The 104129-nt window shown below is 37.6% G+C and overlaps 8 protein-coding genes and 1 pseudogene across 17 annotated transcripts; 5 read left to right on the top strand and 4 right to left on the bottom strand.

Moving 5' to 3' along the window:
- Window positions 1-392: 392 nt before the first annotated feature.
- On the bottom strand, window positions 393-36274 carry LOC127657510 (protein tweety homolog 1-like). The gene is given in 16 exon segments (XM_052146323.1): window positions 393-1362; window positions 2922-3000; window positions 5621-5648; window positions 5651-5787; window positions 7675-7814; window positions 8451-8543; window positions 8660-8752; window positions 10501-10556; window positions 10648-10723; window positions 17289-17361; window positions 17936-18031; window positions 18324-18643; window positions 20332-20443; window positions 23636-23865; window positions 31428-31619; window positions 35509-36274. Coding segments are annotated over 15 exon segments (1746 nt in total). The 5' UTR covers window positions 31563-31619; window positions 35509-36274; the 3' UTR covers window positions 393-1284.
- A 604-nt stretch (window positions 36275-36878) lies between these two features.
- On the bottom strand, window positions 36879-44473 carry leng9 (leukocyte receptor cluster (LRC) member 9). 3 transcript variants are annotated; one of them, XM_052147761.1, is made up of 7 exons: window positions 44413-44450; window positions 43831-43912; window positions 41098-41191; window positions 40724-40863; window positions 40475-40632; window positions 39526-39694; window positions 36879-39209 (listed from the first exon to the last, which is right to left on the bottom strand). In XM_052147761.1, exons 2-7 carry the CDS (start codon window positions 43895-43897, stop codon window positions 38206-38208), a joined length of 1632 nt encoding a protein of 543 aa, XP_052003721.1. In that variant the 5' UTR covers window positions 43898-43912; window positions 44413-44450; the 3' UTR covers window positions 36879-38205. The 3 variants fall into 3 exon arrangements, with proteins under 3 accessions (XP_052003721.1, XP_052003722.1, XP_052003719.1); XM_052147762.1 differs by lacking the exon at window positions 44413-44450 and adding an exon at window positions 44147-44245 and having other exon boundaries at window positions 43831-43917; XM_052147759.1 differs by having other exon boundaries at window positions 36880-39209; window positions 43831-43917; window positions 44413-44473.
- Window positions 44474-44700: 227 nt separating this feature from the next.
- On the top strand, window positions 44701-46622 carry LOC127658211 (folliculin-like; annotated as a pseudogene).
- A 3008-nt stretch (window positions 46623-49630) lies between these two features.
- LOC127658209 (uncharacterized) lies at window positions 49631-68234 on the top strand. Of its 3 annotated transcripts, none has more exons than XM_052147373.1 (6): window positions 49800-51284; window positions 58906-63299; window positions 63500-63612; window positions 64982-65050; window positions 65231-65362; window positions 66114-68234. In XM_052147373.1, exons 2-6 carry the CDS (start codon window positions 63287-63289, stop codon window positions 66471-66473), a joined length of 687 nt encoding a protein of 228 aa, XP_052003333.1. In that variant the 5' UTR covers window positions 49800-51284; window positions 58906-63286; the 3' UTR covers window positions 66474-68234. The 3 variants fall into 3 exon arrangements, with proteins under 3 accessions (XP_052003335.1, XP_052003333.1, XP_052003334.1); XM_052147374.1 differs by lacking the exon at window positions 49800-51284 and adding an exon at window positions 53992-54398; XM_052147375.1 differs by lacking the exons at window positions 49800-51284; window positions 58906-63299 and adding an exon at window positions 49631-49784.
- A 1135-nt stretch (window positions 68235-69369) lies between these two features.
- On the top strand, window positions 69370-73435 carry grwd1 (glutamate-rich WD repeat containing 1). Its single transcript, XM_052147362.1, is given in 8 exon segments — window positions 69370-69616; window positions 70575-70692; window positions 70828-70868; window positions 70871-70989; window positions 71685-71895; window positions 72104-72249; window positions 72358-72549; window positions 72873-73435. Coding segments are annotated over 8 exon segments (1350 nt in total). The 5' UTR covers window positions 69370-69402; the 3' UTR covers window positions 73182-73435.
- A 649-nt stretch (window positions 73436-74084) lies between these two features.
- On the bottom strand, window positions 74085-77534 carry LOC127658206 (uncharacterized). 2 transcript variants are annotated; one of them, XM_052147371.1, is made up of 3 exons: window positions 77308-77354; window positions 77039-77113; window positions 74085-76102 (listed from the first exon to the last, which is right to left on the bottom strand). In XM_052147371.1, exon 3 carries the CDS (start codon window positions 76092-76094, stop codon window positions 75180-75182), a length of 915 nt encoding a protein of 304 aa, XP_052003331.1. In that variant the 5' UTR covers window positions 76095-76102; window positions 77039-77113; window positions 77308-77354; the 3' UTR covers window positions 74085-75179. The 2 variants fall into 2 exon arrangements, with proteins under 2 accessions (XP_052003331.1, XP_052003330.1); XM_052147370.1 differs by having other exon boundaries at window positions 74086-76102; window positions 77039-77534.
- A 1847-nt stretch (window positions 77535-79381) lies between these two features.
- Window positions 79382-81866, top strand: LOC127658212 (ubiquitin-like protein ATG12). The gene is made up of 4 exons (XM_052147378.1): window positions 79382-79508; window positions 80383-80519; window positions 80717-80779; window positions 81659-81866. The coding sequence occupies exons 1-4, from the start codon at window positions 79406-79408 to the stop codon at window positions 81716-81718; spliced, it is 363 nt and encodes a 120-aa protein (XP_052003338.1). The 5' UTR covers window positions 79382-79405; the 3' UTR covers window positions 81719-81866.
- Window positions 81867-82299: 433 nt separating this feature from the next.
- On the top strand, window positions 82300-90771 carry si:ch211-149k23.9 (germ cell-specific gene 1-like protein). 5 transcript variants are annotated; one of them, XM_052147368.1, is made up of 7 exons: window positions 82300-82432; window positions 84065-84261; window positions 86087-86278; window positions 86718-86765; window positions 87199-87351; window positions 87512-87623; window positions 88355-90725. In XM_052147368.1, exons 2-7 carry the CDS (start codon window positions 84066-84068, stop codon window positions 88725-88727), a joined length of 1074 nt encoding a protein of 357 aa, XP_052003328.1. In that variant the 5' UTR covers window positions 82300-82432; window position 84065; the 3' UTR covers window positions 88728-90725. The 5 variants fall into 5 exon arrangements, with proteins under 5 accessions (XP_052003328.1, XP_052003327.1, XP_052003326.1 ...); XM_052147367.1 differs by having other exon boundaries at window positions 82380-82481; XM_052147366.1 differs by lacking the exon at window positions 82300-82432 and adding an exon at window positions 82436-82514.
- A 377-nt stretch (window positions 90772-91148) lies between these two features.
- Window positions 91149-98059, bottom strand: LOC127658210 (visinin-like). The gene is made up of 3 exons (XM_052147376.1): window positions 97391-98059; window positions 92639-92750; window positions 91149-91903 (listed from the first exon to the last, which is right to left on the bottom strand). The coding sequence occupies exons 1-3, from the start codon at window positions 97769-97771 to the stop codon at window positions 91818-91820; spliced, it is 579 nt and encodes a 192-aa protein (XP_052003336.1). The 5' UTR covers window positions 97772-98059; the 3' UTR covers window positions 91149-91817.
- Between the last annotated feature and the right edge of the window lie 6070 nt (window positions 98060-104129).

The following is a 104129-nucleotide window of genomic DNA, read 5'->3' as shown; positions in this document are numbered from 1 at the left end:
ATTAAGTGAAAGCCGAAATATCAGCCAGGCGTGTTTTTTTTTTTTTTTTTTACTGTTTAACTGCCTGATTTGTAGAAGTTGGCATTACACCTAATGCCGTTTAAAAAATCTGCAGAGATTTTTCTGTTTTCAAATATATTTTGGTGAATTTCAACAAAATATTGTGTAAAGTAAGTGTTCATTTAAATTCTATTTTTATTTTCGTGTGTACATATTTGTATAATAAATATTATTAAATTATTTATATCAGAATTATATCTGCAATCGTATTTAGAACCCATATTGGTCAACTTCTAATTATAAATGTACATAAAGGATCACATTTAATGCATATAGGTCGTAAGTCCATATTGGCAGTGTACAACAAATGTTTTGAGACATTCCAGTTTTGTTACTGTATTTTTATTTAATTTATATTAGACTCTGTAGTGAAAAAGGATGCCATTCAAAAGGAGCATTAAACCATAGAAACTCGTTTTTTAAGAATGAACAAGAGGTTGGTAGCCAAGAGAAGAGACCAATGCAATATTCAATTATACGGTATATACTGCACATCTCATGATGACCTCTGACACACAGACACAGATGGTTTTTGCAAGATGTCCTGATGATTATTGCTGCTTACATTGTGGCCACTGCATTACAATAGGCAAAATGCAATTGTATTGGAATTGGACACTAGCCCTCAACAATGTTTAACAGGTTTTTCATCAAAATGCATTAACAATCAAACATTTATACAGTGAATATATATTCATATATTTATATCATATAAATAAAATATCATATAATATCAGAGGGTATACAAGGTAATAAAGAATTGCCACTTATAAAAAAGGATCCTGTCAAATATAAAAAAGAAAGGTGAAGAGAAAACTGCATAATCATACAAAGAAATTGTGCCATTGCCACTCTATTATCTGTGACTACACATAACAATATAAAACCTCTAAAATAAAGTGGTTATACATTTAAAAATAGACCACTACTGTAATGTCAATACCATTTTGTTTCCACTGAGTAGTGTAAACAATGACACTATAGGGGAGGATGTGATAGGCTCAAACAACTAAATGAAGTGGATGGCTTTTTCTGTCAATCATTTTGTGTTACACCCAGATGTTTCTAAGATTCAGTGGTACTGACGTTACACACAGATTTGAACATCTATAGTTTTTTTAATTAGTCTCATCCCATAAAGTATCCATCCATATGAAAACTAAACCTTGCAGTATATATATATATATATATTTTCTTTATACTATACATAAAAAATAATTAGTGCTAGTACAGGTTTCTTGAATGGGCAGGGTTGGAGTGTGATTGACTGCCCCCGTAGCCAGTCAGCATGCTGGGAGTGTACTGTACTTTCAGAAAACCACATATAATTGGAGAGAAGTTGAGCCATGGAGACAATGATGGACAGATCCACCAGTGGAAGAGCATAAAGGGAGGAAAGAAAAAAGTCAATATTTAGAAATAAAATATTAATCAATGCATAATCTACATCACATAAATTGTGCAGTACTCTTTCTATACGGCAGTTGTTGTCTCACAATTACATATAAAGTCAATTGACCCTGTGCTAAGCTCCACCCCTTTGGTTACTGTAGCTCACTCAGACAAGCTTCAGGAGATTTCCACGAACAGCATGATTTGCAGCAAAATGTGCTTATAAGGAGTAAAATTGAATCGATTCTTACGTGGTCTGGAATGAAATATGTCAATCTGCCGTTTTTCTATAAAGAAATTATTAAATTGTGCAGTAACACAAAAATGAAAAAACAGGATTTCCATAGATAATATGCCCATGACAAGAGTTGCTAAGGGAGGATTGGCCAGTAAAATATTTAAGGCAGGGCTTAGCAAAGGGACAATTGGTCTGGGCCTCGTTTTCCAGAAGCATCGCAAGCCTAAGTAGATCGTAGAATCCATTTTATGATTCATCTTAGTTTTGCGGCCCATTTCTCAAAAGCATCGTAACTTAAGTAGTACTTGAAAATGCTCGTAGATTAACGAGTGCTCTGGAGTAATCGTACAGCGCTAAGAGCATCGCTAGGACACAGGACTTTTGCAGACACCTGCAGGAAAATCGTGAAATTACACTTCATACAATATAAATACCTATAGCTACACTTTATGCTAATTTAATATCAGTATAAATACGTTTTATTTTATTATTATTTTTTATTACAAGGCTAATAATAATAATAATAATAATAAAATACAGAAAATGGTTTGTCAATATTGGATGAACAGATAATTTAATAAGTAAACTAATAAAGTTATTTGTCGACTAGTTGGTAACAACATATTGGTGGCATGATTGTTGCAAAGAACTGTAAAAAGTACAATCAGAGAGGGAAGGAAAAAGTCAATAACTTGCTGCTGTGTATGAAAATCGTCAGTAAAGTATATTGGCTACTCATCCTCGTGTCTTCTTCCACTCTGACACCTAAGGGCGCTTTTGCCCGAGCCACGTGTTGTGTAGTACCACACGTTGTGTAGCATTGCTGGTGAATATCCCTAAAGCGCAGCTTCCACACGTCTCCTTATTTTGCGCTCCGCTATAACATGGTGAACCTTGTTACATTCAATTATGATTGGAGGCAGGTGTGGGTGATCAGTATGCAGGGGAGTGAGAGGGTTGAGTGAAAGTGGCAGGCGGGTCAGGTGGATCCGTGACAATGGACAGCGTCTCCCTTAAGTAGCATTTAAAGTGCATCCTCAAACGTTTATGCTAAGTGCAGTTTTGGGAAAATTTACGAACGTTCGTAAAATCACTGGTAGAAAACGATATTAACCGCTAAGATCAATCGTTATTGGGAAACGAGGCCTTGATCATTTAGTCTGTTAGAATCTCAACAATATGAATCATGAATATGCCACAGCAATAATGTCACAAAGACAAGGGAACTCACTGAGGGGGGTGGGGACTGCCTGTCACTCAAAGGCAGGTTCTCATAACCAGGGTTGCCATTGGAGGAAACGTTTGGAGTCCTGCATAGAGAAAGAGAGAGGTGTAGAGAGGAACAGGGTGAATTGGACAAGGGAGGGAAAAGGAAGCAGACAGAACAGTGACATGCAAACAACAAGGGAAGCACAGAGAGAGCAGGGAAGGACCCAAGGTAGGATCCCGGGTGGAAACGGAAAGAGAAAAGGTGGAAGAGTATTAGAGAGATGTGACATTTTCACTTTAAGAATCTTTTGATATTTGTAATAAAGAATTTGCACTAATGTAAGAGGACAGAGTCTGATTTCTAAATAAAGAAGGAATACCAGGAAACATGGTGCATTTATGTCAAGCCAGAATATCCATAACTTAGAGTTTCCGATTCATAAAACTGCTCACATCTTAGTCAAACTTGTTATGACAGCCAACTTGACTGTAATTACAAAATGTTAAAAGAACAAATGGTTAAAAGTGGTTTACACAAATTTCTGTTTGATATGATATTTTATTAGAGCCACTGTAACATGGTGCCCTGTCTTTGTTTTTAAAGGGGTCATGACATGCCTTTTTTATTATTTTAATACGTTCCAAAAAACATATTCGTAAAACATGACCATTTTCCACCCTCATTTTGAGCCTTTGTCAGTAACAGCTCGGTTTTGGTGCTGCTTCTCCTTTAAGACTTGAAAGCTAATGTCTGCAACGGTTTATCGTGGGACAATATATCACGGTTCCAAAATGTGGCAATGTGTATCGTGGAGATTTTTTTAAATTATATTTTTTACTTATTTTCATGACTTTTCTATCTATACAAGCTTAATTGGTTTTGCCTTTATTTGAACATGCCAGCACGCTTATGTCACAAGAAAGGCTGCATGAACTGGATCACCTCATGGACGTGCATTAGAGAGCGACTGGAAGCAAACAATTATAGTGAAAAGGATTTAAATATTGATCTGTTTCTCACCAAAGCGATCATATCACTTTAGGAGACTAATTTAAACACTGGAGTGGAATGGATTAATTTTACTCCGATGGTCTGATAGCTTTAAAATGTTGATCACCATCCACTTGCATTGTATCGACCTTTTAAATGGATAGTGCACCCAAGCCCTGTAAGTACATACAATGCAAGTGAATAGTGATCAGACCTTTGTAGCTCCAAAAGTAATCCATAAAACTGAGTTTTAATCCATATCTTCAGAAGCAATATAACAGGTGTGGGTGAGAAACAGAACAATATTTCATTTTTTTTATTCTAAATCTCCAGATGTGAAAGTGAAACTAAACAGGCACCACATGTGACTTTCAGATGTAAAATTGAAAGTGGAGATTTAGGGTAAAAAAAAGTACTTACATTTTGTTTCTCACCCATTTAACCACTGGAGTCTTGTAAATTACTTCTATGTTTCCTTAATGTGATTTTTGGAGCTACAAAGTTCTGATCACCATTCACTTGCATTGTGTTGAACTACAGAGCTGAGATATTCTTCTATAAGTCTTTGTTTGTGTTCTGCAGAAGAAAGAAATTCATACACATCTGGGATGACACGAGGGTGAGTAGATGATTAGAGAATTTTCATTTTTGGGTGAATTATCCCTTTAAGAATGAAGAAAGCAATCCCAAGAACAATGGCATAATAAAATTGACAATCTAATAGAAATATGTATTCACTGCCTTTAACCGCTACCTTTAGCTTCTGTTATATTTGTCCTTTTTACATGATTGTCAAGTTTACAATTTATAATAACGTGTTCAACAAAGACTTGAATGCTTTTTACAAGTCGGAATCTCATAATTTCGATCATTCCAACAAGACTTGAACTTACCAAATGACCCATTATTCCTATTAACATCTGTTTTAATGCATATGGAAATGTTATGAATAAAGTAGAAATGTGTTCTACTATTATGGAAATAGCACATATACATTCAGAACAATTAATAACAGAATATTGTTTTACAAAAAAAAGGGTAAGGGAGAAAGAAATAGCAAGAGAGATTGCAATAGATTTGAAAACAGTGATGCAGTCTGGACAGCATGATTTTGATGGTGGACAGAAATTTTGGAGGGGACAGGACTTTACCTATATTGTGCATCATCTCTGATGGGTGGATCTGTCTGTCTTGGAATGACGGACAGACCAATAGACAGACACACAGACAGACAGAACTCAGGACTCATGTCTGTTTTGTTTTGCTTTTTTGCCTAGATTGTGTTTGACATATACACCTGTCTGTGTGTCTGTCTGTGCATGTATGTGTTTGTGTTTGTCTGTCTGTCTGTGTGCTCCATCTAACACCTACCTGTCTACCTCTGTGTTTGCCTGCCTATGCATGACACAACTGTGTTGCCGTGTATATAAGCCTACTTGTGAATATTTTATGTGTTTGTGCAATGACCATTCATAACATAATCTCCATGCTTAGCTGCACAAGCAAGGAACTTGTTGCTGTGAGTTTCTGCTAATGTCTAAAACATTCAGGAATATCTAAGGAGTAATTATGATCTAGAGTGTAAATTTAGATTTTCCATAAAGTCTGTGAAAAAGTGCTGTCATGCATTTGACGTTCTGCTGTTGAACTATGTGTGGGTGATCTACACAACCTCATTATATTAGACGGTAGGGTCATTCTGTCTGTCTGTCTGTGTGTCTGTTACTCACGGTAACGGAGGCGCGCTAGAAAAGGGGAAGTCCAGCCGGCCCCCTGGTAACTATAGAAGGGGGGCAAGGCCCCTTGCTGGGAGCCCGAGGCCATCTGTCTACGTGCCTGATGAGAAGTGAAGGGGTCCTCGCTCTCGCTGTCTGAGTCTTCGTACTCCTCTGAATCTCTGTGGCATTCACGAAGAATTATGGAACAAAAAAACAAATAAGTGTCATGAAAAAGTTAGTAATGTTAGCGCATTTGCAAAACAAAGGCATTAAAGACATTTACTGAAAAATCACAAATGAATATGGGTCTTAAAGGGATAGTTCACTAAAAATGAAAATTCTTTTTTCAATTTACTCACCTTTATGTTGTTCCAAACCTGTATGACCTTCTTCTGTGGGGCACAAAAGCAGATGTTAGGCAGATGTTAGCCTCAGTCACCATTCACTTTCATTGCATCCTTTTTTCCATACAACGAAAGTAAAAGTCTAATGAAAGTGAATAATGATTGATGCTGTTATGCAGCCTTACATCTCCTATTGTTTTCCATGCACGAAAGAAAGTCAAACAGGTTTGGAACAACATGAGGGTTAGTAAATGATGATAGAATGTTCATTCTTGGTTAAATTATTCCTTTAACTATACATCTAGATATTGTCAAATAAAAGAAAATAATCCGAGTCAAGTAGGTAATCCTTTAATCTGTCTCGACTCTCTCTTCCTCTTTATCATTTCAGTAATATATGCATTTGTCATCTACTGTTTGTGCAAATGGAGTCTTAACACGGTTTTACTGCAACATACACTACGGCTAACTCCGTTACTTAAAAAATTAGATTTGCAAACATCATGCTCTTCAAGTGAGTGTACCAAGTCAGGCTGAATCAATAGTAAGTGACTGAGCTTATAAAAGGTTCTGAAATAATGGAAATGGCAGCATTAATACCATATCCAGATAAAAGGAGTTAAGTGCATTTAAGCACTAATGCCTTAATGGAGATCATATTTCTCATTTGTGCATTGCTGATGAGAGCAGTTGCCAGCATTTACTGTTACCATTGGTCCATTTGTGCCAAACCGTACTCAAGTTGAGTCAACCTAGACCGAGCAGCCCGCCTCCATTAAATTTTTGGCCGCATTTGTGTTTGCATTTGGTGAGGATGCTGGAATTATGTAACTTGATTCACATTCAAATACCGCAAACACCAAGGTTCCTGGCTAATATGACTTTCTATTTATGAAGTTACAGACACATCATAGATTAAATTGCAATTGACATATATGTTCAGCTGGCATAGGTACCGTGTGCACTCATCAGTCTTGGGTCATTCTGAAAGAATGACAATTTCTGTTGACGTTTCCCTGCTTATGAAAAATGAGCATATAAAGCAACATGCATTCTCTTTATTCTCAAAAATATACAGAGGCCTAGAAAATATTTGGACACTTGTTTGAACTAGATATTCCCAGAACTTCACTCTTGGAGCCATTTTTGCATTATATTTAGCAAAACCAATGATATTAAAATGAACTGGAGTAAAGGTGGTTTGTAGTGGATATATAAATTAAGTTAGCTTCCAGTTCACACAGGTGTCCTAACAGAGTAACCATTCATCACATTAACTATTGACAAACAGAAAGTGTTCAAATGTATCAATTGAAACCTAACAAACATATTTTTGTCAAATGTTATGATTGTAAAGTGTGCTTGTGCTGTATTTCCTTAAAATAAATTCTACTTGCTTTAATATTTTGTTATCTATTGCAATGACAATTATAAATCTTTTAAATGTGAGAAGATGTCCAAGTACTTTTTGGGGCCACAATGTGTGTAATTTTTCTTTTAACAACAAATAAATGTAGATTTAATACTTACAGTATAACATGACATGTAGAATATCTATATTTACCTCAAGTACAGCACTACTTTCTTATGAAGCTCACCTGTTAAAAATCTTGACACTGTCCTCAAAGCAATTACGGGTATAATAATAACCAGAAATGCCATCTGTGAAAACAACAGCAGATGGGATGATTGTAAGGTGTGGAGGCATGAAGTGCACCTAACCTGTGGAAGCTCCTCCAGGCTCCAGGGAGGGAGCAAAGAATGGCTGTGAATGCCAAAGCGGACAGAAAGGAATACAGGGAAAGATAGAGCAACCCCTCCATCCCATCAAAGCACAGACCTTTCAGAGAGTCAACATAATCCTAAGAGCGAAAGACATGAAGGGGGAAGGCAGAGCAGATAGAGACAGTTTGCTTTAAAGAGGTCATGACATGCCTTTTTTAAATTATTGTAATATGTTCCTTGATGTTCATTATAATATTAGTAATGTTTTTTGCAAAAAATAGTTGTAAAACAAAATTTCTTTCCACCCTCATTCTTTCCCTCTGTCAGAAATGGTTTTGGTGCTGCTTCTCCTTTAAGACTTGACAGTTAACACTGTTCTGACTGTCTCTCTGCTCTTGACTGACCTGCTCTCTACTTGCCATCTCACTGCTCACCGCTAGTGGGCGGGGCTACAGAGATGATAAGGTAAAATAGCTGTTGATGTGTTGTTGTGAAGGCGGACAGATGCAAATGTAGGAAGTAGAGAATGAGTCATTTTGATAGCTTAGTTTTAACAAATGCTCATTTTGCAGGGAGAAGGAAGTTTTGAGTTCTGAAAATTACATTATGTTTTTATAGTACAATTAACACTTGAAGGTCAAAAGATCAAGGAACATTTGATTCCTCATGTCATGACCACTTTAAAATACGATATATAGCTCACCAATCTTAAGCAAGGAGTAATAATCTCACTCACAGTGAGGCAGAGGTGGAAAATATGTTGCTATGGTTACCTTGTTCAGCCCTCGGCAGTTGAGAAGTGCAACCAGCTGGTGGAAGTTACCCTCAGTGGCATTGAGTGTCTGCTGTACCTCCCTGAGTGACTTCTAAAAGGGAAAATATTTATGCTGCAATCCACTCAACTGTTTGGCTATTATTTATCTTACCATGCAGTGGCAGCAATATTGTGGCACTGATGGCAATGAAAGCAATGTTTACATACCTCTGCCTTTGGAAACCGTGGCAGGGCGTCTCTCTCCAGAGTGGAAAGGTGGGAGTGAATGCTGGACAGCGCTCTCTGTGACTGGGTCAGTAGCTTTTGCCAGTTTAACAAACAGAATTATTTGCTGATTTCACTGAACTACTAATTTTACCAACTAAAACCTGTAATTGTGACTGTTTTTAATACACTCTCTTGCCTCAAGTGTAATATTTGTTATTTCTTTTCAATTAACGGTGCCGTAAGCAATGTTAGCCATTGTGGAATTTCCAACAAAGCCTTCTGATTGGCTAAACAAAGAATAGTCTAAAAGAAAATAGAGACAGGTGTGACATTTTAGGAAACCTGATACAAGGATATTTTGGCATGAGTGCCATTCTATAAAAAATTGCTTGCAGCACCTTTAAAGGAAGAAACTGGGTTCAATAGAAGTTAAAGGAATAGTTCACCAAAAATTCTCTCATTATTCACTTACCCTGATACCATCCCAGTTCTGTATGACTGTCTTTCTTCAACAGAACACAAATTATGATTTTGTTTTTAAAATGTTGAATCTCTTTAGGTCTTAATAATGCATGTAAATGGGTGCCATCAGCCTGCTGTCTGTTTGACTGTCCAAAAGGCATATTTAGGCAGCATGCATGTAATCCACACGACTCAATTCGATCAGTTAATGTCTTCTGTAACAAATCGATAGGTTGGTGTAAGAAACAAATAGATAATTAAAACATTTTAACTTTAAATCGTTATGACCTAACTCTCGTGTGACGTTTGTTCTTCTGTTGTGTAGAAAGTGCACACTTCCGACTTCTCGCATGAATGTCCCATTGCGCTTATGTCACTGATGTGTCAACTGCTGGCAGGAAGCAATTCTTTCAAGTTAATAAAATTGTAATTATCTGATTTGTTTATGATTTGTTACAGAAGACATTAATTGATCAACTCTTGTTACTTGTATGCTGCCTAACTATGCCAACAGACAGCAGCCTGATGGCACCCATTTACTTACATTTACTTCAACAGTTTCCTAAAAATCTCAATTTGTTTTCTGCTGAAGACATTCAAACACATCTGGGATGGCATCAGGGTAAAATAATAATCAGAGAATTTTCATGATTACCACAAAAATTCATTCCGAATTGTCACTCTTTTCTTAAAAAAAAACAAACAAAAAAGAGCAAAAATCGAGGTTATAGTGAGGCACTTACAATGGAAGTCAATGTGTCCAATTGTTAGAGGGTTTAAAAGGCAGAAATGTGAAGCATACAATTTTATAAAAGCAATTACATAAATTTGACTGTTAAATCTCATGGATTATTTGAGCTGTAAAGTTTTTAAATTGTAATTTTTACAATCATTTTAGGGTTTTAGAGTTTGTTGACAATACAGTACATCATCCTGGAAACAAGGTGCCTCACTGTCACCTCGATTTTTGATACTTTTTTAAAGAAAAGGAGGGTCAAGTCAAAATAAATTTCTGTGGTTATCAATATTATACCGCAAATGCTGTTGATTAAGTTTAACTTGTATTGAACCCAGAATATTCCTTTAATAAGAATATTCCTTAAATAAGGAATATTCACAGTATTTAAGACATCATGTTCCTTTCTTCAATCACCAATGTTCCCCAAAAACTGTGCCATTCTAGATCTTAATAAAATATTGATTACAAAGTTATAATCCTATTTATTCTATACATCCCCACTGTGACATAAAAGGCATTGCTTATTAATCTTAATCTGTGCTTTGTGGCCATATATTTAGGGAATTTTGCCTTGTTATTGGCAATCATAATAATCTTGATGACATCACTGTCTGCAGTATCACGTAAAAAGATTATGCACCTGTTGAAAGGGGCTGTTCATTCTTCTGTTGCAGGTCAGATAGTAGTCCAGGATTTCTAGTAAGAGAGAAGAGAGATAGAGTGGGAAGACTGTGTGTGCATCAGAGACAAAGACCGATAGATTGTGTGATAAAAAGCTACACGGCACCTGTGCTTGTCTTAGAGTTGAAGTGAGTGGAGTTAAGGACAAATGACTTTGGGTCGAAGCAAAAATCACTCAGGGCCTGAGAGAAGGAAAGAGAGAGAAAGACTGAAGCACAGAGAGCAAGAATAAGTCAATATAGCAGAGCGATATTAACACTGTGGTACAGTGACCAGGCCCGGTTCTACGGGGTGCGAATTGAACCTTAGAGCACCCTCAATTGCAGACCAGAAATATTAATCTTCTCTCTTTTATGCTTAATGGCTGATGTGGCCCCTGAACCAAAACAATTGCACACCTCTGCTCAATTGAATATGTAAGTCTAATACTGTAAATTGGCAAGCAGATTTCCCAGCAGTTTGTGAACACACAATTGCTGCATCAAAATGTATAAACGTGTATGATTGTGCAAATCAGTATTTCCTAATCTGCAGGCACAGCATTTTGTTGTCATTTTCAAGGACAGATCATGTGAAAAAACCAAAGCAATAAATATTTTGTACATAAAAACTGTTATTTACGTTGTTTTAGTAGCATTTAAACATGATTTAATATATTTAAAAATGCGTAATTACGATATATCTCCATTTTATACAGAGCACCCCCACAATTTTCAGAAGCACCCTCAGTGATTTTGATCTGGAGCCGGGCCTGACATTGACCAAGTGACCTACTTCCATCAGTCTCTCTGTCCCACCGCTCTCACTTCTATTGATCTACAGTATTCACTGACACATATAAAAATCACCAGCATTTGTTTCTAATCCCTCACTGACACCTGTAACCAGTTCTTTCCTATTGTTCCAGTTTTTCCATCCCTGTTCATTGTCTGTCTCTCTTACACACTCCCTCTTTCTCATGCAATGTGGGTAATTAATCAAAGTGAACAGTATTATCAAGTGTTTCAAGAGGGTAATTTAGGGAGAAAGAGAGATGAGAGAAAGAGTGAGTGAGTATGTATGTACGCATGCATGTGTGTGCGAACATGTTAAAAAGGAAAGCAATTGTTCTTGTTAGTTGCTTTTGGACAATGAAACTCTTGTTTTAAGAGCCAGAAACTGCCATCTCTTCCTGTCACTACATTCCTCTTTCTTTCTTTCTTTCTTTCTTCCTGTTGTTTTATCCAATTAAAATGTCTAAGCATCCTTAAAAATATACTTTTACCTGATAAACAAAACTACATAAAATATTAAGGCTTCTTTTCAGACAATATAATAAGTTAAATTATAAAGCAAATGTTTCTTATTCTATTAATAAATTATTGTTCTTAGTTTTAAAATGTTGTGAAGTTTATGCAAAATAAGAAAAATAAACTCAATCAAGATTTATTCTTTCAAGTCTTTGTTAACTTACACAATGTAAATTAAAGGGATAGTTCACCCCAAAATTAAAATTCTCTCATTATTTACTCACCCTCATGATATCCCAGGTGCTTATGTTCTTCAGCAGAACACATTTTAAGAAAAACATAAAAATATCTTAGCTCAGTAGGCTGCAAGTGCAAGAGAATGGAGATTTCTCTTTTGAAGATCCAGAAATCACAGACAGCATAAACGTCGTCCATACCACACCATCAGTTAAATGAATGTCTTCTAAAGCGACACGTTCGCTTCTGGTGTGAAAAATATATTTTTTACTTAACTCTAAATCATGCTTCAGGTCAGCAGCGGTATGTGTGTGACATAATCGCATTAGCATTTTTAAACGCACGAGAACAGATGCACCTGCGTAACAGACAGAAGAGCAGCTATGTTTACAAGTTGGAGGAGAAACGCTGTACAGTAGCTTGGTTGGTTTTGGTTTAGATCTGTATTTATCTGTTTCTTTATTCACAATGGTGTGTTTGTGTGCTTATCCTGGATATCTCAACCGAGTGGAGAATGTGAGATTACATCTGTATCCATGGCAACGCGAATATGTCACTTGAGAGACCACTTGAACTCCACCCACTTGTGAAGCATTGGAATATAGTTAAAAAGTACTTAAATATTGATACTTTTCAAACCAAAAGCAATCATGCCACTTTAGAAGACATTCATTTAACCTCATTAATTAATAACGATGACATTTATGCTGACTGTCTGTGATTTGTGGAGCTACAAAAGAGAAAGTTTTTTCTATTTTTCTTCAAATGTGTTCTAGTGAAGAAAGAAAGTCATACACACCAGGGATATCATGAGAGAATTTTCATTTTTGGGTGAACTATCCCTTTAATGTGTCTTGTTTTAAGGTTGTTTAGATATTTTTACTGGAATTAAAGATAAAATACTGATTACATCTGAACAAGTACACTTGATCAGTCTTTCTTTCTTTCATTCGTTCATGGCTGATATTGCTCTCTGAAACACTTTCAGCATCACTCTCTCTCTTCTGTTTCTATTCCTATTGCTCTTAAGAACTCTTATGCTCATCTTCAACTGAGCATTAATTAAAAAAGTTTTTTTTTTTTTTTTTACGTCGTAAGCGGTGTGCGAGGAAGCAAAAGCGCAGCAAGAGGGCGGGGGTCCATGCTAGGATAAAAACAAACCCTAGCCGGCCGGCTCTCCCATCTGTCCTGCTCTCAAATGTTTGCTCCCTGGACAATAAACTGGACTACATCCGACTCCAGCAGCCTACGCAGCGTGAGCTTAGAGACTGCCGCGTCTTTGTTTTCACAGAGACGTGGCTCAGCGACAGAGTTCCGGATGCCGCCATTCATCTAGACGGTCTCACCTCATTTCGTGCCGACAGAAATGCAGCTTTGTGCGGTAAGACTCGCGGTGGTGGCTTGTGTGTTTACATCAACACGGAATGGTGCAATAACTCTATGCTAGTCTCTAGTTACTGCTCATCGCTGGTGGAGCTTGTGACTGTTAGATGTAGACCTTTTTACTTACCACGGGAATTCACCACTGTTATTATAACCAGAGTTTACATTCCCCCCAGCGCTAACGCTAAGGAAGCACTCTGTGAACTGTAAGGGGCTATGAGCGAACTGCAGAACGCTCACCCTGACGGACTGTTTATTGTCGCCGGAGATTTCAACCATGCAAATCTCAAGACAGTGCTCCCTAAATTCCATCAGTATGTGGACTTTGCAACGAGAGGGGCAAACACACTTGATCTTGTTTAAACAAACATCCCAGGCGCGTACCGGGCGGAGCCCCGCCCCCACCTCGGCTACTCAGACCACATCTCTGTTATGTTAATTCCAGCATACAGACCGCTCATCAGATGCACAAAACCGATCCAGAAGCAGGTGAAAACCTGGCAAGCAGGAGCCATCCCTGCTCTTCAGGACTGTTTTGAGTGTACTGACTGGCACATGTTCAGGGAGGCTGCAACATATTGCGACTGTACCTACTTGGGAGGAATACACTGCATCAGTGACCAGCTACATCAGCAAGCGCATTGATGATGTCACCTTCTGCAAGACCATCACCACACACTCCAACCAGAAGCCGTGGATGACTGCGGATGTGCGTGCGCTTCTGAGGACCTGAGGCTGTCTTAAGAATAGCGAGGGCCAAACTGCCATCAGAGAGGCAAAGCGCGCACACGCCCAGAGAATCCACAGTCACTTCCAGGACAGCGGCGACACGTGGCGCATGTGGCAGGGCATCCAGGCCATCATCAACTATAGGACAACATCAGTTGCCTGTGACAAAGATGCCTCCATCCCAGATGCGCTGAACGACTTCTACTCTCGGTTTGAGGAGTGGTAGCCACCCCTCCTCCCAACGACCAGGTGCTCTGTCTTACCACGGCTGATGTGAGGAAAACTCTATGTAGAGTCAACCCACGGAAGGCTGCTGGACCAGATAACATTCCTGGCACAGTGCCCAGAGGATGTGCAGACCAGCTGGCAGATGTTCTTACCGACATCTTCAACATCTCTCTGAGCAGCGCCGTCGTTCCAACGTGCTTCAAGGCACCCCACCACCGTCCCCATGCCAAGGAAGTCTTCAGTGTCCTGCCTCAACGACTACCGTCCCGTTGCACTCACACCCATCATCATGAAGTGCTTCGAGAGGCTTGTCATGAGGCACATTAAGACCCAGCTGCCCCCCTCACTAGACCCACTGCAGTTCGCGTATCGTCCAAACCGTTCAACGCCATCGCCACCACCCTCCATCTGGCCCTCACCCACCTAGATATAAAGGACTCATACGTTCGAATGCTGTTCATAGACTTCAGCTCAGCATTCAACAAAATCATTCCTCAGCCCCTGATTGGAAAGCTGAACCTGCTGGGCCTGGACACCTCCCTCTGCAACTGGATCCTGGACTTCCTGACTGGAAGAGGTACCGAAGCATTCGGGCCCTTACGGCCAGACTGTGTAACAGCTTCTTCCCCCAAGCCATCAGACTCCCAATACTCAGAGACTGGACTGACACACACACACACACGTGTCCTGAGTTGCACTTTAATTATTGTTACTTTATACCTGGCTGCTACCTCAATAACTGCTACAGTATCTCACAAAAGTGAGTACACCCCTCACATTTTTGTAAATATTTGGTTATATCTTTTCATGTGACAACACTGAAGACATAACACTTTGCTACAATGTAAAGTAGTGAGTGTACAGCTTGTATAACAGTATAAATTTGCTGTCCCCTCAAAATAACTCAACACACAGCCATTAATGTCTAAACCGCTGGCAACAAAAGTGAGTACACCCCTAAGTGAAAATGTCCAAATTGGGCCCAAAGTGTCAATATTTTGTGCGGCGACCATTATTTTCCAGCACTGCTTTAACCCTCTTTGGCATGGAGTTCACCAGAGCTTCACAGGTTGCCACTGGAGTCCTCTTCCACTCCTCCATGATGACATCACGGAGCTGGTGGATGTTAGAGACCTTGTGCTCCTCCACCTTCCATTTAAGGATGCCCCACAGATGCTCAATAGGGTTTAGGTCTGGAGACATGCTTGGCCAGTCCATCACCTTCATCCTCAGCTTCTTTAGCAAGGCAGTGGTCGTCTTGGAGGTGTGTTTGGGGTCGTTATTATACTGGAATAATGCCCTGCGGCCCAGTCTCCGAAGGGAGGGGATCATGCTCTGCTTCAGTATGTCACAGTACATGTTGGCATTCATGGTTCCCTCAATGAACTGTAGCTCCCCAGTGCCAGCAGCACTCATGCAGCCCCAGACAACTCCCACCACCATGCTTGACTTGTCTTTGTACTCCTCACCTGGTTTCCGCCACACAAGCTTGACATCATCTGAACCAAATAAGTTTATCTTGGTCTCATCAGACCGCAGGACATGGTTCCAGTAATCCATGTCCTTAGTCTGCTTGTCTTCAGCAAACTGTTTGTGGGCTTTCTTGTGCATCATCTTTAGGAGAGGCTTCCTTCTGGGACGACAGCCATGCAGACCAATTTGATGCAGTGTGCGGCGTATGGTCTGAACACTGACAGGCTGGCCCCCCACCCCTTCAACCTCTGCAGCAATGCTGGCAGCACTCATACGTCTATTTCCCAAAGACAACCTCTGGATATGACACTGAGCACGTGCACTCAACTTCTTTGGTCGACCGTGGCGAGGCCTGTTCTGAGTGGAACCTGTCCTGTTAAACCGCTGTATGGTCTTGGCCACCGTGCTGCAGCTCAGTGTCAGGGTCTTGGCAATCTTCTTATAGCCTAGGCCATCTTTATGTAGAGCAACAATTCTTTTTTTCAGATCCTCAGAGAGTTCTTTGCCATGAGGTGCCATGTTGAACTTCCTGTGACCAGTATGAGGGAGTGTGAGAGCGATGACACCAAATTTAACACACTTGCTCCCCATTCACACCTGAGACCTTGTAACACTAATGAGTCACATGACACCGGGGAGGGAAAATGGCTAATTGGGCCCAATTTGGACATTTTCACTTAGGGGTGTATTCACTTTTGTTGCCAGCGGTTTAGACATTAATGGCTGTGTGTTGAGTTATTTTGAGGGGACAGCAAATTTACACTGATATACAAGCTGTACACTCACTACTTTACATTGTAGCAAACTGTCATTTATTCAGTGTTATATAATCAAATATTAACAAAAATGTGAGGGGTGTACTCACTTTTGTGAGATACTGTATGTGCATAGAACACTATCCCATAGTATGTTATGTTTATATTTAGCATTTTTAGAAACTGTCATCTTTTTGCACTACTGTGTACTGGACGGCGCTGCACTGTCTCTCACTGTGCCTATTGTCCTGTTAATTTTTAGTAATTTATTGTACTGTCCCGTACTTTTTGCACACGTTTGCATGTGCACTTTATATAGGTATGTTATTTAGTTTGTGTAGTCTCATGTGGTCCCTATGTTGTTTTATGTAGCACCATGGTCCTGGAGGAATGTTGTCTCGTTTCACTGTGTACTGTACTAACTGTATATGGTTGAATGGCAATAAAAAACACTTGACACACACACACGCGCGCACACACATGCACACATAAACACACGCACACACACACACACACACACACTGTTTTCGTGCCTTTTTGGGATTGTGCCATGAGGTCCCAGAAAGGACAACCCCTTTTAGTTAAAACAGATGCAAAAACACACTCTGTTTACCCCTCTCTCTTTCTTTCATAAGCACACAATAAGTGACTTCATCTTGGCTGATCTGACTTTTTAAAACTTCTGACGGGCTAAACATTGCCTGAAAACTTACCACTACAGTGGCTGTCTCCAGACCGAGAGAACCCCAACTCAGAAACAGAGCCAACCAGGCCAGCACTGTCATCCTGCAAACACACACACACACACACACACACACACACACACACACACACACACACACACACATTATCACCACCTGCCTCTGTGCATCTGCGGGTGTCAGCAAGCAAAAATAAAACTAATCATAGAAACCAAAACTTAAAATGAGATCTATAAAACATCTCCATTGCTTCTCCTAGGCAACAATGAGATTCAATGGTGAGCAAAGGGAGACTTTTCCTTAAGTTTCCTGCTTCTCAGATGTTTTTCATGAGAAAAAGACCACAGTACTCTCACATACAGTAATGTCTCCACTAGAGTTTCAGAAGAGCTCTCACTGTGTCGATTATTATTTCTCTGAAATCATTTTAGGAGAAAGATCTGAGACAAAGTTGATAGTGAAATGAGCTAAAGAGCAACGTCTGGGACATAACATTTTCTTTAGGTACCGTTTTTCTCTTAGGGATCATATCCTGAAATACATATAATAGATAATAAAAACATTGTTGTAAACATTTTTGTTCCTTGTAAACAATTATGTCTCTACATTAAGCAACGAATGCTGTGCCCATATCAGATGAAAAAGTGAGTGTTACTTACAGGATAAGTAGCCAGCGGGCCTGTTTGGCCAAACCGAGCAGAATAAAGAAACACACCACCAGATCCAACAAAAGTAGCAGCACATACGACAGCCACCTAAACAATAAATATAGCACACTCTCAAAATATCTGGTATAAATGGATTGTAAGGAACAAAGAGATAGTGGAAAATGGCCATGAAAAACTACACTATAATTTCTGGTAAAAGAAACCTTGATGAACACTTTAAGAGGACTTTAGGGAAAAATGTAAATGCCACAAAAGTATAGACAATAGCTCCTTTAAGCATACTGTAATCCGAAACAGTACCACAACATATACATATTTATCAATTGAATACCATATTGAACACATAGTAATGCTAGTAATATCTCCAGTAGACCCTCACCTATAGTCTTCATTCACCATGAGGGTGTTGGCTGCCCAGCCAGGGGAGAAGGGTACAGGAACGCTGTTAGAGGAGGGACTAAGGGTGGGGGCTACAGAAGGTGGAGCAGGGGTCAGGGCTCCCACTATGCTTTCACTTCCATTTGTCCTGTAAATTCCATCAGTGAGCGTCAGGTTGGAGAGGAGAGACACCACCCGCTCTGAGAGGCGCTTGCAGGATCGTGTGGGCACAAGTGCCGGCTTATGTCCTCCAAACACATTCTCCATGGAGGTCAAGGGCCCTGAGATAGACTGCTGTAGCCGGGCCACAGTGTCTGAAACCTGGGCATGTAAGAGAGGAAGAGAAGATTTTTTGATGGAGCGCTTAATTCTGAAGGGCATGAAGCCAATGCATTTATACCTTGGCCTAACATATAAACAAACTCCCCCACCAGCCAAAGCGTGGTTATTTTTACAGTGGCCATATTTACCAGCCAATGTGGTGGATGACCTCTCTAAGAATATAATAAAACTGGGCTGGTTTTCAAATCCCGTTCACTTTCACTCAATCAAATTTTCTGCAGTGACAATACGCGAACAAACCAAAGAAGTTTGTTTGGAATCTCTTCTTCTACACTGTCTTCTCTACATGGTGCCATGTGCACTCAGTGAATTGCACTTATGGAAACATAGCAGTTTTTGTAAGAGTGCCAGATTGGAATTATTAAAGGGAAACATTTTCTGTGAATTCAGACATTCAATATGTCTTCAAATTACTTGAAATATCGTACACAGGTAATATGGATGACTTTATGGTGAATTGTGTGCTTTTGGAGTTTGACAGTCACAATCCCCATTTTCTCATCCCCCATTCTGTTGATCTACAGATGAAAAAGTTGAATAAATGATTACAGACTTTTTATGGCATATTTTTTGTAACACCGAATGTATCCAGAAAATAACAGAACTGGCCTAATGACAAAAAGCTATTTCAGTTATTTATATTTTGTAAAGGTTAACATTAGTTAATGAATTATGAACTAACATGAACTAACAATGAACACAATTATTGTAACAAATAAACATTAACCAAGAATGTTAAATACTAAATATATTGATAAATATTTAGTTCATTCTTAGTTCATACATAATGCATTTAATATGTTAGAAAATACAACCTTATTGTAAAGTGTTACCAGTTTTTGTCCAAAAAAAAACAGAGACCCTCGATCAAAATGAGATCTGAGTCCACTTACTGTAAGGCCAGGAACAGTCTGAATGCAAAGACAACTTTTTGGTCAGAGTTGTGGACAAATCCCATAATAACATCTGTCAGGATTTATTGCCTTGTGCATTTGTTCAATTTCACATACTGTACAGTGAGTCATTTGATATACTCAATATGAAAACATTCAAATTGGTGACATTTATTTTGCATTCAAAAGCCTCTGTGACTGGTGGGCAAAGAAATATATATTTTCCACCATGAATGCAAGAGAATAGAAGAGTGTAAAAGAGAGGAAATGGATGGATAGAGGTATGAGAGATAAAAAGAGGACAATGGTGGGAAAAAGGGGGTTGAGTTGATAGGGTGTTGTAAGAGTACAGCAAATGTAAAGTAGGTCATTAATCACACTGGCACTCAATCATCGATCGACCATATGAGCAACTCGCCAAATCAGTACTCACTCTCAGATCGCACACTCTCATAATGCATTAAAAATCTCATACCCTCAACACAAATATGCATGCAAACAGTTTCTTTTCTTTCTTTCTTTCTTTCTTTCTTTCTTTCTTTCTTTCTTTATCTCTCTCTCTCTCTCTCACACACACACACACACACACACACACTCTCTCTAATACCAACACATTAGCGTAATCTGAATTACCCAGTTTTCTTATTGCACGTTTGCTGAACATGCTGCATGCATTTCTTAAGTTTTTGGTCCCATGGTGCTACAAATGGATTTTGATACAAAAGCTTTTGCGTATGTATGAGTGTGTGTTTATGTGGGTCTTTGTGTTCTCACCATTAGATCGATGGAAGCCAGCGAGTAATTGGCAGTGAGCAAGGATGAGGTCAACTGATACATCCCATCATTCGCCTCACTGTTGCCATAGAACCCAATGCCTATGGCAACACTACACAAAGCAGAAATATTAAGAAGGAAAAAAGCAAAGAAGAAGAAACAGAGGAAGAAAAGAGAGTATAAAAAGTGGGGCAAGAGTGAGAAAGTGAGAGAAAGAGGAAAAAAGGGACATATTTAATTAAGCTATACATACATATAAAATGGGTTTAATGCAAGAAGACTGCGTTGAAAAAGAAAACTAAGAAACAGTACTGGAATGATACTATGTCAAAGTCATCAACACTGATATTCCACACTCATTTACAAACTGTATCGCTATATTCAAATATTCAGATTAGGGCTTAGGGCAGATGTTTGTTCAATCCTTTCCAACCTGCCAAAAATAGTACAACCCAATCTCTTGCTAACTGTTTGACCCAGATTATGCCAAAAGAGGAAGTGTGTCTTTATACATGTCTGACACATTCAGGGCTCTAGTTGAGGGGGGATGCGAGGGGATGCCATTTCCCTTGTTGCAAGAAATACCAAAAAGCACCCCCCTTATAAAACCAACATTCCCTCTTACTATCCCTTTAGATCAATTGTGTCATGGGTTACTTAGAACTAATCTTCAAGTAAAATTTTAAATTTTCTACGTTTTATATATAAAAGATTTAAAATAAGAGCAATTAGCCGGTCAGAATCAGATTTTGACATGTGTAAGGTTGCCAGATTTACATAGGAGAAATCCCCCAATTAGATCTTGAAACTTGTAGGCTACAGTTTGGAAATATTCTGCCAGGGTTACACTTTAGTCACACAATCTGGCAACTTTGAGCATGAGAGCGCTCTCTCCACTGCGAAAAGACACCGGTTTTCAAATGTTTCGCCAAGAGAACAGTTCAAGAAAATATTTTGTCTTTCTTTAAAAAGAAGAGAACAGAAAGATATTGCTATGATGAGTGTACAACATGTACATGGTTTTAATTCAAACCATTTTCAGGGTTTTGCCCATAAAATGCTTTTGTGTGTAGAACAACTTTTTACACCACTGTTTAAGCATCCTTCATAGAAACAGCCCAAACTTCCTTAACTAGTTCAGTTATTGGAGAAGAAATAATGTCCTCCCTAGCAACTGGGCCAATTTGGTTGCTTAGGAGACCTGGCTGGATTCGAACTCACGACTCCAGGGGTGGTAGTCAGCTTCAATACTCGCTGAGCTACCCAGGCCCCTCATTTTGACATTTTTATGAAAAGGCACATTTTGTTAAAGTCATGTGGTGGAACTCTGAGAAAACTTCTTGATATTCCTGACTCATAATTTTTATACAAATTTAATTTTTACTTTGAAAACGTGTTTATTCTCTCATGTATTCAAGGTTCCATAAAAGTATTATAATAACTTTTACTTGATGGTTACACCACATCACACATTCATATTTTTTTTTATAATTTTGAGAACATGACACAAGTGATTTAAACTATATTTGTAAAAGTTGTCTCATTTTAACACCTTGGGGCATCCTTATTTGTCAATGACCAATAGGTATTAGACCTTTATCTAATAAGTATTAGATAGGCATTAGTATTTTTTATTTAAAAAAAATATGTATTTGACAACACCATCCCCCCTTGAAATTTCTTTTACAAATCAACCACTGGACACAGTTATTCACATTGCACCGCAAGCAGTAAAGGTGCTACTGCAGTCTGTGTGTATGTGTCTATATGAAGTCTTCTACACTGTAATTCAGTGTCTAACTATCAGATCTCTTTGAAAAGAGGTCAACATGAATGGATAAGGGGTGATGTCATGGGGCGGGCCTGTAGGCGGAACATGTGCCACATTAGAACATTTGCATCATGACACCAAACACAGAAATGCACAAACCAGATCTCCCAGCTCTCAAACAATGCCAATTATTCCAAACAAATATTACTTAGTCAATGTGCAACATCAATAACATTAACATATATAATCACACTGATATCTCAGATCAATGAGGCAGCAAGAAAGCACTGGGTTTCATATCTGTCACCTAAATATATTAAATGGGATGGTGTTTTGCCAATATATTCACTGGGAGCAAAGTACTCCTGGGAAGGACATAATTGCGAACAAGGAAACCATCCCTTGCAAACTTACAAAATAAAACTTAGCTTTATTAAGAACAAACCATGATATATGTTTAGAATATGTTTATAGAGTGCTAGTACACATATTGATAAGATCTGTATTATGCTAAAAAGACTAATTATGACAACTGAGTTATCTACTCTCAAAGCCATGTAGAACGGCTGATACTGTAATCTGATGTCTCTGCTGCTGCAATGTGGGCGCAATTAAATACAGTAGGGGATGTATCCCTCTCCTCCTGTGCGCTCACTTTCTCTCTCATTAGTACTTTCCCACAGGGAATGAAGGGATGAGGTCAGGTGCTAAATGTCATCTGCCCTCTAAATGATCTGTTTGCTTGATCAGTGTAGTGGTAATAAATGAGAGACTGATTTTGAACACCAAAAATGTAAAACAAATCAAAAGATAACAAAGTATTTTTATACTAATGTCAATGGCTTTTGGAACATTAACTTTTTGAATTGACTACACTGAAGACCCCATAAAATCGCTTGACGAGCAGTTTTCTTTCCTGTGCTTTTTACATTTCAATTGAAAATTAAAGTGGGTTGGAACATATTGAATGGCCCTTCCCTCTTTTAAAATAGCCAATACGCTCTAGTTATGTCACAACAATAAACCATGATTTGCTATTAGCTATAACAAGTCAGAGACAGATGGCATTAAGAGGAATATTCTGAGTGTAGAGAGCATTTCATTGGACAGAACTATCGTCAGTCTTTTTCACCGGAAGAGTAAGGCTATACCTTTTACATGCATATAGTATATGCTAAATGATCATTTTTGTAAACTTTTAGGAGTACACCAACATAGAAGACATCAAAGCTAATAGACATGGACAACAGGCAACAAAACTCCAATTTTTGATTTCATAGGGTCAAGGGGTTAATAACAATTTTATACACAGCTTTTACTAAAACAATAGAAATATGATTCATATTATTATAATATTACATTCTACAAGGGCAAATATATAAAATACCACAAATGTTGCAAATCTTGAACAAATTAAAAAAGTGTGTTTTGTGGAAGACCTACTGCTTGTATGTAAGCTTCTTTCCTTTTTTGAATTTAAACCCATGCCCAATATAATACTAATCGATGTCATATAAAAATGATTGTCATTACCAGCATAATGTCACAGCAGCAACCGATACCCATGTGACACAACAGATGCCGCGCCCCTTTCTGCTGCTGTATCCGTGGCCACCGCTGGCATCATCGTCTTCCTCTTCCTCCTCTGCGTCCCTGCCCCCATCGCCACGATGGCAGCAGCAGTAGTGGATGAGGAAGGACAGAACAACAAGTAACGAGAGGACGAGAGCAATTGCGGAGAAGCTGGAGAGGACCAGGAGAGTCTATGGAAACAGTGGATAGGCAATGAGAAAGAAAGAAAGAAAGAAAGAAAAGGGAGATATTGCAAATTGGGGAGAAAAGGGGATCAAAAAAATAAATAAATAAAATTAAATGCTGCTGTTCACCACTGTTTTTCATTCATTTATTTAAATGGATGTGTTTACCTTTATTTTCATACTGGTGTATCTGTTCAATTACTGTTAATACTGATAGTTTACATTTAAAAATAAAATTGAATAGAGATCATACTTCAGTTTAATTATTTTTTAAAGATACACTATGCAAGATTTTTTTGTTAGAAATGAATAAATACACAATTCAATAATGAGCAAGTGCACCAAAAATCTGTCTTCCAAACCATGTTTTTGCCTTGTCTTAATGTATGGAGGAATATGTGTGCCACAATTCTGCAAGCACAAAGATTTGCAAGACTTTATTTTGAGCACACAAAGATTTTCTGCAAGCGCAAGATGATATTTTGAGCGCACAAAAGGGTATTTTGCATGCACGTTTTGTAAAAAAAAATGCATCTTCTTGCAAAGATGAATTCACATTGAGCAAACAAAAATCTTGAATAAAGTTTATTTGAATGTGAATTTGCACAGAATTTTGGAATTTATGTAACTCATATGCAAGATCTCACTCGCTCTCTGCTCCTACCCACTCTGCATGCGCCAGCTGTTGCATTTCTGTATGTACTACATGTTTCTGATCAGAGGCCGAATTCTTTGTGTGTGTGAGCACATCTGGGCAATAACAATGTGATATCTGATGGTAATTCCATGTTACTTTCAGATGCAATTACCATATTTATGTACTATTCTATATTTACATGGTGCTTCAAAGTAATTCAAAGAATACCATGGTATTATTATGGTAATTTGATCTTATGATTACCATATTCATATACTGTACAATTTAATTTAAATGGTGCTTCAAGGTAATTCAAATAATGCCATGGTACTACTGTGGTATATTACTATATGATTAACTTATTCATAAATCCAAAAGTCAATATATACATATGCATGATTTAACTCAAATGCAAGTATTACATAGAATAATTAATGAGTGGTGTGAGAGGAATCTTGTGTCTCCTGTATTTGTGTAGCATTTCCAGAAATCTTAGGAAGAGATTCCAAAATGTATCAAATTCTTTGAGTTTATGCATGATACTATATGTAATTTTTTCTAATGCAAGGCAGTGTGCCAATTCTTTCATCCAGTGGCTACTTGAAGGGCGTGTACTATTCTTCCAGTAAAGTGCAATTAGGCATCTTGCATGAACTAAGATGTCAATAGTTTTAGTTTCACACTTAGACAAAGGTAAGCATTCAGATAGTAAGACACATAGTTCAGGAACAAGTGGAATAGAGTTCCCCTATGACTTTGATACTTCTAACACACATCTGGAATTTTAGGATTTAATTTATTTATCTTTACAGGAGTGATATAGGTTCTCATTATTTATTATTATTATTATTTAGTGGTGATTGATATACTCTGGGCCCTACCGCATATTTGATCCTATTCCAAATCTGAAATTTCATGCTTCAGGTCTACACTCCATGCTTCTCTTTTTGATTCAGATGACTCTTCAATGACTCTTCAATTCACATTCACAATGTGAATTTATTATATAACACAGACATCATGCTCTTATTTACTGACTTCTGAGACATAAATTGTTCCAGTTTTATTAATGATGGATGGTTTGTGAATAATTCTGCTTAGCACTAATGAAACTATGAACTTGTAAATATTTAAAGACTGAGGAATGCCACAATTTCCTCCATTAAAAGATAACATGGTGTCATCCTCAAACAAATCTGTGGCCACATGAATGCCTTTTTGGAACCACTTTTTAAACAACATATCACTTTTCACTGGTCTAAAGTGTGCATTTCCCAAAAAGGGAGAGAAGCAAGAGAGAGCCGGAACTCCTCCTAACGCCTGCTGCGCCTCATTCCATATTAAAAGTGTATTTTTAACAAAAGGATTCTTCGTGATCTTTCTCAAATTCCTGCAGGAATCAGAATGTGCGAAACCAGACAAAGCCCTTTACAGCTTCAGACTCCAATATAAACCAGGGTAACTGCAGCTGTGCAGAGAACCAGAAGAAGGCTGCTGCCAATTGGGCATAAGGGTGATACAGCAGGGTTAACCGAAGCCTTGAACGCCAATTTCTTCATATAAACTTAGAAAAAGAATTTACCATATTGAAAAAAAAAGCCAAAGCCAGGGAGAATATTCAACTTTATAATATTTATATGATCTATCAGGGAAATTGCAATAGGAAGCCATCTATTCAGAGATTCAGTTACTTGTGCTATGACTATTTGCAGAGGGAAGACTACTTATTATTGGAGTGATGACTATACCTAGATTCTTGAATCCATTAATTGCATTAATAAATGGATGTTGGATTATTGGACAAAGCCTTTCTTGAGTGTTAAGAAAAAGAATAGATGATTTGGATACATTTATTTTGTAACCTGAAAAATTCACAAATTTACCAATTAATTTAAATAGGGCTGGGTTAGTCCTACTAGAAGAGTGATCTGTATTTAATACTTTGCGGTGTTCCAGGTCTCTTGTTTGGATTCCCTTAATAAGTGGGTGACATCTGATCGCAACAGCCAAGGGTTCTAATGCTAAGATTAATAACGTCAGTGACAGAGGGCAGCACTACCATGTGCCCCAATGTAATTGGAAAGGTTTCAAAATTATGTTGTTTGTTCTAACTTCTGCAATAATCAGAAACATCTTTGAAAATTGTTACGACAGTACTGCAAACATATCAGAACATTCCACTCTGTCAAATGCTTTTTCACCATCGAGTGACAGAACACATTTGTCTTGAGCTCAGTTTGTTTCATGTATTATATTCAGTACGCATCTAATGTTGTGAAAAGCTTGACCATGTTTAATAAAAACATTTTGATCTGGCTCTGTCACCATTTAGTGGGGGGTTTGTCAGGTTTCAAAATCAATGTAATTAATGTGCACCTTAGAGAAGGTGGTAAACAACCTTTTTTGAAAAGATTCTTCATACATGTCTTTCAAGGCACCTACAAGTTTATCTTTAAATAACTTATAGATATAAATCAGAAGCCCATCTGGACCTGCTGCCTTGCCACCTTTCATATTAACTATTGCCCTCAGAATTTCACCCTCCTTAAGGGCACTATCTAGCAGGGATTGTTCACCTTCTGATAAAGAGGGGAGCTGAAGCTCACATAAAAAACGGGCCTGGTCATCGATGAACTTAGATGCTTCGGATGTGTACAAAGAGATGAAAAATGATACAAATGTATTATTAAGTTCAATAGGGTCAGCGACTATGTCACCATTTAGGGTTTGAATATTGTTAATAGCTCTATCAAGGTCTAATTGTTTATTTGCAATGTTAGGAATTTCCCTGCTTTTTCACCATGTTCATAAAATTATTGTTTCAGCCTTATTAAACAATTTTCAGCCTTGGCAGTAGAAAGTACGTTATTTAAATAAATATATCTATGAGTTCCAACATATTTTACGAATTTAGGATCATGTAACCACTTTGGATGTAGATGACACTTTCGACTTCCACACAAGAGAAACTGGACTGTGATCAGAAATAACGATAGAGTCATAAAAATATCTTGGTTACTGTTGTAAACTACATTCCCTGATGGAGGGAACGAGACATTGTGTTGATGTAGTGACACTAGGGGTCGCCCTTGAGAGCCCCAAACACCTCTGATATTTGAGAAAAGGCCAATGAGAAATGGCAAGTGGAATTTGCATGCCTTTTCCCCGGATATATGGGTATAAAAGGAGTCAGCTTGCAACCACACATTTAGGTTTGTGCTGAGGAGCCGAGACAGAGACCCGGCCATTTCAGCGGGTAGTTCAGTGTTGTGGCAAGAGGGACACTATATCTCGTTCCCTCCATCAGGGAATGGAGGTTACAACAGTAAGCAAGACGTTCCCTATCTGTCACTCACTCGATGTTATGCCAATGAAGCGACACTAGGGGTCCCTATACAAAACGCTACAACCTGTGTTACATGGACTGGCGGTACAGGTGCACCTAATAACAAGTGCACTCGGCCCCCATGTAACCTTCCCCTTCTGCTGTCCCCAAAACAGACAAAGAGCTGCTCGGAGCGTCTAAAGCACCATATGCCCCAGAAGCCTCTGAAATTGTTTCAGTGGAACCCATCGACTGAGCACGCTCGTTCGTGAGTGAGGTGTGATATCATAGCGACAGAGCCCAACACCAAAAGAGATGCTCTGCACCGGGAGAGCTTGCTTTTATCAAAGCCTACGCTGCTACCTAATAATAAATATAGCTTGGCTACTGAAAAGCTACTTGATTTAACCACCTTGCTTCTCAGAAATGTAGTTAAGCTAATAGCGTTGCTATTTGTAGCGAAGCTACTGCCCACCACTGCTGATTGCCAATCTTGACATAGGAGGCGGGACTTGTCAGAATAAGGTTGGAAAAGCCAGGGGTGGATTCAGGCATGGAGACATGGGCAGCCGCCCGGGGTGGCATCTTGATCACACCACCCCAGTCAACAGCTATTGTTAGCGAGGGGCGTGAGCTGAAAGGAGTTTTGCCCAGGGAGCCATACAAGCTAAAACCGCTACTGGGAAAAGCAAATGAGCAGTCTAAAGTTCCGAGCACACGCAGAGGGCATACGAGGATAGAGATTGAGTGAGATCTTGCACACGCACAAAAAAATGTTCAAGCAAGAAGATACATTGTTTTACAAAACAGTGTGCCCAAATATCATCTTGTGTGCATAAAAAAAATGTTTACACTCAAAATATCTTGTGCGTAAAACATGTTTGTGTGCCCAAAATATCAACTTGCACGCTCAAAATATCATCTTGCACGCACAGAATTTTGGCACACATATAACTCCATAATAATATATTATTGTAAATAATGATTTATATTTTAGAGTTGTTGGGACGGATTTGGTGGGAATTTGTATACTTTCCTCAGTCTTACGTGCGTGTTTACACCATGTCCATAAATAGAGAAAAGAAGGTCCAGAGCTCATTAGCAAAACGATGTTCCTCAGCAAGTAACTTGCAGTTTTATGCTTGACCGCTAGAGGGCCAAAAGTTACGCAGTGTAGCTTCAAATGTTAGCTTCAGCTTAAATTTGCTCAGGGATAGAATAAGTATATATGTTTAATTTATACATAATAATTAATAATAATTATTACTGATATTATTTTAATTAATTATGTGCTTTTCATGTTAATTTCCAAGAAATTCAGCTTATTTTTGTAATTAAATGGTCTGTTCTTATCCATCTGTGACTCAACTTTACTTATAGTTCTGTAAAATCACTTATTTTATTCAATATTACTTACATGAGACTCAATTAAATTGGCTTTAAATATTAAAACATTAATCACATTTTATAAGATGAACAGATTTTAATTTGCATTATTTACTTAAAATTTTTGATCCTTAAGTATTTTTTAAAACCAGGTACTTTTTACTTTTACTAAAGTAATAAATTGCTGTAGTATCTGTACTTTTTCCACCACTGGCTATTTCCAAGAAATATTGTTCAGTAATGTTATTTGGGACATTAATTTTTAATGTGTGGTAGGCTATAGGGGTAAGTTCATGTTCATTTTACAAACATTTGAATGAGGCTCATCTAAACAGATTTCAGAGTCTGAAATATCAGTTTTATAATGACATCACTGATATTCAATAAGAAAAACTTAGCAATGGATTTGTATTCAAATTTTGAATCTGATTACCTTTACAATAAGAAATGCCAAATATAATATATCTTTATGAAAAATACTTACATAAAAGATGGTGTATTTAAAAGATTTTACATAGCGGTTAACAGAACATAGAATACATATATAAATGCTACATAGCTACATACATTTTACATGCCTACATTATGACATAAAATGGAGGAAGTCTCTTTAATCTTATTGGCTACTACCGCATGGATGCTCCACTCAAAGAGAGGGAAAGGGGAGCTGTAATTAAAGCTTGCCGTCAGTCAAACACACACATTGTGCATTCAGAATTCACACACTATATATCTGCAATCTGTTCGCAATCCATCTTCCACAATTTCTCACTCTATCACTCTCTCCCCACTCCCTCCTCCTCCATTCCCCACAGTTTCTCTACATGTTCTCTCTTCCGTACACTCATCCCTCGCTCTTATCCCCCTTTCTTTCTTTTTATCCACGCCACTGGATCTCTATTAATAATCTGTGACCTACTTAAATACATTCACTGCTTTTGCTCTCTGTTTCTCTCTCGTTTTTTCATCTCTCCCTCTCCCCTCTATTCTTCCTGTTGTTCCTTTTTCCTCTCTTCTCAATTCCCACTTTTATCGACCAGCATTTCACTCTCTCATTTTTCTCTCGCATTCTCATATTCTGTTCTTTCCTTGCACATCTCTCCCCCTCTCTGTCTCTCTTCCTCTCCCATCATCTGCCTCTTATCCCATAAATCCATTCAAGCTTCCATTACATAATCTGGCTTTGTCTCTTCCTATTTTCTCTATTTGTGATCAAGCTGAGAATTTCTTCTCTTTAGAGTAACTACACTATACTCACAGTTTAAAGACTCAAACGGTATGCAATAGTTTTAGTTAAATTTCCAGTTTCTATTTTTTCTTTGAATGTTGGAAAATTTGTATTTACTACATATACTAGACATTAATTCATATTTTAATGTCAAAGTAGGTTTATTGTCATTTCTCTCCTATATGGTAGGAGAGGACGCAGTGACTCCTGGAGCCACTGTGTGTATCATGTAACAAAACATGTAACATACAAATACAAATTCAGATAGAGACAAGTACCAAGCACTATGTCTGAAGGAAACAGTAGCAATATATGCAAACATGTTAACTATAGAGGTCTACAAAAATGTGAATGAATATGTATTTGCTAAGTACAGACTAAGTTCAGTGAGGTTGAATTGTCTTGGGCATAGGATAGCAGCAAGCAATGCAGGAGCTCTTTTTTTTTAATCATATTTCATCATAATGTTAGTGATGTAGAAAAATGTGCAAGTAAATGGTCCTCCGTTATAACTGAGTTATCATTCTTGCATCAGTCCATCATGCTTTTAGTCTCTGGCACAGCAAAAGTCATTGCTCTTCTGTAATGTTTAGCCTCTAATGTGAGATACAAACTCAAATTCAATAAAACTTAGCACTGCAAACAGAGATGTGCTTTTCATGTTTTTGACTATAACACTTCAGTTTAAATTTTCTATGAGTGTGTGTATGAGTGGTGTAAGTGTGTAACTATGTAGTGCTTGCATCAATGTGTGAATATTTTTGACAGCAAGAAAAATCTTTATTTATAGCTGTTTGCACACCATGGTACATACAGTAAAAGTGATGTAACTTGGACACAATGAGAGATAACACACAAAGGAGAGAAACATGGGTTGTTCCAAATGATGAGCGTGCCTACAAACACCAGCTGTCAGGTGAAAATTGTTTCAGGAAGTGAGAAACAAGGAGGGGGCTGGAGAGAACGAGTGAGCGAGAGGGAAAGAGGCTTACCTGCTGGTACACCCAGCTGTCTGGAGTAAACACACTATCTCGGGTCTGCAGGGTCAAGTCCAGGCGAGGAATGGCGTGGCATAACCGTACCCATAGCGATGGCGTGTAGTTGGGGACAGTTGCTATGGCAGCCATGACTCCAGTCAACCACCTCTGTCTTTCTCAAAGACAGAGACAAAGCTCTAAGGGTGTCTGTAATAGTTGAGAAACAGGGTATTATAAAAAAGAAACATCAAGCTTGTACTGAGCCAGCCATATCATAGACTACACTGTAAAAATGCTGTAAAATACTGTTAAAAGAATGTTCCGGGTTCAATACAAGTTAAGCTCATTTGACAGCATTTGTGGTATAACGTTAATTAACACAAAAATTTGTTTTGACTCGTCTCTTCTTTTCTTTAAAAAAGCAAAACTCTTGGTTACAGTGAGGTACTTATAATGGAAATGAATAGGGGCCAAGTTTTGAATGTTAAAATACTCACTTTAAAAAGTATAGCCACAAGCAATAAAGGATATGCATGTAAACATGATTTTACAAACCTTTTCTGTGTAAAGATGTACCCAATTTTACAACTTCATAACCATTACGATGTAATGTCAACAAACCCTAAAACCCTAAAATGACTGTAAAAATGACAACTGAAACAACTTTACAGCTATCAAATAATACATGAGTATTAACAGAAGAATTAATGTAAGTGCTTTTATAAAATTATAAGCTGCACATTTCTGTTTAAACCCTCCAAATATTGGCTACATTCACTTTCATTGTAAGTGCCTCACAGTAACCTCGATTTAAAGAAAAGGAGGGACAATTCCAAATAAATTTTTGAGCTTAACTTGTATTGAACATGGAACATTGCTTTAATTGATTAACAGGTAGTTAATTCAACATATATAATAAAGGTAATACATATTCATTTTCAGTATACTGAAAATATAGTTTATTAGATTTAAAAAGTATGATTTTACCATAATATATACAGTACTTTGCAAAAGTTTTAGGCACTTGTGAAAAATGTTGCATAGTGAGGATGTCTTCAAAGATAATGCCATAAATAGTCTTAATTGGTCAGTTAACATCATACAAAGTCCAGTAAACATAAATAAAGCTAAATCAATATTAAGTGTGACCACCTTTGCCTTTAAAACAGCACCAAGTCTCCTAGGGACACCTGGACACAATTTTTCTTGGTTGTTGGCAGATGGGATGTTTCAAGCTTCTTGGAGAATTTGCCACAGTTCTTCTATCTATTTAGGCTGTCTCAACTGCTTCTGTCTCTTTATGTAATCCCAGACTGACTCGATGTTCAGTGGGGACAATGCCATCTGTTGCAGGGCTCCCTGTTCTTCTATTCTATTCAGTTAGCAAAAGGAATGTTTGGGAGTCAAAAATAAAATGTCCTATTGACACACTAAAATTGAAGAAATAAATAACCATCTTAAGACAAATGTTTTTGTAAAATGTGCCTAAGAATTTTGCACAGTACTGTATATCATTAAATAATATAAACAGTATTTAACCGTAAAATATACAGGCATCAAAATTACATCCCATAAAGCCTGAAACATGGTCATTGTATTTTTACGATATATTTCTGGCAACCACAGCTGCCAGTATTTTACCGTAAATTAATGGATTTATTTTTTTTTTTTAAATGTACATTACACATCAATATACAATTAAAGATTTTAATGTAGAGAAAAAAAGGAGCAATTAAAAAGGTCCACTCAAATAATTTCATCCCCAAAACAACAAACAAATGTAAACAGCAGGTGAATCAGTGAGGAAAATGGAATGACATGTTGAAATAAGCAGAGAAACAAGGGAATAGGATGAAAGTTGGTTAAGCGCACACACACACACAGTTTTCATTACAAGACTGAGGACCATTGGAACTACAACTTGGATTAAGCAATTAGATCATACATTTTAATAGAAGAAGTTGATTAGCTCCTATGAGAAGTCTATAAATAAATAAATAAATCACTATGGCCCATTTGTCTGTTACACATACCAAAATCATGACATCATGCATGATCTCATATACCTTTTAATATCATTATAACTTCTTAAATTAAGTATATTCCAAATCAGCAAGACAGCTATAGCAAAAGGACTGGTAGGCGCCCATGTTTCTATTAATTTAAATGTTCTCAGATCTTAACTATTAGATTTAAATTTCTGATCACTCAAGCGGGACAGTACACATGTAAAATCTCACGTCACTAAATGCTAACCCCATCATGAATAAACCTTACAACAATATCTGATGTGTTTTTTTCACAGTGCTGTCTGTGGGCTATTCATTTACTTTCAGAGTAGACTAACATTCTGCAGTGGGTCCAGACACTAAACTGATGACCTGTGGTAAGGTTAGTTAAACCGATAGAGCCCTGCAGCATTATCACAATAAAGTGTCTTCTTCTCAAATCTAAATGACAATAAAAGACAAATTACTGTGAAGTAGTGTTAAGGAATGAATCCACATTGAAACCATGACTCAGACTGGAACAGCACATCTGAAAATGATGCATTCTGTCAGTTTGTTATAAGGGTGCTTCGCATTGCATAATGCAAGCAAACAAATTTGAGTTTGGGGATGGGGAAAGGAGGAAAACATTGTGCACAATGACTGTGGGCCAAAACGTCTTCCACTTTTCACTTTTGGTCTCATAAAATAACATCATCTGTCCGTTCTTTATCATGTTAATTATGCACAACAGCATGCGTGAAAAATAACAAAATTGGTTTTCATATAACAATGTCATCAAGAGGCATGTCTTTCATAAATTAGTAATTTACTCTTGCACATTACATATTTTTGGAATTGCCACTTCATGATTATCAAGAATATTAATCTTTGACTGACTTTTCATGACATTTAAGCAATAAAAAGTACAGTCATTTAAATAAAAATACATTTTTACATTTCACAGTGACATTATCATAATGACGGACTGATTAATAAATGATGGAATATTCTTGTAATGTACTCCCTCTATCTTTGAAATAATCTGATATCCTTATCTGTAATTAGAGATACAGTTCAGAATATGCGGGCTTCCCTGTGAGGCTTACCCAGTGTTGTTCATTCAATGACCTGATTTAATAAGGTAGAATGAATTAATCATCACAGTACTGAACAATATACTGTAAATTAACATTAAAGTTGAATGCTAAATAATTGAATCATTTAAATGACTAATGACCTCCATGAATCTCCAAAGCCTGTGAAATGTCTCTTGAAGGGTAATACATATGAAAAGGTAATCTAACAAAAGACCTGTGATAAGGGCATGATACAGTTCATCATACACCATTAACATTTAAAAGGCTATTAAAATACTATTTTTACCAAATGAGTTGACCTCTCTCACACATTTGATTAAGGCTTGAGGTTGCCATGTAACTATATTATCAGAATACCATAGAAGTATTAGATTTAGGATAAACTATCCAAACATCAAAATATCTTCTATATTAAAAATTAGAGGACATTTGTAATGTGATTAATCTCTCCTGTTTTGTAGAGATGGTAATTTTCCATGTTGCTACTGGTTCAGAAAATCTTTTTTAATACCAATTAGCTGGCCCAATGCCAGTTTGAAAGGAGAGTCCAAGGGAAGTGCAGAGATCAATGGGGTGCAATGTTTGTATTTAGTTTGCATAACTAAAGAATCTCACACAAAGTATCAAGGTATTCATAAAGACACTATAGTCCACACAACAGAACTGATCATAAACCAAAAGATATAGATAAACCCAGAAAATGACCAGAAATAAATAGGTCAGGATTGATGGCCGATAGCACGTGTGTGGGTTGACCCGATTCGAGACTAATCAATATCAATCTCTGTCTGACTTATATATTTATGGAAATCATTTCCCAAAAATAATTTGTCTAGCCGTCTGAACATTTTGTGGTTCTTTAGTTGAAGTGGCTTTATTATTCTCAAATCGTAAATAAAGTCACACATATGGCAGACACACCAATTGACACTGCAAATGAACCGTTAACTAGGCTATAAATTGTGGTCAATTTTACATTTTTACATAAATTTGAAAACGGTTGCCCACCTTAATTTGCAGCCTAGTGTGGCGTGCTTCCACGTCTCTCGTGTGCTTTTGTTTTCGATTAGATGCAATTACCGAGTCCGCTGACCGTTAAAACGGCGTGCATCCTGAGTGAGGAGATTTGTTGTATTGGAATTCCTTTTGAAATGTTAAAATTTCAATCTACTGTCTTTTGCGTTCCAAAATGCGCCTATTCTCTGGGCGCGAGTGCACGTTGATAGACGAGAGACAGGTTTTGAGAGAGAGAGAGAAGAGAATCCCTGAGGAATACTTGAAGTGAGAGATGACTCCTTAAAATCCCAACGTCTATCCGTCACGTTCACTCTTAAATTTGCACGCTTAGATTTGAAATCCACTGAGAGCGTTAGTAATCGCACTCATCGTCCACAGTCGCGCGAAAGGGAGGTTTCCCAGATTCAATTAAATAAAAACTTCCTAAATTAATTGTTCTCAGCAAAAGTTCGCAATAAAAAAATCCACAACTATGTTGTTGTCAATGACGTTTCCACAAGCATTACATTTTTAGTACGCAGAAATATGAAATCCATAACATCCAGGGTAGCCTAAATGAAATCTATCCAGTGAAGTGTGTCCATTTAAAAGGGTGACAACTAAGGCTATTAAGAACATATATAAATATATATATATATATTTGAAACATCGGACGATTTACTTCGATGTTCCAATTTGATAGAAATTAAGCAGGCAATACAAATGCATAAATGACAGATTGAGACTGTGGTCTTGAGGGTCCTGTTGATCAGGACTGAAGTTCTCTCTCTCTCTCTCTCTCTCTCTTCAACCACCCACCCCACACTCTTGCAAAAGAGAAATAGTGAATAGTGGAAAGGATTTACATATGTACTGTATTTAGACAGAGTGCACAACACATCATGATAGAGATTGAAAGAATTTAGGTGATTGATTGAGAGAAAACATCAGATTTCTCTACATGAAGCTCTTTTCACAAAACAAGAAAATGTCACAACACAAGGTTTTGCCAATATAATCAGTGCAATTTAACATAAATTCTATGGGAATTCCCCAAAATTACTATGGTTATTTACTGCTTTCATTTTCCAAAAAAACAAAGGAGGGGATGAACGATGAAAGAAACGGTTCAAGAGATGCAATAGATTCTTTGTCCGGGATGTTTGACCGAGATAGAGGGATTTAAAATACAATGAAAACAACAGAATGAGCGAGGGATGGAGAATGGGTATTTGTGTGCCAATGGAGTTTGGGGGCGGGGGTGGGGGGGTTGCATGAGGGTGGTGTTGTTTTTCTATATCACTAAAAGAGTATGTGGGAGAGTATGGGGATAGAGAAGGGAAGATTGAGAGAGAGAGACTACATTACCACTCATATATGTATAGTGTGCAAGTATCCATGAGGAAATCATATTATGTACAGTATGTAAGACTTCACCAGTGACATCTCAGACAGTGCTGCTACTGTAAGACACTCATGCAACCCACTCTTAAAGATCAAGACATTTTCCTCAGAATGCTTCATTTTTATTAATTCATCTCTTTTTTTTTTTAATACTACACTAGGTTTAAGACATTCAAGGGGATAAATGCACAGCTGTTCAGAGCTGTTTGTTAGGTCTTGCATAATTTAAAGCATGTACTATAAAAACAGTTGAAATACATGGTGTATTACTTATTTATATGAAGTCCACTTTCAACAACAAAAAAATACTCCCTCATCCTAACATCCAATTCATAAGTGATCCAAAATAACTTCCTTAGACTGGAACCACTTAGATGCATCTAAGAAAAATTGACTGAACAGACGTAACACATTTGTTTGTACAAACTTATTAAGGATTACCACATATTCAAGTGTCTAAGCTGTTCAAAAAAGTTCTCCTGGAACAAACAACAATTAGGGTCAGAAATTAAGAGGGGCGCAGTCCAAAAATGCACTTGCAATTCAAAATGCAGGGGCTAAAAAGGCGTATGTTTCTGTTTTTTTGTTTGTAACATCAGACATAGTTCTGCTTATTCCATTATTGTCCTAGTTATAAATATTATGGCATCAAATTAGATAATGTTAATTGAAATTCAGTATAATAGGGAACAAATTGTCAGTTTTGAAAATGTATTAATGAGACAGAGAAGACAAATTCAGGGTCAAATATTGCTCATTAATAAAAAAAAAAAAGTAAATTTCTGACACAGACTACAATATAGAAATAATGCAATGAAAACTAAAAATTGATTTAGCTACGTTTACACCTCACATCTACAATGGAATGGTGCTTTACTCCACTGAAAATTGAGACGTTCTACCACATACTTAGGAAAACAATGATGTTAGGAAATGGGGGGGAAAAAGTTTTCAACCTTTAAGTTTAATAAAATACATTTTGTTGGCAAAGAAAGAATATAAACACAATTATTTGTTTCCCTTAATGCAACAACATTATATCAGGGCTAATTGTAGGATTTTTTAAATACTTTGATGTCTAATTTTCTTAAAACAATACAATTTGGCAGCCATTAATTGGGAAACCTATACAATATCTAAACATGTGTTGTAAATAAGTAATATTAGGAGGACAAGAATAAGATCATTGGTCTTAAGAACGATCATTATTATTAAAATAATTTCATCTTTGATTTTAAATATGTTCTGTATTTAATGTGATTATATTCATTATCCCTGAGTTCAGATGATATAAAACCCAGCACTTTAAACATTGGGTAATTGCACATTACATACAACCTTGTAGAAACCACTTTCGGTTTTGGGTTGACCGTTCACACAAAGATATAGTTTATTTACTTCTAGCTTGCCAAAGTTTATATCTTTGGCCAGTTTCACTGACCCTATCCCTTCGAACATCTTCTCTGTAAAGCGCTCCTCTGCTTTGGCCAGGGTGAGATGGTACGATGGGCATCGTGAATGGCGATGAAGCCAGCCTTTCTTACTGAAGGCATCCTGCAGAGGAGTATTCAGGCTCTGGACATCTGAGAGTGGCTGAGGCATCACGTGGAGAACAGTCCCATTAAAGTGCTTTAGTTTTGGGGTGAAGGTCACAGATATAGGGGGTTTGTGGGAGTTTCTGATAGTGGTGCGCAGGAGTTCAGCAGCAGCACTGACTTCTTCAGGGCCCTTGAGCACAAGTAAGGAGAGAGTGACGTGTAAGGTTGCCGTGTTGACCCATAGTGGCTCTGACTGAGGGACGTGCAACAACACCTTCCTCTGAATGCGCAGGAAGGCCTGAAGAACTGCGGGAGAATCCACGCGGAAGCAAATGAAGTGGGTGGGTCTGCGTGGTGGGCGGCTCGACCGTGGTTCTTGTGGTATGGATATAGGCTCTGTTTCTTTATCACCCTTTCCATCCCAGCTGTCTTTCCATTCTTCCTTTATCTCAGTGCTTTCTTCTCCTTTCTGAGTAAGCAATAATTCCTCTGCCAACTGAGTTAAACCAAGATCTTCAGTAGACTGCATCTTTTTGTCTTCAACTGGAGGTTCATCTTGCAAAAGTATAGTGTTAACACAGGATTCCTTATCAGTATTTTCAGCTAATGAGTGTTCTACTTCATTTCCCAGCTCACGTTTGTTTGTTGTAAGTGTAGTTACAACATCATAATGATCTTTAGAAAATTCTGAAGTTGCTTGCTCTAGGTCATTTGAAACATCTTCCATGTTGGCAGTCTCTTCCTGTTGTCCAGCATCAGGTATTACATTTTCTGAGAATTGAGTAAATTCCAATAAATCAAACTTAAGAATAATAATGAATGTTTAAATATAAATGGACCTCAGTTTATATAGAATTTTATGTGAACGAAAAAGGTTTGTTCACATCAAATATGGTGTTTCCCATATACCCTGACAAAACATTTCAGGTCTGTTATTTTTCTGATATAAAGTAATAAAAACAAATCTTCAACCAATCAACAAAGTCTTTTATATCAATATAACTAATTGCTGAAAACTGAAGATTACAATACTGGTGGCAAAATAGTATAAAGTAATAAGAGTCTATATCTCTAAGGTGTGTCTCACCTTGTTGTTGATTCTCATCCCCAAAAGGAGGCACAATAGTCTGCCCCGTGGAACCAAACACCCTGTCAGTACGACTCTCTTTGTCCCACACACGCTGACCTTTATAGCTGAAGTACTGGATCCTGTGACGAGGGAGAGCAAGCTCCTCAGAAAAGTCACAGTCACAAACCTATCGATTAACAAACAAGTGTTAGTTCACCCAAAAATGAAAATTCTCATGATTTACTCACCCTCATGCCATTCCAGATGTATATGACTTTTTTTCATTTGCTGAAGACAAACAAAGATTTTTAGAAGTTTATCTCAGCTCTGTAGGTCCATACAATGAAAGTGAATCGGTGCCAACATTTTTGAAGCTCCAAAATCCAGGAAACATAAAACTACTCCAGACAACTCTGGTGGCTAAATCCATGTCTTCTGAAGCAATGCAATTGGTGTGGGTGAGAAACAGATCAGTCCTTTTTTTCTTCACTTTCACATTCTCCTTCTGTTTTTGGTGATTCACATTCTTAGTGCATATCACCCCCTACTGGGCAGGGAGGAGAATTTATGAAATAAAATGACTTTAATATTGATCTGTTTCTTAACCACTCCCATCATATTGCTTTAACCACTGGGAGTCATATGGATTACTTTTATGCTCCCTTTATGTGGATTCTGGAGCTTTAAAATTTTGGCACCTATGGATATACAGAGCAGAAATATTCTTCTAAAAATCTTCATTTGTGTTCTGCAGAAGAAAGTCATACACATCTGGGATGCTAGGAGGGTGAGTAAATCATGAGATCATTTTTATTTTTGGGAGAACCATACCTTTAAGGGAGACATACGAAGCTCAAAACACCTTAGACCGCTTTACATCTTGTGATTTTTTGAGCACACATAAACTTAGAGGATATGTTTCTAACATGATAATGATTCACATGAACATGGCCTTGATGTTATACACCTGAGCATCCCATGAAAATTCGGAGAATGGGCGTTCCAGCACCCCGAGGAACCGGTCCAAGTGACCGACCATAAAATCAGCTGGGTCCACAGAGGTGTCCCATAGAATCCTGGATATGACATCATCGGCAGTACGCATGCGTGGCTTCTTCTTTATCCCTGGGACAGAAAGACCAACTATTAGTCATGAGTGGCAGATATGGAAGATAAAGTGCTTCAGCAATTTTCATCACTGAATCTAGTGTCACACCTTCCCGCTCAATCTTTGCATGCTGCTTCTCTTTCTTTTCCTTATTCATCATTTTTCTGTTTTTACGGTCCATGCTCTGCTTTTCTGTAACCAGTCTGTGATCTTCCTCTGTTTGTGTACTTTGAGGGACATCAAGCACACTGTGAAGACAGGAAAGAGAGATGCATTATTTATTAACTCAGCTTAGAACCTTCAACAAATATTCCCGGGACCTATCACAATTTACATCTTTCAACAACAAGACAGTTAACTACTGTGCCATCTACTCTTCCAACCCTCTGCAATGAAAATGTTCTGAGATAAAGAGCGCCTAGCATGAGGCTACTGACATTGTGTCATGTACACTCTGACATCATTCAGAGTGAATGACAGACCTGTGAGACAGTCGACATCTGTCTCCAAAATGACATCTGCCCAAGAGGAAGTGCTGGCAAATGTTGTGTCTGCTTGTTTCTTGTTTTTTCTCATCTGTATTGAAAGGAAAAGGGAGGAAAAATACAGTAAAATCATATCATTGGTCAATCACTTATATACATACAATCGAAATCAGAAGTTTAACTACACCTTAGCCAAATACATTTAAAGTCAGTTTTTCACAGTTCTTGATGTTTAATCATAAAAACAGTCTTAATTCCAGAATGGGTTGCTGGAATTTTGGCCCATTCCTCCAGACAGAACTGGTGTAACGGAGTCGGCGCACATGCTTTTTCAGTTCTGCCCACAAATTATCTATCAGACTGAGGTCAGGGCTTTGTGATGGCCACTCCAATTCCTTGACTTTGTTGTCCTTAAGCCATTTTGTCACAACTTTGGAGGTATGCTTGGGGTCATTGTCCATTTAGAAGACCCATTTGTGACAGAGCTTTAACTTAATGGCTGATGTTTTGAGATGTTTCTTCAACATATCCACATAATTTTCCTTCCTCATGATGCCATCTATTTTCTGAAGTGCACCAGTCCCTCCTGCAGCAAAGCACCCCCACAACACGATGCTGACATGGTTGGGATGGTGTTCTTTGGCTCGCAAGACCCACCCTTTTTCCTCCAAACATAATGATGGTCATTATGGCCAAAAGTTCTTTGTTTCATCAGACCAGAGGAAATTTCTTTATCCCCATGTGCACTTGCAAACTGTAGTCTGGCTTTTTATGGTGGTTTTGGAGCAGTGGTTTCTTCCTTGCTGAGCAGCCTTTCAGGTTATGTCGATATAGGACTCGTTTTACTGTGGATATAGATACTTGTCTACCTGTTTCCTCCAGCATCTTCACAAGGTCCTTTGCTATTGTTCTGGGATTGATTTGCACTTTTTGCACCAAACTACATTGACAGAGACAGAATGCTTCTCCTTCCTGAGCGGTATGATGGCTGTGTGGTCCCATGGTGTTTATACTTGCGTACTATTGTTTGTACAGATGACGTGGTACCTTCAGGCATTTGGAAATTACTCCCAAGGATGAACAAGAACTTTTTTTCTAAGGTCTTGGCTGATTTCTTTTGATTTTCCCATGATGTCAAGCAAAGAGGCACTAAGTTTGAAGATAGGCCTTAACATATATCCACAGGTACACCTCCAATTGACTCAATTAGCCAATTAAAGGCTAATTGCCAAGAATTTTCCAAGCTGCTTAAAGGCACAGTTAACTTAGTGTATGTAAACTCACTGGAATTGTGATATAGTCAAGTAAATATAAAAAAATCGTATTTGTGTCATGCACGAGTTTCATTTCATGAATATGAAATTTGTGGAGAGGATACAAAATTTGTTTTAATAACTTCAACCTAAGTGTATGTAAACTTCTGAATTCAACTGTACATTCTACTGATTGACAGGTTTTTATGGATAATATCTACAGAGATGAGTGGAGTGGCAAAAGGCAGTTATAATGCTAATATAATATATATATATATATATATATATATATATATACATATATATATATATATATATATATAAATTCAAATTTTATGGGAAAATTTCTTCAAAATTAAAAAAAAAATAGACAATATTTGTTATAAGAATGCTTAATAAACATTTTATTCAGTCATTACATTTTGGAAACTGACAGAACAGGGAACTACAACTCTGTGAAATGGCTATACGGACATGATAATCGGCTGATGTTGATAATCTAAAAATAAAGGTTTAATCTATATCCCTTTAAGATCTTGTTTATATATTTAGAATGTAGGCAGATACAAGTTAATAGCTCACTGATTAGTTATGGTAGATGTACTTAAAGTGAAGTCTGCCCACACTCCTTTTTAGACATGTAGTGGTGTGAAAAAAATGAAAATGATACCCAAAACAAGACAACAGGTAAAATTAAGAGGGATGGACTAAAAAAAGCAAATGTTTCAATGCAGCAGGTTTCAACTCATGTCTTCAACCCCACCCACCACCTATGCCTTTACACTCCTATTGTTACATAACAAACAAGCACACCCTTAAACTTTAACTAGAATGTAGAAACATCCTCATTGTATCCTTAAACTACCCATGTAACAACAAATAACAACTTGAGTGCTTCAACAGAACATAAACGTCCAGGCTTTAAGGCCAGGATTTCAAACTGAGAATAGCACAATAATAGATTTCCTTGTAAATGCTCATAGAACCACTGCTGTTGAAAAGCAGACCCCTCGTTGTGAGTTTTTCTATTTGGTTCTTTGCACATATATACAAAAACAATTGAAAAGAATTTATGTAATAAATGTATACTTAGCAAAGGCTGTATCGAGGATAGTGTTTAAACACAGTTTCTGTTGAAAGTGTACTGAAAGGCTTTTCACTGCCATCTTCAGGTCATTTGTATATTTGCACTGTAAACAAATTAATTTGCGGCTCCAGCATTTCAACTATTGCGTTAAAAGTGTTGTAACATAAAGGCTAAAATGAAAATAGACAAATAAGCATATTTCAATCCATTCTGAATTAGTATATTTCAACTTACAAAAATGTATTATAAAACCCAATCGTGCTGTAAAATATAACCTAATATAATAAATAAGTAAATAATACTAAACACTCGATTTATATCGTTTATTTCAAATAACACAATGAATACAATCAACAATTACAATCTAATTAATTGTTAATTAATTCTTACCTCTGTGGATTTGTTCGTCAGAATCTTCTGGGAAGATTTCTTTTGTACTCTCTTCCTCAATCTCCATGTTTAACAGCTTCAACTGAGCTTAATTAAAAAAAAAACACACGTTCCATTTAGTTATTTAAAAAGCAACTTAATACAATGATTTTGGCATAACGTGTTTTAAGTCTAACTTATCAAACATTAAAGTCAACAAGTAATACGAATATATAAATATATGTCAACAAGAACACCCTTATTACATCTTCCACAAACAACCAAAAAACTAACGAGACAGCATAAAGACAATACGAGTGAGCAAAAATCACACTACCTCAAGTCGCACACAAAACCACACTGTATTGGAAGTTGACCGGTTAGTGTTAATAATCTTTAACGTGTACAGGATGACATCATGTAGTAAAAATGACTCATACTGTACAAATGGCTTCAAAACTACACAAGACATCAATGGCGCAATGTAACACAAAACTTACTGAACAACGCCATTATATAGCCAAACACACTGACTGTCTGTATTTTACAGATGTATCACTTACAGTGCGTCTTTGTAATATAGTTATTTTAAAGTTGACTTACTGTGCTGCTAGGTAGTGGCTACGAGTCTAATGGTCACAATCGTGACTTCCGGCCTCAGCTCACGGTGGCTGATGGGAACTGTAGTTTTCAGACAGAAAATTACACCACTTAAGATAATAACCATATAGGTGACCTTAACATGAAACTACATCAGGAGCATGAGCTAGATATTAGTAAATTAAATTTAAGTGTTTCGAGGTTTGTTCAATTTGACAGACAGGACCACCTGTGTGTCACGTACACTGTTGTTGTGCTCCAAGCGCGTGTCTTTCCCGTCACATGACGCGTAAGAAAGAGAAAGGATTGACTTAACGATGTAAACACAATAAAAACTAATAATTTTGACCATGCTTAGGCGACTATTTTGTAAGTCGTACATCGGTGAGGATGGCGTACTATTTAACTGAATATGTTCAGTAATAAAATATTAAATTGTAAGTAACATTCATAACCATGCTAAGCTTGTAGATAACTAACTGTGGATTCTCTGTTATAGTGTTTTGTTCTTGATAGTTTAGTGTCTGACTACCAGTTGGTGCTATAGGCCTTCCCAATTGATAACAAAGGTAAGGAAATTGTGTTTATTTATTTATTTTTTTAATATATCTGTGAATCTAGTGTTCACGACTTGCTTTTAAATTTAATGCAGTTCCTAACAGTGACATTTTCTGCCAGGGTGAACTCTCTGACCCTCTGCTGTTTAATAATATTATTATTATGCATCCTTATAAAAGTGTAGTTAGTGCCTGCCTGGTACACTCACCCATTTAAGATGTAGGTTATAACTAATCTTAATAAATTATAAGTCAGCGATAATAGTGCATGGACTTTTATTCCATATAACCTTCTATTTCATCCAGATGAATGCTTTAGTTGCACTTTGCCACTTCTGTGAACTCCATGGCCCACAGACTCTGTTTTGTACTCTCCACCCTCCCTCTCCATCTCCCCCGCAGCCTGGTTCAGCCATTCCTGGTGACAGGAACCGAGAGGGGAGAGGGACTCACCATAAGAGCCAGCAGCTCTGCCACGCTAAGATCTGACATGTGCAAGGTAAATAAGGAAGTAATGAATCTTATTGATTGCACTGCTTTTTTACTAAATCTATTTTCTCTTATTGAATCAGTTGCTCACATCTCTCTCTTACCAGGGCTGTTGTTCCCTACTTGTATCTCACCCAGGCTTTGTGAGTGTGGATGGTGAGACAGGAATGAGCCAACAAAACCCAAGGCAGCCACAGCTCTTCAGCATGGTGCGACAGGCGTGTGTACGTAGCCTCAGTTGCGAGGTGTGTACATGAGTCACACACAGCCAGAAAATATATATACAGAGCTTATTTGACCAATTATGAAGGCTTGTAGAAGATCCACTTTGTTAATATCTCTTATTGCTTATACAAATGCATGTTATTTAGTGTACTTAAAATATTTTAAAAGCTTATATCAATGTATTTACAATTTATTGACAGAATATGCCTCTTAGATGGATCCATATGGTACTTATTTTAGACTACATTATTATTTCTCAGCTTTTCAGGTATGTCCTGGAAGGGAGGGGCCCATCTTCTTTGGGGATAAACAGCATGGATTTGTTTTCTCCCATACATTTTTCATCAAAGACAGCCTGGCACGTGGCTTCCAGTGCTGGTACAGTATTGTCAGCCATAGACAGAATCTACCTCATCAACTCCTGGCCATTCCTGTTGCGCAACTTGTGGCTAACTATTCAGAGTCTACAAAGCACAGCACTCAAGGTGCTGGACTACACCACCCCACTGCCTTTAGTATAGTGATGTTTCACGGAGTAACTCTTTGATGATTACTTGCAGTGCTGTGGGACGAACAACAGAGTGAGACATAGTGCAACTAGTTTAGTCAGTACTGTGTTTGGTATCATTATCACAATTTCTGTGAGTCACAGGTTCCCCTGTAACTCATTTTGTTTCATGATCATTTTCATCTGAAGTAAAGTTTATTATCAACCTACAACTTTAAATTAAGCTGACTTTCCATAGCCAAATTTTGGGAGAGATTTTTAACAGTCTAAAAAAATGCTCATTTATAACCCATGCCAGAGCAACTTCGTGGATGATAAAAGTTACCTATCTTTCTCTTTGTTAAATGATCTGCAGGTTTTTGACAGTGAGCAGGGTGTGTGTCCACAGAGGGCTGTGCATATGAACAACGCATTCTCTCCAACAGTGTTCCCCCATCAGCGCAGCAGCAATGCTGCTTGTTTGCTCACATTCCTAACCCAACACAACAACCTGTGGGCCAGTCTACACTCCTCATTCAGTTGGTGCGTAAAACACACCAGGGTTCCTATGTGTTCTGGAAAACCTGCAAATTTGCAATGCAGTGTTCCAGTCATGAAAATTTGAAAAATACCTAAATATCCTGGAAAATAAGTATTTGTCCTGGAAAATATTTTAGTGAATGAATCTCTGTCACATACATTCTCTGTTCATCTGATGTCGTCTCTGTTTCAAGCCAACAATATAGTTTAAGTATTGATATAGTACAAAATAAGATTGTTTTTGTTCTAACATTGCTGTTAACCAAAAAACATTTTAGTTATAAACTTTAGGCAACAATGAAGGCCAGACCACAGATTTTTTTCATACCCTAGGTTGGTAGTATGGTGATTCGTCCTTAATACCTGGGGATGCAAATACATTTTCATTAATTCAATGGTCTGAGTTAGCTTATACCACAGTTACCACATGTAGTATACTGAAAACACAGACAGAATCACGGAATCTTGTCATAAAAATGGCAACAGCTGTAAAACATAGAAGCTCATTGAATATGACATTTGTGGAAAACAAAATTAATGTTTGAATGCACAATTAATCAAATTAAAATTGAGATATGCCCTAGTGTGATAATTAAACTGCAAAAGTATGTGATTTAATTAAATAATTATATAATCTGCAAGTGATGGGCACTTCAAAATGAATGTGTGAAGCCGGGTGCTCATACACTGAAAACACCTCATCGTGATCGTCATGCGCACTCGTGTGTGTGTGTGTGTGTGCGTGTGCAAGATGACAGCGAGCAGAGAGCACTTTGAAGTGCACAGTACATACTACATATTTATTTAATTAAATAACAGCTTTACATGGATTAATAATCGCAATGGACCATGCAGCGAACTGCTTATATGGAATGAGAAACTACTGCCAAAATCACACAGAAACAGCTAAATAAACACTTGATTTACATGACGCATGTGTTTTTAAATATATATTTCACTTGTTGGGCACAAAAATGTCCTGGAAAATTGTGCCTTTAAAAGAGGGAGAACCCTGCATGCAGTGTTCTGAACAATGTAAAAATATTTAAAAATTCTTACAACAAGAAATATTTACTTGACAAGCAAAATGGCAAAATAAATTAAGTCTTGTTTTCAGAAAAATCTGACAAAATTTTGTGAACTTTAGGCTTAAAAAATCTGCCAATGAGATAAGAAAAATAAACTTGTTTTCCCTTTGAATTAAGTTTATTTTTCTAAACGCATTGGCAAACAGTTTTTTCTTGTTTTAAGCATAAATCACACTAAATTCAGTCCGATTTCTTTCAAAACAAGACTTAAAATCGATGCCATTTTGCTTGCCAAGTAAAAAAATTATGTATTGAGAATGAGTAGAAGACTAGCCACCACAGAGCACGAACCAGGACATTGCTAAGCTGTTATGAGTTTTTTTACTGCATTGCTATGCAGTTTCTAGGGAGTTGTGGGTGGTATGTTGGACAATCTTTTCTGTCTCAAGTCTAAGGAGTCCACCCCCATGGCTCTATAATAATTGGGTTATCAATGATGATCAGTTATTAATGTAGGTCAATGTTTTATCATCAACCAGGTGAAAAATGTAAGTCTGATTGTTTACAAAAGTAATAGCACACCTTTACTCAACAAACCACATGATTTGAGGTATCATTAATTTCTGTAGCAAAAACGTGTGTGACAAATTGTGTGTTTGTTCAAATCCCCAACCCTAAATATGAGCAATAGTAATAGTGATGGTTCAATTGGCAAGCACCACTAATAAACAAGCACATATCATATATCTATTTAGTTTTTTCCAACCCACTACTCTCTTTTTCACTATGTTAATTGTCTGTGTACTGTAGGTTACCGAAAGCTTGTGGCAGCCGGTTGACGGAGAAGCTTTTATAGGGAGCAAACACAGAAGACACACTTGTTCTCATTGAAAGACAAACTGGTAAAATCAAAGTACTGACTGAAATATGGGGAATGTTTTCCTAAAATGTACAGTGCATCCCAGCATGCATTCAACAAGATTAAGCAAGCTAACCTACATTTTGTCTGATTTCATAGCAATAAATTAATTTCTGTGTACTATAAATCTGGGTGTCTGATGCACATTTTCTCTACTGACAAACAAACAGCTATCCAATGATTACTCAACTTACATTTTTTATAAGCAGAATGATAGGAATGACCTATAATCCATATAATCCAAGGCTGTATTGTAAAGCTTACATTGATACAGGACATTTGCAACATATCTAGAATTTGACCAAATAAGCTAATTCTCACATCCTTTACTCACCCTCATGCCATCCCAGATGTGTATGACTTTCTTAATTCTGCAGAACACAAAAGCAGATTTTTACAAGAATATTTCTGCTCTATTTGTCCATGCAATGCAAGTCAATGATGACTGAAACCGAAGGCATCATAAAAGTAATCCATGTCTTTTGAAGTGATCTAATAGTGTTTGGGGGAGTAACTCCTGTTTTACTATAAATCTTGACATCAGCAGTTTTATTGGCAATCATGATCTCAACTACACTTCCTAGCATCATCTAGAGCTCTGCACATGCATCAAGCAATAGGTAATAAGTGTAATTAAAATCAGCAATGGCAAGATGTACAGTGAAAAAATTTGTTACATTTTGGTCTATACTTTTCCAAAACGATTGTATTACTTTAGAAGACATGGATTAACCACTGAATATGTATGGATTATTTTTATGTTGCCTTTTTTATGTGCTTTTTGGAGCTTCAAAATGTTTGTCACAATTCACTTGCATTGTATGGACCTACAGAGCTGAAATATTCTTCTAAAAATCATCAAAAAGTCATTTATATTTGGCATGGCATGACGGTGAGTAAATGATTAGAGAATTAAAATTTTGGGGTGAACTATTCTTGTAAAGCAACATTTTCTGTTATTCTTCCACAGAACAAGAGGAAGAGATGACTGGCTGGGATGGTGCAGAAGATCTAAACCACAGGTCAACCAATCAGACAGTTTGCAAGCTTTTCAAAGTTTTCAGTATGATGACGGGAAACAAGAGGAGCTTCTTGGGCTAAAGTTCAAATCGCTCAGACATTTAAGACAGGTAAAGAAATGTTTACTCCTTTGACAATTCAAAATTTTGTTCACCAACTATAAATCTGAATGTGATGAGGAGGAGGGCATGGCCGTAAGGATGGACATCTGGCACTGAATCATCCCAATCAGCCGGAAGAGGGATACAGAGGAGTTGTTGATGCCAGTTAGAGAGAGAGATGCACACAGAGTTGTGTGTGTGCGTCAGTGTTTGTGTTATGTCTGATTAAAAATCTTCGTGATTGAGGAGAGTCACGTGACGCCATGGGAGGAGCAGCCATTTGAATGGCGAGGTCTGCGCACTTTGTTAGTTTTAATACTGTTTGTGTCATAAACCTGTGAGATTCGAAACATTCTGATTCTTAACTGTTCTAGGAAGACAATAGGTCAAAGAATTCAAAATCATCAGGCTCTGGAGACATTAAAAGACACTTATGTGCTCAAGCTGATTCCCCTCTGCAGCCGGCGGAAAGCCCCGGACTCAATTCGTATGGTGAACTGAAAAAAATCCGGCCTAAAATGATGAATGTGTCAGCAAAGCTGACGAATGTCGTTGCAGACTTGAGGATCTTGCTGTAATACGTTGATTGATCACTTCCATGGAGATTAAATTCTCTGAGATTACAAGAATGTCAGATGTTGAGAAACGGATCAATTATCTGGAGTAATCGGAGAGGGAATTAGCTGCTAACCCGTTAGCGACCAAGGTAGATTTGCAGCATGTCTGGGAAAAACTGGAGGATTTGGTGAATCGTAATCAACGAAACAACGTCCGAATTGTTGGGATTCCTGAGAACGAAGAAGGCCGAGATATGACAAAATTCCTAGACAACCTCTTCCCGAGTCTGCTTGACATAACAGGCCATAAGACGGCGAGCTCACAGGGTCCTGGCTCAGAGATCAGCGGAGGGAGACAGGCCCCTATCAATTCTGGCCAAATTTCTGAGATCATCTGATTAAGAACTTGTGTTACACGAGGTGAGGCGCACAGGAAGTCTTTCTTGGAAGAACCACAGCATTTTCTTGTTCCCAGACTTTGCCAGAAACATGAGAGAGAAACATGAACGATTCAGGTAATGCAAGAAACTCTTACATCAACAGAAGGTCGCGTTTGCTCTGATGTTTCCGCCAAACTGAGAATAGATACTAAGGATGGCCATAGAGAATTTACATGCCCACAGCAAGCATTGTCCTACATGAAGACAATGGAATGAGTAAGCCATTTGGTGATTTTCTTGTTGCTGCCTAGTGGACCTGTAAGGCGGGGTGCCAATGTGTTTGTATTCAAAGGACAAAACTCCCCAGGGAAGCAAAGAGCAAATGTATGATCTTTGAGAAAATACACATATGAACATTCTCACAATTAGCATCTCTTCCTGAGGCACCACACCCCACTAAGCGAAAATTGCAAATTCACACCTCATTGTTGCTGTTCCACATCTGTCCATTCTCTCCCCTCTCCTCATCCTTCGTTCCCCTTCAGCTCAGAATCACCTCAAACTCACCTAAGGTCTGTATGTAACAAAATATCATTACTGATATATACAAATAATGTAACTAGGCATGTTTGGTATCATTTAAAAGGTTTACTGGTATAATGGTCTCTTTCCCAGGTTGGTAAAACTAATGGTAACAAAGCTATAAGGTCTTTGCCAAATACAGTATAATTCTGGAGGTCTACCCCCTCCTTGCCTGTATGTTAATAAGGTTCAAACGCAGGAAGCCAAGAACACATTCACCCCCAAATGCTCATTGTTCAAAGGATAATACCATTTGGAACACAATGTTTATTCTGTCTGGATATTTAAGGAAAGCTGGCCCAGAGCTCGAGGAGTCTGTAGTAAGATTATCCCACACAATCGATGTGTGTAGTTTTAATATAGGAAATCTGTAAGCCATATCTCCCATGCTTGCCATTGCATGTAGGCAAGTTTATTTATATAGCACATTTCCTACACAATGGTAATTCAAAGTGCTTTACATAGAAGAGATTAAAATAAGAATTAAAAAAAAAAAAATAAGAATAATTGAAACAGTTTATAATATAATTTTTTTTTAAAATAAAATACAGTACAAACAGTCGGACACAAAGTGGCACAGTGCTCATTCAGTAAATGCACAGCTAAACAGATGTGTTTTGAGTCTGGATGTGACTACTGTAGGAGCACATCTGATCTCTTCTGGAAGCTGGTTCCAGCTGCGGTTGGCATAATAGCTAAAAGCAGACTCTCCTTGCTTACAGTGAACCCTTGGTATTTCTAGCTGATGTGATCCTAATGATCTGAGTGATCTGTTGGGTTTATATTCAGTGAGTATATCTGCAATATATTGAGGTCCTAGCCCATTGAGTGATTTATATACCAGTAATAATACTTTAAAATCAATCCTAAATGTAACTGGGAGCCAGTGTAAAGACCTGAGGACTGGTGTGATATGTTCATATTTTCTGGTTCTGCTCAGAATCCTGGCAGCAGCGTTCTGTATGAGCTGCAACTGTCTTATGGTCTTTTGGGAAGGCCAGTGAGGAGTCCATAACAATAATCCACCCTGCTGGTGATGAAAGCATGCACAAGTTTCTCTAGGTCTTGACTGGAAACAAAGCATCTAATTCTTGCAATATTTTTCAGATGATAGTATGCTGATTTAGTTATTGCTTTGACATGACTACTGAAACTAAGGTCTGACTCTAGAGACACACCAAGATTCCTGACTTGATTTTTAGTTGTTTGACCCCTAAGCGTCAAGGTATGCATTCACCTTGAGAACTTCATCTTTGTTTCCAAACGCAATGACTTCAGTTTTGTCTTTGTTTAACTGAAGAAAGTTTTGGCACATCCAACTGTTTAATTCATCAATGCATTGGCACAGGGAGTCAATGGGGCTGTAATCGTTAGGTGATAGGGCTAAGTAGATCTGTGTGTCGTCTGCATAGCTGTGGTAAGCAATTTGGTTCTTTCTCATTATTTGGCTCATTGGGAGCATATACAGGTTGAACAGGAGTGGCACAAGAATTGAGCATTGAGGGACTCCGCATGTCATGGACGTCCACTCATACTTATGGTCCCCTATACTCACATAATAACCTATCCCTTCTAAGTATGACCTGAACCATTTTAGGACCATCCCAGAAAGCCCCACCCAGTTTTCCAGCCTTTCAAGAAGTATGTTGTGATCGACAGTGTCGAATGCAGCACTGAGGTCGTGTAGTACCAGTACTGATAATTTGCCTGTATCAGTATTTAAGCGAATATCGTTTATTATCTTTATGAGCGCTGTCTCTGTTCTGTGATGTGATCGGAAACCAGATTGAAAATTGTCAAAGTATCCATTCGAGTTCAAGAATTTGTTCAGCTGATTGAAGACAACTTTTTCGATGATCTTGCCTATAAAAGGAAGATTTGAGATCAGTCTGTAGTTGCTTAATATGGTCTTATCCAGATTGCTCTTTTTCAAGAGGGGCTTGACAACTGCAGTTTTCAGGGAGTTTGGAAGTCCAGGTATGTTTCTTTGACTTGTCTTTTATTTTTAGGAATTTTTGTTTATTCTGACCATATGTGAATTTGGCTTAAATTGATTTGAATCCTATCTGGCAAAAAAAAAAATTATTTTTGTTTTAATCTGTATTCCTCAAAAAATTATTTATTCTTTTTACCGCAAACTTGTTTCCAGGATAATGATCAATACTGGATCTTTAATATCGATTAAACCACTCAGGAGAGCCAGGTAGGACAGCCATCTAGGATAGCAGGGTAGGAGAAAATCATATAAAGACTCTCAGTCAATTTGATTTTCATTAGACCAGGGTGTAGACTCTGGAGCTTTAAAAAAAGTAAACCACTCAGGAGAAACAGGTAGGACAGCCACCTAGAAGAGCCAGGTAGGAAAAAGTAATTTAAAGACTCTCAGTCACTGCTCACCACCCGTCTTAGCAAGTTGTATGTACATGACTAAATGGCAATATCGTCTAGTTATGAGACAAGCCAAACCAGACAATATTAGTTAATGCTAGAACCGCTGACAAAGAACAGAACTGGCTATACTGATTGAAAAGACAATGAATAGAGTAATCAATAACTTAAAAAGATTACACTAAAAGAATGATCAGAAATCAATTAGAGCTTAAATCTAAATTAGAGTTTCAACTTAAATTGGAGTCAGATAAAATTAATAACTGAATCAATTTGTAAAGTGTAAATTAACAATAATTGCTTTATTTCAGCACTCAGAAAAGACAGAACAACACAGAGACCTTCAAAGGTCAATCAATTGAAGTTCCACTCTGAACCAACAGGTGAAAATGCCCCACTTTACAGACCTGACTCTCTGAACATTCTCTTGAATGTTTGAGGAAACTGGGCACCTTTTTCTTTACATTTTGTGCTAGTTCCGCCTAGCAGCTGGAGTTTTGTGTAGTATCAATTCTTCGGGACAGCTTGTGGATGAATCTCCTCATTTTGGGTGCTTATGATTCCTGTTGGCTGGAGTTGGTTTTGTGCAATATTTTTTGCATTGGGGAGAGTTTGACTGCCCGAAGAACTGAACTGAACTAAACTGAAATTTTGTTTGTGTGCTGGTTCCTCTAGAGGCTGGAGCTTGTTTTGTGGAGGCACACACCATCGAGACAGTTAAGTGAATTAATCTACAGTTTTTTGTGTGTTTATTTCGCTTATTGGCTGGAGTTTGTTTTATAGATTATCTTCTGTTGTGTAATTCTGTTTTACAAATTTTTGTATATAAACACCAGACTTGAGCAATACGACGGCAAAGTTGTCACGGGGGCTCTCGTAGGCGTGCCTGGACTGTTTGAGTTTAGAGGGATGGACGCCGGTTGGCGCAGTCGTGTGCGGTGTTAATGCAAACGTTTTTCTTTTTTCTATTTGTTTTGTTCTGGGGAAAGTTTGGGGGTTGATTGTTGCACCAATGTATGAATGTTGTAATTTTTATTTTTGACACAATCAAATTTTTCTACTATGTCAAACGTTAATATGAGTGGATTGTCTCTCTCCACGTGGAATGTAAATGGGTTGGATCACCCCATTAAAAGAAGGAAGGTTATTTCTTTTCTGAAATGTAAGAAATATGATATAGTGTTTCTTCAAGAAATGCATCTTTCCCCGCAGGAAGCTGAAAGATTTGGGAAGATATGGGGTGGACATGTTTTCTTTAGTGCTGGCTCAAGTAAGAGCAGGGGAGTCATTACATTGATAAGTAAGCATCTGCAATTCAAATCTCTCAAACAGATTAAAGATAAATTAGTAAGAGTATTTATTGTTTTAACAGAAAATCAGACGCTGATGATCAGGGCTTTTTTGTAGATCTTGAAGGAATGTTGCAAGCCACTGGCAACCCTCATTAAATAATATTGGGAGGAGACTTTCATTTATTGCTGCACTCAGTCCTTGATCATAGTGAAGCAAAAGTGTGTAAGCCCCATAGAGGAACATTGACACTTCATAGAATGTGTAAAAATCTTGGTCTTACAGATATTTGGAGACTTTTTAACTGGTTGGGACTATAAATAGTTTTCATCAGTCCATAAGATTTATTCTAGAATAGTTTTTTTTATATATCTAAGTCCCTCATTTCATCTGTTGTTAATTGGAAACATTTTAGTCTCAGATCACGCCCTGGTGAGTTTAGATGGAGAAAAATAAATCATATAGTTGGTGCTTTAATGTATCCCTTTTGCAAAATCCTGAATTCCAACATGAAATCTGAAATCAATGCTATATGGAGACCATAAGTAATTTTTTTTACTTTAGCCATTCATATTAATAATGCTTTTAATTAAATCTATCTTGATCTCTATAGTTCCATGTCTTCGTCTACTGATGAGGATATTAGAAGCTTTGTGGAACCAATAGATCTCCCTAAATTGACAAATGAGTAAAACAATACTCTTGATTCTGAGATAACTTTGGAAGAGCCTGACGAGGTAATTAAGGCCTTGCTACAGGCAAGGCTCCAGGGCCAGATGGTTTTCCCGCTGAATTTTTTAGATTTTATGCTACAAAACTGGCTCCACTTTTGTTAGAAGTTTATACGGAATCATTAAAGAATGGAAAGCTTCTGCCAACCATGATGCAAGCCCGGATCAGTTTGATTCTTAAAAAGACAAAGATCCAAATGAGTGTAAGAGTTACCGTCCAATTTCCCTGATCCAGCTAATCGTAAAAACATGTCAAATATTCTGGCTAACCGATTAAGTGAAGTTATGACATGACATGACATATACACTCACCTAAAGGATTATTAGGAACACCATACTAATACTGTGTTTGACCCCCTTTCGCCTTCAGAACTGCCTTAATTCTACGTGGCATTGATTCAACAAGGTGCTGAAAGCATTCTTTAGAAATGTTGGCCCATATTGATAGGATAGCATCTTGTAGTTGATGGAAATTTGTGGGATGCACATCCAGGGCACGAAGCTCCGTTCCACCACATCCCAAAGATGCTCTATTGGGTTGAGATCTGGTGACTGTGGGGGCCATTTTAGTACAGTGAACTCATTGTCATGTTCAAGAAACCAATTTGAAATGATTCGAGCTTTGTGACATGGTGCATTATCCTGCTGGAAGTAGCCATCAGAGGATGGGTACATGGTGGCCATAAAGGGATGGACATGGTCAGAAACAATGCTCAGGTAGGCCGTGGCATTTAAACAATGCCCAATTGGCACTAAGGGGCCTAAAGTGTGCCAAGAAAACATCCCCAACACCATTACACCACCACCAGCCTGCACAGTGGTAACAAGGCATGATGGATCCATGTTCTCATTCTGTTTACGCCAAATTCCGACTCTACCATCTGAATGTCTCAACAGAAATCAAGACTCATCAGACCAGGCAACATTTTTCCAGTCTTCAACTGTCCAATTTTGGTGAGCTCTTGCAAACCGTAGCCTCTTTTTCCTATTTGTAGTGGAGATGAGTGGTACCCGGTGGGGTCTTCTGCTGTTGTAGCCCATCCGCCTCAAGGTTGTGCATGTTGTGGCTTCACAAATGCTTTGCTGCATACCTCGGTTGTAACGAGTGGTTATTTCAGGCAAGTTGCTCTTTTATCAGCTTGAATCAGTCAGCCCATTCTCCTCTGACCTCTAGCATCAACAAGGCATTTTCACCCACAGGACTGCCGCATACAGGATGTTTTTCCCTTTTCACACCATTCTTTGTAAACCCTAGAAATGGTTGTGCGTGAAAGTCCCAGTAACTGAGCAGATTGTGAAATACTCAGACCGGCCCGTCTGGCACCAACAACCATGCCACGCTCAAAATTGCTTAAATCACCTTTCTTTCCCATCCTGACATTCAGTTTGGAGTTCAGGAGATTGTCTTGACCAGGACCACACCCCTAAATGCATTGAAGCAACTGCCATGTGATTGGTTGATTAGATAATTGCATTAATGAGAAATTGAACAGGTGTTCCTAATAATCCTTTAGGTGAGTGTATATATATATAGATCAGGTGGGGTTTATTCTAGGCTGCAGCTCTTCTGATAACATTAGGCATTTCGTCAATATTATGTGGTCAGTGGCGATTGATCAGACTCCGGTCTCGGCCATCTCACTTGATGCCGAAAAGGCATTTGATATGGTAGAATGGGATTATCTTTTTATTTTGGAAATATTCGGGTTTCGAAATATTTTTATTGGATGGATTAAGTTACTTTAAAGATACCCATTTGTTTGTGCGGCGGTACAAACAAATGGATTAATTTCAGTTTATTTTACTCTGGATAGGGGCACCCGGCAGGGTTGCCCTCTTTCCCCATTATTGTTCTGTCTTGCCCTGGAACCATTAACAGTCATGATAAGAAGGGAAGATGATTTTCCAGGGGTGGTGACAGGGGTATGAAATCCGAAGCTTTGGCTCTGACAGTGTACTGCCCAGTAACAGCTTTCCAGACGGGAACCTTCCAGTGGCCTAAATAGAGTAATAAGTATTTGGGCATTTTAATCCCAGCAAATTTGTCTGATTTATTTAGTTAATTTTGATCCCTTAATAAAAAGGTTTTTGAGTGAGGTGAGCTTCATTAAATTTATCTAAGATTGGGAAGGTTAATGTTATTAAAATTAATTGCATTCCAAAATTCAAATACCCGCTACAATCTCTCCCTGTAGATGTCCCCCTCTCTTATTTTAAGCAATACGATAGCATAGCAAAGTCCTTCATTTGGAATGGTTAGTGTCCTAGATTGCATTTTAAAAAGTTACATAGGCCGATTGACAAAGGTGGGCTAGGCCTACCTAAGATTTTGTTTTGTTATTATGCATTCGGACTCAGACATTTGGCTCATTAGTCGCTTCCACCTGAAAGAGCCCCTCCCTGGTTTTGTATTTTTTATGTTCTTGCCCCTATTTTGCCATTGCAAAGCCTTCCTATTAAACTAATCAGAGAAGTTAAGTTACACCACGTTATCTCGCATTTGCACTCGGTATGGACAAAAGTGTCCAGAGTGTTTAATTGTATAGGCTTGGTCTTAGAGACACACCCACCTGCTGGTGATGCCAATAAGAAGTTGTAGACACAACCCATGTCTTTTGGGAGTGTGTAAAGATCCAAGAATTTTGGTTAAAGTTTCAGCATTGTTTGCATGACGTTATGGGCACGAAAATTTTACTTTGCCCGAGACTTTGTATTTTGACTGATGGGGCGGTCATAAATTTGGAGTATAAACGTATAAAAAATTTGGTTCTGAGCAGTGTCATGATTGGCAGACATGTTATTTTAAGGGGTTGGCAGTCGGACGGAGCACCATCATTTCAGGAGTGGTATGCGGAGATGGGGAGGGTGGCAGCTTTTGAGGAGGTGGCAAATAGAAGGGGGGGGGGGGGGTGTAAGTCAGGCCGGATGGTCCCCGGACTGAATCAGGTATTGGGGGTATGTGACGAGGAGGAGGGCTTGGTGAATCCCAATCAGCCAGGAGAGAGATAAAGAGGAGTTGGAGTCACCAGTCAGAGAGAGAGAGAGATGCACATGGAGTTGTGTGTGCGCGCATCGGTGTTTGTTGTGTCTGATTAAAAGTCTTTGTGATTTTTCATCCGGTTCCCAGCACCTCCTTTCTGATAAGCAAAAGAGCTTTTTGTTACACTGAATTTTGACCATGCTGTATTTGATTTATTGGCAGGCCCTAGGTGCTGCAGATTTCCATCAACTAGCTTGGCATGTACTAATGGGAAACCAAGTCATATGGAGAGGTGCAGACCCTGGTCTTATCCACTCGGCATTTAATGTGCTGAAGGTCAGCTAAAAACCTATTCACCTGTATACCGTATTTTCATCACACTTGTCAAGTAATGCAGTTCCAACAAATATCCATCTTTTATTTTGAACTGATTCTGTTCTGACTCTGACTCTTCTGTATCTGACTGTAATTTGTGACTGTTTTAAAGGCTTTGGTTCCAGTTGGCATAGCTGGTTAATTTAACTTTCATATAATCATGAAATTATATTTCTGTTTAAATATATTGTGTTTACTTCTCTCAACACCTCATTAAATGAAACTTAGAACATCCCATACCGAGGGATTTTAACCCATTAACCTTTTTTATTTTTAATCCATCCCTTTGGTTTTGCCTTTAGACTTAAACACATGGAGACTTGCTTTAGACTTAAACACATGGAGTTTGTAGTTGAGGCCTCAAAAAGGGTTTTTGGGGTGTTCTTTGTGAGAATGTTATTTACAGCCTGTTTCTCAACTTCTGTGTGACTGTTTTCTTTCCAAACACAGTGAAATTGTTTTATAACTCAGTGTGTCTGGTTCATCTCAAAGTTCAGCACTCATAGGGCATCCTCATGGTCATCACTGGATTACCGAATGACTTTTAGCCCTCTCCCTCTTTCTTTCTCTCTCTCCAACTATCTCTCAGAGTTTTCCATGCTGGTGGACGTTCTTAACACTGAGCATGGTCATGTAAATCCTGTTTTGGATAATGAAATTCTCTCGCTCTACCATTTCAACATTAGCTGTGCCAACACACAACGAACAGACAGACAAAGGTACAATAAATGCTTGGACACAAATCTCAGTAGAATTGCCACAAGATTTAAATGCAGATTGAAACAGACACATTATTTATGGCATTTAAATATACTGGGACTTTATCTTAAAGGGATAAAAATGTAAATTCTCTCATCATGTACTGACCCTCATGCCATCCCAGATGTGTAAGGCTTTTTTCTTCTGCAGAACACAAATTAAGATTTTTAGAAGAATATTTCAGCTCTGTAGGTCCATACGATGCAAGTGAATGGGTGCCAAAATGTGCCGCTCCAAAAAGCACATAAAGGCATCATAAAAGTAATCCATACGATTCCAGGTTGTAATCTATATCTTCAGAAGTGATGCATATCGCACCCTACTGGATGCGGAGAAGAATTTTTAGCAAAAAAACTTAAATATTGATCTGTTTCTCACCCACACCTATCATATCGCTTCTGAAGACATTGGTTTAACCAAATTTTGAATTTTAGAAATGTGGACACATCTGGGACAGCATAAGTGTGAGTAAATGATGAGTGAATTTCTTTTTGGGTGAACTTTTCCTTTAACACAGACGCTTTCACATTACCTAAAATTCAATAATTCAATCCTACATTAATTTGTCTCTCAGGTCCAATTCTATTGAATAAGATTGAAGTGGCTCTATCTAATGAGAATCTATCAGTAGAGGTTGTCTCTCTCTGCCTAATCTGTCTGAAAGAGGAATGGATGAAGTAACTGCACATTTTGTCTTGACATATGATCACTATTTCAGTTTAGATGTATTCTCAAAGTCAATGGTTACAATGGTTACATATCTATACCACTAAAGCTGCATATCAAAATAGTTGCTTTAAATGCATTAATTGATTTTTTAGCAGTTTCTTATGCTGTATACAGTTATAAAAAGAAAGTTGAACAGTTAACACTATGCAAAAATGAAACATGATATATTATTACAGAGTGCTTTTATTACATTTCCTTCAAATAGATCTATGTAAGAAACATTTTTTATTTCTTGTTCTCGGAATTCTCCTATTTCCCGTCTTCTTCAACTCGCATCTTACTAATTTCCTATTTGTGCTGTTTTCCTCTTCTCTGTCTATTGTTCCATTCTTACACCCTGTGCTTCCGCTCACTTCCTGTTTGTCTTGTACTCTCTGTAACAGTAAAGTGAAGGTGTTGTTTAAGTTCTCCAAGGTGGATGGCAGAGGTAAAGAAGACACTCAGAAGGTTTTAGCCCTGCTGGGGGCCATGGGACCCTCGGAAGTGGACAGCGTGCGTCTGCTTAACTTTTGGATGACAGGACTCAGCAAGACTTATAAAATCCATTTGATGACAGCTGTTAGATGTGGAGAGAGATCTCTGTGCCAGTGAGAGAGAGAGTTAGAGAGTGAGGACAATGGACTCATTCCTAGAGTTACATGAAAGGAGTGTGTGTGTGTGTGTGTGTGTGTGTGTGTGTGAGTGAGTGAGTGAGTGAGTGAATTAATGAATTACGGGAAAAGGGGGCCAGGCCTGAGCCCACTGAAAGAGAATGTGTTTTCCTGTATAATACAGATAATGGACAAATTATTAGCTGAGTAAAAGCTAGAATTTGTATTGAAGCCTGAAAAATATTTAGTTAGATATGTCTATTTAAATGGAATGTTTTTACTGTCATGAATAGACATGTCCATTCACTGTCTTTTTCAGTGTGTCTAATAGTGCATAACACAGTGGACTGCCTTTATGGGAACTAGGTAGAATATCAGTTGACATGAGACTGCTAAAAGTTTGATTTGTGTCCTCTAATTGAGCCTGTTATTATTCATCATAATGTCTGTTTATAATCCATTATAAATCTTCTGACTTGTCTGAAAAAGAATGAATATTTTATAAGCAATTTTAGTTATCCTTATTTGATAACTTGTTTCAAATAAATGGCTTTTACTGTACACTTAGACTCTTAAAGAGACTATTCTACTTTTAAACAAAAGTGTTAACTTTGTTTTATTAATTACTGCAGTGTAAATATTGCATTTGCTGACGAGTATCAGAATGATCTTGTAGAGTAAATGTTTAAGTTAAAGAGACATTTATTGCTGCCATGAGAGAGCTGCTGAATTCTTTAACAGTTAAACAACTGTTTATACAACTTGTTGCAATGTTCTACAAGACATCAAAACTTGCAATAAACATTGTGCTAACGTATCCCTAACAACATAAACACACGTTTTACGAAAGGACTTTCTAATGTTGCACTGTGGCATGAGCTCTTCTAAAGAGATAATACTTCCAGGGTACATAACAGGGTAATACTTCCATTATAGGTATACAATATTATAATTTCAGTTCAATTGTAAATGCTGGAAGAATAACAATTCCTGAGTGGTGGAATGTAAAAGAGGTTGCATTGATTCATCACTGCAGGTCAAAGGAATCTAGTAACGTTATGGAATCTAGCTCCTTATTTCATAAGGAACGTGAAGTTAACTTCACCTTGAAAAGTAAATATGACGTTTACTTCACTTAAAAAAATGTCTCTCATTTGCATTTGCTATGAACCATTACAAGCAAGGCTGGACTGGTAATCTGGCATACCGGGCATTTTCCCGGTGGGCCGACGCACTTTTGGGCCGATCATGGGCTTATTGTCCATCTGGAGAACCGAATGGTCCGCGATATGCATAAGAGGACAGCAAAGAACATGTTTCTTTGACACAATCTCTCATGTGACTGTATTTGATCCAACTGCACCACAAACTGAACGCTTTGTCTGTATAATTTCAGCATAGAATATTTCTCGTTTTTTTAGGCATCACATGCCTGACTGTAACTAATCTGCAAGTATAAACTACATAAACATGTCCCTGATGAAGTACGACCTCCTTTTATTTCAGACCTGAAAGCTCAACAAGCTTACTCATCACTTCACTTAATGGGTAAAGGGATTGAGGGAGACAGGGTGCAACAGGCACAGAGATGGACACTTCATTGTGGGGGGTGGAAAAACAGGCTGCCAAAGTGCATGACTAAGCACGGGAAAGCCTGAAATAAGGAGAAGAGGGGGAGTGCATGCCGTCTAATGAGGTAAAGGGGTGGAGAGGGAAGGGAAGGAAAAGAGGAGGACAGAACCACCGGGACTTTCACTTTCAGGGAGCAAGGTGCCCCAAACCGTTCCTCCAGAAGTACAACAGCCTGGCCAGAATGCACTGCTAACTAGCTTGCCAGGAGAGAGGAGTGCAGTAAATTAAAGCCTCAAAATAAAGTGACTGAAAAGGAAGGAGGGAAGTAAAGAAAAAGAGAAACAGAAGTCTGGGGAAGTTCATGTGTGTGACTGGAATTGAACCCGAAGAACAGAATGAAGAGCAGCTGTCATTGTGGGCTCGAGGAGAAAGTGGAGCTCTAAGAGGAAGAGGAGACGTATACTGTTGCTTTGTGGCTGGGATAACACGTAGACAAGAACAGACTGAGATTCTTCATTAACATTTCTTCTTCCCTTAGAAGAACATGGGGAATATGGCCCACATTGGCCGGTAGAAGCATGTCACCAACAGGTAACGTGATACTAGTGTAGCATTGACGAGTCGAATTGAACGAACCATCAATCGATGGACATAATAAAAGGGTTCACTGTCAAAAGTATATAGACAGATGGCGTCATTAATAACAGATAATGCGCGTGCTTAATTAGCAAATCTTGATATGACACCTGGCCTGTGCGTGTTCTGATCAACCCATGCCGTTTACTTTTCAGTGCTGTTACTTCTATCAATGTTGACTGTTCGAGGAAGTGGGTGCGATGATTTTATGAAGGCGACGGTCCAAAATCTTCAAGGCACTATCAACAGAGAAAAAAGGATTGGATTCGTGAGTTTCAAATAGAAGCTGATCCTTGTTTACTAGGTTGTTTGCAATTTAGGTTAATCGGATTGATCTGTCACTATCGCAAGCCCTTTTGACGTTCAGTCATGTAGAGGTAATGCATTATGATCAACAATCCAGTTTTCACTAGTTAAAAGACTAATTCTTGATACCAGGAATGGAATCACAACTAGTGAAAGTGCACATTTTTGATATCAGTAATTACATTTGCACGAGTGAAATCGTTCATAGGTCATTACTTGCAGTAATGCACATTCTTGATATCAAAAATGGAATTTCACTTTAAAAACTCAAATCATGATATCTGTAATTGCATTTTGACGAATTTCACAATAATTTACCATTCACTCCTATTCATATCAATTTCTTACTAGTTGAAAATACAGTCACATATCAGCAATGCACTTCTTACTAGTAATATAATTTTTTTTTTTAAAGATTTATAATTATTGGTACTAGTGCAAAGGTCCATTCCTTTTTTCCCCCTTTTCTCCCAAGTTGGCATGCAAAATTACCAGTGTACTTTTAAGTCATGGTTACGTAGTGATTCGCCTCAATCCGGATAGCGGCGGATGAATCCCAGCTGCCTCCGCGTCTGAGACCGTCAACCCGTGCATCTTATCATGTGGCTTGTTGAGCATGTTGCCACAGAGGCATAGCGCGTGTGGAGGCTTCGAGCCATCCACCGCGTCATCCACACTCAACTCACCACGTGCCCCACCGAGAACATACCACATTATAGTAACAACGAGGAGGTTACCTCATGTGACTCTACCCTCCCTAGCAACCGGGCCAATTTGGTTGCTTAGGAGACCTGGCTGGAGTCACTCAGCATGCAAAGGTCCATTCCTGATATCAACAACTGAATTACAACTAGTAGAAATGTTTTTGTTTGAGAAATGTTGTGCGATATCGGACTTCCCGAGAAAGATTTAGCTGCGGAAGGTGCTCCAAATCGCCAACAAAGATTCAGGGAGCCCCTTTCCTTCCTATTTGAAGATCCTACCTACTTGGACTCCCCACCAGATTCTTTCTCCCCACTACCTGATTGATCCTCTATCCCTAAAGCCCATCCCTACACCCAGCCCTTATCACAATTATACTAGGGAGTGAAAAATGTCTGACTCCTTAGGATGGTTATGGTTAGGGGTGGGTGTAGGGGTAGGCTTTAGGGATAGGGGATCAGTCAGGTAGCAGGGCGAAAGAATCTGGTGAGGAGTCCGATTTTGGCACAACAGTTTGTATCTGCAGTTTTGGTAATGTGTGATTAGCCCATGCATTTTAATAATACAAAAAAATGGTTATTTTGTCTTTATTAAAGTAAGTAAAATTTAACATTTCAATATTTTTGCAGTCACAAGTGTTTCCCAAAAATTACTTCGTGTCTCACTACTTCAATGACAGCGCTCTGTGTAATGAGCCGGTAAGAATTACAGCTCCATATGTTTAGAATGTTCCCACTTACTATGGCAGTTTATTAATCATTACAGAGACCTAGATCTGACCTGCTTGTGTTTCAATTTTGCTTCTAGTAGCTAATCTCAAACATCTGTCCATCTTGTGTGTTTCTGTGTCTGTGTTTTATGTTTTTGTCTGAGTTCAGTGCTGTGTGTTCAGTGCTGCTGTGATCCTATCTAATTCCTGGACTCAGCTTCTCTGGCATCTCAATAATGTCCACATCAAATACAGATTCATCAGCGAGTTGAAACTAAAACTGGATGAAATAGCAAAAGAGGTTGGTGATCTTTCGCATCATATACTGTACATGAACACGTTTGTAACACCCCTTCGATCATACTACATTACATTTCCAGTTTTGATGGTAGGTTAGACAGAGAATCAGAATCAGAATCAGCTTTATTGCCAAGTATGCTTACACCTACAAGGAATTTGTCTTGGTGACAGAAGATTCCAGTGCGCAAACAATACAGCAACAAGACATTACAATTAAAAGGGAATAGAAAATCTAAGTTTACAGAATATATAAATACACAATAAGACATTATATATATATATATATATATATATATATATATATATATATATATATATATATATATATATATATATATGTACAAATCTGTTATATACAGCGCAAAGGCATGTAGTGGCAGAAGAGGTAGGATATGTTGGATAAATATAAATAGACTAGCTGTGTATTGCATGTAATTATTGCTCAGTGGGGCAGTTTTAACTGATCATGACATGGATAGCCTGAGGGAAGAAACTGTTATTGTGCCTGATGGTTCAGCTGAGGACTAGCTTGCAAAGAAATTTTCAAATAATATGTTCACTAGGGACTCTAAGGTATTTTATGTTACAGAAAGCATGATTTTCTGCAAAGCTACTTTGAAACTATATGTAATGTAAAAAGTGATATGCAAATGAAAATGACTAGACTTGACAGATTGTTCGAGACTGTATTACACTTTTGTTATGCCACTTTTGTATTGTATGTGATTTATTTTTCGTCTTTCTGTAAACAGAAATTTCTGGAACCTCCAGATCTCTCTACTTTGCAATCTGTTCAGTCATCACCTGAAGTTCTACTCTCCTTCACCTCAGCCCTCTTCTCAAGATGGCTCAATTTGGATTGTGCTTTTGGAGAGCATGACTGCATTTTCCCCACAAATAGTGAAGAGGATCAAGAAAATCTGGTGTCACAGGAGGAGGGGAATTTTGACAGTAGTGAACTGGTGGATGTGCAGGAGCCTGTGAAAGAAGGAGAGATAGGAAAAAGACAGTTTGACCATGGTCCAACAAATGGATACGAGTCATCCTTCCCTAGTTTCTCTCGGTGGATCTTACCTGTTCTATGGATAGCAACATGCGTGACATCAATCTGATCTAATGTGGGAGAAATATCTGTTTTCAATATGACACCAAACTTGGCCTTAAGGATTCAAGGCTTTACTTTGCCAGGACAGCTACTTGGTTTCATTGAGTTTAAATGCATGTCCACTTTTGTTTTACAGGGGTAAAAAGCTTGTCAGTTTGCATGAGTGTTCAAAGAAGTTGCTCTCTGGATCAAGTGGTTCATTATTTCTGGAGGTTTCTAAAGAGCGACAATTGTGGATTCACTTCTGTTAGAGAAAACAGGATGTTTTAGAAACTGACACATGGCCAATATGATGTCTTACTGTGTTCTTTTACCACAACTATGTACAAACGCACATGTGATGTTTTTCCTACATCATTTCTTTGCACTGATTGTTTAAATCACTTATCCAATATTTCATTCATCGTAAACAGTGAATGTGCCATTTATGATAATTCAGATGAAAGCTGTCAAAATAACAATTTTAACTGTGAATGTAGTATTTAACATTAAGCCTTACACTATTTTCTCTACTACACTCAAATACGAAAATAAATACAATAAGACTGTAGAGTAGTCTATTAGCAAAAGGAACCATATCATCAGTGTTGGCTTGTCAAGATAATCTTTTTTTTTTCTTAAAAGACATTTTTAAAACGTCATGTTTACATTTATTGATTTGTTGAGTTGGAGACTGTCCATGAAGCTCGTCAATACTACCACAACTTATGTTTTACTAAAATAAATGTAACAATGTGATTTAGGTGTAGATGCTTTTGTTATGTGTAGATTTATATATAAATCATATGTGTAGATTTATATATATTCACTGGCTGGCAAAAGTTTGGAGTAATGTAAAGATTTTGTTCTTATGGAAAGAAATTGGTACTTTTATTCACCAAAGTGGCATTCAACTGATCACAATGTCAGGACATTAATAATGTGAAAAATTACTCAAATTTGAAAAAAATAAAAAGGTTCAGAACTTCATAAATGACTTCAAAGAGTTCTCATCAAAAAATCCTCCACATGCAGCAATGACAACTTTGCAGATCCTTGGCATTATAGTGGTCAGTTTGTCCAGATACTCAGGTGACCTTTCACCCCACACTTCCTGTAGCACTTGCTATAGATGTGACTGTCTTGCCTTACAGCCTAGCTGATCCCACAACAGCTCAATGGGGTTAAGATCCATAACACTATTTTCCAATTATCTCTTTGTTTTTCTTTGCCCACTCTAACCTTTTCTTTTAGTTTTTCTAAAAAGTGTCTTTTTCTTTGCAATTCTTCCCATAAGGCCTGCACCCCTGAGTCTTCTCTTTACTGTTGTACATGAAACTGGTGTTGAGCAGGTAGAATTCAATGAAGCTGTCAGCTGAGGACATGTGATGTGTCTTTCTCAAACTAGAGACTCTGATGTACTTATCCTCTTGTTTAGTTGTACATCTGGTCTTCCACATCTCTTTCTGTCCTCGTTATATATATATAATGGCAAGCAACTTTCTAGCACCAAATGAGCAATTTAGCATGATTACTCAAGGATAAGGTGTTGGAGTGATGGCTGCTGGAAATGGGGCTTGTATAGATTTGATTAAAAAAAAAAAAATTCAGATAGTGATGGTGCTGTTTTTACATCAGTAATGTCCTGACTAAACTTTGTGATCAGTTGAATGCCATTTTGGTGAATTAAAGTACCAATTTAATTCAGAAACAACAAAATCTGTACATTATTCCAAACTGCCAGTGTAAATAAAATACATCTTTTTAAGTGCATTAAAGGTCTGTATTAACTGACTACAATTAAAAAAAATATTCTATATCATAATATATTAGTATCACACATTTATTACAATTGTTTTTGAAAGCACTGAGACCATTTGTACACTTGAGGACTTTCTCTAGTATCAGCTGGCTGGAGGGACTTGCAGATGATGGCACAAACAACAGCACACTACAGAGAGCTTTTGTTTACACACGTCTGCTGTCCTACAACAATACTATACAGTTGGGGGCAGGCACGTCCGCAACAACAAGCACACACGTTATACACAACAATAACCCAGCCAACACTCAATAAAAATTTACCCTTTAGCTACATACACATTGCTGCAATCAAAGATTCATTCAGATCTTTCAATTGACATTATACAGCCTATGCTCTGTTTGAAACATGGGTGGGTTGTTCGTAAATTCAAGAACAAGTTACAGGTTGTTAAAGTTACAGGACACAATAAAATTTCAGGAATGGATTTGTTTGGAATCGCACAATTATGCCAAACCACATGCAGAGCTGGAAATGGGAGGGGGGTGCAAGGGACAGAGTCCGGGGAGTGAATTTACAGGGATGCAGTTCCAATTCAAACCAACATGATGACACGGGAATTCAACATGCTGCTCTGCAATTTTCTGGCACCCTGACATCAACTCCATTCACTACATAACTGCAAAGCATATAATGTATGCCAAATTGATTGATATGTGTAATTTTAGCTAACTTGATCTTGCCTGCTAAAGCTGACGAATTACAAGCTACCTTGCTTTGTAACTTTCAAATAATATCAACAACCTTCTCTTCATACTAAATGTCAGGTACAAAGGATAAATGATCGTTTCTTGATCGTAGTACAGCATATGATATACAAAACATACAACAGTGCAACAGTAAACTGTCTGATATAGTTCGGTAGTATGTAGCTGTACGTGAGAGACTCTCCTATTCTACCCGCTCCGTACGGGACTCGAACCGATATCTCCTGCGTGGGAGACGTAACAAGGAGACTAAAGGCTACAGCCTCTAGCATCAGAGGCTAGCGACCTCTTGAAGTCAGGAGAGTGAGGTTTATACATTGCACAGCTATCTATCAGCTAGCTCCCATTGCTCCCATTACACCCCCGTACAGTTACTCAGCTTGCACAAAACCACGTGACGTGAAACGGAAATACTTTACTCTCTCAAAATGTCCGCGGCCGAGGAAGACACGTTGCCTCATGAGGATGATGAGTTTGAGGAGATGGAGGCGAGTGGAAGCGGTGAGGATGATATGGAGGGAGATGGGCAAAACGGGGAAGGAGAGGGCAAAGTTTATGTTCCCGGTCTGGAGCCGCTCAAGCCGGGAGAAGAGCTAGAGATGGACCGCTCAGCATACCGAATGTTTCACGAGTGCCAAACAGGTCAGTGTGATGCATGACCACTACCACAATCATTTTCATTCATGATTATAAATACATGTGATTTGCTTATGCGGACAGGGAGCCAATATCTAGCATGTTGTCACTCAAAAGATATCAGAATTACCTGTGTAGTACAACTTTTTAGGACAGCATGGTAGTACCATGGTATATTTGAAGTACATTAAAGTATTGTATATAATATACTATGTGTGTGTGTGTGTGTGTGTGTGTGTGTGTGTGTGTGTGTGTGTGTGTGTGTGTGTGTGTGATAATTATATAGTTATTTGTTATATAAGTATCATGGTATTAACACCCGATAGCATCACCTGACATGGTTCAATCAGACTTTAAAAGAGGTTTTTGCAACACAAATAAATTTATCTTTTGGGCTGATGTGATACTTAAATGTATCTCTGTCCCATAATGTGTTGCGTTTTAATATATTTTGCATGATTAAAATCTGTAACCATTAATTATAGTAGAGAAGGTATGTTCGATTAATAGTTAACACAAAAATTATACATTTTCTCTCATTTTTTACTCACCCTAAAGTCAGATCAAACCCATATCATTTTATTTCTTCAGTAGAACACAATTGAATATATTTTTAATGGAGATATGATGTTTGTCCATTCAGAGCAAGTGGATTACTTTTATACTGCCTTAATGTGCTTTTTCAGAAAACTGGTCACCAATCACTTTGTGTGGACAAACATTTCAATCTCCATTCAAATTTTTGTGTTTTGCGTGGAAAAAAAGTCATATGAGTTTGAGACCACTTGAGAGCGAGTAAAGGATTTTTGGGTGAACCATCCCTTTTAATTGCCAGAATGTTTTCTGTTCCAAAATCATGGATGCCTGCTGATGTTATTGATTAATGCTTAACAAAAAATAACAAAAACACATTTTAAGTCTTTAAAGGAAAATTGTAGTGGTGAACAGTCTCATTCCCTTGCAGGTGCCCCATGTCTGAGTTTTGATGTGGTGCATGACAGTGAAGGAGAAGGCCGCGAGCAGTTTCCTCTCTCTATAGTTCTGTGTGCTGGGACTCAGGCAGACACTGCACTCAGCAACAGGTAGACTGACAGGACTGCTGCCAGAGCTTTGTTATTTTTATTAATCCGTAGAAATAAATAAAAAGGAACTTCATGCTTTGAGGTGTTTGGCTTCCAAACAAGGACTAACAGAAGATTTTCTCAATCTGTATCCAGACTTATTGTTATGCGGATGCACAATCTGCATGGAACTGAAAAAGAAAAGATGAGGATGAGGATGAAAGCAGTGATGGAGAAAGCGATGAAGAGGATGAGGATAAGAAACCACAGTTGGAGCTGGCCATGATGCCACATTATGGTGGAATCAACAGAGTTAGAGTAAGTACAGTAATTTTAATATTAACCTTCTTAATATATATTTTTATTAAAGTGAATAATAGTTTCACATTTTAAATGTATGTTATATGATGGGCTCTTATAAAGAGTGCTATGCTTGATGCGCAACACTGTGCTCATCAGGTCTAATTTAAAGTTTTGGTTGAACTATCTCTTTAACAGTGATTTTTTTTTGGAGGAGTTAATTTGATGTTCCACTTTCTTTTCAGAGTTTGGACATTAATTTTATTACCACCTGTTGGTTGAATCTCGCAAATGTAGGAACTGACTTAAGACTTTACGCTGAGAAAAGACGTAGTTCTGACTAGTCTTAGTGCAAAATCTCAAATGACACTTTACGGCACTTTAAGAACATCCAATACACCCAAAGTTTGTGCACATACACCCACAGATAGCGCAGGCACTCCAAACTATGGCCACTTTCTCTGGCACTAAAATTGTATTAGACTCAGTGCATGGCCATTGTGTGTTGCGCTGCGTCTAGCATGGCCACGAAAATAGAGCCCAATTTCTTATTTTAATTAAGTTATGTATCTGTTCTATTATTAGCTGTGCCGTATGCAAATCTTAAACATTATTTAGTATATATTTTGAATTTCTCACGTTGGTTTTGTGTTGTGCTGCTTTCTTGGATTGTCATAAGACAAAAACCCATCTTTATTTTTATACGGTATCAGGTCACCCAGCGAGGAGATCAGACATTGGCTGCTGTCTGGTCAGAGAAAGGGCTTGTAGAGATTTTTGACCTCCAACCTCAACTGGAGGCAGTGCACAATTCCTCAGCATTGTCTGCATTCATCAAGCAGGAGAAGGAAGCCACACCTCTTTTCAGTTTTTCTGGACACATGACAGAAGGGTTTGCCATAGATTGGTCACCCAAGGTACCAGGTAAGTTAGAGGTATGAATGAACAACCCTGCATATGAACTAAGCATTTAAAGTTTTGTGAAGAGACAGGTCTTGGACTTGATCAAATAAGAGAAAGATATGGCTTCTGACAAGGATTTCTCAGTTAATCAATTAAAAAAAAAAATCTGTTTCTTTTGAGTCTTTATTGCAGTGATTATAAATAATAATTTAATTTTTACTTGCCTTAGGACGTCTGGTAAGTGGCGACTGCAAGAAGAACATTCACGTCTGGGAGCCACAGGAGGGTGGGACTTCCTGGAAGATTGATCAACGGCCTTTCAGCTCACACAGCAAGTCTGTTGAGGATCTACAGTGGTCACCTACTGAAGCCACAGTATGTCAGTCAAAAGAGAAAGATGCCATTAAAATACTTTCTTAATATTAACATAAGTAGTCTTATTAGGGAAATGTGTTACATTAGTAATTTACCTTTCACCCTCAGGTTTTTGCATCCTGCTCAGTGGATCAGTCTATTCGGATTTGGGACATAAGGGCGCCACCTAATTCTATGCTTTCAGCCAATGAGGCTCATTCTTCAGACATCAATGTTATTAGTTGGAACCGGACTGAACCTTTCATTTTGTCTGGGGGCGATGATGGCCTCCTGAAAGTTTGGGACTTAAGACAGTTCCAGGTGAGCAAGAGAAAATGCCTTTTAATATTGTTTTATAACTTAAGCATTATCAAAGTGAAACAAACATTAATACTGCATAATTACATTAATAAGTACACTTAAACCCAGCAGGTGTGCATCTATGTATTTGCTAAAGGAAGTCAAATTCCCCATTAAACAACAGGAGCGTTTTTGTCACTTGGTGTAATGCATGATACAGTTTTCAGCATATTGAGTAGTGTGGCCATATTCATTTTAGTTTGTCAGTCATGTCAGCTTATACCTATTTCTTTTTACTTTGTTAAATACATTTTGAAAATCTCTCTCTTTTAACCTTTTCTCAGTCTGGACTTCCAGTGGCCAGTTTTAAGCAACACAGTGCACCTGTGACCTCAGTTGCATGGAGCCCTGTTGACTCCAGTGTGTTTGCGGCTTCTGGTGCAGATGATGTTATCAGCCAGTGGGACCTGTCAGTGGAATCGTGTGACATGGGGGGACAGGTAGAGGGCTTAAAACAACTGCCACCACAGCTACTGTTCCTTCACCAGGGCCAGAAAGAAGTGAAGGAGGTCCACTGGCACCCACAGATTACCGGAGTTCTTATTTCCACTGCTTTGTCCGGATTCAACATCTTCAGAACTATTTCTGTATAACTCTTTGTTTGTGAGTGACTGGACAGGTGTTTGTTTCAGGCAGGACAAATGTGCATGCATATGGTTTTAAATGTGCATAGAGGGATACATGTAAATGTCTAGGAATGCCTGACTCATGTACATATTCATTTCTGTTATTTTTTTTGCCTCACCTTTTTCTAGTTATTCTCGAACCAAGCTTTTTCTTGAGGCAAATAATTGTTATGAATTCCATATGTATACCGTTATAGAAAAGTAAAACTCGGTTTTGACAAAATGTAGTGTTTGTGTATTAGTTTTTATAAAGGGTCTGAAACTAATTTATAGTATTCACTTAAGATCCTCTTTTTAATTGTAAAAATAGACACTAAGAAGAACCACTAGGTAATTATGATTACTTTTAAACACAAAATATGTCAGGCCCAGTAATTGACATAAAACTGAAAGGTGCTCTTGTCAGACTGCAGTTTATTTACAAATCATAAGCCTCAATGGAAGACTTTATAATCTAAAGAGGAAAAGTATGTAACATAAGAAAATAATCCCCTCCAGTGTAAGTATGAAGTAAGGATCAATAAGAAGTAGGTATATTTAAGTTATGTTTTATAGCTGATGCAGGAGGTAAAATAATTCTGGATTTTGGGTTTAGAGTTGAAGTTGCTCTAACACATCTGCATGCCTGTCCAAATTAAATGTATTGACATCTCTTTAGATGGTTGATTGCAGTTACACACAATCCATAATATGAGTAATTAAGAGTTCTTCTGAAGGGAGTAAATGATAGAAATGTGGATACAAGGATTTACTCTTTGAATTGTCCAATCATACCGTCCTGTAAAAATCTTTTTTTTTAATAAAAATGAACCCATACTGACATGCGATCAAAATAAAATGGGAGATTTAAAGATTAGGATAGTAAAATATTCATTTATTTACTTGCAGATCTTAAAATCAAGATAATAACAATAGCATACAAAAACGACTTACACATTTTGGTCTTGTCCGAACTACAATCTTTTGATGTGCACAGTGAGGTTTCCGAGTCAATATAAAATAATTTCTGATTGTCTGTGACTATATATCCTTTACTATTTAAGTCCAATAAATGTAAAAGAAAAAATTAGATAAATTGTTTTTGCAAAGCTTTCCAAGCTTCCCTTTTTTAATATGGCCAATAGCTAGAACTCGTATGAGCCAACCAGCATATGCAAGTTGGTTTTCATTCACAGTTTAAAAACTAAACATTTTAGACTTGTTTAACAATAAGTAACAAGATAAACTCTTGAGAGAGAATTCCAGCATTTGTGAAAGCATCTTCATACAAAAAGAATAAAGCTTTATCACTGGCTTTTCAGTGAAACAAAGCAAAACAAATTATAATAATATAGAAACTGTAATGGATAAATAATTTGGGCGAAAAACATTGAGTAAGGCACTGCATATTTGACCATAATATAAACAATAATTTATGACTATTTGGTTAAGGAAATAAAACATGCAAATGTTTTTCTAAGCATTATCCATTTTTACATGTTCAATAAACTCCAGCAGTCTCTCTCCACATGATATTAAAGTAGTGTCCCAGTTATTGGAAAAAGGCCCTACAATGGAGCTGTGAAGTGAAAATATTGAATGCTAAATCTTTTTTATATGTCTAAAAGTTTAAAGGTCTGAAAACACTTGTTCTTTGATTCTTCTTTTTGTTAAGACAGCTCTCCTTGTCCATGGAGACATTCAAAATTTGTAGTTAGACAATTCAAAACAGACAAAACATTTAGATGGTCTTCCTTTCATTAAGTATCCAGTAATGAGCAAACACCATCATAAACTTCTTCGTAACATTTTTAACTATTCCAGTTATTACCTCATATAAAAATTGTCATGAACTCTCCCTTTTTTGGGATGTTTTAAAGAATCCTGATAATAAAAAAAAAACTCTGTTCACATGCTATGACCCATCAACAATCCCAATAACACAACTTTCTTTTGGTCCTCAAATGTTGTCCTCACAATGTAATTTTACAAACCAATCTCATCATCAAACTCATCCTCAAAAGTGTATCCTTGATCTCCATTTGCACCCTCCTCCTCTGAATCCGTTTCTGAAAGATGCTGGACTTCTCTTCTCGTGTCCAATGGCGAGACTCCCTCATATTCTGAGTTCACTGAGAAAGAAGGGCTTGGAGTGTTGTCCACCCTCTGAATACTTAGCTCAGGTCGTCCTGGGTCTTTGTCACAAGGTGTTTTCCCACTGATCTCCTGCATACCATTACTTGGTCTCAAGTACATGTCTTCTTCACCTTCCACATCTAGCCCCTCATTTACATCCTGTTGACTGATGATCTCATCCCGCTTGTCGCAAAATCGAACTTTGGGCCTGAGCCCTTTGGATTTCAAACCATTCTCCTCGTTAAGTTGCTCGTCTCTTTGACACACCACTTTGGACATACTTTCCATTCTCTTCCTCTCATTCAACTCATTCACAGCACTCTTTGGTGAAATCGTAACATCTATTGTGCTCTTGCCAGGACTGAAAACCTCCTCACTCTCTTTGCTCCCTGTCCAATCCAAACCCAGTGTCAGTCCATCCATCACTCCCAGTACATCTCCTAAAATGGATGGCCCTAAATCAAAGTCGAGGTCAAAGGAGGACACTGAATCTGAATGTTGGAGCTCACTTGGATGGTTCTCCTCCGTCCATCCACTTTCACCATCGTGGTTCATCTGAAACTCTGTGGTCTCTGCAGCGGCTGCAGGGACTGCTGAAACAGAGTTGGGATTGGGACTAGAGGGGCCATGGCTGGACAAGAAGGAGGTGTCACCAAAAGCATCCCCACCACGACCAATGTGCATGGTGTGACGGAAATCACCCAGTGGAGCGGAGATCATTGTGGGGTCCAGACGGGGGGCTCGAGATGATTTGTGGAGAGGCATGCTAGCAACTGAGAAAAGATATTACACAGTCAGCTGCAGGAGGAGAAAGGTTTGCAATTAAAGTTGAATAAAGTGGTTATAAAGAATGTATTGTTCCTTGTCTCTTTCCTCTTCAGAGTGCTTTCTCTGTCACAACTAAAGTATTCAAATGGTGGACTAAATACAGTGAGACTCCGCTGCACAGCTGTAAGTTGTAAGTGGGATGGAACCAATGACTCACGCTCATACAGTAGATCTACAAGTTTACTTATATCTAGGCTTGTATTATTATTATTATTTTATAGCAATAATCAGGTATTAAAATTACATCACGTTGCAACTATGGCGCGCGAAAAAGATAAGCGATTGCGTAAGATCTTTGAGAAACAGTTGACAAACACCTCCGACCCCAATGCCAAGCACAGACTTGTATGTGAGGCGCGTGCTATAAAGCATTCTTCCCAGAGGCTCGCGCGAGGTCCAAACAACACAAGTCTCAGAGAAACATTAGAAACGTGCTCCAAATAGTTTAGCTAACGAGTGGATAATAAATAGTTACCTTGACTTACAAACAACTGTGGCTTAGGCATTCTTGTCTACAATATAATTATTTTGAAGAGCAGGATCGGCGATCAACGGTATATACTTAAAAAATCACTTTCTATGATACATTTAATAATTAGCACGTTTCACTCATAACAGTTATTTTAAAATCTTTCAGGTCAAAAGTTAAGGGAATTTATTCAAAGTAATGACAAATATCGCCATTTTTGTGGCCTGACCTAACCATAAACAACTGCAACAGCTGGAAAGTGAATCAATTCTAGCCGCCTCCAACATATCTTGTCTCTGAGGTTTTAAAATTATAAATTATACGCATATATACAGGATAAAACATAAAATTAAACATTTATACGCATAAAAAACCCCCCAAAGGGACAGTTTAATTGCAGTCAAAATCTTACCTGTGTTCTTTCAAACTCAAGCAGAAGTCCTGCCTTTTGCTCAGGAATAATTCCTCCTGTCCAAAGAAGCTGTGACTGAAAATAATTCGTCTCAAATTGAATATTTCAGTGCTTTGAATATCAGGGGACAGCAGTAAATTGGGCGCCCCACTGAAAAGTTCTGGATTCCAAACGAGTTAATAAACGTGTGTTTGGCAATTTTATTATACTTCTTTGCTCCTCTTTAAACCAATGTCTTTAAATATTTTCTCTTTCGGTCTTTAACTTACTTTTTCGCGTCGCTCTTCTTTCCTATGTTTCTTTTTTCTCCTTAAGGGATGGGCGAGGAAGTGACGTGACTTTTATATGGGAGCGTTTTTGGTGTCACAGTGAGTTGTTGAGGACTGGCGCAGCGCGTCGTCTTGTGTTTCCCTCTCTGAACGAGATTTGTTTATTTAAGCTTTTCGTTTATTTTAGCTTATCGTTTATTTTAGCTTTTCCTTTAGTTTAGCTTATCGTTTATTTTAGCTTATGTGTTTCCGAGCTCTTTTCTACTTATTGTGCTGTGGTGGACACCCTCCAGCCCTATGAAGTGTAGAACCAGGGGCGTATGAATGGTTTTGAAAAGAGGGGGCGGAAAAAAGGCATACTTTGAAAAGTAGTGGACAATGGATGAAGCAAAAAACCAGGGTCGTGATTGTTATGCCCCTGTGTAGAACTGGTTGTACAGTTTATGACATTCTGCATTGTTGTCTATTCCATGGATGCAGTACGATCATTATTGAAAACACTTTTCAGTGAAATCCAGTCTTTCAACATTTCACTCAGAGCTTGTTGAGGCAGAACCTGTACGAATAGTTTTATTTAAGCCCTTATTGTTCTTTTCTAATCTCCTCAATGATCACTTTCACCATTAATATTAGGCTATAATAAGATTGCAAAGAGCATGATTAAAACCTTCATGATTAAAAATGCTACCTCTTTTTGTAAAAAGTCCAACAGTGGTTTTAAAACACAGGGGAATGAAAATTATATGCGAGAGGCTAGAACTGACATAAATTATCTTTAAATTTTTTCTGCTCTGGTTACCTGTATTTCCTGGCTGGGAAGAGAATTTAAGGATGCTGCAGCTGAGCCATGAATCACATCACATCACTTCCTCTTTCTAGCACAGCTATGGCCCACTGAAAACAAGTGTGGTAACCAAACACAATGATGAAACTCTGGAAGTATTCGCAGTGCATGAGATCATACATAATACCCAGCATTTTCAAGGATGAGAGAATAGCCACTTCATGAATTAAATACAAAGATTGATCTGTTTTGTCTTCAGTATTCAAAATGAGTCTTAACAGTACATTTGTTTAGCTCCCCTCTCAGTTCCCTATATTTCAACAGTAATACCAGGCTGATGCTGTTGGTGTTGCTAATTCAATTCCTTTACTGTTGTGCTTTACTGTTTAATTTGAAAAATTCTAAGAAAGAAATTATAATAATCCAGAGGAGCCAAAAACTGCATTAAGTAATCAAAGTAAAGAGTGCACTTGCTAAATATGAGCTGCATAAAATACAACACAGTAGATCTGATTCAGCTTCTTGAATATAATACCAATACATATAACAAAATGTAAATACACTTGAAGCTGCTCATTGAAAGGCATACCACTTCAAGGCATTTCAGAACAATTTAATGTTTGCAGCATTTCCTTACTATAAAACTTCTTGTGTGTGTATCTACTGAATCCATATTTTCTAAGGTAAGACACTGCTGCTCAGGGGCTGTGGAAAATGGAGGCCAAAACAGAGAGGAAATCTATTTACAGTTGGATTCATGTGCAGAGTTCATTTACTTCTGTAAGTTTACTTCTCTATGTTATTGGACTGCTAAATGTAGCTGTTATTATGTATTCAAGCTTCATAATAACACACAAAGTCACATTATATGAACATGCAATTTAATGGCCCATATATCCCACCAAACCCATGGACTACAGTTTTCTGCTGGGAACACAGTCTCAGTTCTGGATTTGATGTTAATTATCGCGATATATGACAACATTGTCTTACTTGTGTAAAATGAGGACTGCATAGGGATATGTCAGCCTGAATACAGAAATTCATACATCTTTCTTATCTAAATGTCAAATGCCATCTAATGGTGTTATGAAGAATTACTTTGAAACGGTTGATTCTAAATTATACGAATGTAATAAATAAATTAAAACTGAATTCATAGTATAAACGTAATAACTGTGTTTATTTATTTTTTATAACCTATTTTTAAATTGTAATAGAAAAAAAAAAAGAAACTTTTAATTTGAAAAATCCGTAGTCAGATTACGCCTGTACTATCAGTTCCGTGTTGCTGCCTGCTTTGTATGTTAGAGGATGTCTGACAAAGCAGTATCTCCCACAGAAAATCAAAAAGATGAACCTTCGATACAACACACTGCCACTGAACATGTTGGATTATCGGATGAGAAGAAAAAAAGTATACTTCTTAATTATATAAACGAGAAGAGAAACGGTTATTAATTCAATTCTAAGCACTAATGTTGTTTTACTTGCCAGCAGTGGCAGGTCAGTAGCTTGCTACTTCCGCAAGTTCAAACAGATTGACAGCGCGGCCAGCCAATGAAGTTGCAGTTTGAATGTAATCGGCCAATGACAGGCAGGCATGTGGTTCTAAGTTACCATAGCAGTGGAGAAGTGTTTGTGAGAGTTTTAAACAAATTTAACCAGTATTAAAGCGTAGATACTTTAAACAAAATGATGTGTAAACGCTATTGCAATTAATTTAATGGCTTAAGGTATCCTTATGTATTAATATTAGTTGATACATAATCAACATGCGCTGGACGTTCAATCTGACTGACTTGAAAACTAAAGCTAGCTACACAGCTAACAGGGGGTTGAACGAGCTGTCACTGGAGCAAAGAGCAAATATAATCAAATGTGACGTGATCATGAAAATATAATACAATTATTATTTAGATTGTATGAACACAAGTATGATCATGCAGAATTCAAATGTTTATCCAGATTCCAAAAATATTCTTCCTTCTTCAGCCATTAGGTGTGAGCAATAAATTTTTTTACACAAAAGAAATAAATAGCTACATGACACCTAATAAAAGTGTTTAAGACAATTTATTAAGTGATGGATATTATTTCCTCATTGGCCATTTATAACATATTATGTCATATAATATCTGAATATGCAGTGTATATTGTCATGATGTACTGTCTATTGTAATGTCTTACCAAGTATTTCTAATCTAAAACAGTTGGGAAAATATGGTCCAGGTAAATGTTCTGAATATGATGTTGATTTTCCTGAATTATCCTGATTTTATGCTGAACAGTTGATGTGCTGTTGAAGGCGGTCGGTGACACACCCATCATGAAGACAAAAAAATGGACTGTGGAGAGAGGCAGGACTGTACAGTCTCTCTCACAGTTCATCTCACGATTCCTCAAACTGGAGCCTAGCGAACAATTGGTACGACATTCACACCACCTCAGCAGTGCAATGGGAACATGGCTTGAAAATTGTATTTGACTAATAGTATGGAAGTAATAACACTCATGTAATCAAACTGGAAAATTACATGAACTACAGTGTTCGTTTTTCTTATTACATTACTATAACTGATGGATAGTTCTCTCACCCTCTTTCCTTTTTTCTTCTTTTGTCAGTTCATTTATGTCAATCAGTCTTTTTCTCCATCACCAGACCAAGAAGTCGGTGTACTTTTTGAGGTATGTTGGGTTTATTCTCCAAATGCTGCTCTGCCCCATCTGGCTTTTTAAGGAATCTGTCAGTTATTTTTCTGCAAGTAAACTGAGATCATTTCAGATTTTCATTTTGACAGTTGTGCAACCACTGCAGATAATTTTTCAGAGTTTTTGAAGATCTTCCTTCTCACTTTTTCCCCTGACTGTCCAGGATAGGTCTGTGTAAAATTAAAAAAGTTTTTTTTTATTTTACAGTTTGCGATTTGAATTGTGATTGGTAAATGTTTTTCCTTAAAAAGTTTGCATAAAAAATGTCAGTGTTCAAAAATGCATTTCAGGAGGGAAAAAAATGTCTGTATAAGTGATAGATGATAGTGTCAGTTATTTCCGATTTTAATCACTTTCCCAATTTCTGTTCAGTTGTCTCACTGGTACCTTTATTTGCACACTGCATTCTGATCTTTAAAAACTTGTCAGTGTGCAAAATATGTGCACCAATTAGAATAGTGAATTAATTGTCACAAAATTCGGAGTAAAAATAAATAAAACGTTTTTAGATATTGTTGATAAAATTGCAGCAGTTTAGAAATTGCAGATGCTCATATTGCGATTTTATTGTGATTGCACTGCCCTAGACCAGCATGCTCAAAACTTTCAGAAAAATGTAACAATCCTCTATTCAAGACATGATTTCTGTTCCAACTGGAAAAGTGTTTGTAGGCTTAATTCTGTTTGAGATAAATCATGTCATTAAATTTCATAAATCATGTCATGTCATTAAATTTCTTATCAATTTAATTTTAATAAGTACACAGTTAAGTTCAAATTATTGCCATTTTAGTGGGCATTTCTATGAAGGTCAAAATCCTGACAAACCTTCCTTTCTTTTCCAATGTTTTACAGTGTTTTGGAAGTGATGGGAAACTAGTTCTCCATTACTGCAAGTCCCAGGCCTGGGGATGACCGTGCAGCCTGTGTATCTCTCTCTCTCTCTCTCTCTCTCTCTCTCTCTCTCTCTCTCTCGCTCTCTCTCTCTCTCTCTCATTTATACACTTGCACACATACAGAAACACTCGCCTTTTCACATCATCATAGTTTATGTAACTTATTGATTATTTGTATTTTTTGTAAATAATAAATTGTAAATACTATTGTAAACATTGTTTCATCTCATTGGAAACAAGTGAATTGTGAAGAGGGGTGGAGGTGGGGGGGAGGTGATGGTTGGAAAAAACATGATCACCAAATACCCTCAGCAACAAATTTAGATGGATGTTTGTAATATTTAAGCTCATGCAGAAATGATTTACTGGGAAAGGAGCAATATGTGACACTCAGTATTACACTGTGATTACTTTTTACAGTGGGGGCAGGTAGAATGCCAGGACAGAACAGAGCACATGTGGGGTGGAGGAGATAGGCTGTTAAGAGCAGGTTATAATGGGTGGGATGAAAGCATGTAAAAGAAGCAAGAATAGAAGATTTAGACAGGGCTAACACATGGACTAAAGCGGGATTATGGATGTTGGGGTTAGACTGTGACACCAATTTCCAAGGAAAGGCAGGAAAAGGAGGAGATTGCTGAAGGATTGTACCAAAAAACCTGAAATAAGAGCAAAAGGATAAGGAGATAAACTATTTGGTCGACTAAAGAGAACTGCGATAACTGCGCTGAAGGTACAAAAATGAGTAAAAATGAATGGATTGAATTAAGAAGGAATTGATGGTGAGCATGATGTAAGGAGAATAAAGTTCTCAGGTAAAATTCTACATTTTATGTGAAGGATATATATTTTGTCTTAAAAATATACTGTTTGTAAAAGTATAATATACATTTAAGTAGGTGCAGAGCTTTTGTAAACTCTCATTGTTGCAGATTTAATTTATCTAAAGAATAAACGTATTACCCTTACATCGCAATGCATTTTGTAGTAAAACACTGGTACTATCGTGGAAAAAAAATGTATTATGTTTTTTTATCCCAAAAATTTAAGGTTTGAGAATAATCTCTGATTAGCAGATGTACTGTGTCTTTTACGCCTCTTTTATATTCCTTAAAAGAACATTAATGGAACTCAAATTTAGACTATGTGCTCAATTAGCAAGTTAAGAAACCTTAGCCTGATAAATCAAGTGTACAATGTGTTTTTTTGTCTTTTAATCATTGATGGACCAAAGAAATCTAAAAATGAAACAGTCAGAAAGATAAAAATTGTAATCTGACTTTGAGGATAGAAAAAGTGAAGCTATTAATTTTTTTTTCCATAGCACACCTACAAAGCCCTACACAGATTAAAATAGATTATTAGAGGATTACAAGGAAAGTTAGACTTAATGCAAGAGCTTATCTAATAATTTTATCACGTAACTTCAAACATAATCCTTTGAATTCCCTCTCTCTTTCTGCTTTTTTTTCCTTCTCATTTCTAATTCCATTCAGTGGTGTACTGAGTGGGTGATGTTTTTAGGGAAAGTGAAGATGGGAGCATTCAATGTAATGTATTCAGCTGTACATATACATGTTTTGAAAAAGTTTAGGTCTAGATTATTTTGACTGGGTTATTTGAATTGACATGGGAAGAATTTCATAATTATATGAAGGCTAATTTCTGGTTTTGTCACCTCTGGTTTTTAAAGCGAACAATTGGTTTATCAAGTACTTGAGTTTTACATTTTCTTTTTTTAAATCGTAAGTAAGCAAATGAGAAAGTAATTATTTATCTCACAGTATTTGATGGACAATAAAAACATCAAAAATTTTAATTACTTACAAAAATAAATTAGCTTTACAGTATAATAAATAAAACAAATGAATAATTAGTTGACCAACTGAAATACCTTATAAAGGAAAATTTCCACAATGCATTTATATGGTTTATAGAACTCCTTCAAGGACTTACTGTATTTTATTATATTGGTTTTATAGACAACATCTACAAAGCACATAGTTTAAATGTGTATGAGCAAAATATATTATGAAATGCCTGACATATGTCCTTCTTTCCACTCTTACCAAAGTTCTTTCCTCATCTGACCCTCTCATTTTGTAAATCCACATCTTCACTTACCTTGCCATCTGTCACAGAGATCTCTATTACTCATTTCTGCTTTATGTACTTTTCTCAATTTAATACTCATCCCATCCCATTCTTTTTGTACTTGGTCACTGATATCCTTATTTGCCCTTTCTTATCTCTGTTCTGCTCTCATCTGTTTGCTGAAATTCCCCCCTTGAATCAAATAACTCACGCCTTCTTCCTTAACATCTATTGTTCATCATTTCTTCTCTTCTGCTCTCCATCTGGTCAGCATGTTGGACCACATGTCCAGACGTTCTCGCTCCCTGCTGTCTCTTTTCTTCACCTCCCTTGCTCTTTCGTTATCTGTGCTGGCATTCTGCACATCATACTGGTGCGAGGGAACGCACAAGGTGGTTAAACCACTCTGCCTTTCACCTGTCAAGATGAAGAACTGTGGTCAGAACAACAGTGAGCCTTACACTACAGGTATGATATCTTCAGGTTTGATATTATTGGTATAATTGTTGCAAGAAAATGAAGGATATGAGTGGACAGAAAGAACAGCTGAGAACCAGTGCTGAATTGCTTGTTTTTAGATCTGAACCTGAACTGCTTAGTTTGCATAACATAATGATTTAAAACTGAATTGTTAATATAGATGAAACAATGGCAAGACTTTTTTAACACTCTGTGGCAGGGTGGGGCCGGGTCGTGATGCTGCACACCCGGCCCCTAATCAGGCTGATCAAGCCCGAGAGGGATAAAGGCGACCGGAGGCAGCAGTTCGAGAGAGAGAGAGAGAGATTTATGGGCAGCTGCCCTGCATGTGTTTATGTTTGTGTCTTTTTGTTTAAGTTTATTGGTACACTGGTGGAGTGTGGCCCTCCAGGAACTGAGCTTGACACCCCTGCTCTACCCCTGAGTGTATAGAGAATGGTGCAAAAAAAAAAAAAAAAAAATGGTTCTATGGGAAAAAACGCCTTTTTGTTTTTTTTTTTTCCCCCTTCTCTTCTCTAGCACCAACAATCACTGTAGCCTCAGATTTCTGTTCTTGGCTGACAGAACTGAAACCCGACAAGCTTTTGTAGCCCATTCGCCTCAAAGTTCGATGTGTTGTGCATTCTGAGATGCTATTCTGCTCACTGCAGTTGTACAGAGTTACTGTAGCCTTTCTCTCAACTTGAACCACTCTGGCCATTCTCCATTGACCTCGCTCATCAGCAAGGGGTTTTCGTCCACAGAGCTGCTGCTCAATTGATGTTTTTTGTTTTTGGCACCATTCTGAGTAACTCTAGAGACTATTGTGTTTGAAAATCCCAGGAGATCAGCAGTTTCAGAATCGCTGAGATCATATTTTTCCCCATTCTGATGTTGATGTGAACATTAATTGAAGCCCCTTACCAGTATCTGAATGTTCTCTATCTGTCACTCACTCGACGTTGTGTCAATGTAGTGACACTAGGGGTCGCTATTTGGAGCCCCAAACACCTCTGATTTTTGAAAAAGGCCAATGAAAATTGGTGAGTGGAATTTGCAACCACTCATTCAGATTTGTTCTTCAGAGGCGAGCTGTGTCTATGTATTCCACTGCCATTCCATTCACCTTGAAAGCAAAGCATTCTAAACTGTTGGCTATATGGCGCATTGGAGCGGGTTCTCCCCTCTCGCACGGATAAGTGCAGAGAACGCTGCTGGGCACTTCGGCAGCTACACTAAAAGAGTATACTTAAAAGAGTATTCCTCTAAAAGAGTAAGCACTGACAGAAAGCGTCTTTTTAAAGATGACTTTCTGTCTCTGTGTAGTTCCTGTATGTGGTCACTTTTGATGTAGCAGTTCCTGCTCCGACCCTCTGCAAGGCCCCATCTGCAGGTACATCAGACGCGATTGTCCCCTTGATGCCCCTCGTGGCAAATTACACTCGCCAATTTTCATTGCCATTTTCTCAAATGTCAGAGGTATCCCAAGGGCAACCCTTAGTGTCACTACATTGACACAATGTCTCGTTCCCTCCATCAGGGAATGGAGGTTACAACAGTAACCAAGACGATTTTATGCAATGCACTGCTGCCAAACAATTGGCTGGTTAGATAATCGTATGAATAAGTAGGTCTACAGGTGTACCTTATAAAGTGTGTGTGTATATACACACACACACACACACACACACACACACACACACACACACACTTTATTAGGTACAGTACATACATACAGATATGTATATGTATATATACTTAATTATATTAATATTATATTAATTAAATTAATATATCTCAGTCGCCACACTCCTGTCTTCTCTTTTCTCTTCAGAGAGCCCCACCCCAGATCCCTGGGGCCCATCCAATAGAACAATATCACCAAAGCGAAGGGAGGAACTTGCTAAGATTCGACAGAGGCAATTAGCCAATGCAGTCAATTACATCTGGGAGACAGGAGAGGACAAATATACCTTTCGATATTTCCACACAGGTTTTTGGGAATCTTGTGAAAGACATGCTGATGGTGAGAGGAAAAGTGTCATAACATTTTTGATTTTCATCCAGTTAATTATAGTGGTTTAGTCTCCCAAATGACGTATTCATTTTAAAATACTTCATACAGGCATACTGTTGATCTATCCAATCAACTTATGAGCACTTGACTCACTACTGTTACTGCACTTATGCTTTCAACTTTAATCCCTGTATTAGATTGTACTCTTTGTAAATTTCTGAGCAATTCTAGAACTTAATAATGCAGCGCTTCTCGTGTCATTGTCTCTCTAGAATTTTGTTGTTGTTGTTGTAGTAATCCTCAATTGTCAGGTGCGTCTTCTAAAAGAATGAATATAAATGAAAAGTAAATGCATATAATTGCACTGTTGTATGAATTAAACCTATTTATGATATAGAGAGTATATTCATTGGATTCCATTGGTATTATTTGTTCTGCTACTTTACAGGAGAACGATGTCGCAGGTTTTTGGATCTTACCCCTGGAGAGACTCATGGTGAGAATGATGTATATGTGCATGTGTGTGTGTGTGTGTGTGTGTGTGTGTGTGTGTGTGTGTGTGTGTATGTATGTGTGTGTGCTCTTTTCCCATAAGGTTCTATGTGCGGACATTAGTTAATGTATTATGTATCATAAACTAACAAAGATTTTTGTACACATGTTGCTATTTATCTTGGTTAATTTCAATTTATAAGTATTTATACATTTTTAAAATTAAAAGTTCTTTACCTTAACATTACTTGCATTATGAACTAACAAGAACTAACAATGAACAGTAGTAGCTGTATTTATAAACATTATAATATAAAATAATAATAAATGCTGCAGAAAAGGTTTTTGTTCATTGTTAGCTTACGATGCTATATATATGAATTGAATTAATTATATATATGTGATGTACAGTGTGCACCTCTGTCTTCTTGCTGCAGGTGTTCTATGGTTATCAATGATTGCTGAGTTCATGTACATCAGTTTGTTAGGGATGGGTTTTCTACTCATGTGGCTGGAGGTGTTGTGTTTTCATAAAGAAATGCATGCACTCAAAATCAATGCTTTCGCAGCCATATGCACTGTGCTCTCAGGTAAAAGACTTGTCATTAGTCTCTCTTTAGTTAACAGATTGACATTTAGGTATTATTGTTCAGTGTTAAAGCATGATTTTGATTCTGACTCTCATTGCACACTCTATCACCATACTATCAGCACAGTTGTTTCCTCCTAATAACCCCTGATTTCTTTTAGGGCTATTGGGGATGGTGGCTCATATGATGTACACCACTGTATTTCAGCTTACTGTAATTGTGGGACCCAAAGACTGGAGACCTCAGACATGGGACTATGGCTGGTCATTTGCGTGAGTACACTCGGCTGTTTACTCAGTGTAATCCAACACTGAGTATGTTAAATTTTTAGATATAGGTAGATTAGAACTGATAACGATTTGAGAGTTTGTTCACCCCAAAATAAAAGTCTACCCTCATTTACTCACCCTCATGTTGTTCCAAAACCAATCCTTTCTTTTTGTCTGTTTTTAATTTCCTGTGTGATCTTTTACATTCAATGAAAGTGAATGGGATCAGATGCTGTTGAGCTCAACAAATGTCCAACAAATAATAATAAGTGACATAAAAGTAGTCCATATAACTCATGCTCCAGCAGTCTGAGTGTCCTGAAGCCATATGATAAATCTATAGATAAATCAGATAAAAGACTGAAATTTAAGTTGTCATTTACTGAAAATCTTCCACTCTGCCTAACCCTCAGATTTCATTCATGCTTGTACTTTTTCAAATATAGTGCAAATAGACACATCACTCTAGGTTTGCTGTCAGGAATGCCAAATGCGATTGGTTGTTGCATGTTTTGTAACCGAATGTGGTGCATCAGTTTAATAGTGCAAATGAGCTAATAGCTAGATGAAAAGTAACATTTTTGCTTTTTCTTTACTGTTGGTTGTAAAGAAAATGGGACACAATAAAAAATCTGAGGTTTAGAACAATTAACTGATTCTGTGACAAGAGTAACTCATGTCTAGTGCTAAACTCTCTCTCTCTTGCTGTCTTTTCTTTACCCATCAATTCCAAGGCTGGCATGGGTTTCTTTTAGTTGCTGCATGGGTGCTGCAGTTATGACCCTTAATTCTTACACTAAAACAGTCATTGAGCGGCGTCACCGGCAGAGGCTTCGACTAGAGGATGCACGTGCAACAAGCCACGCTCCAGCATATGACGAGGTGGTCCCAGGGGGCGGGCTGTACTCTGTCAGTGGACTATTACAGTGCCCAGATGGGATGATAGACTCTGTGTGGGCATCAGATGGGAGCATGGGAATGGGGAGAGAGGGCAATGTGCCCACCCTGGTGCTGGTTGGTGGGTGTGGACCGGATACATGTGAGGACTGTGAGAGAGAAATGGATCAGATGAAGGAGGCCATGAAGGGATCTGACTCTCCTTGCTAAATGCAATTTGGGATTACATTTGAGCTGTATTGATAACAATGGCCTTGAATGTTTTTCTTGCACAGTTGATTAAAATAGTGTAATGTTATCCTTCTCTAAAGATATTTTTTTCCCAGCATGAATGTGGCTGAAATTCAGTCAGTGTGAGTGGAGAGAGGAGTTCGAGAGATTCAGAGAGCTAGTATGTGTGAGACAGGTGTCACCTGTTAATTGTGCAGTGAGTAGATTTCCTCGTGTAAGGATTCTAGGAAATTGTATCTATGTTTTGAAGAGTATGAGACTCTTGAGTGGATTACACTGAGACTGTCAAATCATGAGGTCTGTTATTTTCTGTTTTGCTGTTGTCTCATTTGTAATATTTTATTATTGGTTTTCTGCTATCTTGTTTTTTTTTTTTTTTTTCAGGATTGTCACCCCAAAGCAATTTATAAATAAAAACCTAAAGCTTAAATAGCCACTGGCAATGTAAAAAGATTTTGTTAAAATGTTGTAGTGAACTATTTACCTGCTACCTGCTGTTTCATCTCTGCTATGCAATAACCATGAAACTCATCGAATGTGAAATGTATCTGATTACGTAACCAAAGTACATATGAAAGTTCTTGATCAGACATGTTTAAAAGCATGAGAAACTGTGGGTGAATTTGATCTCTCTTTTTGTTTTTGTTTTTAAATCTGTTCTTGCATCATGTTCTCATGAACCAACAGCACATTTTTACATCACTACAGTATAGCCCAGTAATCATCACTTAGTTTAAAAAAATGTTCAGTTGTGTAAATAATTGCGCAAATATTTATTTTACTCTATTATCATTATTTTGTGTTTATTTCTTTCTTTATTTGTTATTACAGTTTTTTTTTCATTCATTAGAGTCGTAAATATTTTCTTGCACACAAACATTAAAAAAATAATAATTGCGGCATGAAATGGGAGCATTTGATGATCTTTTTTTCTTTTGTTTAAGGTAGTCCTTTTTACTACCATTTATTAGCAATGTACATGTATAAATTGCCTTTAAAGATGCTGACACATGTTGATATTGGTTGCAACATTAGGCAATACACTTCCATTACATGCAAAATTTACAGAATCAAAAATTCTTCAAATATCTATTCAATGTGTAATTGTTTTGAACCATCAAGTGGTGTGATCAATGAAGATGTGTTACTGCAATTTTAATTTCTGTTAGTTAAGAGTGTAGTGTATATAGTCAATAATGTAAATAAAACTGTAAGAACTGTGTAACATACCCTGCGGTGTATACAGTAATCTTATTTACTCTATAGGACTTTTACTGTACTGTAATAACATATTGCAGATCTAGCAGACATCCAGGATTATTATTATTTTTTTTTTTCTTTTTTTGGTAAAATGTTCTTATTAGTGACTTGTCAGTTGACCTTTTCAGATTAGGGTTAGCGAATCTGTTCGTTTCTGACATGGTAAGGCCTCTGTTTACCCCACGTTGTCCAGACTTCATTAGACAATAGTTCCCTCTGCCTCCATGCCTTTGATGGGACCTATGACCAACACTTTGACCTCATTAATGGGGCCCACACCCACCTTTCTGACCAATCTGACAGGTCTCTTGTCCCTTCTTGTCTTTGGTTTCTCTCCCATGTTTTCTATTTTGTTCCATGTTGGCAAATTGCGAATGCTCACACATGTATATTTTTACATTTCCAATTTGTGGTTGCCGATTGACAATACTGTAAAAAGAATTCATTCCGTTTGGTTATGCTGTTTCAAACATGCAATTTGAACATACACAAAGACAATAGCCAAACATGTATAAGGAATGCCTGTGTGAGATAAAAAAAAAAAGTTTAAATGTAAAGGCATACCAAATGTTTTGTTGAATAAGAAGTTGATTCAACGGAAGCACATGTGTATGTATGTGAATGTATGTGGATTGTTATAGGCAATTATTAAAACAAAAATAAAGCTATTTCTACATGCACTGGTAAGAAGGGGTGAAAATGTTTAACTTGTGGTTATTGAAATATGCTTAAACATTTAAAAGAGCTGCATTTTTGACATTCTGTCTGATTCCATTCATATCCATTTGAATTCATTTATGTTCATTAATTTGTATACGTACATATTAAGAACAAATTGTTTCATTGCCTTACACATTATTTAAAATATTTGTGTAATTACAATGACAAATGGACACATCTGCAAAGCCCATTCTGCTGTTCTTTGTACTGTTCCTTGTATTTTGTCTTTTTCTGTCAGATAATTATAACAAATGTTCAATATGAGGGAGACCAGATGAAATGGAAAAGACTCAGAAAGAGTAATAGGTAGAGAGGATATATATGGAGCAGTTGGAGATTTTGGAAAGTCTTTTTTTCTGATGTTGGACAGATGATTATGTCAGTAATCCAAACTTGGACTAAAACAGCCAGTGAGAGAAGAAACTGTTAGTAAACAGTGCTCTTTTATATATCTTTAACAGACACACTCAAACAAATATTGCAAACTTACTTGTATACTGGCTAAAATTCAATGTACCTGTGTTCACAAAGCATTATTTGGTTTTTATCACCGTCTGGCCAAACTTTGCAGTTGACACACACACAAAGATAATCCAGGATTACGGGTAATTTTGCCACAAGAATGTTAAACCCCTCTGCCCCTCTAGCAGACAGAGATAAACATGCTGGCCTTTCCAGTGGATGCATTGAACTGTTACCCTACCTAAACAATTACACAACATTGTAAAAACAAAAAATTATTGGCTTTTGTGATTGTGATACATTTTTGTTTACATGTTTTAAAGTATTTCATCATAATGGCATGTTCCCATAAGAAACACTCTACAATTAAACTTGTTTGTCGACACTAATGAGAATCACTAGAACCTATCCTCCTACTGCTATCATGTCTTATTGTGAGGTCTCACTCAAAAACATATTGAGATTAATGAGCTGTCAGATAATGTTTACAAAATGGTTCGAACATATAGCCCTAATACAAGAAGACAGTCAGATGTATTCTGATTTAACAGGTGAAGGTTAAAAACAAACAAAATGCAAAAAGTAAAGGGCCAGAGGAAAAATATATAATTTCATTGTTTTCACTTTCTACTTATGGGGCTCATATTGAATGAGGTGGAGAGCATCTTCATTGTCAAGAATGCCCTGAATAAACTCCCCCTCAGCCAATCGGTCTGTAAGAAAGAAAGACATATAATGAGAAAGAACCCTTAAACAAATGTACACATTCATGCTTTCAAAAGCAGCTCTTTAATTTATAACTTTGCGATTTTATTCTTTGTTATGAAGTTTGGAAATGACCCATATTAAAATAAAATGTTTCACATGTTTACCTTGTATCCATTGGTACGATTGGTAAGACTGAGTTTACAAGGAATAGTTCATCCAAAAATTACCCTCACCCTCATGTTGGAGAAGGATATAGCTGCAGGCCAAGCTCCAAAAAAGGGACGGGAGTGACAAACCACCAGCAAGGATATACAGAGCCCCTAACCTAACACTTTCCCCATGCTTAACCGTGTGTGGACTTGTCGCCCCCTTTTGGAGCTGGCTCATTCTCCTTCTGAAGCAACCCCCACCCCCTTTTGGAGATTCCGCCCTCATTTGGAGATGCATCTCCAGCCTGCAGCTATACATACATGTAACTTTCTTTCTTATGAGAAACTTTTTAATAAATAACCCAGTTTGTTTTTTAAAAACTATGGCAGTTGGTAGCAACTTACTTTAATAAAAGGACCCTAAAGTATCATAAAAGTTGTCAATGCAACTATTGCATCCTATTTCATGTCTTCTGAAGGCATACAATAGGTTTTGGTCAGAAACAACCCAAACTTTAATTAATGTGCGAAAATCTTGATGAATTATGACCGAATTTTCATTTTGCGAGAATTGGACCTTTGAAATCTTACCATTGTCTTGCTTATTAAAGAAAGACCACAGCTTGTCTGCTCTCTTCTCTGGAGTGCTCTCGTCTGCTGGAAGCTTGTCTTGTTCCTCTTTAGGAATCAGCTTAAAGATAGCCTGAGGATTCAAGAGATGGAAAAGAAAAATAACAGACTGATGTCAAAACTAATATTTCTAAGAGAAGTTACCCAAAAGTCCTGATTTTTAAGAGCTCTTTCACTGATATTTATGGCTTTAAATGCAAAGGAAATGTCAAATGTCAAAATGGTATTGAATAATAAAAATTTTGGTTTATAACTATATTTTTTGTGCCAATAAATAGACAGGATATATGGAAAAATGACAGAAAATGACAGTTGGTGACACTACTAGTCCCTCTTAGAGTCATTAGTTACTTAGGAGTGACAAATGAATGACCACCTGCTCTGAAAATGCCTGTCCTGAGTTAATCGTCACAAGAACGTTCAAGCTAAGGGTTTAGTTTCACTTTACCAGGGCTGACCTGGATCTTTAGGAGTGAGCTGAGGAGGCATTTATCTGAGACACATAAGGCACGTTCTTTAAGAATAATACAGATTAGAAGCAGAGCCAAAGCTCCTGGCGTCAGAGCAGGTTTTGTCAATCTTTAATGCTCTTTTTCTTGCAGTCTCTGGCACAATGACAGCGACATTTTTACATTTCATTTTATTCAAACTGACATCTACACAGCGAACACAAAGTTTGTTAACTGTTGATCATTGGCAGACAATGAACTAAATTCTATTCCATTATTCTGATCAAAGAATGCCTACAGCCTAGCTTCAATAAAACAGTGGTAACCTGAAGAAAATGTGTTCATGTTGTAACATCTAAATTAACTGGTCTGATTCAAGTAAAAAATATTTAAAAACTGATTTTTGCTGTATGCTAGTATGTCATTTTTTAAGTATAAGCTTTTTCATTGTCCTGTATGTTAATCTGCTGAATCAGTCATAACTGCCATTTCAACAAGCTTCGACACTTATTACAGATTAAAACGTGATTAAGATCTGTTTCTGTTTCTCAGTTAAGCTCTTGCTTAAAACTCTTGAGCACCTCTCAAATAAGTGCTATTTCCAGAAAATGAACATAGACAGGTTATACGAAAGAAAACAGCTGTTCAATGTCTTGATATCCTAATTCACGTCTTATTTTCACATCCCATGTTTTTGTTCACTGGAAATATTTTATTGGCTGTTCAACCTTGTACAACTTGTTTCAACACCAATTTGCTTAACGGTATTACCCCGCTGTTAGACTGTACTTCAGTATTCTAAATGGTCTATATGGTAAATTACACATGACGTCTATACTCTGACAATATCTGTCATTTTTCTACACTCCATCATTAATCGTTTACTTGAAAGAATCTTTTGTTCACATGTTTTAATAGATAGCTTTAACATCAGAGTTGTATATACAGTATTTTGATTTGTTTTCTTTGCTTTGTATTCTTTATTTTCTGGACTAATGGATAAACCTCACATTTTTAAGATAAACATACTGGATCTGACACCACTTCTCTGCCTCACGTCTTTCATTTTTCCTTGTACTTGTCAATAGACATGTATTTGTGATTTAAATCACTTGATCCTAATGTTTGCGTTATCAAGTGAATAATTTGACCCAGCATCTTTCTAAATAAAGTGCCTCACGGAGTAATCCCCGCCCAACTTTCTCTGTGCTTACAGTGGAGATGGCCGTCTGTATCCTAAAAGGCATCTGTGCGCTTTTGTTGTCTGAGCACTAAACCATTTATCGGCTGGATTATTCTAGGATTGGCCAATTCCATTATCCATGCTCTGAGACACTAGCTCAAGGCAAAGCTCATAAGACATGCATCTACTTTATTCTCACTGAGCCCTTGTGTTAAAAAGGCAAGCTGAATTATTGTGCCAATTAAACAAAAAAGAGAATATGTGAATTGTGATGTGTGAGCCCTAGAAAGCGTAAGATGGTTATCAGCAAGAGTACTGTAAAGGGGAGGGTGGGGCAAGGTTTCACTAGGAATGTATCTCATTAACTTCAAAGATTTAAGTGAAAAGTCTAAATACAAAAACATTGGCTTTGTAAGTCGGTTTCAAATATCTAGTTCAAATGAAATGCCAAATTAAATTCCAATATCCCATATTTTTGTAATAACTGTAAATTTACAGATTAAAATTACAATATTTGTTGGACAAAACTATGGTTTGATATTTTTGTACATTATTTGCATTTTCAGGAATCGTTATGTGTTTCATAATTGCTTAAGAGCAGGTTCTGTTGTTACAGCTTACTTCATATAGAGCAACAACATGCCAGAGTGTATTTAGCAGAGACAGGCCACTTCTATTAAATGAATGGGAGAAATTGGAACACCCAACCAAGAAGCTCTAGCACCCAATGGTCAATGGATGTAGAAAGGAAGTCCCACCTTACAGGTAAAAGAGCCTTTTTCCTCACCTTTTAGATACAGACATCGCCTGTCAATCAACTCGCTAACGCGCATGCACATTAGCTATACAAGACGGGAAAATTGCATGTTTTAGCGTAATATGAGGTAAAGGAGCACATTTTATGATTTCAATATTATCATATTTTATTGCTGATTTGAAATATGCTCTTTGATAGTAATCTTGATCAACTGTTTTTTGAGATTTCGGTGTCCCCCCATTCAAGTAGATAAGAGCAGCACTGGCATGACTGGAAATAGCACCCCGAGAGCTTTCCAAAGATGGCCAAGTGTGGACTGACTTGCTAGAAATACTTTGCAACATGCCTCAATAGCTGGTTGACCTGTGTTCAATGAACTGTATCTATTTTCCTGGCCAATACAATCTTCAATCATGATTTTGCAGCCAAGACTTGCCTATACAGAAATTAAACCTACCCTGAGAAATATTCATTGGAGTGTGACAACTAGCCTCAGTTTTCCCCACTAAACAAATAAATATATATAAGTACTTTCTACATTGAAAAAGTTAGTTTAAGCATGAATTTGAAAACATATAGTAAATTCTACATTTGTATTCAATTACTCAAACTAAAGTAGAAAATCTTGTAATATTAATTAACTAATTTGAGTAAATTTCACAGATAAATTAAATATGTACATTTTATTTCGAAACTGGTGTTTCCAGCATGCACTGGGCTTGAATACTTCTTGAGCTTCCATAGTTTCACTGTTTGTAATTTACTCAGATTTGTTGTTACATTTGGTAACTTCTTGCTTTGTGAAGTTTGTATTATTTGTATTGTTTGTAAAATTACCCGTTCATGATAAGAAAAAAAAAATCTGTTGATTGTTACCATCATAATGTTTTGTGCACGAAGTGTTCAGCTCTGAGTGCGAAGCTCAAAATCTTGGTTAAATCACCAGTAATGCAACGTGACTACCATAAATCATTACCGTTCTCAACTGGTTTTGCTTCAGGACTTTCTTTATATGCTATGAGCCCATTATTATCCCATTTGTTTCCTAATTTCAAACATCATTCAAACAGAACACACATATTACACAGAAGAAAAGTCTCCTTGTTTCCATGGTTAGGTCAGTGTAGCTAGTCTTAAATAGAAGTAGGCTAATAATAATAATACATTATATATATTGATGAAAATAGAAAATACTAGCTGAAACACATCTTGAAACTTTAACTACAACTGCCACTGTTGATATAAAATGAGGTCTAGTAGATTCTACCTTTAGATTATTTCATATGAAACTATAACATTTTGTCAAAATATAACAGTTACATTTACTCATGTAAAATCGTGAAACAATTTTGTAAAGTAAAATGTATTTATCATATAGAACATTGGTGCTCTTTTCCTCCTAGGTGCTGTTTGGTATGTCAGGGCTGCCTACTGTTTGAGAGGTTTGACTTGACTTCCTCCGTAAGGCTTTAAACTAGAAAAGTCTCACTAGAATTCAAATGGGTCACATCAGTTTTGAGGTCTGCAATATTGAGGGAAGCCCGGTAGTTGCACGTGTGCGTCAGAGAGCAGAGTAGATCATTAGCTGATAGGCCTACCGTTACACTCACGTGAATGCTTTAATCACACCGCGAAAATACCGCGAGAAGTCTTTAGCTGAATGCAAGATTATAATTAAATAATCTCTTCATTAAATATTATGTTATCATTACATAATCTCTATCACTTGGGCGGCCGCTGAAAAATCTTCCATGGAAAAGCCATGGCATTGTTCTATCCCTGTTGTCTGTGACCCGGTCTGAATAGAACGGCGACCCACCAGCTGAGAAACACTATAGTAGACTATATTTGCATGCATTAAGATTCCCTGTGGAAGGTTGTTGTGTTATGTGGTAAAATACCATGTACATAAAAAAAGCATTGAAATAGTAGTACATACAGTATTTTAAAGTAAGGATTAATTCAGTGCTACTTTGCTTGACCAAAACTGTAAAAATGTACTTGAAACTGAGTATTACAAAGTACATTTACTTGACAATTTCAAATTAAAGCCACCAAGAATTGCATGTAGGCTTTACATGAAAATATGGTCTGTTAGATCTACTAGCAATTTCTGTGAAATTTGTTTCCTGTTTTATTTATTTATTTATTTTTTTTTAAGTAAACCCCACAGTGTATATACAAATAGCAAACTCACTCATTTGTACACTGATTTTAAAGGGATGCCACACAACAGTGCCAAACATGCTTCATATATGTGAATGTCTGCAACACTATTTGACCACTGCGACTCCCCTTTGTATATCTTTTATAAAGCCACAAACCTGGCAGATGTCTCCCACTTCTGATTTGGTGATGTAGCCATTCTTGTCAACATCAAAGAGTGAGAAGGCCCACTCCAGCTTACGCTCTGTCTTTCCAGTTGATGTCATATGCAGCGCAATAATGTATTCCTTGAAATCCAGTGTTCCATCATCATTCGTATCAAAGGAGCGGAAGACATGCTGGGCATATGATGTCGTGTCACTTTCTGGGAAGAAGCGTTCGTAGATCTTTTTAAACTCTTCTGGTGTGATACGGCCTGATGGACACTGCTTCTGAAAATTATCATACCACTGTGACAGCTCATTCTCTGAGAATTTTGTATTAAGTTTCAGATCCTCCAGGATCTCTTTAGACATAGCACTGCTTTTGGCATTCCCCATTGTTGACTGCTGGTTGAGAGCACAGTCAGGAGCTCAAACAATCAAAGTCTTCCTCTCCCGACCAGAAACACAGCAAATTTGTGTATTTGATGTTATCTGGATCGTCCCTTAGTATCTCTCTTTTGGTTTGCTTGTAAATTATTGTCCCATAAAAAGCTTGGTGCTTCGATCTGTCTTGAGAGATGACAGATGGATGGAGTAAGAGTAGGAGTAAAGTGTGATTGTCTTAAAAGAGGAAGAACTGCATCTGTTGTAAAGCGGCCTGAAAATAAAGCTCTCAAATATACAGGGAAGAATGACCCACAGATTGATGACGGAGGCAAAGAAGGAGGGATGGCTGGTGATGGATTGGTGAGTGGGGCGGGGCAGGTGAACTTAGGCTGTTACCTCTGAATGTAGATTTATGTCCTTAAAGAAGGATTTGACATGGCTGAGCCGCTGAGCCCCCAATCAACAGCTCGGGACTATCCCCTTAGAATTAAAGTCCTTATCCATAGTACACAACATCAGATGCAATCAAAATCAGATTTGATGACTGAATCACAAAGTTTCTATCTATCTATCTATCTATCTATCTATCTATCTATCTATCTATCTATCTATCTATCTATCTATCTATCTATCTATCTATCTGTCTATCTGTCTAGCTGTCTAGCTGTCTGTCTGTCTGTCTATCTGTCTATCTGTCTGTCATATCTGTCAGTTGTTTTCGAGGACACTTTTAAAACGTTAACCTAAAAATGTGCTTCATGCAGTAAATATACATAAATTAAAGGCAACAACATCAAAAATAAAAATATATTCAAGTCAAAAATATTATTTACTGTAAAATGTCTTAATTAACTTGACTACATTAGGTTACTCCAACAAAACTCATGTAAAGTGTTATATCAAGTAAAAGTAATTCCTTACTGTAACATTTGACCACTTTTCACAGCATATATTTCACAAATTTAGTTGTGTACAACAGGACTAAAGGCTCTTCGAGGTAAAAGGCTCCTTTTGATTTTATGTTTATATCAAAACACTAAATAGCAACAAAAACTACCACAGGACTTTCCTAAATGCCTGTGTAAAATTGTAGGAAGACTGAAGCCAGGAGCAGGTACAGGAACTGATGAAGATGATGATGTGAGGAACCCAAATGCAGCTTTATTTACATGGCATGCAATCCAAACTAATCGTGAAAGTACAATGAAAACCATGAACTACTCAAAATAAGGAACATGAACAAACAACGACTGAACTTAACTAGACCTGACTCAACTTGACTACGACAAACAATACTCAACCAAAACAAAGGCAAACAAGACATAAATACAAACCAAAAGGTAACATAATGAGACGTCCAATGACAAGACAGAACTAATAACAAGGTGACAAGACTAATAAACCAAGAACCAATGACAAACTTGAACTGATAACATGATAAAACAATCAATGAAGTGGCAGCACTAATAAACAGGTTAAAAAGACAATGAAACACAAAGAGACAGAACTAATAAACATGGTGAAACAATAGGGTTACATGACACAACCAGGAGATCACATGACAGAACAAGGAAGAGACAATGAATCTTCGAAATAAAAGGCTAAACATAAACAAAAACACATAAATGTGACCGATTCCAGCCATCTAAGGGTGGCTCCCAATGCCCAACAACAAACAACACCAACAAGCAAGTTCAATAGGGAGCTGGGTCGGGGTGGAGTGGGGGGGCCTTTCGGGAACCAGACAGCACTGGAGACCATGGGGAACCTGAGGGCGCTGGAGACCAGAGAAGTCCAGGTGACCAGAGCAGAGCGGTGAAGGATCCGGAGACCAGGGCGGAGCTGGCGGCGGACCCAGGGACTAGGGTAGATCAGGTGACCAGGGCGGAACTAGAATAGGACCCGCAAACCAGTGTGAACCAGGAGACCAGGGCGGAGCTGATGGGAGGTCATGAGGACAGGGCAGATCCAGTAGGAGGCCAGGAGACCAGGGCGGATATAGCGGGAGGCCAGGAGACTGGGGTGGCTCCGGTGGGAAGCTAGAAGACCGAGGCGGATCCAGCAGGAGACCAGGAGACTGAGGCGGATCCAGCAGGAAAGTGGCCTGACAAGAGAGATGTGGGCTGTGGAGCATGGCCTGTCGAGGAGAACCTGGGCTGTGGAGAATGGTCTAGCAAAACAGACAAGGGCTGTGGAGCGTGGTCCGGCAAGACAGATTGGGCTGTGGAGCAGGGTCTGACTTGACAGATGTGGGCTGCGGAGCAGGGCCTGACAAGACAGCATGGTATGGTGAGGCTGACGAGGCAGCATGGCATGCTGGACTCTCAGGGGATGGAGTCACTGGAGACTCAGGAGGCAGAGCCGCTGGAGGCAGAGGCCCAGAGGACATGGCGACTTGGCATGGCAGGTCAGACGTGGCTTGATGAGACAGACTCTGGGATGGCTGAGGATTCTGGTGCAGGCTCTGGAATGGCAGAGGCTTTAGGCAATAACTCTGGGATGGCAGAATTTTTAAGCACTAGCTCTGGGATGGTGTGGGCACTGGCTCGTAGACTGTGGCAGACGTGGGCGCTGGCTCGTGGACCATGGCAGACGTGGGCGCTGGCTCGTGGACCATGGCAGACGTGGGCGCTGGCTTGTGGACCGTGACAGCTTTAGTTACATGACATGCAATCCAAACTAATCGTGAAAGTAAAACGAAAACCATGAACTGACAACAAATAAAGAACATGAACATAAACAATGACGAAACATGACTAAATCCAGTTATAAATTGTAGGATTTTTACAGTGCTTTAAGATTGTGGCTTGTCAGACTGTACATATGAATGCATTGATATTGCCATGGCACACTCTGCGATATTATGTCAGACTGTATGATACATATCGTCGCCATCTGTGATCCTAATCGTCCCAATCAGTGAACATGACTCAAGTTACGGGATCGTTGCTGAATAGAAGCAAAACAGCAAGGTTTTCGTTGAGGAGCAAAATCTGCCACGCAAAATTTTGAAAATTAACATAGGCTGATAATATATCACACTTGCAATACCCTATGGATAATGTTGTAACATTTAAAATAAAATTGAAAATAAAATGCATGATAAATGTACAAAAAAAAAATACATGCTAGGAAAATGCGATAATTTATTGATTTATCTATTGTAAGCTCTGTATTTATTTAATTTAGGGAATAGTGCTTTCAAATTGCTGAAGTGTTACACTTTTCTGAAAGCATTTTCTGCTTATTTATTTATACAATTTGTATCTAAAATGAAAAGAAGAAAAAGGATTGAAATAGCTTGAGTAGAGTGATAAATGGGCACAAATATTGCTATGTGCAGACACGGAGCAGGTTTCTTTCCAAGTGAATTGGGGTGCAATAGAGGAGTGGACTTTCTCATCTGGCCAACGTAATAGCACTCTACGGCTGTGATGCTTAATTTATGACACTGCCAAAACTTAATTGGAGGCTTAAGATCATGGCAAAGGCTATTAATCAGCCATCGGTGAACATGTCACACAAAATGGGCAAACTTGCCACGTTCAGTGGCAAGTTTGCCGATTTTGCCCTAGGATTCCAGAAATTATTTTTGTGGCCAAAATCATACAATGTGCATAAGGATTAAGACAACCTGTTTGTCACTACACACTGCAAAAATGTTCTATTTCATGAGATCATTGTGTGTAATGTCTAAAGTTTGATTTTGAAACAATTTGCAATTTAAGATTTCATAATTTTTTTAATATTGCAAATTTATACAGCTAATGGAAATTATCACATTTATTTTGAGACAAAGTACTTATTTGTCATTTTCAGTTATATTTGATGTGATAATATATATATATAAATGAATAACTCTCCAATAAGTAAAAGGATAGTAATTGGGATAAAAAGCCCCCTGTTGCAGATTTGTAATGAATAATGTTTAAAGTGAGCTTAAATGAACTGATCTGATCACAATGGAGATTCATTTGTTTATAAAACCCTTGAGATCTTATTAAATGTCAAATATGATTGAGAAATGATGCACTATTTTCTGAAGTGGATATTTCAAATAAGCATTATCTTAATTTGTTACTCAAAAAAGCCTCTTGCTGTCTTAAAAGTACTTTAACTAAAATCAAATTTTAACAGATTGCATGGAACGTTATTTTAATAAATTCTCAATAATGAGAATTATTAAAAGTTTAGTAAATATTAAAAGCAAATTGTGGAAAGTTGCCCCAAATAATTTCAGCAGGAAAAGCACAGGGTTAAAGTCAACAATAAGAAGACCTGAGCATGCAGTCATGTCCTCAACTTACAGTCTTAATCCTCCTAATGAGACAGAGCATTTTGATCCAGAGAGCGGCTTCCAGTTAACCAAACTGACCTGCCTGTTGTGACGTTTGAAATAATGCCTTGTTGTTGTTGTTTTTCTCAGGTTAAGGTGTCATCTCTTACACAAGTGATCTAATGTAGTGCAGTCAATCAAGCAACAGCAGCTTTTGCTAACGTATCAACTTTATTGAGGTTACATAGATACCTCTGTGTTTTGTTTGTTGGTGTTTCAAAAGCATGTTGTAATCAGGGGATCCTTAAGCCTGGACCTGACATCTGCCCTACACCCTCAATTCCAGGATCCTTAAGCCTGGACCTGACATCTGCCCTACCCTCAATTCCAGGATCCTTAAGCCTGGACCTGACATCTGCCATACCCTCCATTCCAGGAACCATCCCAGGTTACTCTTCTTCCTGCATTTCACACCTCTTCATGGAGGGGCAGTCTGGGAAAAGAATTCCCTTTTTATTGAGTTTTTTTTAACTATTTTTCCCACTCATTGTGTCTAATATACCAAAGTCATGGGTGTTACTTTTTAATGAACCTGTCCTCTATTGTTTTATTTATTTATTTTTATTAGAGGAAATGGAATTGGTGTATTTTAACTGTTGGATTACATATATTTTGTCTATTCATATGTTGCATTTAGCTGTGTCTCTGCTATGATTTCTTTTAACTGTGATGAAGGCCTGTGTCCCAAAAAGCATTGGTTAAATCAAATTCTCCCATTAAGTGTCGGATTTACCTTTTCATTTGTTTAATAATTTTTGCAAAGTACACTTGTTACATGTGCATTTTTATCATTTCAATGTCAGACATAACCAACATGACTTTATTCTGCTCACTGATTGGCTGTAGCATTTAATAGAATATATCTGGTTTGCAGACTTCAACTTTGAAACTTTGGCAACATAATTGTAAGTTGTGAATGTTTGTCAGTGTTTCATTCCTGTTTGGGTCGTAAACTGTTGTGGAGACTCCTATGGTCATGTTTGGTTCAAGGTTTGCAGTGCTGTAGCAGCTGTGTTTACATTAATGTGTAAATGTCATTAGATTGGCAATGATTGCACCTTAAACATACATGCTGACAGCGCTTTAACCGAAGACTTAACAGTGATTTACTTTTTCTTTCTGGGCTTTCTCTAGCCATGTCCCCACCTCTTCCTTGGTAAAATCCTAGCATCACCTACCTCGTGCTTTTTCTTGAATAATATCATAGTTTCTGTTGTAAAGCTTATGTCACATTAGAAAATATGTTTAAAATTTGGGATAGGCAATGGTATTTACCAGTGTGTGACATTTAGGCCCAGCAAACATTTAATAATTGATAGTGTTAACAATTTTAACAAGGCCCATCCCCTCTTTAGTAGAAAAATAGATAACCTTTCAAATTGAATCAGCTTTTTCCCTCTTTCTTTTTTTATAAATTAGTCCTTGCATCTTGTCACAATTTTAGATCTTAAGCTGCATTTTTACATTTTCTAAAACATTCACTTGATACAGGTCTGCTCTACTTTTAATCAGCCTGGATTTATTTAGCTCCCTTGGAAACACCAGAGATTCCTCACAGTCTTCCCCCCTTTTAAAGCAGAGATTTTCTCTGTGCTATTCCAGGAATTACAAGAGAACACATCTATTGGATTAACTGTCTGAGTCAATTACAATATGCCCAACCATGTGAGTGTGGGTTTATGTCAGTGGACAAAATGCAAATGACAACATAATAAACAACCACAACAAGAGCAATAACAGAACATTTTACAAATCCTTTTAATTTTGTCAAATTCCACCTTCGCAAAGATGAATCAATAAATGAAGGTCCCACTTTGTGGAGCTCCACCTCTAACTGAAAACCTGTCATTTGACTTAAGGTATGACCACAATAAACTTTGCACTCTCTTTACTCCCATTCAAATGGATCTAAACTTTGGAGAACGGAAACTTAGCTCGTGTGAAATAACTTTGCATATTGCTGTGCAAGAAATTTCAGTGAAATTTGGTAAACTCTGACCTACGAATTTGTATGATTAAAAAGATGTGTGA

The sequence above is a fragment of the Xyrauchen texanus genome, chromosome 17, assembly GCF_025860055.1.
Source record: "Xyrauchen texanus isolate HMW12.3.18 chromosome 17, RBS_HiC_50CHRs, whole genome shotgun sequence".
Taxonomy (NCBI): Eukaryota; Metazoa; Chordata; class Actinopteri; order Cypriniformes; family Catostomidae; genus Xyrauchen; species Xyrauchen texanus.
The sequence above is the reverse complement of the archived record's forward strand: the minus strand, read 5'-3'. Positions and strand labels throughout refer to the sequence as shown.

What these genes read in the sequence shown, in the direction of transcription:
- LOC127658212 (XM_052147378.1), top strand. Translation starts at nt 79,406, where the DNA reads ATGTCTGACAAAGCAGTATCTCCCACAGAAAATCAAAAAGATGAACCT. An exon ending in ATCGGATGAGAAGAAAAAAA is followed by an intron (nt 79,509 to 80,382) that starts GTATACTTCTTA and finishes TATGCTGAACAG; the next exon opens with TTGATGTGCTGTTGAAGGCG. An exon ending in TGGAGCCTAGCGAACAATTG is followed by an intron (nt 80,520 to 80,716) that starts GTACGACATTCA and finishes TTCTTTTGTCAG; the next exon opens with TTCATTTATGTCAATCAGTC.
- leng9 (XM_052147759.1), bottom strand. Translation starts at nt 43,897, where the DNA reads ATGGAGATTGAGGAAGAGAGTACAAAAGAAATCTTCCCAGAAGATTCT. An exon ending in TGCAAAGATTGAGCGGGAAG is followed by an intron (nt 40,633 to 40,723) that starts GTGTGACACTAG and finishes TTTCTGTCCCAG; the next exon opens with GGATAAAGAAGAAGCCACGC. An exon ending in GGATGAGAATCAACAACAAG is followed by an intron (nt 39,210 to 39,525) that starts GTGAGACACACC and finishes CTCAATTCTCAG; the next exon opens with AAAATGTAATACCTGATGCT.
- si:ch211-149k23.9 (XM_052147368.1), top strand. Translation starts at nt 84,066, where the DNA reads ATGTTGGACCACATGTCCAGACGTTCTCGCTCCCTGCTGTCTCTTTTC. An exon ending in TACCCCTGGAGAGACTCATG is followed by an intron (nt 86,766 to 87,198) that starts GTGAGAATGATG and finishes TTCTTGCTGCAG; the next exon opens with GTGTTCTATGGTTATCAATG. An exon ending in CATATGCACTGTGCTCTCAG is followed by an intron (nt 87,352 to 87,511) that starts GTAAAAGACTTG and finishes GATTTCTTTTAG; the next exon opens with GGCTATTGGGGATGGTGGCT.
- LOC127658206 (XM_052147370.1), bottom strand. Translation starts at nt 76,094, where the DNA reads ATGCCTCTCCACAAATCATCTCGAGCCCCCCGTCTGGACCCCACAATG.
- LOC127658209 (XM_052147373.1), top strand. An exon ending in GAGAAAAAAGGATTGGATTC is followed by an intron (nt 63,613 to 64,981) that starts GTGAGTTTCAAA and finishes ATATTTTTGCAG; the next exon opens with TCACAAGTGTTTCCCAAAAA. An exon ending in TGGATGAAATAGCAAAAGAG is followed by an intron (nt 65,363 to 66,113) that starts GTTGGTGATCTT and finishes TTCTGTAAACAG; the next exon opens with AAATTTCTGGAACCTCCAGA.
- LOC127658210 (XM_052147376.1), bottom strand. Translation starts at nt 97,771, where the DNA reads ATGGGGAATGCCAAAAGCAGTGCTATGTCTAAAGAGATCCTGGAGGAT. An exon ending in AAGTGGGAGACATCTGCCAG is followed by an intron (nt 92,751 to 97,390) that starts GTTTGTGGCTTT and finishes TTGAATCCTCAG; the next exon opens with GCTATCTTTAAGCTGATTCC. An exon ending in CTTTAATAAGCAAGACAATG is followed by an intron (nt 91,904 to 92,638) that starts GTAAGATTTCAA and finishes TCTTTCTTACAG; the next exon opens with ACCGATTGGCTGAGGGGGAG.